The sequence below is a fragment of the Tinamus guttatus genome, unplaced genomic scaffold (assembly GCF_059628265.1).
Source record: "Tinamus guttatus ecotype Peru unplaced genomic scaffold, ASM5962826v1 Tinamus_guttatus_pri_ptg000497l, whole genome shotgun sequence".
NCBI lineage: Eukaryota > Metazoa > Chordata > Aves > Tinamiformes > Tinamidae > Tinamus > Tinamus guttatus.
Window position 1 is genome coordinate 284,147 of NW_028289031.1, and position 117,231 is coordinate 401,377.

The 117,231-nt window shown below is 42.1% G+C and overlaps 4 protein-coding genes across 6 annotated transcripts; 1 reads left to right on the plus strand and 3 right to left on the minus strand.

Annotated features, from left to right (window-relative positions):
* Nucleotides 1-13,607: 13,607 nt before the first annotated feature.
* NHLRC1 (NHL repeat containing E3 ubiquitin protein ligase 1) lies at nucleotides 13,608-14,773 on the minus strand. The gene has a single exon (XM_010225336.2). The coding sequence runs from the start codon at nucleotides 14,762-14,764 to the stop codon at nucleotides 13,613-13,615; it is 1,152 nt and encodes a 383-aa protein (XP_010223638.2). The 5' UTR covers nucleotides 14,765-14,773; the 3' UTR covers nucleotides 13,608-13,612.
* Nucleotides 14,774-17,533: 2,760 nt separating this feature from the next.
* On the minus strand, nucleotides 17,534-25,824 carry TPMT (thiopurine S-methyltransferase). The gene is made up of 8 exons (XM_010225337.2): nucleotides 25,721-25,824; nucleotides 24,962-25,054; nucleotides 24,221-24,353; nucleotides 23,970-24,022; nucleotides 20,229-20,303; nucleotides 19,402-19,487; nucleotides 18,392-18,436; nucleotides 17,534-17,668 (listed from the first exon to the last, which is right to left on the minus strand). Exons 1-8 carry the CDS (start codon nucleotides 25,822-25,824, stop codon nucleotides 17,535-17,537), a joined length of 723 nt encoding a protein of 240 aa, XP_010223639.2. The 3' UTR covers nucleotide 17,534.
* Nucleotides 25,825-28,707: 2,883 nt separating this feature from the next.
* On the plus strand, nucleotides 28,708-49,515 carry KDM1B (lysine demethylase 1B). Its single transcript, XM_010225332.2, has 20 exons — nucleotides 28,708-28,813; nucleotides 29,629-29,753; nucleotides 31,456-31,545; nucleotides 32,095-32,206; nucleotides 32,901-33,017; nucleotides 33,810-33,848; nucleotides 34,934-35,138; nucleotides 36,285-36,469; nucleotides 37,326-37,502; nucleotides 38,410-38,484; nucleotides 39,557-39,694; nucleotides 41,158-41,329; nucleotides 42,099-42,226; nucleotides 43,659-43,790; nucleotides 44,624-44,698; nucleotides 45,643-45,759; nucleotides 46,622-46,747; nucleotides 47,112-47,234; nucleotides 48,019-48,171; nucleotides 48,822-49,515. Exons 1-20 carry the CDS (start codon nucleotides 28,724-28,726, stop codon nucleotides 48,903-48,905), a joined length of 2,463 nt encoding a protein of 820 aa, XP_010223634.2. The 5' UTR covers nucleotides 28,708-28,723; the 3' UTR covers nucleotides 48,906-49,515.
* Nucleotides 49,516-51,899: 2,384 nt separating this feature from the next.
* DEK (DEK proto-oncogene) lies at nucleotides 51,900-77,599 on the minus strand. 3 transcript variants are annotated; one of them, XM_088533380.1, is made up of 11 exons: nucleotides 77,513-77,599; nucleotides 75,829-75,975; nucleotides 74,184-74,285; nucleotides 73,618-73,727; nucleotides 66,468-66,562; nucleotides 65,217-65,337; nucleotides 63,892-64,074; nucleotides 63,179-63,311; nucleotides 58,360-58,508; nucleotides 57,014-57,082; nucleotides 51,900-52,094 (listed from the first exon to the last, which is right to left on the minus strand). In XM_088533380.1, exons 2-11 carry the CDS (start codon nucleotides 75,962-75,964, stop codon nucleotides 51,993-51,995), a joined length of 1,200 nt encoding a protein of 399 aa, XP_088389506.1. In that variant the 5' UTR covers nucleotides 75,965-75,975; nucleotides 77,513-77,599; the 3' UTR covers nucleotides 51,900-51,992. The 3 variants fall into 3 exon arrangements, with proteins under 3 accessions (XP_088389506.1, XP_088389507.1, XP_088389508.1); XM_088533381.1 differs by lacking the exon at nucleotides 51,900-52,094 and adding an exon at nucleotides 55,930-56,106; XM_088533382.1 differs by lacking the exons at nucleotides 51,900-52,094; nucleotides 57,014-57,082 and adding an exon at nucleotides 58,186-58,207.
* Between the last annotated feature and the right edge of the window lie 39,632 nt (nucleotides 77,600-117,231).

Genomic DNA, 117,231 nt, shown 5'->3' on the forward strand with positions numbered 1-117,231 from the left:
TATTAGCCCTTTGGTCAAAAAGCAATGGAAAAGAATTCATTTACCCTGACCATCTAACAAGCAAAGCAGGGCCAAAAACCTTTTCAAAACCATTCAGGGCAGAAGCCCCACAAGGTCAGAAAGTCTTCTACCCTGCAGAAATGAGACAGAAGCCAAATAGTCAAGCCTTTGTTTACACGTGTGTATCTTCTTTTTCTACTTGTCTGACTTTCATTTAAGTTTTGGTGCATAACTAAAAAATCCCTGAGCCCATCTGATCGTGTGGCTAGTGGAATCTGTGGTTTCTGTGGAAGGGCTTCATGTGGTCATGTTTACTAGATTTTAGGAGGATTCCTAGGGCATTTAGAGGTGCTTGGTCACATGTAGGAAAGCCCAGTTGTGCAAAATGCTCTGGGATGTGCCTGCTTCTGAGGTGCAGATCACTATGTCTAGTTGCACTCAAAATACAAGAACAGCAAAGGAAAATATCAGCTATCCTAGCACAAGTAGTGCACTCCAAATCTACAAGTTGAACAGGAAGGGAATGCAAAAAGAAGAAAGAAGAGGTAAAATGTCAGTGAAGTGTTGTCAGTCTTTGTAGGTCCCAGATACTTAAACACAGATACTTAAAACACAGATACTTCATAGAATCATAGAATGCCCAAGGTTGGAAGGGACCTCTAGAGATCATCTAGTCCAACTCCCCTGCACACGCAGGGTCACCTAGAGCACGTGGCACAGGACTGCGTCCAAGCGGGTTTTGAAGATCTCCAGAGAAGGAGACTCCACAACCTCTCTGGGCAGCCTGTTCCAGTGCTCTGTCACCCTCGCTGTTAAAAAATTTTTCCTTAAGTTCTGCTTCAGTTTCTGGCAGTTTCCTCTAGTTCTATCAGTGGCCACCAGAAATTACTTTTTGTTTTTACTTTTTTGTTTGTTTGTTTTGTTTTTCTGTTAAGTAGTAGTTTATACATATTTGGTATAGAGCTTCAGTGACAGTACTCATTCCTACATGTACCTCTGCTTTTGCACTGACAAGGAAACGGAGGATGCTTGGAATATGCTGGAGAACAGGAAAATGGCAGAAGGAAGAGAGTACAATTTAGGCCACAAGGCTATTTGTCTTCTGGCATTATACCAAACACAGCTGCCATCTGGAACCCTTCATGCCTCTGTCCTCACTGCTGGTGGCATCTCTGAATGAGTGTCTCTCACCTGTCAGCATTCACAGCCTGACCAGTTTTCCTCATGCCCCCTTGTGATGGCGGATGAGGGATCCTTGCATGTCATCCCCCAGATTCGCTGCCGGCTCTCCCAGACATGCCGATGGGTGCAAGACCCCACATGAGAAATGAGAGCGTGAGCAGCGCTTCGACAACGAGCAGTGAGGAGAGCCAGAGGAAGTGAAGGCTGAGGGTAAGGGGAGCAGGGTTGAGAGCACCACAGAGGCATCGACTGGAACCCCGCTTCCCTGGTTCCCTTTCCAGTCCCAGCTCTTCTCCATCCCCGTCGTTTTTCTGGTTCTGCACCACTGCAGTCGAGGGAATTTTGCAGCTTCAGTGAGGGCAGGTTGGGCTTTTGCTCTTGCTTTCTATCTATTTCATTTTTCTTTCTTTGCTTTCAGCTTGGGGATAACCCCCATGGATTTGTCCATCAATCCGCAGTTCAACAACATCAGGAAGGCAAATATCACACTCCTTATTAAATCCTAGTGGGGCCTTGCACTGTTCCATATCTTCCCAAAGCGTAACAGAGGTGATGTAAATTGACATGAAGTCCGTGTCTTCTCAGTGTGAGAAAAACATATTCTGCGCAGGAGGATAGATTGTAATACTTGATGACATAGCAGCTGGGGGGTGACACTGGGCATCCAGAGTTAATCCCTGAGGTCCTGCTGGAGGGGCACTGTGTCCTGCTGACCTCGCTTCTTCCCCTGAAGGTGGGAAGCGATGTCGTGGTGTCTGACAGGAATATCCCTCTTGTCACCAATGTCCCCAGCAGATACCTTGCTGTGCGTGACTGGTGCACACTGTCACCTGCATGACAAAGCCATTTTGTGAAAAACGAGAAAAGAAGGAAGTGGCAGCAGTGAGAGGTTAGAAAGCAAACTAATGTTTTATTTCTTACGATACTGAAAGTATCAAAAGAAAAACAAAGTGTGTGATTTTGCAGCACCCGAAGTCTACAAGGTGCTTAGGCTGAAGCTTTTAAAGAGCAACTCTAACCCAAGGCACAGATTTTGTAAGACTGACTAAAATTAAAGTTTTCTTTGTATTTTCTAATTTTTGCTAAGTATTTTTTCTAAGTAAGACCCTTTTGACTGTGTCTACTGGAGGCCAGACAACCATCATGTACCTCCAACATCTTTGTGGCAATGCTCTGGGCCTAGAAAGACACTGTGGTGGTAGATTCTGTTCAGACACTCCTAGAGAAGCTTGAATTGTCAACGTTGGGATAAATGCAGAATACCTGGAGGAAAACTTAGCCCTGTCTGAGTGCTCAAAACTACATACAGTGGCTGAGAGCTGTGTATTTAGATTCCCTTTTGTGCATGGCTTTTAACAGGCACTAGCGTTTCAGGCTACCCCAGCTCTGGACAGACTTGGCCTATAGACCTCTTCAGCGGTGAACAGACCGAACCTGTTCTTATGGCCTAACTTGAATATACTTTGAATGATCTGTTTTGTTTTGCCTAGGTGAGGCCCTAAGCTGCTCCCACCTCCATTCCCAATCAGGATGAGCGAGAGCAGATTGCGCTCTGGAATTGAGGGTGAGCACTTGATTACACGGAATGTCCCCAAGGCAGATTGAGTCACGTCTCCACCAAGCTCAAATGCTTCTTGCTGTGAGGGAAATAATATCAAACATAATTCACCTGATCACATCAGACGTTTTGTCTCTGTCTTTGATACAGTGTCACGGTAGCGTCTTTTGGAAACTTCAGTGCTATTTGTAACACAGGGGATAGGACTAACCTATTTGTGAAAGTAGCTTCTGAATTTTAGCTACATTTAACTACATCATTAGTATTCTGGAGAGGATAATCCCTTTGTGCAGCTCACTTAAAAACAGGAGGCAGGGAGCTTTATTCTCTTTCTCCTGTCACTTAATAGAAAGAAATAGTTTAAAGTTATTGGGTGAACTTTAATGGTCATTGCCACCTAGAGATGCAAAATCATAGTAAGAGAAATAAATCAGCTTAGAATCAGACTAGAACCTGGAAACTCATGGGAAGCAAAGGAGGAAACAAAATTAGAAAGATTTATCATTATAAAATAAAATTACAATACATTTACTGATTCATTAGCTTTAAACTGCTTTCAGTTTAAAATAACACACACACAAATAAAACAGATATTTTAGCTCAGCTGCTTTTCCCTGCACTGTGGCAGTTTAACTGCATTTTTTACTGACTCCAAGGTGAACTCCTGTGTCATTTCAGGAGGAGTTTGTTTTAGGGCAGGTAACTTAACATCCCTGTCATCTTAACCTCAGAGCCTTAATCTTGTTCTGTCTGACTGTAAGAGCTATTCATGAACTATATAGCTCACATTCCTCCCAGGGAAGGAAGTGATATAGTGGTTGATTTCTTAACGTTTGTGTTGCTGCTGATGACAATTAACTGTGTAACATCCCTTTTCAGCCACAGAAGACCCCACACTCACCCACCAAGACTCAAGTGGCTTCCTTAATTAATTTATAGCAGGGAAAGTAGGTCGATGAGCATTCAGATGGGATTCACAACCAAGTGATACCATGGCAAAAACGTATGTGGTTTGGGCTGTAGCACTTTTTTTCCTGTGTGAGAGAGGAGGTGCTGATGACACTGAAAATCACAGGTGAGGGTTTACCTGACACAAGTCTAGTGGGACCATTTAGGGAAGAGGAGTTCAAACTGGAAAAGGCCCAGAAAAGGGTTACTGGGAGGACCAGGGAACAACAAGTCTTATCAAACAGAGCCGACTCAAAGAGTTTGGTTTGTTTAGTCTAGCAAAATGAAGATTGAGAGGGGGATGTGGTTGTTTATGCTTCCTTTTATGCAGCAGTCAAAAAGCAGGGTGATACTTCAGCTAATGAAAAACACTTGCACAAGAGCAGAAGAATATAAGCTATCTGGGAACATATTTGGGTTGGAAATTGGAGCTCTCAGGGGAAATAATTAACTCTTAAGCAGAAGAACAAGCAATAAACCTAGGTAGATTATTTTATGAAATAATTATTTACAAAATAGTTTGATACTATCAGGAAAGGTGACGTGCATGTGATAGAAGGGAACATGTTCTGCTGACCCTACTGAACCCAGGACAGACACCTTCATGTGCCTACTTGAAACCTGAGAGTGATGAGAGTATTTTGTGGTAGTGGAAAGGGAAGGAAAAAGAAAATGAAGATTTATGCTTTTAAGAAGGTAAGATCATAGGACACCAAAGGAAATATAGTGATATTCGCCTGTCTGTTGTTAATGCAGTAACTTTTGAAAAGGGGTTGATTGATATAAGAAAATCAGTTTTAAAGACAAGCACTTCAACCATATTATTTTCCTTTCCCCCTGCCTCTACTTTATATATATAATAGAAAGTAGACATTCAACCTAAGGGAAAAACTAACTGCCACAGCTAGTTTCTAACATTATTTACAATTTAAATCAGCAGGCAGGCCCCAGGGAAGCGAAGGAAAGGACAACCCTCCCATTATTCCCCCTACCCCAGAAAGCTCTCGCCCCTCTCCGTCATTATTGTAAGGAATGCCTGGAATGCGAGCGTGACTCCAGCAGATCCCTGCCGTTCTATTGTGACTCTGAGTCCCGAATGGAGCCCGAGGACGCTGGTGATCAGGAAGGCAGGCTACGAACACTGACCCACTGTTTAGAGCATTACAGTAAACATTTTGCATTTGCTATGTGCAAATCCACGTCTTACCACAGAGCTGATCAAGAGAGATAGAAATACTGAGTCTGCAGCCTCCAAGTCCCCACGGTTAGTGCTTTCAGGCTACCTAACCTTCAGCAACACTCAGAGCCTGTTTCCACAGACATGATTTCGGCTCAGGGGGGATGGAGCGGAAAGCTGTAAACACAAACAGTCTGATATGTGGCAGCAGTCTCTTAAAATAGAAGTGCAGAATTGCTATTAACCCTTCAGCGAGCCTCGGTGAGAGCCTCGCTGTTGGCTTCCCTTCTGCTTTCAGAGAGGAGACGAGCTGTGCTGGCTGCCCCTCAGCTCTGCCGCCCGTGAGGAGGGTGGACAGGGAGCAGGGGCTCCGCTTGCTCCGCAAGCTCAGCTGGGAGGCAAGCTGGCCAAGGCAAAACCGGACCTAACGCAATCACGTCTCAGCGGGGCCAAGCACGTGTGTCGTCCCAAAGGGTGGCAGAGGAAAGAAGCTCTTGCCCTTGCTTCTTGAAAGAGCCTGCAGAACAGCAAGGAGAACAGCAAACATTTGGAGGTCTCTGTCTAAGGAAGCTGAGCAAGTCAAAGCCTTGAGAGCGAAGGTGGATTTGCCGTTGTTAAAACATGAGGAAGTTAGTTCAGCTCAGCACAGCTCTTGGATCCATTCTAAGTCTATTGAAGTCAACGGGAAGATTCTCATTAAGTTTGACAGGTTTCATCACTTCCTGTATAAGGTGAAAACAAGAGATGAAGGTGTTAATTAAAGTGCATTACGAGACTCAAGACCTGTTATGGAGACAACAAAACACCCAATCATATCACCACACACACCATTCTCCCTAGCCTGAGGAAAATATTTCTAATCCAGTCCTCTAATAATCAATGAAAAAGTAATCAACAACAGATCACACTCTCCTCTTTAGCTTGAAGACTCTCATACTGCAACCGTTGGGAGAACTGTATTGTCATTTCACTTCAAATCTCATCCTCCTTAATTCATAGCTAATGGAATGGGAAAAAAAAAAAAAAGAAGTTTCCAGGAGAAAAAAGTAGAGAAAAAGATTGCCAATGCAGGCTTCCAAGCTCCTAATACTGAGTCTACACCAGCATTTGACAGTGAAACTCAGAGGTGTCATCTTCAAATGATCCAAATTGGATCACTGATTGGGACCACCCTGCTGCTATTGCAGACAACTATAAATATGCCAGTGATATGCAACCAAATTTAGATTTTTCCCTACACAATCACTACTACAAATGGAGCTGCACAGGGTGACCTAGGGCAGAAAGGTTCCTAAAACTGTTAGCCTGCATGTGATTGCAGTTCTACAGTCCTTCACCCCTTTTTCTCTTTGAATAAAACCTACATGTCGTTCTCTAGAACATGTTCCCTGAATGGTTGAAGGACTTTCCCACCATTCATATTGTGATCTGAGGGTTTCCTCCCTTCACTCCGACAGTAAAGATGAAAGGCTATTTTAGAAAAGAAACACAGCAAAACCAAAATAGGGACTGAAGCTCTGAGTGGTCTGCTGCTTCCTCTGAAATCAAAGTGGTGTGAACACTCACACACACGCAGAGTTTGACTAACAAAGGCTAGCGAGAAATGTGGTTCTGAGAAACTCTCTTTAAGGGACCAACCACAAACTAGGAAGAATGGGTGAGGACTCCTCAACAGTCAAAAATGGGATTAACGTGATGAGTTCAAGAAATAAAAATGTGGGGTAACGATCAAGAAAAAGACTTGAGATTCCAGTTCAACACAAGTGAAAGATATAAATGTTGATATAAATGTTGCTGGATATAAATGTTTGAAAATAATTTGGCAAAATGGCTCTTGTTTCTCTGATGAAAGAGATACAAGAAAGGGATTTTTGTTTTAAGATGGGCATTTTTTAATCCCACTAATACTGTAATAATAGAAAAATGACAAATCATATCAGTTGCATTTTAATGATAACACCATACATCAACAACTTTGTCACATCACAAAATAACTGACCTTACATAGGATCCCAAGGCCTAATCCTGAGCCCGGGGTGACCTCAACTTTGCTTTACTGAAACAGGAAAATAAAGCAGCTCAGTTACCATCTGCTCTTTAATGGTCTGCACTGTGCAGCATGAACAGAAACAAAAAGAAGGAAACTATCCTATCCCACAGCCTTAGAAATCCTTTTGCTCAGTCTTCTTGGGGGCTAGAATCAGCAGTGACCTCTTCACCATGAGGAAAACTTCCTTCCTTCCGTAACCATCTTCAGTGGTTGGCTAAGACCAATGACCCCCTCGCCAGATTTTGCAGGAGCAGTTCACGTGTCCGTCCCCCACGGGTGACGAGGTGTGCGAGGCTCGTGCGAGGCCGCAGCTTACGGAGAACCGCGCGTCCCCGGAGGGACGCGTTGTGCTCATCCATCTCGGCCGGCCGGACTGTGAGGAAGCAGGCGAGTATTCGGTGTGCTACAGAAAAGGGAAAAGCTAAGGCATTGCATTAAGTCTGTTTGGCGAAAGATTTCTCATGTTGACAGAAAGTTGTAATCAGTTAGAATGTTTTGTAAACACGCACAGGACTTTTGGCAGGTAAAAAAACAAACCAGCGTTCCCAGAAGTTGTCATAATGAGGTTTTCTGCAAAGACTTCTCTAGGGCAGGTCTCCGTAGTAGCCCGAATCTCCCTGACTTCAAGCCCAGTCCTGCAGGGTTTACTTATGTGGTCAATTCCATTTGCAGTACTAAAGACTGCACAGATAAACTGTTTATGAAAGACCAAGCCTCAAACAAGCTGCTCTAAGGCATAATTAAGACTAGAAAAATAACGTAAATATCTGAAATACATCAGGCTCTATAGTACCATACAGTAAAGTTAAATTGATGTAGAAGCTGAATTGGAAACTGAAAACTCATGTAGGCTCACAGAAGGACCTTAATTCCTACCTAATTAAGCACTATGACACAGTCATATCCTTTTCATATGAAATCTATTTTAAACATTTAATATTTTATCTGTCAAATATTTTTGGTAGCTCTCTTAAAGAGCTACCTCTGATGAGATTATGTTTCTTCTCAGGTTACCTTCTTGGACCACGTTAGCAAAGGACACACCTTTATTTCTTACTCTTTATTAAATACCAGTTAATTCTGGGCATTCTATAGTCCATATTGTTCAGAAAATCATGCTAGATGAGTAGAATAGTTTAAAGTGTTTTTATATCTTTTGACTATTTGTATCAAGAACAAATAACAGTAAATGGATTATCTTCTGAGATTATGTAGGTGTGACAGTTCTTTTGAGATCATCTTCTCTGTATTTTATCTTTTTAAGGCAAGATTTGATGGGCATTTAAAAAAATATTTTTACAGTTTCCTCGGAACAAGCTGTTTCATTTTCCAAACTGTAATTTTATTTCCCTAATGCTTTATCCCACTTAAAATTGCTTACCTTTTTTATTTACAAAGCACATCACCATATTTACGTATTTAGACTAGGTAGTTAAAATGCTTTACAGGATCTTCTGACTAGCTATGTTTTCATGATTTAAAAAACAATATATTCAGTGAAAACAAGTTTCATTCTCACTTCAACACACTCTCTCATACAGTACTCACCCAAGAGCAAAAATTACTTCCAATAATACAGGCATATTGAGAAAAATATATGCATTTATTCATTTATAAGAAGTATACTTCTGTGAAAAACTTCAAGTGTTTAGTTCTCATGCATTTGTCCTGCAAATATAGAGTTGAAAGTGATAGATACTGTGTTCTTAAGTATTAACATCTGAAAAGCACCTAACTGTGAAATCTGTTTAAAAGTAGGTTATTCGCCTGGAGTTATAATCCTGGAGCTCAATACTAACCAAGAGGCAAGTGCCCTTCCCTTATCTGCTTGCCCATTTTCCAGGCTGAGCTGCTTCATGTCTAAAGAATGCGTGCCCTTTACTGGACAGTGGGTGTGCTCAGCGCTCTGATTTCATGGGAGTTCCCCTTCTATTTAAGCCCAGACAGCCTTTTTTATTTATTTTTTCGTCCTCTTCAGAATCAATCCCTTCTAATTCTTTTTCTCAAAATGTAATAAGCAACTTGATCACTGCAACAGGGCAGGCCACCTCCCCCTCAGACAGTGTCTTCAAGCTCTGTGACTACACAGCTTTGTGGAGTACACTGGAAGCAATTACTCAAGAATATACTGTGAAACTCATTATACATTTTCATCATTTATAGGGAACACCAAGGGAATTGACAACAAGACTACCAGTAAAATGTCTAAAGTCCTTACAAAATCAAGAAGGCGAGTCCCAGACTAAACAATAATTAAACACGGACTCTCCTTTGTTGAAGTACTAACCTTGTAATGGGAAGTCTGAGATGTAGTGCCAAATCTGCCAACGCTTTCCCTTGATCCGCAGCTCTCGTGGGCAACGGCAGAGCCAGAATATGTATGCTGTGTTTGGAAGGCCAAGTTCAAAAATCCTGTAAGGCTCTTGGAAAGCAGTGGAGCAGAGAAGCCTTGTCTGTTTTAGCTCTGAACTTACCTAGGAAAATCATGCAGAAGCTATGAGCCCATGGGCTAAGTAAAGGTCTGGTTAGGGAGAGCCTCTGTGGCACCGCGCATCTCTGCTCAAGCTGAAGACAAGCACCTTTCTGAACACCAGGAGGCAGCACCCAGAATTTGATCAGAATCAGCATATCAGAAAAACGCAAAAACAAAACCTGAGTGTCCAGCCATGATACTGGAAGCAAAGAGCAGCACAGAGCATGCTCTTCTTTCAGCAGTAAGGAGCATGAACCAAACTTCATGAAGGTCAGGATGGACCTACGTGCTCCCAGCCATCCTGAAGCTGCAAACTCATCGGAGATTAGCAAGGACACAGCAGGTGACAGACGTACACACCGGTCTCTTCCAAAGCAGCGTGTCCTCATCATGCTGAAAATAAAGCTAGAAAAACTCCACCACGTGAAACCTGGTGCACAATGCCTGTAAGAGGACACTACCTTCTGTGCCCCTTTCTATGCCTGCTCTGTTTATTTAAACAATGTATTCATTTGTTATATACGAATATATAATATAGAGTAAGCAACGTTAGAGGGAAACTCATTCAAAAAGTATTGGGTTTTAATGATGTGAAAATCTTTGAGATAACGCAATTTTTCTTCCATAATTCTTCATCTGCTATAACTGTCTTCTCCGGCGCCCTCGAAGTGCGGATGCAGGATGGGCATTGGTGCTGTCTGTACAGCTGCCCCAAAGCAGCACGTCCCCATCTCCCTCAGAAGCGGCGCAGCCGAGGCCAGGGCGCAGCAGAGCGCTCCTGCACAGGAATTTGGTCTGCCCAGCTTTGCGATTTTTTTTTTCACCTCTGTCACATGGAAGAAGTTGCTTTACATCTCCGCCAACCCCGCCAAGATGGAAATATTTTTTGTTCTCAAGACCCTAATCTAGATGGATCCTGCTCTGTAGTAGTTTAGGGGCTGGATGTTACAGGAGGTCTTAATCGTTATAATTAAACTATAATTATTAAAATTATAATTATAATCTTAATAATTATATCTTTTCCTCAAAAACAATTTTAGATAAGGAAAAATAAAAAATAATTACATTATAGGACACAATTTAGATTCACTTTTCTGAAACCCCTCTTATCTCTTTATTGCTAGACATTATAAAATTACCCTGCTATATTTTCACGCAGCGATAGCAATCTGAGAACAGACCTTAAAAATAAATCACACTTGAACCTCTGGGTGCATACAGCAGACATAACCTGCAGTAGAGGCTGAAGAGTTGACATTAAGGGAACACTGTCCATGGTATTTGGGTTTTTTTTTTGTTTTTTTAAATAAATGTGCAGCCCAGATGAAAATCATACCTCTCTTTTCCAAGGGTAAGGACATATTTAGCTATCTCTGTTTTGAACATGCCCAGCAAGACAGATCAAATTCTATCTTCATGGGTTCCTCACACTTTGCCATCCCTCTCTCAGAACCAAAGTTTTATTCTGTTGAAATCTGTGACTAAATTCCAACTGACTTCCGGTTGGACAGGAACAGTACTTGTCCCTTTGGTCTTCAAAAAAACAGATGGTGCAATGGTGTCATCCTGAATGTAATGTATCTAAATACCCATGGGGAAGGTGTGCTTATATGCATAGAGAGAGAAACTAGAGTGGGTCAAAGTCAAAGCTTTTTGATTTACCACCCACACACTGGCAGATCCTTCTCCCCCCTTATGTCATGAATCCTCTTGTATGACAAAAGAAAGATTGTTGGTTTACTGCTGCGTTTTCCCTTATATGCTGAACAACTCTAAATAAGGGCTTTATATAGTACTGCATGGCTTTTCAATTTAGACACCCAAATAAAACGACGTAAGACTGAACTCAACGCTTTCCTTGACAGATTTGTTGTAGAAGGCTGTGCTTTTACAGCAAAGGGAAAACAGCGGCATCCTTCAGCAAAAATGCACACACCTGCCTTCACCAGGTAAAGCACAGGCTGCTGCAGACAGCAGAGTGCAGACTATGTGGAATAAAGGCACAATGTTTACTTCGCCTACAAACTCCAACCTCAAGCGACTTATAGTCATATACCATAGCTGCTATTGCTATGAACCATTGATGATGTATGAATAAAGCACCCATGATATTATATGCACCTAGAAACACAGCCGTTCCTCACAGGAAGTGTTATCCAGCTGTTTTTTTATCCAAAAAACAGATGACTTCTCAGCATCTAGAAAAGAACATATCATCCAGGTGAGCCTGCCTCCCTCACTAAGTTTCCTTCCTGACCCCTCACAAGGTCTTCTATCCGTGGCAGCATCACCTCTGGTGCAGAACATCCCAGGAGCATTTCTGCTCCCACCAGAGGGAGTGTTGTGTGGCTTGGCAGGAGACAAGGTTAGAAAAGAGCCAGTGTGCAGGCCCATATATTTTGCAAAAGCAATAAATCCCCCGGTAACTTTCTAGTAGAATAAATTCACCAAATAAATAAAGTATGCACACACGTACACATCGATACAGGGCAATTAGAGAAACCAGATGTTAACAGAGACACTCATGATAATAAAACTGTGTTGTTTCCACTAAACTGTTCAGTATAGGTGTAAACAAATCCCACTTTATTGGCACATCACCATTGAATTAACCTTTACAAATAAGTGCATTTAATGGTTAGGTTGTTTTGTTTTTACATGTCAACGTAAGATAAAAATAATACATTGTCTGAATTAGAGGGCTAAAAATGCTCCAATTTAAAATAAGAATCTGGCAAATCGCTGGGGCAACGTTATGTGCAATTATTGTATGCCCTCAAAATAAGACCAAAAAACAGTTTAAAAATTAACTGAAAGTCTCCATGTTGATCTCAAATGACATTTCATAATTTCGGTGGACAAGTAAGTGACCAGAAAAGTTGAATGCAACTGTCTATCTCACAAAACATTTATATCTTCATCAAACTTCCTTGCAGTGCTAACAATATAAGTTATTATTTTAGCAGCACATAAATGCCTGAACATGCCGCAGTCTCTTCCTACTGCAAGTGCTAAAAGCTTTTATAAAGTAATTCAGATATACTCTGCTTTCCATTGCTCAATAAGGCAACAAAACTAATGTCTACAGTGAAACTCTTTTCAAGAAGACATAAATCCAATCTGCTTGAAAAAGAATAGATTTACATTCTTCTTTCCCTTCTACTGCTCATCAATACTGAAATTTTCCAGTGTACATAGAAATATATTAATGATAAGACAGATAATAGATAGTATTGGGAATCTTGCAAAAGTACCTGTGCAAGCAACATGGCCAACTCACTTTTGTATATGCAGAAGTGCTTGAGGTCTAAATGCCTTTAAGCTTTTAGAGAAAGCTTACACAGAACATTATGTCTGCATGCAGACAGACTTTCTTCTTACAGAAGTGCAAGTGCTTCAGTACCACTCTAATGAAGGTGGTAGTAAACTAATACAGAGAATAAATACTCATCTATCACAATATTTTCAAACTTTAAGATTGTGCCTTTTTAGCATGGTTTAAAAGTTAACTATTCATACTTAACTTATAGCTCATAAAAGCTGCCACAAGTAAAGCGGATTTTTTCCCCTTAAAAATGTAATGATGACAACACATCTTCCAAATATCGCCTCTATCTTTCATGGTATCCATTAGTAAATCCCCTACTACAGGGAAAAAAATGCAATTCATATCATGTAACTCACTAATCAGCAATAGCTCCTCCTCTGTTATAACTGACCTTAGCTGGATTCAGAACTGAAACATTTATTTCTCCTGTCCATCTATCAAGTCCATCTCCTTTCTCCTGCAGACATACTAGAAACAGAAATCTCTCCATCACTCTCATGAGCATCTCCCTGCTTAAGAACGAACAATGAAAAATAAATGCTAATACAGGTAAACAAAAGCTGCATCATTCTCTTGCTCTCAGTGGCAGGCCTTTGATTACTCCATTCCCAACATTGATACTATTGCCAAAATGACACAGAAATGCTTGGTTGCCAAGAGATGACACAGCTTTAAAATGGCAGGTTGCTCGGTTGGTTGTTTCACTGTTGAGTGCTGCCTGCAACGGTCAAGTTTTCTCACACAGATAGACAAGAGTCTTGATGCAGCTCAAGGAGGGCAACTTCACTCAAAGGCCAGAAGACACCTCCCACCTACTTGTCTACTAAAACTGTAACTTATCTTGCTTCGTGGCCGAAAACAGAACGAATCTACATCAGTAAAAACCCTAAGCGCATTCAGGTAGAGCTATATATTTTTACTGAATGATCTCCACCATCTAGAACAACGAGGGAATTATTTGCCATGTAAGTCAGTCCTACAGGATATGAAAGTCCATGGCTGATTATAGGCTTAAAAACAGGAAATTCCTCAGGTTTCCCTAGACATACTACAGCCTGGTTATATACATCTGTTACTATAACTTGACCCTCTTTGTCAAAGGCCACAGCCGTTGCATATATTTTGGAGGGGAAGATGAGGTTCAGCCCAAAGCTATCCATCTGGCCGATGAGCTTCATGTCCGCACTGAATATCTTCACTCGGGTGCTGCTGTTGTTGGCTCCTTTGGCTCTGAGGTGCTCTATGACAGCAATGGCACCCGAGGCCTGCGCGACAGCCACCCCTCTGGGGCTGCTCAGTTTGGACTGGATCACCTGCAGCTTCCTCAGCTTTCCCTTCCCAAAGTCGGCTGCCAAGCGGTACAGGGCCCCGGCCTCCGAATCCGTCACCACGACCTCGTTCTCCCGCATGACGTCCAAGCCCCAGGGCAAGGAGAAGCCCTCTCGGACGGCCAGCGTGCCCCGGCCCTCCAGGTCGAACGCCTTCACGGAGCGGTCCCCGCCGTCGCTGACCACCACGTGCCCGTCCAGCGTCACCGCCACGTCCAGCGGGTACTTGATGTCGTTGCCCGCCTCGCCCCGCTCGCCGAACTGCCGCACGCAGGCGCCGCTCATGCCGAACACCTTGATCCTCTTCTTGCCGTCGTGCGCCACGGCCAGCCGGCTGGAGCGCGGGCACGCCGCCACCCCGCTGGGGTTCACCAGCTGCCCCCAGCCGCCCAGGGAGAGCCGCAGCGCCGGGCCCGGCAGCGCCGCCGCGGCCGGAGCCGCCGCGGCCGAGGCGGGGCTGCCGGCGGCGCCCGCGGCCTCGAGCAGCTGCAGCAGCGGGAGGCAGTCGCTGGTCTCGGAGGAGCCCCACGCGCGGCGGCAGAAGGGGCACTCGAGGCCGCGGCGCCCCGCGGCGCCCAGCGCCGCCGCGCAGCCCTGGCACAGCACGTGGCCGCAGGGCAGGTTGCGCGGGCGGCGCTGCCCGCTCGGCCCGTACGGCTCGAAGCACACCTTGCACTCCAGCAGCGCCAGCAGCTCCTCCGCCGCCGCCGCCGCCGCCATGCCCGCGGGGAGCGGGAGCGAGGCGCGGAGGCGGCGGCCGTGGGAAACAGCGGCGGCGGGCGGCAGGGAACGGGGCGGAGTGAGGGGGGTGAGGCGGGGAAATGGCGGCCGGCAGCTGGGCGACGGGGCGGGGAAAGGACGGCGGCGACGGGGCGGGGAAATGGCGGCGGCGACGGGGAGAAGGGGCGGGGAAATGGCGGCGGCGACGACGGAGAGAAGGGGCGGGGAAATGGCGACGGCGACGGGGTGAAGAGGAGGACGGAAGAGGACGGGGCGGGAGGTGGAAATGGCGGCGGCGGGATGGGAAGGACGAGGCGGAACTAAGGGGACGGGGCGGGGAAATGGCGGCAGCTGCCCCCTACAGACTCCGGTTTCGTGGCCGCCCACCGGCTCTCTCGCCTAAATAACGGCGTTGGCGCCGTCTCCCTTCGCCAGGGGAGAAGCGGGGTGGGATGCGTGGGCTATCGATGCCTGCTTGGTGAAACGAAATTCTTGTTTAAATTGTACCACTGAAGAAAAAATAGTAAGGATTCGCCACTTAAAATGTGAGCTGCATGCTTCTACACACAGCCAGCTTCCGTGTTATTACAGTGCTCCTTATATAGGTGTAAAAGGGTGGCTTCACTTTCATACGACCTCCCCTTCTGTTCAGGGAAGCTTTGGGAAAATGCAATGGAAACATTTACCTAAATCGCTAAGAGCTGCTTTTCCCCAGCAGGTGAATATACCCATGTTGTTGGGTGCATGGACAGCGCGCCTGCTCTTCCTGCAAGGCGGCGCGTTTCCGCTGCGCTCTCCGGATAAAGGTGGAGTACGTACACGGTGCTGGATCCCTCCCAAATATCCTGACACCGCTCATCTGACACAGCTCCCACCAGGCTGTTAGGCATCCAGAAATCCTGCGCTGTCCCCTATTCCTCCCCCCGGTTCGGTATTCCCAGGCACGCAGCGGCCTCGTGCTGAGCAGCTGGCCTTTTCACATGTACAGATATCTGATAGTCCAAGATAAATTTCAACAGCTCTCATAACAAACCTAAGGAAAAAAATATCTGGACAAAAAAAAAGGAGTATTTTTTTTCCTTTCTCTCAACCTGGTCTGAAACAGAAGCAACACCCAGGGTCTATGAGCAATATTGAGAGTTGTAATGATACTGTGTTGCGCCAGCATGCCCTGTGCACCAAGCCAATAAGCCCACTGCGTTGGAAGCCACACAAAGGTCTTTATTTAAATCTGCGTGGATTCGGGTGCTTGGCCATCCTTTGCAGAGCAAGCACACCTGCATGAGAGAGCTGGTTCTATTTAACTAGAGTTGACTATGGAAATTTCTACCTGTAAGTGTGTGATTGGTTAGTTTGCTAATGAATTTTCTTATGAACATGCGTGTTATATAGGTTCCTCTGCTTCAGACACTGGGTAGCAGTCATTATCGTATTAATGGCAAATGCTAATTAACAGACTAATTTTTAGTATGTTAATGAAGCTTAAACAGGTTTAGGTTACTTTAGGTCTTTTGCTGATCAATTCAGCTTTGTCTCTGGGTATGTGCAGGCCTTGCCCTCTACACGCTGTTACTAGGTTGATTTTTTTTTTTTTTTTTTTTTTAAATCTCAAGGGCCACAAGTAACAGGCCACAAGTTGGGGACTACTGTGCTAAAGGCATCAGACCGGCCTGCAGCTCTAAGACTGCAGCACCTGTAATGAACAGCAACAGCTGGTCAAAAGGACAATCAGATAAAGCTTTGAACTGTATATTTTTGGAGCTCAAAGGTGACATTCACTTTTTAGAAAGCCACACAGCTTTTATTTTCATTCTGGCCATAGTAAATGACAGTATATACTACCTTGCAATCATACCTTTCATCTGCTTTGAAATGAACTGGCAAGGGGACAAGGCTAGGGCAAGAAAGTTTTGAATTTTATGAGAAACACTCAAAAGGAGTGTTTCTGTATCATGATAAATAAATAACCAGAAACTCAAAAGGAACCCTCCAAATTCTGTAATTTTGAAAATTGCAAAGGTGTTTATAAGGCAACAATAGAAGACTTTCAAAAGGGCTTGTGTCCAGGCAAACGTGTAAAAGCTCTGCGGGCTTTCCTTGACCCACTCCTGCAACGTACAACCTCTGTGCCAGTTGCCTACCTGCAACTGCATCTTGCAGAAGAGCGCAGCATATTTACAAGCAACTGCAGGCACATTTTCTGCTTCCCTGTCAGCTGCTTCACTTCTCTCACCTATTTCCCACTCGATTATAAATCCCCCTCGGCAGCTGCTGCCAACTCTTCCTGTCTGCTCGCTGCTGGTTAGTCTGTTGGCCTGTAATCGTGACTAACAGGGACAGGGAGAAACAACTCATGCCAGCTTCCCGCCTCTCCTGCCCGGCTGCCGTTACTGGCGTGAGGCCAGTGCTACAGGAAATGCTATTTGAGGAGCTGCAGCCGTTATTCCCAGGTCTGCGAGTGTCCGAGGTAGAACTCACAGCTCCAGAGAGACGGCATCTACCGACCACCACAGAAAAGGGTCGTTTTCTTTAGTTCAGATTACTTGAATGAACATAGAAGAAAAAGATCCACTTTTAAAGTGCTTATTTATGCATGGAGTTTACAAAAAGCAAATCAGGTGAGGCAGTTACGTAAGAGAGTTAATTTTGAAAGCAAAATCACTACAAGATCAGTGCTGCACGGACATTTTTCCATATGCTGAAGCTTGCTTTTAGAGTGCTTCAAAATGTGTCTGGTTTTAAAGAAGATTAAAAAAAGGTGGAAGTTATTTTAATTAATTTCTTGATTTTTTAAATCAAACTTTAGTATATACAGCACCTCCAGAAAATAATCTAGTCCCCAGTCTCTGTGCCTGTCTGAAAAGGCATTGACTTTTTCAAGACACTTAATTTCACACTGGCTCCCTGTAAAGGAGGAAAGAATAGTGTATTATTGTAATGTAAGTCATGGAAAAAATGCAAACTATCAGGAAAAACATGTGTTTTCATAGTGCTAACACAAATGGGCTGAGCAGAGCTTGATAGTTTTTCTTGCACTAGTACCAGCAATGAACTGTGCATGGGTACTGTGGTGGTCACAGAAAGGCATTAACTTAAGTGAACCGAGGGCCATATCAAGCATATTGAGAAGTGTGTCTAAAATTAAATTCCAGCAGTTATTCTGACTTTCCTTATTTTGATGGATTTAAGTTACACATTTAATGCTTCCTTTAGGAGGGCATTTTATTTTTCTTCTTCTGTTCTAAAAGTACAGCAGAAACTGTAGAACTAACATGCAAAGGTACTAAAACTGGGGTAGCTAGTGATGAGGTGCAGAGAAGGTTGTTAAACAGGACTGAGTATGGTTTGAATCCTAGGAGAATTAAAAGCTACCAGGCCGTCTTACATGTCCATCTTACGAGTGACATGTTTCCTCATATCTTCTGAGGAGCTGAGAATTTTCCTTAACAACAAAATCTTTCTGGCAAAATTATATTTATTTCCCCCGTTATTTTTTCCATTACTCCACCTCTTACGTAAGAGATGAACAAATGAGTCAGTATCACTTGCCGCAGGGCAAGATAGAAGCGCGTTAACGTATTTGCATGCTCTGGAAAAATCATAACTGTTAGCCAAAAGATAACTCACCAAACAAGCTTGTAATTTCAGATTCAGGAACATAAAACGGTGGGCCTGGAAAGCGAATGGGTAGAGCTAGTCAGAGAGAAGGGCAAGGAAGGCGACGAGCATTTCCTACCGCAGCTGGAGCACTAGCCCCACCGCGCACAGCAGCCAGCCCACAGCGCTGGCCCCAGGGCGACCACCCTCTGCAGCAGCCAGAAAACAGCATCTCCAGCGACACGAGGCCCATCAGGGCCTCACCGGGCAGCTCCCGGTGCCCTGTCCGGACTGTTTCCAGACTACTGCCACTGTAGCCGCGTTGTCAGAGCGGGATAGTCATGGCTATGCCATGGATGCCACCACTGTGTGTGTTGTGTGAGCATCAAGCCATTGGTACTATAACGGTGTAACTAAAGCAAAAAGCTCAGTGGGAGGGAGAGCAATGAATTAAACTGCTGTGGTTAATGACAGCAAGGGCTGCTCTGTGAAGGGTAATTGAGGAATCCAAAAATCAATGAGAAACTGGTTTCTTTTGAGAGCTAACCAAAAAAAAACTTGATATCTCCCCAAATTCTGATATATAATAAAAGTTATGAAATGCTAAAGTACTTTATGACTTTATAGAATTTCACCTTTTCCAGGCACATTCAGACCTGACCATGACTGGGATTGAAAGGGAAATACAAGATGGGCAATACATTTGGTTACGAGTATTGAGCAATGATCCATCATAGTTAGATAGTCTTGGGAATGTGTCAGGGTCCCAAGGAGGGATGGGACATTCAGTGTGTTAAAACACTATTTTTGTCCTCCACTTGCTCTTAGCACACCTGGATGCCACAGAAAAAGCAAATTTAGTCTCAAGTTTCGTCAACATTATTATTATTATTATTTTTGCCACAATTGTATTGGTGTGATTTGCTGACACAGACATGTTGATAAAAGCACTGGGGAAGATATTAATATATCAGTCTCATCTATATACAATTTATATTAAGGCATGCAAAATCAAAACATGAACAGTGCAAAGTTATTACCTTTGTGTTTGTTTGGATCATATAAAACAGTAACGAGGAGGTAAGAAGAATTTTTCTCCATTAGGGAGATCATCAAACTGGCATAGCTGAAAGGAGAGAGTTGCATTCTGTTATTTTGGAACTGTACAAACATTTTAGCATAGCATTCAAAAATACTCAAAAAAAAACAGTAGTATGATGTATTCCTATGCGGAGACAAGTTCAACTGAAATGCACAGAAAATAAGCAGAGATAGATAAGCATGAAATTCACGCAATACATCTTAAATGTTACTGTATACTTTTCATAAACAAGCATTTTTCTTCCCCCCATATTAGTTTCTCAGCTAGCAGACAAAACAGAATTTGTCTATCACAATCTGTAATTACTACACAGTATTGTACATAGCTTGTACAGTTATTGTGAAAGCAAGACTGTATAACCACTTAAAAGGTCCTGCTGGTAGGACCAAACTAAATTTGGGTGGGCTATAGGCAAGAAGGAAGAATTGCAATAAAGGGAAGTGCGGCTAAGAAGAACAAAGACAGGGAGGAGAAGCAGATGGACTGAAAAGGAAATAATAACATTCAGATGAGACTTGCAGCTCTGCTTCTGATGGGTTGCACAAAACCACATCTTTTCCCACCAAGAGGCAGGACAGCTTCCTGACGGAAGCCCACAAGTCGAGAGTGCTCTGCCACTGCAGCTGAGGCCTGTGGTGGGTAAGAGCTTGTGAGGCCGCTCTGAGCAATGAGGGAGGACTCACCCGCACGTAGCAGGAGTCAGAAGCACCTAATCACTAGATACATCACAAAAAGAGAAAGCATCAGCAAAGCAAGGTTACTAACCGTTCTCTGTCACATGGGTTGACAGCCACTAGAGCTCCTCTGTCCCAAACCCCATCAAACTTGCCAACAACTGCACTGCAGGAAGATGAGAGAAAGATTTTAAAATACTAGAAAGGCGCATTTGTTTTCACTCAGATACTCCTGTGAAATCACGAGGAGTCTCCAGCTAGCTGTGCAGATACCCCTGTAGCTGATTTGTTGTTTGGGTTCGGCATCCTCCCACTCCACAGCGTAATGAACGGGGCCTCAAGAAACCCGCCCCGCATGCGGCCCTGCCGGTAGGACACAGATGTGCAGCATTTCCCCAGCACTTAATGGTGCCGAAACAAGGCCAGAGGAAGAAATCCAGGCTGAACATTCCTCTTCTGGGCTACAAGCTTGGTTTTTGGCAATTGAACCCTGCTGTGACCCTTGAGACAGCACCGACACACACTCAGATGTCCCTGGATCCCGGCCACCTTCTAACGCCACACGCGAGCTCAAACGCGGCCTAGGGAGGGCGCCTCATTGCATTGGTCTTGCTGAGCTCAACGCACCCAGCAGTGCAAGACCTGTCTGGTTCCAGCTACATGCTCGGGACAGTTAGCTTCAGGCTGAAATTAGTTTAACTTGAGAACAGTTACGTTACATTGCTGCTCACGTTGGCCTAGCCTCCTCATAAATACTGTTACTTACTGTTATATACACTAGCAAATGGCCAAGGCTATGGGGAACTGCCTGTGCTAACGGTTGGTAAGAGCAGCCAGGGTGACACTAGAGATGAGGATGTCACAGGGAGGGAAGGAAGTTTCATTGCTGGTAATTATTAAAGCAGGCGTTTAGAGACTAATGTAAAAATAAAGTAAATTGCAAAATTTTAAAGCAAGTTATAAAGAGGTAAGTGTCCTTAAGAGGAAATTATGGGATGGAATTGCACAAAACCTTCTTTCCCTAATGGGAGAGTCTGGTTGCGCCAGCTCTTGCCCCGCCGTCCTCCCTACCCGCTGCTCATCACGTTGCGACAGCATCGCTGAGCGCTGGCACCTAACCCCGTGCTGATCCTGGGTGTCCCGCTCTAATGCGATGAGACACGATAAGGCTTTCATGTCTTGACTTCTTTTAAAGCCTGCCAAGACTAGGATCTAATTTAGATATCCAGCCTTAACTGAAAGGAGGTCTTTTTTAAAGAGACAGTGAGGGCGCAGCGAGGGCGAAGGGAAAGCGGCTGTGTCTGGCAAGGCAGGTGCAGACCTAGCCTGAGGTTTGGACAACATTCTCCTCTATGCACAGCGAAGCCCTTGCAGTTTTCTGCACCTGGTCTTTCTCCCCGGCTTTAATCTGGTCTAATTGTAAGGACGATGCTACAAGTATTCATAAAAATTTACATGTAAAAATCCACATAACAGCGCCACAGATTTTAACAGTACCCCACTGGATTTGGGCAGTAAAGCTGTGAATTGCTATCTCTGCACGTATTTAGGAGTTTCAGTTTATATGTATATATATATATATATACACACACACACATATATATAAGACTGACAACCATAATTGTGTTAGGACCCGCAGTGGTTGTGTAATATAAGTGTTTTACATACTTCCCAGGGTTCCCACGAAGAGCAGTAATTCCTGTTAGTCATTAACTAACGAAAGAGTCTTTGAAACGTCTCATTCTGACAAAGGTCATGAGCACATCCGAGTTCTCCTGCCTAATGAACGCTCTGCACTGAGATCAAAAGCACTTGCTTGCAGACCAGCCCCAGCAAGAGCGAAATAGGTTTAATTTCCATAATTACTAGGGAATTAATCAAATTGTCTGTACATAGAAACTACAACATTGTGCATTTTTCTAGTCACACATAGATACCTGCTGACTGCGGAATGAGACTCATTTTCACCTTCAAATTCTTCGTAAGAACCATGCACCAGAACCTGCATCTGCCAATTTATTTTGTGGGTGATGAACTATGTACTGGATCCAGAGATACACACTGACTTTTTTTCTTTCTTTCTTTTTCTTAATTGCATATTTTCATTTTATTTTCTAATGTCATTCCTGTGTGTTATGATGGAAGTCATGAATTTTACCATGCTACCTGCTACTAAAATTTAGAACTGAAATTTTCAAAAACTGCTGACAAGAAGCTCAAGCATTTCCTGGGCAACCCATCAACTCGTAGCGAGGAGGATTTAAAGGAATCTACATAGCAAGGGCAAGGAGGAAACCAGGCAGTACCTACCAAGCCACTTCCACATTACCACTCATCTGTTCCAAGGCATCCATCTTTGCAGAACTAGTTACACACGCACTGTTTAAGCCAAATGGAGTCGACTACACCAGGAAGAATTCTAGCTGCAAGTCCACTGTCTAAAAGACTTTGGTCTCTAGTAGTAAATTTATTTATTTTTTTTCTTTCCTCCCAATTTATGCTGTTTAAAAATGAGCATCATAAAGTAAACACTATATTTTGGTTTCCTAAATTACCTATTACAGCTGTATTTTTAGTAGCTCTGAAAGGACTACTCAAGTAAAGGCTATGAATTGACTTCCTCCTCCCTAACAACTGTGGGTTGATATTTGCAGCCCGATCCTGACAGTTGCTTTGCAGGAAAAGCAAGAAACGCACAACACCTCACCAAATCCCTTTGACTCTACAGAACATTGCACCCAAGTTAAGACCTACTGGATGGGGGAACCACAGTGCAGGACTCGGGGCACCTTCAGCTCCCTACAAGACACGTTGCCTCCTTGCAGCACCGGACACGACGCAGCCCTCCTGCACAGCCCCCAGCTGCCCCCGCGCTGGCCTAGGTCTGAGCATCTTTTAAATGTTCCCATTGCCACCACCACCAGAACCATCCTGGGAAGGAGGAAACCAGCCAAATGCATTAATGTCTATGGCACAGTCCTCTGTGCTTGAGGCTGGAGAGAGTCCTAAGTCCTGCTGTGCGCTCTGTACAACCCTGTGATTTTCAAGATCTCCCAGCAGGTAAACCAGGAGCTGAAAGTTAGGTGCAAAGCCACCAGAAAATGTTGAGGCCACACAAAACTACAGACTGAAACATCTGTCAGGACCTTATAGTGCTGACCCTACTAAGGTTTTAGCATTTTCCGTTGTGCCTTTAATCTAGAAAATAAGGGCCCCAGAGCACCAAAGACCCTTTAGAAGACACCAGTAGTTCAGGCCATGTTTGCCAAGATACTTGTGAAATCCTTTTTTGACAATACAGTGTGTAGAGTGTCCCAACACTGCAGGGATGCAACCTTCTTTTAGCCATGTGAGAAAGGCGTGTTGAGTAAAGCAGGGGGTACTTAACCGATGGATACAGCATGGACACTACGCATACATTAATGAGGGAGTCAAAGGAGAAGCTTTCCAAAAAGACACCTCTGTTTTACTTGTTGCTTTTACTGAGCAACTCTGAATATAGGGCTGTGTTCGAATTCTGCTTGTTGGAATCTATCACGACACTAAATGTAACTTGGTTTTACCGTAAAAGCAGACACGTTTTCCTGTAACTTTCATATGGCACCTTAGAACAACAAGCCTTTTTAAGATATATAGTTGACATCTTTATCTAATGGTCAACAATAGAGTTATTTTTTGAGGAATGTTGGCTATTCACATTTATCAAAGAAATCAACAGGAGTTTTCTTGAGAGGCCTTGTTCCAAATAATCATGGCTAGTCCATATAAAATAATTTAACAATATTAATACACATTTGACTATAGAAAACCGTAGAACACATTGTATTCCTACCTGGACAAATCATAAATACTGCAGCAGTACAGAGAAATGTTCCCAGACGTGCTCTACAAGGAAAGCAAGGAAAAGAGCGTTTAGTGAACTGCATGCCTAAATATGCACTTAGGTCCAACAGGGAGAACCGCGAGGAACATTCTCCACCGTTCTTTTCGGAGCCGCCTCTCCCGCCCCTCTCCCTGGAGCTCCCGGTTGAGCGAGGCCGCGCCGCGGGCTCGAGACCGTCGCAGCGCCCGCGGGCCGCGTACCTGCAGGACCTTCGCGCCCGGGATCCCCGGCACGGGCTCCTCGCGGTAGGGCAGGCCTTGCTCGCTGAAGAACTCCCTCAGCGCCTGCTCGCTGATCTCCGCGCCGACCACGCGGTGCCCCAGGTCCGCCAGCCTGCGCCCGCCACAGAAAGCGCCCACGGTCACCGGGGCCCCCAGGTTGGGCCACCAGCACGGAAACATACACCCAACAGCACGTACTCTTGGAGGAACGCCTCCCCACCTCCCTGTTTTAGGGGGTATCGCTGTGCCCAAGGCTGACTTACTAGAGTTTTCATATTTTATTGACAATTCACCTCATGTGATCCAAGTTTAAATCAGCACTGTTTGGATCAGGACTTTCTAAACTTAATTCAGACCACCTTCCCAGAGTGATATGGCAGCTGCCTCTACAAGCAGTCGCTCTGGCACAACTGATCTCGCTGGCACCAAAGGAAGCACCAGGGCTTCAGCAGCAGGCGGACTTGGGACAACGAGCAGGACTTCAGGTTAGTCCTTAACCCACGCTACTATGCAAAAAGTCAATAAGCGTGAGCAAACTTCCTCCTCCCTTTGGTGCCCCATAAGGCTGCTATGCTGCCAGTTGAGCCTGTTCCCACAGGCCAGGCCAAGGTTGCAGGGTTGGGACTTCCCCTTCTCCCTTCCTCCCTCCCCACAACTTGTTTTCTCCCCCCGCCCCGCCTTATTTATTTATTTATTTATTTATTTATTTCTGTGTTTTACCATTTCATTTCTACTGCTTTACCACAAAGTGGGAAAAATATCCTCAGTCCATTGCGGCCGTTTAGAAGGACATCCAGATACTTCTTTAGGAGCCTGCAGAAGAAAAGGCGTTTGTCACTGAACGCTGGGACTGTGTGTGTCGGCACGTTCAAAGCCAAGTGCCACACGATATGCCACGTAACACACAAACTCTGTGACAGGCTGCACTTCTCATTTCAAGCTGCTCGATGCAATTAGGAGTAAAAACAGGACAGAAAATCCTCCACCTTCCATTTACTTGGAAGCAAAATAAATTAAATTTCTGTTGGGAAAAAGCACAGCTGACTCTTAAGGAAAACAACCGAATCACACTACCTCCAGAAGGACCACATTAGGCTACTTGTACGGAATGATAATTAAACCTCTGTATCAATCCAATCACCCACATATGCCTGAAACATAATTTTCACTGATAGCAAAAGTGCGTAATTGTTTTTGTCCTGCCCTTATGGAGCTCCAATGCCCTCTGCATGTTTCAGGTCCTGGGTTCACACACAGAGCTCTGTGGCTTAAAACCCCCTTAAAGGAGTAAAAGCTGCAAGAGCCAAACGTCCCTTTCTTTCCTCTGCTTTACGACAAATGCGGGTCACAAAACTATTTGCGTTTATTTTAGCTCCAAGCTGCGCCCGCATGAATGACGTTCCCGTCCTACGCGCTACGTTTTCACCGCGGACTCGGCCAGGGGCTCGAGCCGCTCGTCCCGCCGCAAGGCTGACGTACGGGTGCCCGTGCTCCTGGTGGAATCCCGTTTTCCCGGCCGCCCATTTCTGCAGCCACTCCTCGGCGGGCACCGCTCTGTGCCGCTGCGCCGCGGCGCCCGCCATCGTCCTGCGCGGAAAACAACGTGCCGGCAAGTGAAACGACGAGATAACGGGGTAAAATCGAGCAACGGGAAACACGATAAAATACAGCAAACAGGATAAGATAAGACAGAATGGAGCGAAATAAAATAAGCAGAATAACCCGGAACCCAACCAGCAGCTCGGGGAGGAGGGGGTGCTCCAGAGCCGCGCAGAAACGCCGCTGGAGCGGCGGCCTGCGCGGAGAGGCCCTGCCCGCAGGAGAGGAAAGCATGAAACAACACAATATACATACATATATATATATATATATATATCCATATACCTACACGCGCACGTACGCGCGCGATACGCACCCTCGCGCGTGTCCGCGGCGCGCGCCGCCCCGCGCTCCCGCCCCTCGCGACGCAGCGCCCAGAGCGGAAGCGGCGGCAGGAGGGGGCGGGCGCAGCGCGCTCGCACCGGCGGCGGCGGCGGCAGGAGGAGGATGACGGCGACGGCGGCTGTGGCGGTGGCGGTGAGTGACCCCCCTCCTTCCGCCGCTGCCCCCGCGGGGCTCTGCGCGGCCGCGCTCACCCCGCACCCCTTCTCCTTCCCCTTCCCCGGCTCTTCTCCCCGCTGCAGCTCTAGCAGGAGGCGGCGCGGACACGCGTGGATGTGGTCGCCGGCCCCCGACTCCGGCGGCGCCAGGTGAGCGTTCCCCCGCCGGGACCCCCTCGCCGGGACACGCGCCCCACAGCCCCCCACGGGAGCCCCGGCGCGTCCCGTGCCCGCGGCAGCCGCGGGCTGTCACTGCGCAGGCCGGGACGGGGAATACGGTCCGGGAGAGGGACCCCGGTTTCGGGAGGGGGCGGCGCTGTCAGCCTGCGCTGCCCCACGCGAGGCTGCTGTCCTGGCTCGAGGTGAGCTCGACGTGTGAGCTGCTGGGGCCCACGCGGCCTCCCCGTCCAGCTCCTCTTCTTTCCCCTCTGTGTGCCTATATCTTCTCCTTTTCTATCTTTTTTTCTCTTTTTTTCCCCTCTTATCTCCCTTTCCTTTTATTTTTTATTTTATTTTTTTAAGGCCAGCTTGCTGTCACCTGTGCGCGTCAGCCCTGTGACACGCGCTCCCACGGCCGCGTGCTGCAGGCGGGGGAGACCTGCCTGTCCTTCTGTCTCTCCTTCTGCCTTCTCTTAAAGGGGTTATTTTCCCAAGACCAGGCTGTGGTTATGGGGTGCGGCGTCGGGTAAAGCTCCGCACCGTAAGCGGCGTCAGCGTGGTGCTTGGCAAGCTGTGGGCCTGGGGTTTGCTGCTTGTTTTAGGAAGGGGAGAGGGGGGCAGAGCTGCATCCAGATAGAGACAAGGGCCCTCTTGATGGATAAACCGATAAAATGGTCCCGTTCTTTCTTTCTTGCTCATTTTCCCCAGTGTATATATATTTTATGGCAAAAACATGTCAGTGATCCCACAAGAGCGGCCTGCTCTGCCCCTCAAAGCAGCAAGCCTGCGTGAATCATAAATGTCGTTACTGAGCGTTTTTAGCGAATTTTAGCTAAATGTTTCCCCTCCCGCTGAGACCCGGCGCTCCTGGGCCCGGGCCGCAGAGCGGCCGCGCTGCGGGCCCGTCCGCCACGGTAGGAAACGGAGCGGCACAAGGAGGTGCAGAGCTGCGCCCCGGGTCCCGGCAGAAGGCTGGGGGGGAAATAGCAGAACAAAACCTCCCCGTTTCCTGCGGGGTTACGCGGTGGCGCAGGGGAATCTCCTGCTGGTTTTCCTTTCTGTTCCGGCCAGGCATGCCCGCCCACGCGCAGGGTGCGCTGCGGTGCAGGGGCGCCGGGCGTTGGGGCAGCAGCGAGCGATGCCATGCACCTCCCTCCCAACCCCCCATTAGGCTACAACTGTTTTTGCATCCAGAAAAAAAAAGGGAAGTTGATTCTTGTCTTGGCTTGTCCGCACTCCCTTTTCTTCTCGCTTATGCGGATAAGGTGTGATTTATTTATTTTTTTCCCCTACTCCTCCCGAATCAACATCTCTCCTCTTGGGAGGGGAATAATGCCTCCATTTACTTGGTTCACGTCGGCTTCATTTGAAACCTTGCGAAAATGTCATTCTCTTTCCCTGCCACCTTCAGCAAAGCCGCCCGGGCCGCTCCTGCGCGCGCGCCCCGCTGCCCTCGGCTGGGGCGAGGAGGTCGCAGCCTGGTGGACACAGAGACCGGGGAAGCCTCAGGGGTAGAAGTTGAGAGCTGACAGCGACGGCAGCACGATGGCATCGTGATTCAGGGCTGCAGTGGAAGCCCCAGTCGGTGAACTAGAGCAGGGCTGGGTTTTCTTCCCACTTCCCTTCTGTGTGGGGGAGATCTTTTAGGTTTAATTCTTGCTCTGAGCTCTCTTTATTTGCATCTTACTCATCGTCATGCTATTCACCAGAGAGGAGGCAAGCCGTGGAGCGGGCTGTTCACCTGGTGCTACATGTCTCTCCAGTACGGGCTGTGGAAAGGCGCTTCCCGCTGCGGATCTCCCGCTCCCGAGCGGGAGAGGAGCGGTGCTAAACGTGGTGCTTCGGAGCTGCCGTTTTGAGCCGGTGCTTTTGGCCTTGCCGGTGGTAATGCCAGCCCGGGTCTTCCTGTCGCACAAATCAGATTACTGAAATCCAGCGTGTGCTGCTCTGGGACATCCGATCAAGATGTACTCAAGGATCTAATCTTAACTCCGAGTTTAGTTTAAAATGATATTATTGTTCCTTTCCCCTTAAATGCCTCGTTCTCATTGTCCTCTTAGATTAATAGTCAAGCTAAACAGATTCTTATCTAGGTAACTCTGGCAAAAGCAGTATCATGAAAGTGGCTGAACTGTCCAGGTAATTAAATAATTGGTTGCAAAGTCAACCAATTATTCTTATTTCTAAACTACCCTCTACCTCTTTTTGCAGATCTAACAGTACAATGTCAACTGGAAGGGTACGAACGAAAAAAAAAGCCTGTTCTTCAGACCAGTCTCCAGACAACCTACCTCTGAGGAGTTCAGGAAGACAGGTATTTACAATAAGTTAAAAATACTTGGCTTTGTACTCTTGTATTTTATTGTTGACATTTATTAGGAAAAAAAAAAAAGGAGCTTCAATGTGAAATCTTTGCATTGCAGAGTAGTTATGCAAAGAGAGAATTACTTATTCAAGTAATTAACTACCTTCCTTATAAACAGTATTTTGAAAAGGCAGCTCTTTAGTATAACCTGTTGGTACTGGATGTATTCCAGATATGATCACAGATCCCTGTAGAGCCAAAAAAGGCCATTTGCTCATCTGGACTGAGGCCTAAAACAATTCAATACAGAGCACCTTTGAGGCCCAGAAGAGTGTTTTGGTACATAACTTTGTATCTGGAGTCAATAAAAGCAAAGCAAAGAAACAATGGATATTTTATTTGAGCAGCAGATGGCAAACCTTGACCACAACCAATCAGTACCAATCAGGTTTTGGTTCTCCAAAGGAGAGAGAGCATGAATGCATGAGGCCTGAGTCATTCCCACGTGATGTAGTTTTAAAATATGATTTAAACTAGAAGCTTTTCTTACAAATTCTTTAGTAGCATCAGTTAGACTAAGGCAAGATGTTTTTATCTCTAAGTGGTATTTCTATCTTCTTCTTTTTTGTTTTTTTTTAAAAAACAAAAACCAGAAATGACCTACTTTGACAGTTGTTTCATGCTGCAGCTATTTCGCAATGGATTGAAAAGGTTTGATCTGTATCGTTTTAACTATTTGAAGCCGTGCCGCCAACTACAGAACAGTTTGAAGGCTGCAGTGTTGCAAATGCATCTGCAGCCAGATTTCATCTCTTCTTTATTAGGTAAAGAAGAAGGCAGCTGAAGCAGCAGATGATGATGACGAAGCATCGGAGAAGAAGTATAGGAAGTGTGAAAAAGCTGGATGCACTGCAGCATGTCCGGTTTGCTTTGCCAGTGCAGCGGAAAGGTTTGCTGCTTTTTATTTGCACACCTGTATTCTTCATTGACTTTCCTACACTTACATTTGAGGTTCAGAATTTTAAATACACTGTGGAAAAACTTTCACTTCTAAATGTGCAGGGAGATCTGAAAGATACTAAATGTCTCCTTGCAGGCTCAAGATGCCAGGAAAGTGTCACAAATTATTCCTTTTGCTGGTGATTTTTTTTCCTGTGAAAGTTGCTAATTCTGATACAGAATTTCTCTAGGATAAGCTTATTTAGATTATTAATGTTGCCTTTTGGCCCATGCCTTGCTGCTGTGAAACTAAGAGCACTTTTGTGAAATTGGAGGAAGCTAAACTTGCCATTAAGATGGAAAATGAAACCATGGTTTACTGCAGAAATTCCCTGTCACTCCCTTGTTGAAATGCTTTGCAATCTGAGGTGAGATTCTGAGCTTGCAACCTGAGGTCCTGGCCGCTTTGTCTCAAAGTCTTGCAACTTTATGCACTATATTCAAGCACTTTTTGCATTTTGAACCTGGAGGTGCTGAATCATAGAATGCTTAGGGTTGGAAGGGACCTCTAGAGATCATCTAGTCCAACCCCCAGAATACCTTACGATGGAGGGAAGATCTACCCTTAATAAAGAGCGTGTCTGACCTCATTATGCAGTAGGCAGAACATATGTTTGTGGCATTATTCCCTCCCTTGTTGCTGAAGACAAACTTTCCATTTTGTCTTATTTTGCAATAAGACAATGAAATGGAGCACTAGGTTATTTCATATATGAATCACTTCTTGGCATCAGGAGCTCTGCACACTAATGACATAGGAAAGGCAACTGTTACTGGCTCTTGATAAGAAACTTTTGGTAAATGAATACTTGATAAACTGGTATCAGTAACATTGCTTTTTCATTTAGGAGATGATGTACATAGCATATTAGTCTTATTACATACATTAATATTTTATATATCTTTATACTGTCATTTCTTTTAAACAAAATGCATGCATTATTTTAAAGTGCATTTTAATGCAAACATTATTTTAAAGTTCTTTTGTGACTAGCTTCAGTTAGTAGCTTAGGTCACTGCTTTTTACCACTTGTACTTTTAGCTCTAGGGAAACATTTCATGGAGTTACCTGAGAGTTTTCTCTAAATTAAGAGTGCTGGCCTGATTGCTTTGTCTGATGAATGTACTTATTGTTAATGTGTATTTCTTTCTGAGGTTAATAAATGTGAACCTATTTGCTCGAGATCTTGTCCTACTGGGTTAAAATTGCAGCCAACTCAGTTGCATGAAAAAATTGCCAACATCTGTTTTGTGTTCAGACTTGCATTTATAGCTTCACCTGTTGTCCTGGGGAGAATAGGTGCTGCAATAACATACGAATCAGTTGGGCAGGGACGGGAAAAAGACTCCTTTAAACGATCTCTCCCGCCCTGCACTAATACTGGGATGAAATGAAACAATTAAGGGAACTGCAGGCTCCTATAGAGAGAAGCTTTGTCCTCCTGTACGCTTCGTGTGCCGTGGGGTGCAAGGGCAGCTCGTGTGGCCCTGTCCTCCTGTACGCTTCGTGTGCCGTGGTGTGGGGTGCAAGGGCAGCTCGTGTGGCCCTGTCCTGTCCTTCGCGGGCTCCTTGCGCTAGGGGAGGCACTCTTGTCAATAGGGAGGTTTTGGAAATGTGTTGTAATGCTATTTCCATGTCTCTTGCGTTTCAGATGTGCTAAAAATGGGTATACGTCTAGATGGTATCATCTGTCCTGTGGGGAGCACTTCTGCAATGAATGTTTTGACCACTATTACCGAAGGTAGATTTGCTAATTAAGCTTGAAACTTATTAAAAATTTGGCAGACATTACAAGCATTGAGATGTCATCTGTATCCATATATATACGCATGCACACGCACACAAAGGATTGTCTTCTGGCTTGCCTTTTTTTTTTTTTTGAGGTGGGGCTCAGGTGCTGCTGGGAAAACTGCAAGTGTGGTATGGGCTAATAATCAACTTATATGTAGTAGCAGGAACAAAACCAGTTGCTTTTAAGCAGGCTGTTTTGTCTGCATGGTTATTCTGAAGCTTCGGGAGACATTGCATCTTTGTAAAGCGAAACCAGTGAGCACGTGATGAATGTGTGCTCACTGTTAAGAGCACATAGTGGCCAGGGTGCTCTTTATCACTACCATAAGATCCATGACCGTCTCCCTTTATTATTAGGAAAAAATATAGGACTATCTTCAGTTTCATTTCTCTGTCATTATATAAAATGTTTAATTTTAGAGTAACAGCTGTTGCTTAAAATAAATTAGATCATTCGGTTTTCTAACTGCTTGCTGTTCTCCTTTCTCTGTCTTCTTAGCCATAAGGATGGTTATGAGAAATATACTGCCTGGAAAAGGATTTGGACGAGTAATGGTAAAAGTGAGCCCAGTCCAAAAGCCTTCATGGCTGATCAACAGCTTCCTTACTGGGTAAGACAGAGTGAGTGATTTGTGGGCTCGGGTATATTGTAGTGTGATGGTAGTCTGAGACAGGATACACTTCTGTATTCAAACTACCTTTTCTGTTCCATCCTTTCTGCCTTTTCCTTAGTTCTTGCTCTGAAACGGTTTCTAATTCTGTAATGGGGTGGCAGGTCAGCTGAGGTTTCATAGGGGCTTTCTGGTGTTAGCGCACCGGGGAGATGCGCAAGATAATAATTCTGGTCAGCGTCTCCACAGCCTTCTCCTGTTTCCCAGTAAAGCAGCAAGACCAGATGTGCAAATAGAGTAAGACATGGTAGGGAAAACAGCATGCCTAGTGGAAGCAGGAGTGCATGAGATATAAAATCTATTTGTTTTTTTTTAAATTCCAGGTAGGAGAAAAAAAGGAGAGACTGGGATGGCAGGAAGTATTCTCTTAGTGGTGTGCAATCAGGTATAGAATTAATTTTGGAGTTAGGTTCTATGATGAAATTTGCTTATGGGAGATTGACACAAGATTTACAAATAGCAAATGTCTCACTTGTGATGTGCGGATTACACGAGAATCAATTTAAAAATTGTGTTTAGCCTGTGTTTAACTCTTCCCTCCCATTTACCTTCTTTCTTATTGGTTAGCAATCTTCATTAGCCTTATCTATGATCAGTAACAAGTAAAAACATGTTTGTTTTTTTTAACTCGTAGGTGCAGTGCACAAAGCCAGAATGTGGTAAATGGCGTCAGCTGACAAAGGAAATCCAGCTGACACCGCAAATAGCAAAAACATACAGATGTGGTATGAAACTGAACAATTCTACTAAGGTATGAGCCAGCAGGTCTGCCTTGTGGGAACTAGTTGCTGATTTTCTTGTTTGAAGACGTGGATTTCTTCTTGTTTTCCTTTTTAATATTTTTACTGTCAAAATAAGTTCTGAGAGAAGTTATTTCAGAAGCCACCTGGAGAATTGCATGGTTAGAGTCCTACAAGGTGTTTGGACTCTTTGTTTCAAAGTGAAAATGGCAAAAGAGAAATATACAGAATCTTCTTTGTCTGCATGGTCAGTTGTAAAATCTGTCGTCGCTGAAAGATATCAGTATGTACAGAATAAGCATACACTAAAATGTTCTGTTTTGCTTAGCATACTCCACTGTTGAGGAAAGAAATAGAAAAGTTCTAAGAGCTTTTATTAATTTTTAACAAGTTTGCTTTGGGGCTTAAAGTAAACATTTTTGGATTTAGCAGGAAGGTAATTCCTGAAATTTCAGAGGGTCTTTATGCTGTCATAGAATTTACATAGTAAGAAACAGGACGTGAAAATGCTGCCCGTATAAGAAGTGTAAGGGTAAACATTTCACCTTGAAATTCAGTGATAAAGATACTCTTAAAAAAAAAAATCTCCTATTTAGTCTAGATTGGAAGAATCCTGGAAAATGTGGAATCTTTACAGAATTTCTTTATAAAATTCCGCTCTCTTTTTTTCTTTTTTTTTTCTGGTGTTCTCCTTAGAACGGGATGTATATTTTAATGTCAGATGAGTGTATAGATCAGTATATTTTTTTTTCTTTGTTTGTATAACTTAAGACCAGTACTGATATAATTGACTTTTCTTTCAGACTGAGGGCTCTGACCAGTGTTCAATGCCTGAGGACTTGGTGAGTAGCAGTTGTTCCTCCTCATTTGTCCTAGAGTGTAAAAGCAATCTTAAAGCATGACATGTGCTTTCCTTTTCTTAGTCCTTTGGCTAGTCATGACAGAGTTTATGCATTTTGTCCAGGAAACTGCCAATCACTATTTGCAACAGAGCCTACAGCAGCCTACTGCTTTCTCTTCTTTTTCTTCACTTCCTATAAAAATAGTTTTCAGGAGGTTCTTGGTGTCCTTCTGTGATTCAAGGCTTAGTCCTAAATCTGCATTTTGAGCATGCAAGGCAGCATTCAATTGCCAACTTTCAAATAAAAATCCATTCCCCAAATTTCCAGGTCTTTCAGGTGGTTTCTTTCCTGGTTAAAGCTAGTCATCTCTTTTTGAAACTGCACAAGAACATCAAAACATGTTTTCTATCTCTCCCCCCTCGTAACACAAAACTATACTTGGTGTTCTTTGCTGTTGCAATGTTTTTATAATAATGTAACACTGCATTTCAGATTTTCTCATCAATTAACCAGTGTTGGCAAGTGTACCTGAGGTACCTCTATTCCAGGAAATATGTTCAAGTGAATTACTGTTGACTCTTGTGGAAGCTCTGTGTTTTAGTTCCCTTAATGCATTTTTGATCTCTAAGTCCAGGCTGAATCATTAGTGTTTGCTAAGGATATAGGAGGTCTTTGATGGGGATAGTAGAGTCGAAGTAAAACCGATCAGTTAGTTCGGACGTTTCTCAGTTCAGATTTCTGGCTGCATAAACAACTGTAAACATTTTATCACGGGCCTCACAAGGCACAGATTTCTTGTTATGGCATGTCTTGTCTGTTTGCTTTCCACAAGGGTGTGGAGTCTGTGGTGTTTCAGCTCCATTTCTGAGGAGCAGGTTAATGCTACAGCTTTCTGTGTCAGGCTGAGGAAGGGGAAAGAGGGAGAGAAAATGTCTTTATGACTTGCAATTCTGAGACTGGTGCTTCTCGTGCTTTTTGGTCTGAGTTTTGGAGGGAGGGGGGAATTGGTTCATTTTTTTCCAACGTTTTCCAAGTACTGACGTGTTCTCTTCTCCCCTCTTTCCTTCACTTCTCCGCTTGGCCAGAGAGTGGCTGAAGTTTCAGACCATTGGTGGTACTCCATGCTCATACTCCCTCCTTTGCTGAAAGACAGTGTGGCAGCTCCCTTTCTAGCTGCATATTATCCAGACTGCGTGGGCATGAGTCCATCCTGTACCAGCACTAATCGGTTACCTGGTGAATCCAACATTGTGAAGTTAGAGCACTTAAAGAGCGTGCCTAATTTGACTGGTAAGGGCCGTCTGCAGGGCTCTGTGGCTAAAGTAGGTGTGGTACATCTTGTTTCGGAGCTGAGTTGCTAAAGCACCTGCAGCTCCCGGCTCAGAAACGCTGGCTCTTGTCTCAGCACTAACACACGCGCTCTGGGTGACCGCCTCTCTGCCTCCTATGTTACCTGCCTGTAAGCCGAAGGTAACGCGTTTCTCCTCCTGGCGTTTCTTTTAGGTGTGAGCACAGGCTGCACAGGCTTGCTGATTGCCACCTGGCATTTGCTGATCGAAATGGGAAATTAACTTATGGGTGCTTAAATGGTGTTTGCATTCTTAAGGAAATGAGGATTTATTTAAAAAAAATAGAGAACAAAATATAATTTTGCTCGTTTTGATATTGTGCATCTCTGGGGCTCTGGAGAAGGGACAGGACTCCTGCAGGCATTCAGATTCTTTTTATCTTAACTCTTTGTTAACGACAGCTTTGAGATTGAGAGCCTGGGAGTGCAAATCTTCTACTGATCTGCAAAACAGGTCAGGTAGAAAAATGGTAATTCAGGATTTCCGTGTTCGTGCTTATTGATAAAGCTCAGTTCTAGCTCAGAGAGAGTGCTTTGAGCAAAGTGCAGTTTCCACATCCTAGCTTTGTTCTCCTTAGGTGCTGCAAATAAATCAGCTTATCTATTCGACAGATACCTGTCTACTTAACAAACAGGGAGAAAACTGGCTGCATTACCCAGAGCTACCAGTGCTGCCTATGCAGGGTGATTACTTGTAGTTTCTACCCACTGCAGGCAGTTTGGGGGGTCAAAGATGACAGGGGTTCAGAGGACTGCAGGAGCCTGCACTGTCTGCACCAGCAGTGGTTGTCCTCGTAGTCCTCAGATTTGAGTTTAGATCTTGTCCTTTGCTAGCCTCCTCATGGTACCTGGGGCACATACTGCTTTTCTTACAAAAGGTAAGCTCTGACAGGGCCAGGTAGAAGGGTACTGCGCAGCCCAAGGGTAGAAGAGGGATACATGATTATATAAATGAAATGAAACCATTTGGAAGGTGGCTAGAGAGTTAAATACTTCAGTACTTGTTTATCTACTTGAGGGCCATCTTAGAGGGACAGCAAGGAAACAGCAGAATGTGACTAATTGTCTGTGTGTCTTTTTTTTTTCAGTTGCAGGAATGAACAAATATTTCCAGCCCTTTTACCAGCCCAATGAATGTGGCAAAGCACTTTGTGTGAGACCAGATGTCATGGAACTGGATGAGCTCTATGAGTTCCCAGAATATTCACGAGACCCTACCATGTACTTGGCCTTAAGAAACCTGATTTTGGCTCTGTGGTACACCAACTGCAAGGTGGGAGATGGTGACTGGGCTGTTGGCAAATAATAGGTGCTTCTGGGGATGGGGAGCCCTTCTGGGAAAGGGAAAAGGGAATTGCCTCAGGCATCTCCTTATACAGCACAAAAATTGCTCCCATTGTTTAGAAAATCAGTTCTGTGAATAGTAATAATAAAGTTGTAAATTTAATACAGTAAAATGCAAGGTTTTAAGCTATTAAGGCTTTGTATTATACACCCAGCTATTAAGTTTCAAAGTGCTGCTTCAACGTTTCTAAACGTTAGTGGGTGCTTTATCCTTTTATTTTCATGTGAATGTTGGATAGCAACTGACTGTCTTTTTGCTTCTGGCATCTCTCTGCCACTGCCTTCAATAGAATTGCTTCTATTTGTATGTAATATAAATGAAAGCTGGAGCCTACTGAAATTTTACGTGTGCAAACTTACAGATACAAATGTCAGTATTTATGTGTGGCAGTTTTGGATATTGATCTATTTTTATTTCATTTTTGCTGAAATGCCATCTGTGAGCATTGCTAGCAGGTAGATTCATATTTGCAATGAATTCATTCCCATTTGATGCATTTCTAAGGCACACCATGGAGTTCACAAGTGTATCTTACAGACTCATGTTTTCCTTTTCCATGATAATCTTGCTTTGTGTTTATAGGAAAGTTGGAAGAGGGAAACTGTTGGCACACTCTGTAAAGCTGGCTGACAAAACACTTCCAGAAAGCAAACTTCTATAATGTTCTCAGAAATCTGTATGGTTCCTGATTAAACCTTAACATCTGGCTTACAGTCTAAATGTGTTATACCCACATTAAATTATTAGACTACTGACACTTTCCTCTTTTGTTTCCCTTCTGCAGGAGGCTCTTACTCCTCAAAAATGTATTAATCATATCATTGTCCGGGGGCTCGTGCGTATTCGCTGTGTACAGGAAATGGAGAGGATACTGTATTTTATGACAAGGAAAGGGCTAGTTAATACAGGGATCCTATCAGTCAGTCCTGACCAGTATCTCCTTCCTAAAGAGTACCATAATGTAAGTTGCTGTAATAATCCCTGTTGTTAGTGCTATAAAACTAAATGGCACATATCATATTTTTTTGGGTTGTATATTTTTTACTTTTTTAAAATTTATTTTATTCTTACTATTTTCTGCTTGTAATCTGTCATTCAAACCATGTCAGAGTTGTGTGTTTTTCACACAGTTCTCACTTGCCTTTAATGGTTATTGAAACTTTAGACAACAGATTCTTGCTAGCAAGGCATTGGTTCTCATGAAAATCTGTGCTTTCACTGTGCTTTCTGTAAGTTCCCTCAGACAGAGGGAACAGAACTGTGTGAAAAACACCCAGTAGATGTAGGGTCTTCTCATAGCTTACATTGTAACACACCGAACTCACGTATTGAGCTTCCATAGGTGAGGAAACTCCTCTTCCATGCTAGCTGACAAGAACCATGATTAAAAAGTACATATTTATGGCTAGCAATTTGTATGACATCTCAGACAAACTTAGCAAATGCACATGTTCTGTAACAGAAAATCTAGAAATAGTAAGTTGACTTACACATGGAAAGCATAATTGTGTGTTTAACTTATAAACTGTTCTTTAATGGTCAGCTACGTTTGTGATTGAAATCATTGCAAGTGCTGTGCTCTAGATTGCATTAGGCATTTGGTAACTTCAACTGTTTTAGATGAAATGAGTAGAAATATCTGCCTTTTTTTTTAAAGTGCTCAATCTGTATCTGTTCTCAAAACTACAACTTGCCTTTTCTATATACTGAATGTACTATTGCTTCTAAAGGCTAAACCGATTACTTCAGAGAACAAGAGAGCATAAACTTTTGAAACCTGTAGATATTTTAACTTCAGGAATAAAAATGTATGAAATGTCCTCTCTTTTCTTTAAAAAAAAAACTCAAACTTTTTTATTTATTATTAGAAATCAGTCATCATTGTTGGGGCTGGGGCAGCAGGATTAGCAGCAGCTCGACAACTGCACAATTTTGGAATTAAGGTAAGAAACTTTAGAGTGCATAACTTAAAAAAAAAATCAAACTCCTCCTTTGAAAGTGTTCGTCAAAGTGAGGAAAATTACAATCCTGTTCCAAATGAATTAGGATGCTCTATACATAGACATTTGTAAATTCTGGAGATTTACTGAGTAAATCTACTGTTAAAACAAGTGTTATAGTGAAAGTTCAACTCAGCAAGCAATGAATATTTTATGTAGACTTGGGTTGAAGGTAGCAGAGATGTGGATATTCACATCCAAGTAATGGAACTTTAGATTATGATGACTATTTTAAATAAGATTTTTTTTTGCGGCTCTGTGCACTTTACTGTATTCTTGTTGCATGATGTGTTTATTAAAAACAGGTATATCTGAAACTGGATATGTTTCTTTTCTCCTTCCTATTTATCATTGCCAATTTTGTCCACAGTGGTTATGTGTTGACATAATTTTATACACTGGAGTATTATGAAAAATCTGTGTGACTCCTTACACATGTAAACATTTGTGAGGCTATTGATTAAGGAAATGTTTTTTGTGCATCATATCTTGTAGAAAGCTTTCCAGAAGTAAAATATATAAAGATCAACTGTCAGAATAGTTTTATATAAATGAAATATACTCTGATTATGACTGACTATAACCAGTAGTGGATGCTGAAGGAGGTATACAAGAATAGTGAAAACATGAGAAAGGGGTATTCTTGGAACATCCCAGGACTGAATTCCTCCAAAAGGTTTACAGACTTCCTCAGATGGATGTTGCATCTGGATCATTGTATTTAATAGCTGTAATATCTCAAAACTGAAGGTTAAGGCATCCCATAAATGATGTCTTTAGATTTTTTTTTAATTAACATTTTAAAATTTTTCTTTATGTCTGTATGTCTTTAAATTGTCTTTCAAAGACAATTTAAATGCATAAATGAAAGGAACTACATTCACAAACCAAGAATAAAATGTTCAGATTATTAGCTTTGATGCATACCTGATTACTTTTCCTTACCTTTTCAACTGCAAGGTGATGTTGAAAATAACCAGACTTCACAGTTTGCTAAGCTGTGTCTGTGTCCTAGGTCATTGTCCTGGAAGCTAAAGACAGGATCGGTGGCCGAGTGTGGGATGATAAGACGTTCAAAGGAGTCACTGTTGGAAGAGGTGCCCAAATAGTCAACGGATGTGTCAACAACCCGATGGCACTAATGTGTGAGCAAGTGGGTTCCTTGCAGTGGTCGTGACTTGTTATTAGCAGAAAAAGTGGTTGCTAGAAGCCAGCCTTGGGTGGGTGGATAAGGGTGGCAGTTGTTCTTCCTGACGCTGTTAAAGCCCAGCTGTAAGTGAACTTCTTGTTGTTATCATATCTTTGGTAGCAGCTGTGGGCAGAGAAGGGTGGTAGAGCCGTTTCAGGGGCATTTTGTAAGGCAGAACAATGTGACTCCAGCTTCAGAATCAGAAGCAATAATAGTTTTGCCCTTTTCTGGAGACAGTAATGTAGCAGGGCCCTGGCAAGCTGATGACTTTAACATAGGCAAATCCTTGGAGCTGGAAAGGGCTTTACGTGGGAGGCTATTGCTGTGCTGTCTTAATACATGGTTCTGTAGCAGACGTGTCTTTTTTGGCCTCTGTTTCTAGTTCAGCTTCACACAAGTTACAAAAAGCAAAATGCATTAGACTTTTGGGCAGGAAGCTGAATTTCTCCAAGTGAAACTTGAGTAAGAGGTTTATTCAGACAGACATGTAGTGTTAACTGTTTAGCACTCTATAGTGTCATGAAGAATAAAAATGTATTTTTTTCTTAAATCATGTTTTAGTTATGAGGTGAGGAGCAATGACTTCTGAATACACATTGGGAGCCCATCCCTATGTGGTCATTGATGCCAGCTTTCATTCAAAGTACAACTGTATCTTGAAGAGATCTGCAGTGGTGAGCAGCAGCCTAGAGATATGTGAGGATATGAGAAAAACTTTGGAGTGTGCTCTAGGTAACAAGGCTCTAGGAAGAAGTTAGTGCTGCATTTTTGCTATTTTCTCCGGACTGACTCTGTTAAACATTTTAAAAGTCTTTATTATAACCTAGGTGTCTTATGTGCATTTCATATGAGTTAAACAAGCAGAGCAAGATACTAGGTTCACTTTAAAATAATTTCTTTCTTTGCTTGTGTGCTTCAGGAAATAGGCAATAACTGGCAATTTCTGAATCACAGGGAATTATTTGGGCATCAGTCACCAGAAAGTTGTGCAAAATAACTGATACTAATGACAATTAGACAATAAGGGTGAGATTTAAATGAAGAACACATTGGTTCATCACATTTGATTCCTAGACCAAGTATCTACATATTAGCCCCTGGTTTGATAAGAAGGTTAGAGATGAGGTTTCAGGAAAACCCTGATATAACAAAGGATAGAGGAATGGAAAGAAGAAACAAAACAAACAATAATAATTAAAAAAAAAAAAAAACCTAGAATTTGTGGAGAACTGAGAAAAAGAAGGGAAGGGGAATTTGTTACTCCGGTTTTTAAGATAATGAAATTCTGAGATAATTTGACATTATTTCAAGACTTGGATATCTTTAAGTGGTGTTTTTTGAATCTAGGGGATTCATCTAACTTTAAATAACTTTGAAAAATTTACAGTTTTTCCATACTTAAAGTAATACAATCTCTTTCCCTTAAGCTTGGCATTAAAATGCACAAACTAGGAGAGAGATGTGACTTGATTCAAGAAGGCGGAAGGATAACAGATCCCACTATTGATAAACGCATGGATTTCCATTTCAATGCCATCCTGGACGTTGTCTCTGAGTGGAGAAAGGATAAAACGCAGCACCACGATGTCCCTCTCGGTGGTAAGCGAGATATGTTTTTAACTGTGAACATGTAGCTGTCTTCAGAATCATTAGAATTGGTGTTTGATAACAACTTGCCTTTGACTTCATGTGTAAGGTTTAGAGGTGTGTGGTTGTGTATGTGGCTTTAAATCCAGCAGTGAAATCCTCACTCTATTAATGACAGAGCTTGATCATCATATAGACCTGGGCCAAAATGTCACGTAGAATTTTTAAGGAAGCCTAATTTGAAGGCTTTTAAATAATATATTACTTTTGATGTAGTACCTTGTTTTCATGACTTAAGTTTTTTTTTTTTTTTTTTTTTTTTTTTCCCTACTGGTTATATTCCAGTGACAATAGCAGTTGAGCTAGCCCTAACTTGCCATTCTTTTTGCCTAATCTAAGAGCTTGATCAAAGTCTTCTGCTGGAAAAGGGGTCCCATCCATCACACTTATAGCATGCCAGTATGGTCCACAAGAAAATATAATTGTGCTAGAAATAAAGACCTCCCAAATCTTTTCAGCATAGGTGTAAGAAAACTTAGTCCTTACATTCTTCAGTGAACTGTGAATCTACTTGCTTAGCTCTTTCAGCTTTGTAAAAATCACAGGAGGATTTTTTTGCAAGGATTCTCTGTTATCTTGACATATCATCAACTGTATATTGATGGTGGGGGTGTAATGATTTTTATCTCCTGTCTCAGTTGGTTATACCAAGTATGCTGTTATGTGATGGGAGTTGTGATGTAGCTCACCACATCCTTATTTCAAATGTGTTCTTGTACAGAGAAAATACAAGAGATCTATAAAGCCTTTGTTCAGGAGTCTGGTATCCAGTTCAGTGAGCTGGAAGAAAAAGTATTGCAGTTCCATCTCAGTAACTTGGAGTATGCCTGTGGCACCACTCTCTCTCAGGTGAGTTTTGACAGCTGTGTTTTGAAATAGTGGAGCTTCCTAGAAAATAGGCTTGGAAGTGACCTTGAGAAGTCATACAATCCATCCCTTGGCCCCAAGGGAGAATCAGTGATCTCTAAACTGTTCCTGTATCCCTGACCTTTTCTTCAGAAACATCCAGTGACATGCATTCCAACACCTCCCAAAGTAACTTAGGAGGGTTTCTTGCTGTGTTTCCACTGAGAACCTCTCTTAGGCTGAAAGTTGAGCGTAGCTGGTGCAGTGGAAAAGGGTGTTCTGCAGAGATTTGGGGCAGTAGCATTCACAGAAGAATTGTTCTTCCTCAGATATTGTGTGTGACTTCTCTGCTTCTCAGTCCTGTGTTTAGAAACTGAGGTATTTCTCTACCTTGCTAGGTATCTTGAGAATAAATGCATTTAACTTCTGAAGTGTTGCAACAGCATGACAGTGGGCCCCAGTTCACTACTCCTAGGTATTCTGTTGACTATGTGATACTTGGCTTTCCTCCTGACTTCACTTTTGATTTCAATTCCAAGCAGCTTCAGGAAATATCCAAGTTTGATGTTGTTTGCTGTGTGTTACTTATTCAGTCCTGTTGCTGATGTTAGGGACCAGTGTTTTGCAGTAGTGGAATGACTGATATGTGCAGATGCACAATTATCATTTGAACTGAGAAGCACATGTAAGAACACAAACTGCAAGACAGTGCTGTGCCAGCTCAGTCAATGTGAAATATTTTGATCTCTCAAGCTTTCACACCTCACGAGTACCCAAGGGGTAATAAGAAAGATATTAAAATCTATCATACTTTACCTTCGATTTTAAAAAATAAAAATATGCGGCAATGATAGGAATTCACATTTGAATAGCAGTCTGAGATCTTTTTTGACTGTCAAGATGTGATTACTTAGTGCAAACATCACTACTGTATGAGCTATGGGTTTTTGGGGTGAGCTGAGAAGTGAAGGTCAATGAAATGAGTCTTGGAAGAGCCTACAAATTGTTGGTTATGATTTTTGTTTTGATTTTTGAGATCTCCTCCTTAATGTTGTGAAATAAAATATCTCATTTTTTATTTGATATCTAAATATTTTACTTGATAGCTTTTTTTTCCCCTCCCCCAAGCAGGTAGAGAATGGAAATAAATACACTGCAAAAACACCTGCTTTTTTTTTTTTTCCTCCCCCTCTTGCCTTTGTTTTCTATACCAAGCAGAAATATAAATTATCTGCTGGTGACCAGCCTCTATTATGACACTTAGTAATCCAGGAATTTATGTGGCATATAGAGCCCTAGGGACGTGAGTTGTGCATTTTTGTTGGAGTTGCCATTTCTTCTGGTGGTGTATTTTTTCCGCCTTTTGTGAGCGGTGGGGCTGCTGCGAAGTGCTTGTGTAGCCTCAGCAGCAGAGACAGCTCCGATGTTCTCTCAGGTATCTGCACGCTCGTGGGACCACAATGAATTTTTTGCTCAGTTTGCTGGAGATCACACGCTGCTAACTGTGGGATATTCTACTGTGATCGATACGTTGGCAGAAGGACTGGACATCCGGCTGAACTTTCCAGTAAGTCTGGGTGAGGCTAATGCAGTGCCTGGCTTGTTTTGTCCTGAACCATTAAATCATAGAATCCTTGAGGTTGGATGGGACCTCTAGAGATCATCTAGTCCAACCCCCCTGCACACGCAGGGTCACCTAGAGCACGTGGCACAAGGCTGCGTCCAAGCGGGTTTTGAAGATCTCCAGAGAAGGAGACTCCACAACCTCTCTGGGCAGCCTGTTCCAGTGCTCTGTCACCCTCACTGCTAATACATCTTTTATCATTATTAATTTCTTTTTTATAGATGGAAATTGGGTCCAACTTTAGAAAAAGAGAAGACAATTTAAGTATTCTTTATTTTTAGTTTCTGAGTGATCAGAAATTAAAGCATTGCCATTGTAATTACCATTGAGTCATACTATTTCTATTAAATCTGTACTCGAAACACAGCTGTACTTCTGCATCCTAGGGATACAGTCTAAATAATACTAAATACTTGGATTAGTATTTGTATTAGTATTTGTTCACAGAGATATACTAATAAAAAGCCTGTTTTTGTAATTAACTAAAATTTTAAAGAGTACCATTATTTTCCTTTTTTTATGTCAGCAGCTTATTATCTCTAGTAACGAATACTATCCTATTCCTGGAAATCCTGTTTGAGGACATTGATTACTTTAATTAGCTTCTATAGAGGCTCTTTTTCCTTTCCTCTTTCCTTTCTCTTAGTATTTCTCTGTAAATTTATATCCTTCAATATTTAGATTGCAGAGTGGTGCTAAATCAGCTCTTCTTGTCTGAATCTGTGTTTTACATACAGATCTTACTTTATAATCTTTGTGCATTTATTTCTCAATAGGTACACAGTATAGACTACACTGGCGAGGAAGTACAGGTCACTACTGCAGAAGGGACAGTGTGGACAGCCCAAAAGGTACCCACGATGCTTCAAGTGCATGGGGTTTTGTAGGGAAAGCGAGAACAATGTTGAGTGTAATGCAAGTTCCTCATTTTTCCTCTCTCAGAAGACTGTGCAGTCCAATTTCTTCCCCTACCCCCAAAGATGAAAATTCCTATGCTCTAGTGGCCCATATGCGGATGAGCTAGTGACTGTTTTTCACTGAACATGCTTGAATTTTGAGTACTTGTTCACTTAAAGAACTCAGTAACTTCTGCACGTATCCAAAAAGGGGAGCGGGAGGAAGCAGCAAGTACATTTTTATCTGGTCTCTGAAGTGAGTTACAGTTTATGTTCCCTATTCAACTTCACCTTGTATGACATGTGAATCTGTGCTGTTAAATTGTTCCTTTTGGGATGTTAGACTTGACACCTAGTGTTTCTCAGTCTTCCTTATTTCCTGATTTCCTTGCTGCTTAAGTTAGCTTTTAGTCTGTTTTTTTTTAAATGATATGTTAAACTCCATCGAGATTGCATGGACATCAGCAATGTTAGGGAACAGATTTTTTTGAGGGAGGAAGGTTGAAGAGGAAAAGAAAACAAAATAATGACCATCTCTCCCTTCAAAGATAGGTTTGTTAATTTGAGTGTCACTGAATATAAATTAATTAACAGCATGTTTAGCCACTCTGGAAGCAACTGAACAGACTACAGCATAGAAATCAGTGACGTGAGACTCTTGTTGTCACTTGAATGTAATGTATGTGCTTTCTATTAATGTGCAAAGCAAAATCAGACGCTAATCTTGAGTTGTCTGCTGAGTATGAGGCTGCATCCTACATGAAGAGTCCAATGTAGGAGGATGCTGTTAGGCATCTAATGTAGGAATCCAATGTAGGAATCCATTCAGAGGATGCTGTTAGGCTTAATCTTTGTGTTCAGCTTTTGCTACTCTTGTGACTGTAATTATTTTTCCTCAGGTACTAGTCACTGTACCACTGGCCCTTCTTCAGAAAAATGCTATTCAATTTAATCCTCCACTGTCAGAAAAAAAAATTAAAGCCATTAATAGTTTAGGAGCAGGAGTCATTGAGAAGGTATGTAATTTAGAAGCACTTTTAAGTTTCTGTGCAAAAAAACCCTGAAAGCTTGAAAGCTGTTTTAGCCCTCTTGCTTTTGATACGTATTTCTTGTGATTTATGTGTTTGTTTTCACTTGTATTCTGTGGCCAAAATCTTATGTGATGTGCCTGGTATGTGTGATTGTGGGGGGAGGTGGAGCACAGAGAAGAAAGGAGTAGGGGAGGAGACATCCTGCTCAGATGCTCCTTTACTCTCGTATTATTTAAAGGCCCATAAGAACAAAATGGTATCTGGAATAACATGTCTTTTGCTTAAATTTTCAACTTAAATGTCTCTTTTAAAGGAAATTGCTTGCAGGATATCACTTGAGGTTTTTTGTACCTGATTTTGAGAGTTTTGGAAAATCTATGTTAGAATTCATAAATTAGCTACTTCACAAGAACACTCAAAGTTGTGAATTTGGCCAAAGTCAAAAGTATTTTCCCAGGGCAAAAAGACTATGTTTCCCGAGAATATCCCTAGTGAGTTTTTTTTTTCTTTTTTTCTTTTTCCTTGCCCCACCTCCATGTGGGGAATTTCTGCATTTTGCCTTGTGTTTCTAAAAGTTTTCTGCTTAATTTCTCAAATGTTTTTCACAGCTAAGTCCTTTTGAGTTCAATTCTGTCTGCCCCTTTCCAATTTGTGAGATTTCAGCAGTTTCATTTCCCTCCCTGGCTCCTGGTGAACAGGCCCAAATCTCTGTAGAGACCCCGTGGTAGAACTAGCTGTCTGTAATTGAGGGGAAAAGAGAAAGACCTGGAAGAAGAACAGGTACCATATACAGCTGTGAGCTTTGAGGTAGGAAAATCGTTGATCCTCTCTCCCTCTCTCTTTCCAGATTGCCTTGCAATTTCCTTACAGATTTTGGGACAGCAAAATTCAAGGAGCTGACTTTTTTGGTCATGTGCCACCCAACTCTACTCAGCGTGGACTCTTTAGTGTTTTCTATGACATGGATCCAGAGGTATCACATCTGTGTGTTGTTTGTTGCCTTTTCAGAAATTCTGCTTGAATTCTAGGTGAAATAATTACTGAACAATGAAAGGTTTACTTCTTTCTGCTACTACTAAAAAGCAGTGGAAGCAGTATTGGTCATTAAGGAAAAAAAGCTGATTGATTTGTAGTTTGAGTATGAAAAATGTAGAATATGAACTTTCTCTTGTAAAGTGTCAGAACTAATTTCTTGTAGCGCACAGGTTAATTCCCAGTTGAAAAATCTTTTGGGCAAATGGTAATCAAAAGCAGCTTCTCAAGAAATTATTAAAAAACAAAAACCCTTTTTTATTAAGTGATCTAAGTGACCTGATACGCTCATGTCGTGTTTCTAGAGCAAACAAAGCATTTTAATGTCAGTGGTCACTGGGGATGCTGTGACAACCATTAAGAATTTGGATGATAAACAAGTCTTGCAGCAGTGCATGACTGTGCTTCGAGAGCTCTTTAAGGAGCAGGTAAGAGAAAACTATTTGCTCATGTTTTATTTTAAGCACTTTCAGAAAGCAATTAAATCGGAGTTTTTGGAAGGTAATACAAATATACTATTTGCTTGGCTATGATTTTTTTTTTCTTTTTTCCTTTTTATTTACCTCTGCTTCTAATCTATTATGAAGGTTTTAAGCTACATGAATTTTATTTTTATGACCAACGTAAAAAGTACCTAAAAATTCTGGTAAAAGAAAACTAAAACTCAGCCCTGTACCTCAAAGTAGAGCTGCTTGAGCTCCCTTGGGGCAGGGGCCCAACCACCTGTCCGTGGCCTTACCATCCTGGCCATAAGAGAACACTGGGGAAAAATCCCTTCACTTCTCTCCCAATTCTCTGTCCTCCCAGCTCACCATCAGGAGAACAATTAATATAAAAGCTAATTAAATCTGGGGCAAGCTGAAGACTATCATTTAGCAATGTCATTTGCACTCCACTTTATGGATTGAGCTTGAGTCTCTTGGGCTACCTGACCGCAAGTATCTGCCTATTTGTTGATAACAGATCTTGTATAAGAGACAGTCCCAAGCCCTTCAAGAGTAAAACAGAGCTGTAGTTGACGAAGCCTTCACATAGTTGTGATCCTGGCTCTTTCTCGTCAAATTGGGTGGGATTTTTATACTAAAACATGTCAGAGAATAAAAAATACTATTGTCATGGCTTAGAGCTATAGACACTGACTTTTTCTGTATCCTCCCCAGGACTAATTTTCAAACCATACTGAACTGCTCAGATTTTATTGTGTTTATGCAGGAAGTTCCTGATCCAGTGAAGTTCTTTGTTACTCGATGGAGCCAAGACCCCTGGCTCCAAATGGCATACAGTTTTGTCAAAACGGGAGGCAGCGGTGAGGCTTATGACATTATAGCTGAAGATATACAAGGCACAATTTTCTTTGCTGGTGAGGTAAGGTCCTTAGTTATTTTTCACTAAGGTTTTTTGGGAAGTTATATCTTAGGAAAAATGATTTTTGTAAACAGTACTAGCATACTAGGTAGCATGTAAATACTGTTATATAAATATGCTCATATTTTGTGATTTTTGAACAGGCAACCTCACACATATTAGTGCTGGGAATGGAAAGTCTACCAAATAGGTCCTGAGTGGCTTATATACTCATGTGGTAGAGAATATGACAAGACCACACAATCTGCTTATATTTTCAGTCAGATTAATTTCCTGCCTTTTCATTTGTGGATAACATAGCTATAGCAGATATATATTTTGCTGAGAGTACTTGTGTCTCCTACATTGAAACATACTACATGCCTCACTTAAGGTGCAGGTAGCAAAACAGTTGACTCTTTTTGCTACTTGACTTGCTTGCAAATTCTGAAGTTGCAAATTCAGAAGCTTTCCTCTTAAATTCCACAATATTTGCTTCAGTTTCTTTCTAGTAAGAACCTTCCATAGCTTTTAACAACATTTAGTCATGGATATATGCTTTAGGAAAATATAACTAAAAGAACATATGAACTAAAACTCTATCTGTTCTGTTTTAGATGCATTTAGATGCATTTCTTTTTTTTTTTTTTTTTTCTTTTTCTTTAATACAGGCCACAAATAGACACTTTCCTCAGACCGTTACGGGAGCTTACTTGAGTGGGGTTCGAGAAGCGAGCAAAATAGCAGCGTTCTAAGTATTGACATTTTGTGTTTATAGATATATTTTTGATTTCTGTGAGCAAAATTATCAAGTTTCCTATTTTCTACTTTTTCCTAAGTGGTACTTAAACAGTATATGGTACCTGAAGATAAAATCTTCCTCTTCCTTTTTGTTTTTGCTTTGTTGTTTTGTTTTTCCTTTTTAAGCCCTGATGATCAGTGTGGCTGTGTTTTTGTTTTGTTTTCTGTCCCTTCTCTTTGCCTTCCCACCCTCCCCCCATTTAAGGTATTACTCTTGCGTGCAACATTGGAGTCTCTGGCAAATTTACTGTATGCAGCTTTACTAATTGAACTTTTGTTGAGAGTCCTTTTCTGTATGGCTTAAGTCATACTATTATAGACCTTCATTTCAGAAGGTCGTATTAAAACAATTATTAATGTACAGCATTTTAAAAAATGCTGGCAGTTAGTAACAATGATGGGTCTTTTCCACTAACTGTGCTTCTCAGGTTGATTATGTTCATAGGAGTTCAAACTTGTTCCCAAAAGCCTGAACAACCTACCCAGCTTCAAGAATTACTGCAAGAAGGAACACAACTATCACTCTTTCAACTTGCAATCAGTAACCTCTTCTATAATATTTCCTATGCTTATTCTCCACAAGTGGGGCTTTGGAATATCAAGTTTGTTCCTTTAAGTGAGACTGCTAGAACAGTTTATGGTGCAATCATAGAAGGGTTACTGGAGTTAATAAAAATTTGAAAGGAAAACTTGAACTTTTATACTACCGAAAAAGCTTCACTGCAATACTCTCTGCTACTTATTCAGAGATTTCCTCGTTACAAATAATAGGGTAGTTTAAATTTGCCAAAGTGGTTACGAAAAACACAGAAAAAGCAGAGTTGCTGAATGCCTTCTTGGCTTCAGTGTTTACCAAGGGCAGCCCTTTAGAGCCCCAGGCCCTAGGGACAAGAGAAGAAGCCAGGGAAGAGGAAGACTTGCCCTGGGTAGAGGAAGATTGGGTCAGAGAGCACCTAAGGAAACTCGATACCCACAAATCCATGGGCCCTGATGGGATGCACCCCAGAGTGCTGCGGGAGCTGGCAGATGCCATAGCTAAGCCGCTCTCCATCATCTTTGAAAGATCCTGGAGAGCGGGGGAGGTGCCGGAAGACTGGAAGAAAGCCAATGTCACACCAGTCTTCAAAAAAGGCAAGAAGGAGGACCCAGGCAACTACAGGCCAGTGAGCCTCACCTCCGTCCCCGGAAAAGTGATGGAATGGCTCATACTGGCCGTTGTCTCCAGGCACATGGAGGACAAGAAGGTGCTCAAGAGTAGTCAGCATGGATTCACCAAGGGGAAACCATGCTTGACTAACCTGATAGCCTTCTATGATGGAATGACCAGCTGGATAGATGAGGGGAGAGCGGTGGATGTCGTCTATCTCGACTTCACCAAGGCTTTTGACACCGTCCCTCACAACATCCTCCTGGGCAAGCTCTGGAAGTGTGGGATAGATGAGTGGACAGTGAGGTGGATTAGGAATTGGCTGGATGGCAGAGCCCAGAGAGTGGTGATCAGTGGTGCCGAGTCTAGTTGGAGGCCTGTAGCTAGCAGGGTCCCCCAGGGGTCAGTCCTTGGTCCAGTCCTGTTCAATTTATTCATCAATGACCTGGATGAAGGCACAGAGTGCTCCCTCAGCAAGTTTGCTGATGATACCAAACTGGGAGGAGTAGCTGATACCCCAGAGGGCTGTGCTGCCATCCAGAGGGACCTGGACAGACTGGACAACTGGATGGTGAAAAACCTCATGCAATTCAACAAGGCCAAGTGCAAGGTCCTGCACCTGGGGAGGAATAACCCCAGACACCAGTACAGGCTGGGGACCGACCTTGTGGAGAGCAGCTCTGCAGAAAAAGACCTGGGTGTCATGGTGGACAAGTTGACCATGAGGCGCAGCAGTGTGCCCTCGTGGCCAAGAGGCCAATGGGATCCTGGGGTGCATTAAGAAGAGCGTCTCCAGCAGGTCGAGGGAGGTGATCCTGCCCCTCTACTCAGCCCTGGTGAGGCCGCATCTGGAGTATTGTGTCCAGTTCTGGGCTCCACAGTACAAGAGGGATGTGGAGCTGCTGGAGAGAGTCCAGCGCAGGGCCACAAGGATGATCAGGGGCCTGGAACATCTGCCCTATGAGGAGAGGCTGTTCAGCCTGGAGAAGAGAAGGCTGAGAGGGGACCTGATCAGTGTCTGTAAGAACCTCAAGGGAGGGAGTGAGGAGGATGGTGCTGGCCTCTTTTCAGTGGTGGCCACCAACAGAACTAGAGGAAATGGCCAGAAACAAAAGCATCAAAAGTTCCCCAGTAACTTAAGAAATTTTTCCTTAACAGTGAGGGTAACAGAGCACTGGAACAGGCTGCCCAGAGAGGTTGTGGAGTCTCCTTTTCTGGAGAACTTCAAAACCTGCTTGGATGCAGTCCTGTGCCACCTGCTCTAGGTGACCCTGCGTGTACAGGGGGTTGGACTAGATGACCACTAGAGATCCCTTCCACCCTTAAACATTCTATGATTCTATGAAGTGCTTCTGATCATGTAGGACAGCTTGAAAATATTGTTTCTATAACTTTATTTGAAAGTCAACTTCCACAATTAGTTTGGGCTGAGTAGATGAACTATCTACTGATAAAATTATGAGGGCATAGTGAGGGACAAAGAACTTTAAGTTCTTAATGGCTCATTCAGCTTTCATATTGGAAAAAAAAAGGTGAAGACAAGGGAGGAAGAATATTAACACTTTATGAAGGGCTGAAACAAGGTAGTTTGCACTTTGATTTTTTTTTTTTAAATAGTATTAAAAATGCCTTGAGGGAGTCATTCAGTAAGGGCTAAGTATCTCTCAGATAACTATTCCGTGGCACAGGGGAAGTATGTTTTGGTCAACAGAAATATAACAGGCACAACCACAATGCTGGTTCTAATACTGTTTCATTAATAATAATAATAATAAAAAGGTTATTAACAGAAAAAACCATAATTAAACCCAACTTTTACTTATATTCCTCCCCACCTTCTCTGCGTAGCCCTCACATTTCCTGGAAGGGCAGTGAGCACTTACTCTTTCTCCCCTCATTCCTGTGCATCGGCTCTTTCTTTTTCTAAGTCTGCTCCTACAACATGGCCACAGCAAGCGTCTTTTGCATTACAGTGCTTATTTCCATGCAGCTGTATCTTTAGGGGGAAGAAAAAAAAAGCAACCTTAAGAGATCCTACTGAATAAAAGCATTTCTTCTACTTTTAAAAAATACTTAATAATTTGTTTTTAGAGTAGCTATGATATTTGTTAAATATCTTTATTTAACCTCTAATTTACAAGGTGAAGATGTTTATATAACTAGATGTTTTTCAGATATATATTCTGTTCTGCTTCTTAAAGCTGAATTATATGGGTTAATTGGAAAAGTGTAACTGTTCATAATTTTTCTCTACATAAATGTTAATATGTACAGTTTTAAAACATTTTCAAGTGTTAAAGTGTAATTTAAAGTTATAAATCCTCTGGTGATAAAAGATAATCAGACTCCAGATTTTGCTTTTGGTAATCATTTGCACTTTGATAACTTCACATATTACAGGTGAATTTATATTATAAGCAGGAAAGATTATGGGAGCTACACGTGTTTGTTTCCATGTTTCTCTCCAAGCTTACCGCAGGGGACAAAGTTTGTAAGAGTGCAGCTTGTGAAAGTGGTAAAAAGCTTATTTTTACAAGTCCAAAATGTTAATTTATTTAATGGCTGCTTCAGCTGCCATGGGTCAGAACTGTAGTCAGTTTCATAGCATATAGACAAATAAAATTTTAAGTAAGTTCTGTCTGGAAAGTCAAGCTTGGCTTCCATTTCAGCAATTCAACATTTGTATGCACATACTTAATTTCAGGCATATGCTCCTGTGCTGTTAATTTGTACTTTGGACTTATCTATGTGGTATCTCATAGACAAATGTAAATGCTATATTCTAAGGAAGAGATAAACATGAAGAAATATTCTGTCATATTTGGCTTTAGCTGCTGCTTACTTCTAGCACTAAAAAAGAATAAGTAATAATTTTACCAATGGTCTAGTCTATTAAATATTTGTATATTATTTTGGTGCTAAGGCACTTAAACTGCATTGTGCTGCACTTAACTTGGGAGAGTAAAGAAAACAACTATGTTCCATTTTAATTTACAATGATTTAAAAATGTATAAGAACATCAGGCTGGTTCTGAGACTTCATTCTTAATTAATGTTTCCAATTTTTTTAAATACGTATGTCAAATTTTATTTCAAGCATGTATGTGTTTTTACTTTTGTGTATAACTTATTCCCTTAAAATAAAGAACTGGGGAATGTGAGTAGGTTTGTTTAAATGTTACCAGAAATGTTTGAGTGCAGAGCATGATCTGTTTCCCTTCAACTCTTCTGTGTGACTATGCTCCAGCAGCAGAATAAAACTGGAAAGTATCCATGGGATGCTCATGGGAGTATTATTATTACTACTATTGAAAATTAATAAGTGTATACCTTTGTTAAATGCCTCAAGCTGTCATGTTACCTGTATATTAAGGCTCTTCCTTACTAGTGCTGTTCTTGAGCCCCCTCTGTGCTGCAGATCTCAACCTTTTTCTTACTTGGCCATTACCCTCACCCAGAAACAGACTCTTCTGACTCAAATGTTTGCAAAGCAGTTATAAGATTGTATCAGGTTAGACTGTCAAGTAAAATGAAGACTCTTATCTAAAGAGCTGGGTAATCACTAGAGAAACACGTAATGCCTTTCATTCACTACCTCTACCGTGACCCTGCTTTAAGGGCATGGTCCTGAAATGTTCCTTCTGTGAGCACACCTGTACAACCTCACTGTGTACCCAAAATCTTTAAAATACTGAAGTTGCCTTAAAACCTGTAATTGTTTAATGCCATACAGATACTACTGTTGCCTACCTTGTTCTTGCCCAAAGGCAATTACACGTTCGTTTAGTGCATACGTGACTGCACGCAACTTGAAAAACAAAACAAACAAACAAGAACCTTCCCTTTTCCAAAATTTGTTTCAAACCAGCAACACTTGCAGCTCCCCGCTAGCAAAACCCTTCCTCTAGGGGCAGGAGGGAAATCCCAGTTTTCATTAGATTTTTTTCTATAACAACTGTTTGCGTGAAAATCACTAATCTTAAAAGCAGATCCTCATCTACCTAAATAAAACTGAATGGTAAATTTGCATAAAAATCTAAAGCAGTCACATTATGTGTAAAAGATCCAGCTGAAAATACAACAAGGCTTGATGCAAACAGCATAATTCCTGCTTTTGAGGAAGACGGGGAAGTTTTTCATGTTGTAAAATGCAACTTAAAAAAAGATTTTCTTCCCCCTACCTCTGAACTACTTTAGGATTAGAGGAAAGAAAAAAATAGAAAAAGACCCAGAAAAGACAAAACATGCATTTAAGCACAAATGCCTCAAAAGTAGAGAGAGGTGATGAATGAGACTTGAAGAGCTTCTTCCAGCTGAGATAAAGCCAACATCCTTGTTTCTGAATAATTATCTACTCTACATGTAAGCAAGTGATAAATCACCAAAACTGATTTGCATTGTTTTGTGAAAGACATTTATTGAATACAAAAAAAAAAAAAAAGAAACTCCTTACATCCAGCCTTATTATAAATGATTACACTCAAAGAAAGTAGAGAAGTATGTGAAGATTAATAATCTGACTGGCTGAACATTTTCAGAATTTAAATCACTTATGAACTCTGATTGCTCCAATGTATAATAATAAAATTTTAAAAAATATGCTTTGTCTCCCTAGCAATACTAGTCAGAGGGATTCATTGTTCCTGGAATCAATAGCAGCCCACACTTCGGCATTTGCTGTTAGCAGTTCATAATTGCAAATGCAGGACATCCCATATTAGCAACCAGGTGTATGGAGAACAGAAACCTATCGGAAAGCAGAGTTTTATACAAAGTGTTCACTTTGAACCAAAAAGCTGTGGCCCAGAGTTCAAGCCTGCAGGCCTAGGTACCACTGCCTGTGCTGAGCAGAAGAGCTTCCTGCACAGCGTACAGCCACATCAACCACACATTTCAGTGCAGACTGAGTTGGAGGCCCCTGTGGAGGTTTCCACAGCTACTGAGCTTCCCAGGGATACAGCTTGGCCAACCACTTGGAGAGTTTTGGATACTAGGTCAAGACACTGAAATGTAAGAGTTTTCAAAGTGAAATTTGCATTTTTTCTTACAGCCCCTAGAGGAGTTATATTTCCTAGATCAAGCCATTGAAACAAATACAGCTGTAGTCTTTTGTACAAAGTTCAACACTGAAAAGCTTAGGTATAAAAACTACAGTTTAGATTCTGTACAAGGTAAGACGGGACAAAAGTAGTAAAACTTCAGTTCTTTGTACAGTCTTCATGAAATGTCTGCATCCCACTTTTCTTCACAGCCTCACTATTGAGCACTGACATTTCATGTCATAAATCTTCTAAGATAACAAGATTAAAAACTGATTTGGACAAAAGAAATCTGAAATAATTTTATATACACAACAGAAAGCCTTTTAAAAGTACAAAAATAACATCTATATGCAAGTTAGCTACCATGCTTCGACAGTTTTCACAGCGCCTACCCATGCAAGACAGTTATCTAGATTCAGAATAATTCTGCATCTGTAGAACATATCAGAATATAAAAGACATTAAGATGGGACTAACTCTTTTCTTTTCAGAATGGATATGTATTGAAAATATGTTTTACACTCAATACTGCAATATTCCAGTCTCTGCATGTGTATGTACAGATAAGCAGTTTTCATCCTAGCTGATTTTAAAATCTCCTCTGCAAGCTAGTAACGCACACTAAAAAGCTGTGATGGGTCTACTGAAGCTGGTTATACAAAGCAATCCAAAATGTACAAAAACTATAAAAAAGGGAACATTTATTGCCATGCACAAAACTTGAGTATGTTCAAATAAGAACTGCATCAAATGCAGGTTTTGTGTGTGTGTTTTTTTTTTTTTTAAAAAAAGATACACAAAGCAATTTACATCAACACCTTTGACATATCAGCAGAATCAGTTCCAACTAAACACCACAAGGGTAAGAAACATTCCTTTTGCTGGTGCCTATTAGATCTTCAAATCCATGGGAACGTAAGATCAGGAATCTTCATTTCCCAAGGTCAAATCAGATCATGAAATCAACTGAAATGAGAATTGTGTTAGTTTTCTCCCTTCTTAAGTTCAATTACTTGAGGCCTCTCCTGGAGCATCAGGCTATCAAGAACAACTATGAAGATGACACCTGTTACTTCTGCTACCACAACACAACATCCCTGCAGCAGCCAGGCTTACTCCTTTGCTGATAGTGACAGATGGATATATTATAAAAAGACAGAGAGCCATGCACCATTTCAACATCTGCAATGATACTACAAGTAAGAAAGAAAAGCTTATTAACTTTTCTAAAGGAGTTTCAGTTTCTCAGTTCCCTTTCTAGAGTTTTGGGGCAAACAAAAATAATCCTACTTGAAATTCTTCTTGCAAGGTACGAACCACAGCCTGCACAACACCTGCTTTATCAGGGATGCATCATGCCAGGCTTAATGTACAGTGCAGCAAACTCAAAAGCAACATGAAGACCGTGGGATCAGGAGTACGAGAACAGGAGGCCACAGGGAGAAAAGCCTCTCTATGGCTCTAGCCCGCTCAGGCCTTCTCCCCTGCTAGAGGCTGCAGCTCTGCAGAGCTCACACAACCCCTGCGCTGGAACCTACATTTACATGTGCTCAGTGCATGGATTTCAGGGCGACTTGCAACCAAGGCTGCAATTAGAAAAGGCATCGCTTTCAGATGTAAAAATATTAAATTCATTAGCAACTACAATAGCTTTCTAGTCCCGCTTAGCAAAGAAACTCAGTTGCCACATACATGCTAAGTAAAAAGAAAAAAAATCTGGGCCATTTGTTTAAATCCAGAACGAGAATTCAAATTTATCCAAAAACTAAAGTTTAGGTTATAACAGGTACTACAAAGGAGGCTTTTAAAAAATAAGTATAACAATATGCCAGGTTAAGAAAAATACAGGAAATATTCTAAATAAAGTCTTTACCTCTTTGACTGTTTCTTTAATGAAGCCTTTCCTGTCAGATAAATCATAACTAGGATAGGTTTCATAGACCTAAAAAACAAGAATAAAAGATATAACCTCAAGTTACTTCCATTCAGTCTATTGCATGAATAGAAGAAGCTTAAATGAAACTCTGGCAAGAAGTGTTGTGGTGCTTCTAGCATTGTCATGTAAACCAGCCCATGCTAATTATGGGAAGCGACAAACATTTCCATGTTCTTATTTGAAATATGCACTTATTGAAACACACAGATTTTCTTTGCTTGGTCACATATTAGACTGGAACTATACCTTTTTCCCCCCCGCAAAAAAAAGGTTAGCTTGTCATATCAGCCAAATATTATTTTTTTCAGTTTTGCTTTAAATGCCTTCTAAGGAGTTGGATATTACCTGCATTGGTGGGGGGAGCTAGACAAATAGTGAGCTCCAGAGCCTAGGTACTTTTTTATAGTGAGTAAAACTGTGGTTCTCCAGGTCAGTAATGTGAAAGTCAATATATTTGAGTGCTATTCTCCAACTACACTTGGATAATTGGGGAAAATGAAACCAGATGCCTACAATGACAGCCAACATAAAAAAAAAAAAAAGTTTACTTCAGTATGCCAAATTTCAGGTTTCCAAGGAGGACTGTGAACATGACACAGAAGTTATATGGATTATAAAGACATAGTTTCCTCAAAAAAATAACATCCAGGTTTATTTTCTCAAGACAATTTATTAGAAAGACCAGGAAAATAAACATGAGTTAACTGGCTGCAGAAAGTATCAAGGTAACAGTATCACTCAGCCCCGCTTTTTCCGGCCATGTGGTTCTGACTCTTTCTGGGCTTGTCCTGGCACTCAATAGATTTTTTGCTGAACTGATTCAGCTCATTAGCTCAACTGAGAACTATGCAGTTTTTGCTAGCGGAGGAGAGTCGAAAAGTCTTGCAAAGAGGCTGTAAGGATGACAGCAAGGTGAGCAGCAAAAATGTGCAGAGAGCAGGACACAGACCCCCCCTTTTGGTGGCAGCCAGGTCCTGCACCAGCTCCATGTCTCAAATACTGTCACTTCACACATGGTGGCTGCTTTGGAGGCAATACCGCCACTTTCCACATTTTCCTTGGAGACTCCCTTTCTAGCGTTGAGCAGATTCAGTGCGCTATACTTTAAGATTACAGCTCTCCTCCTTATCACTGTTGGCAAGCAAATAAATCAGTGCAAAACCACTTATTTTCTGAATATTGCACAGAATGTAAATCGCGATTTACGAAAGAAAATGACAAAAGTCAGTTCATAAACAACCAGCGGCCTAAAAAAGAGATACTACCAAATCATGCTTGCTTACCTCCTTGCAAATCTGTTTCATTGTAACCTCCTCCAAGTTTGCATTGGCCAACAACTTCTTGATAGTTTCCTTAAGCTCTTCATCTGTAGGTGGTTTCTTCAACTTTTTAATTAAGGGTTCATCATCTGAACTGTCCTCAGACTCGGTCTCTACATAATTTGAATTGTAATAAAAGGTTTTAATTTTGCTGCTTTCTTCCTCCACAACAGAAGTCAACAGAATTTGCCCCAAATATCAGATTCAGACATTCCCTCTTAAAATGGGTCTCTTGACAGAGCAAAAATTTGAAGAAATCTAATGCTTTTATTTACAAATCTGCACAGTTGCTGACCATTTATCAGTTTAGAAATCAACACATAGTTTAGAAAGTATGAAACACACAAATTCTATCAGGCTAAAAAGAAAAAAAGAAAAATAAAATCTTAGAACAACTCTAAATTGAGGCACCAGTGCCCTAAGATGCATGTTTATGCTTTTAAAAAGGGAGCTGGGCTATATTTTTCCCCAGCAGTGCTGCTGCTGCCCATTTGGGTCTTGTAGTTTTATGATGCCGTACAACAGTACACACCACCAGAGTCATTTTGACAACAAATGAAGAGAATCATAGAAGAGTTAAGTGAGAGGCAGGGCAGCAAAGAGACACTCAATTCTAAATCTGTGTTGTGATGACAAAAAAACAAGGCACACGTAAAGTCACCCCCATCAGTACTGCCAGTGGCCATGTGAAGATACCCCAAGTTATCAGAGACTGGTTTACTCTGCTTAAAGTAAGGAGCGGAGAGCAGCTCTGCAGTTCTGGGCCTCAGAGTTCAGCTGCTCTTTTCGTTCACACTCTGAATGGGTGACACTGCTATGGTGCATACACACTGCTGCTGACAATGTGTGAATTACAATATGCAGCAGATAATCATAGAATCATAGAATCATAGAATGCTTAGGGTTGGAAGGGACCTCTAGAGATCATCTAGTCCAACCCCCCTGCACACGCAGGGTCACCTAGAGCACGTGGCACAGGACTGCATCCAAGCGGGTTTTGAAGATCTCCAGAGAAGGAGACTCCACAACCTCTCTGGGCAGCCTGTTCCAGTGCTCTGTCACCCTCACTGTTAAGAAATTTTTCCTTAAGTTCCTATGGAATTTTTGATGTTTCAGTTTCCGGCCATTTCCTCTAGTCCTATCAGTGGCCACCACTGAAAAGATACCATGACCGTCCTCTGCACTCCCTCCCTTGAGGTATTTATATACACTGATTAGATCCCCTCTCAGCCTTCTCTTCTCCAGGCTGAACAGGCCCAGCTCCCTCAGCCTCTCCTCATAGGGCAGATGTTCCAGGCCCCTGATCATCCTTGTAGCCCTGCGCTGGACTCTCTCCAGCAGCTCCACATCCCTCTTGTACTGTGGAGCCCAGAACTGGACACAGTACTCCAGATGCGGCCTCACCAGGGCTGAGTAGAGGGGCAGGATCACCTCCCTCGACCTGCTGGAGACGCTCTTCTTAATGCAGCCCAGGATCCCATTGGCCTTCTTGGCCACGAGGGCACACTGCTGCCTCATGGTCAACTTGTCGTCCACCATGACACCCAGGTCTTTCTCCGCAGAGCTGCTCTCCACAAGCTCGGTCCCCAGCCTGTACTGGTGTCTGGGGTTATTCCTCCCCAGGTGCAGGACCTTGCACTTGGCCTTGTTGAACTGCATGAGGTTTTTCACCGCCCAGTTGTCCAGTCTGTCCAGGTCCCTCTGGATGGCAGCACAGCCCTCTGGGGTATCGGCTACTCCTCCCAGTTTGGTATCATCAGCAAACTTGCTGAGGGAGCACTCTGTGCCTTCATCCAGGTCATTGATGAATAAATTGAACAGGACTGGACCAAGGACTGACCCCTGGGGGACCCCACTAGCCACAGGCCTCCAACTAGACTCTGCACCGCTGATCACCACTCTCTGGGCCCTGCCATCCAGCCAGTTCCTAATCCATCTCACTGTCCACTCATCTATCCCACACTTCCGGAGCTTGCCCAGGAGGATGTTGTGAGGGACGGTGTCAAAAGCCTTGGTGAAGTCGAGATAGACGACATCCACCGCTCTCCCCTCGTCTATCCAGCCGGTCATTTCATCATAGAAGGCTATCAGGTTAGTCAGGCAAGATTTTCCCTTGGTGAATCCATGCTGACTACTCTTGAGCACCTTCTTGTCCTCCATGTGCCTGGAGACAACAGCCAGTATGAGCCGTTCCATCACTTTTCCGGGGACGGAGGTGAGGCTGACTGGCCTGTAGTTGCCTGGGTCCTCCTTCTTGCCTTTTTTGAAGACTGGCGTGACATTGGCCTTCTTCCAGTCTTCCGGCACCTCCCCCGTTCTCCAGGATCTTTCAAAGATGATGGAGAGCGGCTTAGCTATGGCATCTGCCAGCTCCCGCAGCACTCTGGGGTGCATCCCATCAGGGCCCATGGATTTGTGGGTATCGAGGTTCCTTAGGTGCTCTCTGACCCAATCTTCCTCTACCCAGGGCAAGTCTTCCTCTCCACCCGCTTCTTCTCTTGCCTCTAGGGCCTGGGGCTCTAAAGGGCTGCCCTTGGTAAACACCGAAGCAAAGAAGGCATTGAGCAACTCTGCTTTTTCTGTGTTATTTGTAACCAAGGTGCCCATCCCGTCCTCCAGCGGACCCACGTTCTCCCTGATCTTCCTTTTGCTGTTAATGTATTTGAAGAATTTTTTTTTGTTATTTTTAACGTCCCTTGCCAGCTTGCCTTCCAGACGTGCCTTAGCTTTCCTTGTCGCATCTCTGCACTCCCTGACTACGTTCCTGTATTTCTCCCAGGGGGCCTGTCCTTTTTTCCACATTCTGTATACCGCTGCCTTCTGCTTGAGCATTGCCACAAGCTCCCGGCTCATCCACGCAGGTCTCCTGCCCCCTCTGCCTCCCTTCCTACACACAGGGATGCACTGCTGCTGGGCGTGGAGGAAGTGCCGCTTGAAAACTAACCAGCTCTCTTGGGCCCCCCTGCCTTCTAGAGCACTAGCCCATGGGATTCTACCGAGGAGGTCTCTGAAGAGGCTAAAGTTGGCCCTCCTGAAGTCCATCGTCGCAAGGCTACTTACAGCCCTGCCTCCTCCTCGCTGAATCGTGAACTCCACCAACTCATGGTCACTGCAGCCGAGGCTACCCCCCACCTTCACATCTCCTACAAGTCCCTCTCTATTTGATAGCACGAGGTCCAGTAGCCCACCTCTCCTCGTCGGCTCCTCCACAACCTGCGTCAAAAAGTTATCGTCGACGCTCTGCAGGAACCTCCAGGACTGCTTATGCCTGGCTGTGTTGTCCTCCCAGTTGATGTCGGGGTAGTTGAAGTCCCCCATGAGAACCAGGGCCTGTGACCGTGAGGCAACATCCAGCTGCCTATAGAAGGCCTCATCAACCTCCTCGTCCTGGTCAGGTGGCCTGTAGCAGACACCCACCACAGTGTCTCCCACATTAGCCTGCCCTCTAATCCTTACCCACAAGCTCTCAACTCGCTCATCCTCGACTCCCAGGTTGAGCTCCATGCATTCCAGTTGCTCTCTCACATAAAGAGCAACTCCACCACCTCGCCTTCCCAGCCTGTCCTTCCTAAAGAGCACATAGCCTTCCATGGCAGCGCTCCAGTCGTGCGAGCTATCCCACCACGTCTCTGTGATTCCGATGAGATCATGACGCTGGGACCGCACACAGATCTCCAGTTCATCCTGCTTATTCCCCATGCTTCGCGCATTGGTATACAGGCATTTCAGGGAAGCAACAGAGGCCACAGGTTTCCCAGGAGGGGTGAAAGAGGACCCTCTGTGATCATTTCCTACCCTCACTTCCCCACTACCATACTCCTGCTGGCCGCCATCTGACCTGGGCTGTGCGGTACTGCTTGCCGCGTCAGTGTGCCACTCCCCTTCCCCCTTCTTGCCTAGTTGCCTCATAATGTGGTATGAGTAAGTCCTACCACAGCTGTGACTGGGACATGTCTGTTCTCCCACACCAGCAGAGAATTTAGGTTGGAAGAGACTTTTGAAGATAACATGGCCCAAGCCCCTGCTCAAAAGACACCTAATAGAAAGCCGGTGGCTCAAAGTCAAGGTCTGAATGTCCCAAGGGGAGTGGGATGCACGAGGTCCCTCTTCTGGCACATCCACCTGCACAGCACACCCTTTCTTTTTGCTCAACACAAAGATGAAGTTTTCTGTGCAGTCATTTGTGTCTGTGGTCTCCCATCCTACCTAAAGCTGTGCACCTCTAAAACGAGCCTATCTGCCTGCCCTTCAGCAGCTGCAGGCAGCAGCAAGAGCTTCTTGCCGCCGCCTCTTCCTGAGGCGGCACAGACCTGGCACTCTCAGCCCCTCACCATCCCGGTGGCCCCTGCGCTGAACCTGTGCCCACGTGTCCATGTCTGCCACGCGCTGGGGACTGCAGTGCTGGACACAGCGCTGCCCATGCGATACACGTGTCAGATTAACAGCAAGGTTAATGCAAAGTCACTAGGGAGGTACCACCACAGATTTACTAGCACTCTTCTAGCAGCAGGTAGTACCAGGCTAACACACACGTGCATATGGTCACGCAATATATTCAAAGAGTGACTGTGTGCCCACACACACACAGGGCAGACACTTGTTTCTTTTTGGTTTGTGTAATCTTTGTTATTTTTTCACTGTTACAAGAAAAGAAAACCCAAGCATCAAACCAGCAATTCACCAAATCGTGTCTTACTTCACAGCTAAGTGCAAAAGTTTGCTTTCTAGCAAGCATCTAGGATAAGCTACCACATAAGGGGAGTAAAAATCCTAAAGCACTTACCTTTTCTAGAACTGTTCTGACTCTTTTTAGTAGTGCTGCTATCTGCTTTCTTGACATTAGCACCCTTCACAGGTTTCTTGGTTTTAGAAGGCATCTTTTTAGATTTTTCTCTTTTAGATGCTTTCCTAGGAGGCTGTAAAGAAAAATGGAGGATTACAATGCTGATTTGAACTTAAACAATCTAATCTTTAATTTTATTAAAGAAGATTGAAAAAAAAATTCAAAGAGAATACAGAAAAACAAAAAATACACTATAGGGAGAAAACCTGGGAGTTTTGAAGGGATCTTGGTATGGCCCCTTACTGTATAGTTTGGTTTTGCAGACACAGAAACCTAAGAGAGGGTTTAAAACAAACTCCAGAAGAAATCATCAAGATCAATCATCAAGATGCCAGAATAACATGGCTAGGTAGGTCACTGAATTCAAAGTTAAGCTCTAGGGACCTATTCAAACCACAACAAGAAAAGAATTTCAAGAAGATCATATAAATAAAACTATCACAAAATGATAAAAATGCAATGGATTACCTTTGAGAGCCTAAGGTAATCTTTTAAAAATTGAAGATGTCCTCTCTTTCCAACTTTTCTCTCTGTTAAATACAAAATTTGTCCCACAAAAAAATTCAAAGATTACCAATAACTACCATATACTTGCTAACTATAGAAAAAAATCTTTTAGCCACATGTTGAAAACGAACAAACAAAACTCTTACTTCCTCTTCGCTTTCCTTTTCTTCTGAAGAGTCATCCTTTTCCTTCTTCTCATCTTCCTCACTGCTAGATTCATCTGACAAGATTTCTGGATATTTCCTGCGTTTTGCTTTTCTTGTTGTTCCAGTGCTACTACGTTCTTTTTTGCCACCTTTGCTCGGGGTTTTTTTGGACTTTGGCAACGGCTGAAGAACAGAAACATGGGTTTTGAAGTATGAATAGAAAAGTGAATTTAAAAAGCATAAGCCAAATCACATGAAATAAAGAAGGAACCCTCCAGGTCTTCATGACAAAATTCATAGTAATTGTATCTACTATATTTAGGCCACAATATGTTGTGGTAAGCAGAAATTCTCAGGACAGACAGGGAAGAGACTAAAATGAAATTTATGTTCAGTTCTAAGCTAAGCACCTCTCTACCCATAGCTCATAACCTACCAGATCTTCCAAGGTTGGTGGATTAGGATAAGGAGGCAAGAAAGAAACCATCCAGAAAGAGCTACATCTCTCTCTCCTCAACCCATGAAAGCAAGTTTTCCATTCTGCCAACAAAAGGGCTGACAAGTCTTCAGAAGATTTACAGGCAGGAATTCTGCTATGTATTATGCAAACCTGCATTTTATTATTGCTCATTACCAGTGTCTTGAACACAGCAGGCAGACCTTTTGTTTCTATTACTGAGGAAAATTCCCTGCAAATAAATTTAAGCTGCTGAACAGCAATTTGACTATTTAAGTATTGTTTTGAGACTAAAAAGTTGATAGTCCCAGAGGAATATTAATAGAGTTACATAATCCGTGCATCTGGATTCACTCCACTAGCATACACTAAAGACAAAGCAAATTTTTTCAGCCTTGTAACAAATCCTATTCTGTGATGATCATATGCAATCACGTTTGCTAAATTATAGCACGCCCATATATACATGGAAGTTTTTTGCCTGTACTTTGATGATTTATTCCTTGCTCTAATGCCTTATTTCTTTCCTCCTCACATAGCCTGGCTGTTCTATTTACCCAGAAAAGGGTAAATGGCAGAACATACGTGTATCTAAGTTTCATGTACTGACCACCTATATTTTTGCGTACCAACAGCATACTATGTATGTTCTTACATGTAAACATATAGTTTATATCAAAGTCCTCATCCTCATATACGGCAGGTCCCATTAACAATGACTATTACTCTTTCAAGAGGTTGCTACTAATTTGTTACATTAAAAGAGTAACTATGTCATCATTGGTAAAGAAAACAGTAATAAGAAATACGGACAACCACATTTCCCACCAGAACAGAGATATAACTATGCCCACAATTTGCATCTCACCTTGCCTGAAGACTTTGGGTGCATTAAAAAGTTTAGGATTCTGGTTACCAGTTGCTTGTTAACTCCTGATCTCTCCAAATCAAGAACTTCACAGATACTTTTTAACATTGCATTCCTAAACCTGGAGGAAAACAGAAGAAAAAAAATCATCGCAAATAAACAACCTGTGAAAGTTGCCAATGCTCAGTTGCTTCTGAATCCTGACAATAGCTGTGCATACAGACACACTTAAAAACATTTCCAGTTATATATATTTAAGCACAGAAACATCACCATGCTAGACAAAAGTCTTCTAAGAATCTTCTCCAAAGTCTCTTGCCTCTTTTCAGTTATCACATTGGAAAGAATCAATATTGGACAACAGATTCAGTGCACACAAGACTTGAACTTATACAGAGGGACTGGAAGGGGAGGGAGATCTCACTTTATTTTCTCTGGCTGCTTCCCCCTTTATGCAAGCCAGCTAAAAATAGAGGGTTAATAGAGAAACTCAAGTATCCAGCGCTGCAATACCAACCAGATTTTAAATCAGGATTCAACCACATAGTCAAAAACTATTAATCAACCAAGCAGCAGTATTTCATATGTAACTATAAACAGCAGCAAAGCTTAGAGTAACAAGAGGATTCAGCAACTTGATCAAAAAGAGTGACACTGTAAAGAGTTTCCAAAATGTATAAGTTTTCCTGAAGATCAAAATGTAACAAATTTAATTAGCTGCTTATTTAGTGAAGAAATACAGATAAATATATGTTACACTAGTTCCTGTAGTTGAATATATCTACTTGAAAGCAATTCCAGAACTAAGATCATATATTTAATTTTTTTTTAAAAAACTTCATTTTGATTCTGATAGAGGAAGTTTTTAAAGCATAGAAGGATGAAGTCAATGCACCAAGAACTTACAGCAATGCATTCACAGAGTTATGTTTGCCGAAGAGGATAGCATTGTCTCTCACTTAGCAGAAGAATCTGCTAATCTCATGCAATAATGAGAATAGATGAGAAGGCAGCAGAGGCCAACACCTAGAAATTTGTAGGACTTGTGAAGAAATTATTAAGAATAATCATTTTAAATGTATTTTTAAGATGATTTGAAATTTATTATGTGATTAATCTGAGCTCTGGAATAAATCATAAAGATCTAGGAAACAGTCATTTAGCCAGAAGTTTAAATTTGACTGAAGAAAATTTTTGAAAATAACTGCGTATAACACAAACCAAAATATATTAAGTAGTAGAGACCATTACTTTTTTAACATTTCTTCCTTCTTTTTATATTGGTCACTTCCTTTTTCAAATGGAAATCCGCTGAACTGACCCACATTCTTCTTTAGGGAAGCAACCTGGAAGAGAGCACACAGATTATTTCCCATTGCAAGTAGTCTAAAAGACCTCACGCAACTCCAATTACGTTTGTTCAACTTATGTTTTAATACAAGAAAATCTAACCTACTAACCACCAACTTTCTGGTGACCAAGAGTTCTATCATTTTCAGAAAAGGTATTATACAGGTTATGCCTTTATCTCATGACAACTAGGCCATAGCAACTAAGTTCCTGTGATCTTGATTGTTTTAATTTCTTAAAATAACTTACCAGGTAAAGTCATCTGCCACTCAAGAGTTTGGTTAAAAAATAACCACATGATTATTTAAGATTTGGAATACTGTCATCACATGAAGCCTGATGCATATTTTTATATAATATGTTTTGCTACAGAACAGAGTACTTCATATTTACTATATACTCTGCTGGAGCAGATTTGCTTTATTTACTTTTTGAAGTCTTGCACAAGGTCATGGTTGTATTTTTGGACCTTTTCTTTGGTGTGTGACTTTTTTTTTTTTTTTTTTTTAAAAAAACACACAACCCAATTGACAAGTTCTAACATTATACCTCTAGTCAGAACAGCGCTGAACTTTCTTTGTGACAGTCCTTACTAATGGGAAAACTACTTGAATCTACATCCCCCAAAATACCTCCTCTTACTAAAAAAGTAAATGTATATATATTTCTCAGATATTTATTCAAACTATTCCTGATAACATGAAAATCACTTTCAATAGTTTTGCAGATTTTCCTTCTGATGTTTCTTCATTACAGCTTTTACCAAAGTTAGATTCCTTTTCCCAAGATAATTATTTTTGTTCAGCAACTAAAGAAAATTTACAGATGGCACTGGTACATTTTACTGAAAGTGTTAATCATGTTCCAAAACAGATACAAAATGGGCATCGCATCAGACCATCACTGCACTACGCAGCACTTGTATTCTCTGCAATTCTCATTAAATATAATTTAAAATGAAACCATAATTATGTATTTCCAAGCAGAATACTTTCTGAGCAAATAAATATACTACTTGTTTTATGTCAGATGTGTGCTTTTCAGAAAAATAATGAAAATACAGTCCAAACTCAACACATCTTTTTTTTTTTTTTTTGAGGACTAGAAACATTCTTCTGACTACATTCTGAAAAGCATCTGCATATCACTAAAAGAAAAGAAAAATAACTTCAAGATTAAAAGGAGTTCTGTAAAATATTGACTTGGGTCAACCAGTGACAGAGCATATCATATCTTAGGTTAGAACACAGGGCCTACTGTAAAATGAGTTCAGAGACAGAGCATGCAGAGATATTTAAGAGAACCTTTCCATAATAAAAAAGCTTAAGATATATAGCCGGAAAAAAATATCTTGGAAAAAAAAAAGTGAGAGAGTTCTATCTCGGTCACTTCAAGAGGGGATGCCACTTGATATGTGCGCAAAAGGTCCTGCAGGTATATCAGGCAGGAAACTGCAGGAAACGCCATTGTCCAAAGAACATATCAAGGGCAATGATTTGTACTGAAACACCGAAGGAAGGTGGATGCAGCATGAGCCCCCCAAAAACATGAAAATGTTGCTCTGACACGTGGATTTTCTGTGTATATGGTAGCAAAGTATTGCACTTCACTGGCAGTATGTACAGGAATCAAGACTCAAGTAGACTGATTTGTCTTAAGCAGCAAGGTGAACAATAACCAGGGTGAGGCACGTAACTGAAAGGGAGCTGGGGGCAGCTCTGGGAAAATGGAACCTTGCAAGGCCACCTGTACCTAAGCAACCATGTCAGTAATATCGTATGAGGCAGAGACTGTCTGGGTAACTATACCAGAAACATCAGATATTGAAAAGCTGCTGTGTGGGCATCTGTGGAAAACAGCAAAGTTGATGTAGGGACTCAAGCCCAATAGGACACCAAGGCAATCCCCCAGAATAACCGGCTAGACTCTCGTACAAGTCTACGCCCAAAAGACTACGAGTAGGAGAATAAAGAAACAGGGTACGGAGTTGCACCCAAATACGAACTGCTGCAGGGGGGAAGGGTGAAAAGTTGCATGTCAATCACAATTAAATGTAATTAATCATATTTTGAATCACAGAACGCTTAAGGTTGGAAGTGACCTCTGGAGGTCACCTAGTCCAACCCCTCTGCACACGCAGGGTCACCTAGAGCACGTGGCACAGGACTGCGTCCAAGCGGGTTTTGAAGATCTCCAGAGAAGGAGACTCCACAACCTCTCTGGGCAGCCTGTTCCAGTGCTCTTTCACCCTCACTGTTTAAAAATTTTTCCTTAAGTTCCTGTGGAACTTTTGGTGCTTCAGTTTGTGGCCATTTCCTCTAGTTCTGTCGGTGGCTACCACTGAAAAGAGGCCAGCACCATCCTCTTCACTCCCTCCCTTGAGGTACTTATATACACTGATTAGATTCCCCTCTCAGCCTTCGCTTCTCCAGGCTGAACAGGCCCAGTTCCCTCAGCCTCTCCTCATAGGGCAGATGTTCCAGGCCCCTGATCATCCTTGTGGCCCTGCCCTGGACTCTCTCCAGCAGCTCCACATCCCTCTTGTACTGTGGGGCCCAGAACTGGACACAATACTCCAGATGCGGCCTCACCAGGGCTGAGTAGAGGGGCAGGATCACCTCCCTCCACCTGCTGGAGACGCTCTTCTTAATGCGCCCCAGGATCCCATTGGCCTTCTTGGCCACAAGAGCACACTGCTGCCTCATGGTCAACATGTTGTCCACCATGACACCCAGGTCTTTCTCCGCAGAGCTGCTCTCCAGAAGGTCAGTCCCCAGCCTGTACTGGTGTCTGGGGTTATTCCTCCCCAGGTGCAGGACCTTGCATTTGGCCTTGTTGAATTGCATGAGGTTTTTCACCATCCAGTTGTCCAGTCTGTCCAGGTCCCTCTGGATGGCAGCGCAGTCCTCTGGGGTATCAGCTACTCCTCCCAGTTTGATAGGACATTGGACAGGCCTGGACTAAGGACTGACCCCTGGGGGACCCTGCTAGCTACAGGCCTCCAACTGGACTCTGCACTGCTGATCACCACCCTCTGAGCTCTGCCATCCAGCCAGTTCCTAATCCACCTCACGGTACACTCATCTATCCCACACTTCCAGAGCTTGCCCAGGAGGATGTTGTGAGGGACAGTGTCAAAAGCCTTGGTGAAGTCGAGATAGACGACATCCACCGTTCTCCCCTCATCTATCCAGTTGGTCATTCCATCATAGAAGGCTATCAGGTTAGTCAAGCAAGATTTCCCCTTGGTGAATCCATGCTGACTACTCTTGAGCACCTTCTTGTCCTCCATGTACCCAGAGACAACAGCCAGTATGAGCCATTCCATCACTTTTCCAGGGACGGAGGTGAGGCTCACTGGCCTGTAGTTGCCTGGGTCCTCCTTCTTGCCTTTTTTGAAGGCTGGTGTGACATTGGCCTTCTTCCAGTCCTCTGGCACCTCCCCCGTTCTCCAGGATCTTTCAATGATGGAGAGCGGCTTAGCTATGGCATCTGCCAGCTCCCGCAGCACTCTGGGGTGCATCCCATCAGGGCCCACGGATTTGTGGGTACCGAGTTCCCTTAGGTGCTCTCTGACCCAATCTTCTTCTACCCAGGGCAAGTCTTCCTCTCCACCAGCTTCTTCTCTTGTCCCTAGGGCCTGGGGCTCCAAAGGGCTGCTCTTGGTAAACACCAAAGCAAAGAAGGCATTGAGCAACTCTGCTTTTTCTGTATTATTCGTAACCAGGGTGCCCATCTTGTCTGCCAGCGGACCCATGTTTTCCCTGATCTTCCTTTTGCTGCTAATGTATTTGAAGAAGTTTTTCTTGTTATTTTTAACATCCCTTGCCAGATTGCATTCCAACCGTGCCTTAGCTTTCCTTGTCGCATCTCTGCATTCCCTGACTACGTTCCTGTATTTCTCCCAGGGGGCCTGTCCTTTTTTCCACATTCTGTATACCGCTGCCTTCTGCCTGAGCATTGCCACAAGCTCCTTGCTCATCCACGCAGGTCTCCTGCCCCCTCTGCCTGACTTCTTACACACAGGGATGCACTGTTGCTGGGCGTGCAGGAAGTGCTGCTTGAAAACTAACCAGCTCTCTTGGGCTCCCCTACCTTCTAGGGCTCTAGCCCACGGGATTCTTCCAAGGAGGTCCCTGAAGAGGCTGAAGTTGGCCCTCCTGAAGTCCATCGTTGCAAGGCTACTTACACCTCCTCCACCACCTCCTCGTTGGATCCTGAACTCCACCAACTCATGGTCACTGCAGCTGAGGCTACCCCCCACCTTAATATCTCCTACAAGGCCCTCCCTATTTGATAGCACGAGGTCCCGTAGCCCACCTCTCTTCATCGGCTCCTCCACAACCTGCGTCAAAAAGTTATCGCCGACGCTCTGCAGGAACCTCCAGGACTGTTTGTGCCTGGCCGTGTTGTCCTTCCAGTTGATGTGTGGGTAGTTGAAGTCCCCCATGAGAACCACGGCCTGTGACCGTGAGGCAATATCCAGCTGCCTACAGAAGGCCTCATCAACCTCCCTGTCTTGGTCAGGTGGCCTGTAGCAGACACCCACCACAGTGTCTCCCACATTAGCCTGCCCTCTAATCCTTACCCACAAGCTCTCAACTCGCTCATCCTCCACTCCCAGGTTGAGCTCCATGCATTCCAGTTGCTCTCTCACATAAAGAGCAACTCTACCACCTCGCCTTCCCAGCCTGTCCTTCCTAAAGAGCACATAGCCTTCCATGCGCTCCAGTCATGCGAGCTATCCCACCACGTCTCTACAATTCCAATGAGATCATGATGCTGGGACTGCACACAGATCTCCAGTTCATCCTGCTTATTCCCCATGCTTCGCGCATTGGTATACAGGCATTTCAGGGAAGTAACCGAGCCCGCAGGTTTCCCAGGAGGGGTGAAAGAGGACCCTCCGTGATCATTTCCTATCCTCACCTCCCCACTAGCATACTCCCACTGGACGCCATCTGACCTAGGCTGCGCGGTACTGCTTGCCATGTCTGTGTGACACTCCCCCTCCCTCTTCTTGTCTAGTTTAAAGCCCTCCTAACCAGGTTGGCCAGCCTTTTGGCAAGGAGACGTGTGCCCCTCCTGCTGAGATGGATCCCATCATTTCCCACTAGCTGGTGGTCATAAAAAAAAGTCTTGTGGTCATAGAAGCCAAAACCCTGTTGCCAAGCCCAGCGGTGCAGCCAGTTGTTAATCTGCCATATCCGCCTCCTCCTCCTTGAATCCATTCCCCTCGTTGACAGAATAGAGGAGAATACTATCTGGGCTCCCGTACCTTTAATGGCCATCCCTAGGGCTCTGAAGTGTCACTTGATATCCCTCATTTTCCCCATGGCATCATTAATGCCCACATGAAACAATACCAGAGGGTAATAGTCAGACTCCCAATTTGAAGTTACAAATAGTATTTCATATTTATGTGCAAAATTATATAGTTGTAAGCTGGCAAGAGCAGTTTGTCTGATTAGTCGATTTGGCTACTAGTTGTTCAGTAATTTATTTAGTAATCAATAACAACATTAATAATTGAGATACTAGTTTCTGAGCAATATGCTGCTTAATTAAGGAACAGTCTCTTAAATCACTTATGTCTCAGGGACATCTGAAGAGGGACAGGGGGAACACTGAGGCCTCCAAATGAAGAAGGTATGAAGGAAAACAAACATACAAAAAAAACAAAACAAAAATCCAGAAAACCAATCATGGTAGAAACCACTAAGCCACTGAAAGAAACCGCACATTCAGTATCTTACCTTAAAATTGATACTGAAAATATCCCCACTGAAGTATTTCAAGCAAAAGTGCTACTGGTCTCAAAGGGCAAATGGATGCAGTTTGATCTTTTCCACTATAAAGCTAGTTTAACTAGAAAGTGAGATGGTTCTGTCATTCCACCTTTCTTAGAAAAGAAATTCCACTGTATCTAGAAATTTGCAAACCTCTGCATGCATTTTATTAGAAATTCTCTAGTCTGGTTTATTGTCACACTTAATAAGCATCATATTTCACCAAGAAAAAAAAAAGAAAAAAAGTTTTGATTAGCATATCCAGTTCTCCCCCTTTTTGGATTAGTTGAGACAGTAGATCTTTGCATTTAAACAATGATTGCATTTTTGACAGTGGTTTGAGACATTATAACTAACATGCATCCGTACTAATACTATCCAATCCCCGATTTCTATGCCAACTTATTTTAAGCCTCAAAAAAATAGAGATTCAAAAACGACATCCTGCAGGTATGGAAAGTATATTGAAATGATAAATTTTAATCTACTTCAGTTTCTCTATTTCCACTTCACTCCTACGAGCAAGAAAAGTGCATCATATTTAATCTGAAATCTAAGGTATGATCACTGGTATATAAAAGGTTCCAAGAAAGGTTTACTATTGTGTTTTCTTTGAGGTTCATCCCTGGTTAGAAAAGATAGCAAAGAGCTTTAAACTATTTAATATTTCAATTCAGTCTCCTTTTAAATTAGGAAATTGTAACTCATCTAAGTTTTACATATAAGACTTTTTTTTGGTCCTCTTTCTCTACTGCTCCCCACAAAGGGAAGGGGAAACTGACTTGGTAAACAGCCAGGTAGTAAAACCCACTAATACAGATATTAAACAACTTCTATATTCTTCCGTTTCTTTTATGTTGAACAAAAATAATTGCATTTTAAGTATTTTAACTACAATCTGCATGTCAGCAAAAATGATTTTTAACTGGTCCTCATAAGGTAAATCTATCTCGAGGGAGGGAAGAAAATATATATACACACACACACACATATATACGAATGACTAGGCTTATAATGCACTACACTATTCCACGGGATTTTTAGAAAAGGGCTAGTTCACAAGGGTTAGAATAAATATGAGCTTAATTGACTGTTCCTGTAACATTAATTCATTTCCTACATAGTTGGCTATAAATTATGTGTTTAAGAAGTAGATCTACGTGTGCAGTTGTTAAAAAAAAAAAAAAAAAAAAAACCACTATACTGGAAACATTTTAACTAATAGAACTAATAGAAATACAGGATTGATTTTAGGTTCTTACGGTGCCTGGCCTGTTGTAGAGGAGTTTGTGTAGGTTCCTAAGTTCATCTGTCTTCTTTTTACTCAAAAAGAACTGTATCCTTTCAATTTCACAGAGTTTTTGTCCTTTTCCTGAAAGAGTTAAGATCAGTTCTATGATTCATTACATTCATATTTACCTACATCTTAACAATTTAAATAGCTGTTGTTTTTAAAAAAAAGCAAATAAAATGTTTCAGCATAGCATCAGACCTTACAATATGTCAAATATTTAGCAGCCCCTTTCCTACCAGTAGGCATCTTGATAAAACCCTACCTGAAACTACGTAGGCAGAGATACACAGACTTGGCAACCTTTTTCAGTTCTAGCTTCCCCTACCTTTTTTAGTTATGTCTAGACACTGAAGTTTCTACTAAAGGCAAGTTTAATCATCTTTAATTTTTATGTTCAAAAGGGTTTTGGCACAGCTGTAATAGCTTTATACTTTAAACTGTCCTATTACTCCATTAAGTTCAGTCTCATCTACAACAACCTGATCACTTTATTACTCAAAACACTTAAAATTCCCATATAAGAGAAAAGCTTACCTGGTGTAATTGTAAAAGGTTCCTTTTGTAAGGAAGATACCTGCATAGTCAATCGGTCTACTTTCTTTTTCTCTCTTTTTCCTTCGACAATGAGACTCTTTTCTGCAAAAGACAGCTTCCTTAAACATTGTATTTTTCATGAGATGAATCAAGCTTTGCAATGTCTTTGCAATGATAAGCCAAAAAAAGAAAAATAATATAGCCAAGTATGATGGACACTTTTAAATCCTTGGCTAAGAAGTCAAAGAGACTTCAAGGAGCTGTGTACTGGCATCTAAACTTTGACAACAGCTCTGCATGTAACAGAGAAGGTTGGGCCTTTCCCAAAGGGAGCCCCACCCCATGATGGAGATTGCAACAGCAAGTATTTTCAGAAGCCCAACACACTGGGACTGTATTAAACCACACAGAGTTGAGGAGTGAAGCACTTCACAGAGCACAACAAAACTAACATCACAAATATTAGAAAATATTATTCCCAATAATTCTGGTATTGCATAGTACTGGATACTTTTGATTTTGTTTTCTAGACGCTGCACATCACTGCACCATAGTGATACCATGTGCCCAGAGAAGCACCTTAAGGCTTCTCAAAGCTAAACATTTCACAGTGAAATACTTGACCTCAAATCACACTTCACACTATCTTTAGTGCTAAACCGTTGGGCTATTCTGGCCTGAGTATGAATGTACTTAAAAACGGACACATATCTGTCGACAAAAAGAAAAACATATTTGTGCATATGCAACAAACAGCTGAACTACAACTTGACCTATCGGTCAAAATTTAATTCTAGTTGCTCTATAGTCTCTCAGACTACACTATCTTTTTCTACTGTTTTCCCTGAGGAGGAAACGCAGCTCCTCCTCTAAAAAATCAAGGCCATCAGTGACTCAGTTTTCACTCTGCCATGCTGTAGCTCTATTTATACAGATACTTTCATTAGCAAAACAGAAACTTCAGTATGGAAGTGTATCTACACTTCTGCGTAGGGATTTCTTATTAAATCTTGTATTCCTTGACTATCTTCTTAAATTACATGCTGCAGCATAAAGCCTTGCTTGCTTGCTCCTCCTGTAATGTCAGGATTAACAACTCCAATTGCTCCAAGCAGAGATACATTATGATTTTTATAGATAAAATTCGTTACACTGACATACTTTTCTATAATTAAGTTTGGACACACAGTAATTCATAGTAGCTAAGCAAATCTGCGTTATTTCCTAAGCTATTTCACAGATATAATTTTTTTTTCATTTCCTCTTCTGCAAACACAGATCATTTCAATATATTATTAGGGAAAAAAAGATTATTTTTGGATATGTACATTTATACAGCCAATTCAATATAAGACTCTAAGAACCTGCATCTTACAGTCATCTAGGAGTTGGGTTTTACCCAACCAAAAATATTCTCGTGCAGGAACTGCTGGGAACTCCTTCACTCTTTCCTGTGGATCATCAGGATTGTGGTTTCTAGTGCTAAGCCTGTTCTGTTACAGTCTGCTGGGAAGTGATCTATGATCCATTAGAGTTCTTCTGTTGACTCTCCTAAACGATAATTGTACAATTTTCTGTGATTGCACTCAATAAGCCTGGATTTTTTTTTTAAAAAAGATAAATAATTCTAGGTAAACAGATGTACCCTTTTCTTCTTCCTCCTCCTCTTCTTCCTCTTCATCCTCATCACTTTCCTCAGCTTTGTTTTCAGTTTCAGGTTCTTTTTCATCTGCTTTTTTAGATGACATTGTATCTTCTTTTGAGGAAGCAACAGCAGACATGGTGTCTGGTTCTGTAATGAGCAGTCAAGAAAACCATCAACAACATAATACCACACATGAAAAATACAGGAATTTTCCTTTCTACAAAAAGAACCTAAGTAATATCACAGTCCTTTTGTCATGATTGCTTACATTCTTTAAGCCACAAACAAGATTGTTGCATACCCAGAGTATAGGTTTGTCCAGCAATTTTGCCACCCATTCTGCAACTAACCTGCTAGAAAACAGCTTAAGAAGTTATCAGTTCTTTCCTCATGCAACAGCTCACAGCTTGCTTTGTGAAGTATTCAGAAACACACCAAACCAACACCCTAAAAGCAACTGATACTGTATCTATTAAGAACTGCAAGGAATTAAAACAGCACAATCTTAGTGCACCGTATTACAAACCAAGCAGTTACTTCTGATCATGGTTAAATAACTTTATATTTGAGTTTCCTAACGAATTTAACAAGCTACACATTTATAGAGGTAAGGAAACAAAGAAAAATATATTATGAGTATTTAACATTGCTTTCCAAATAAAAATAGATGCAATACATACACCCTAAGGATACATTAAATCCGAACGATATTTTCAAGAAGTCTAGAAAAACAACCAACAAAAACAAACAAAAAATAAACTCACACTAAGCATATTTAAGAGGAGTCTTTTAATATTTGGAGCAGTTTAAATGTTACCTTTAAAACCAAAAACCTCATTTTGGTGAGGGCCATTTCTCTACTTTGCATAAGAAAGCGGGAATGCCTATCTCACCCCAGAAAATATGCACGTCTATTTATATTAAAATGACTCTAGCTTTCAAAACCTTTCACCACTTACACATCCGGAATAAAATCCAGCATGGGTTGTGTCAGCTGGCAAAGGGGGGCAGGATCACATGCTTAACCCCCTTGCTCTGGTATTAGGGCAAATACACACCAGAGCTCAGGCTCGATAAACTACAATCAAATCAACCGCGCAGATCTGAGACAAGCAAGTGTCGGAGAACATCAACACACCAAGGGGAGAAAAACAAAAACAGAGAAGGAAAACATGCGTTACCAAGAGCAAGACGGGGAAAGAAAGTTTATTTTAAGTCGCTCGGGAGAAAAACAAAACAGAAGCAAACCGTCTCGCTCGGGTAGTTTGGCACTGGAAGAGCAACTCAACTTTTTCCCGACGCCGCTCGAGGAATTCCACTTTTTCACGCAAGTGACAAAGCAGGCAAGGCACAGCAAACCACCACCCCCTGTCCTGTCAACAAGGGCGGCGGGGAGGAGGAAGAGCGCAAGAGACTCTCGCCTTTCTAGCATCCAGGTCCGCGAGCGCCGACTTGCTGAGGGAAAGAAAACGCAGAGGGATCCCACTTTGGAGAGAAGGCGCCCCGGGAAGGAAGGGCTTGTCGGCAGCCGTCCAGACGAAGGCCAGAGAAGCTCCCTGAAGCGCTGCCGCCTGAGCTAACGGTGGCGGCTGCCCTCCCGCCGCCGGGCTGGGCAGAACCCCCAGGAAACACGGCCCTGCAGGAGAAGGAAGGAGCCCGATACCGCCACGGCGGGAAGACCCACCTCAACTCCAGCCCCGGCTCCTGGCTCCTTCCTCGGGCGCGGCCACGGCGCTAACGGCAGCCGGAGGCGGCAGTTACCGGAGAGGGGGCGGGAGAGCGGAGGGGGCGGGGTTGCCGCCCGGACGGACAGACGGGCGGGCAGAGGGAAGGACAGACGGGCGGGCGGGCAGATCCCACCACCTCCCAGGTCGCGCGCGCTCCCACCGCCACCGCCACTCCCGCCGTCAACAAGGTTTTCAAAATGGCGGGTTCGCGAGAGGGCTGCAGGAAGCGGGAAGGCGGCGGCCAATCAGCGCCGGGCGGCAGGGGGCGGGGGGAGGGGCGGCGCGCGTGCGCGCGCAGGGACGGGGAGCGAGGGCCTCCGGGGGTGACGTCACAGCGCGCGCGCCTCGGCGGGGCCGTTGGCTGCGCGTGCGGCGACGGGGGCGGGGGGGGAGGAGAGAAGGCGGGGCAAAGGGAGACGCGTGATTTTTTTTTAAATTTAATCTTAATTTGCTGGTGAAATCACAAGTGGCAGCGACCTTAACGCGGAAAATGTAAATTATTGACAGCAATACACAATCGGAAAAGTTAGTGTGCAGTAAGGAGGCAGGAGCGCCTCGTTGTTTAGCCAGAGGCTACACGAACGGCACAAGGCAGGTGTCTGGAGACAGCAGACTGCGCCCGAGGGGATGGATGGGTTTGCGTTAGTTCCGAGGCCAGGATGGAAAACCTCTGGAGGGCCTGCCTTAGCGCGTGGTGATAAATTAGACCCTAATCGTGTAAGCAAGCACGTGTTTACTCCATGGGGATGGCTCACCTAATTGAACTAGCTATGCTAATGTCCTACCAATATCACGCTAAAGCTGCTTTTTGGGGGATAATGGTTTCATGGATCCCTTTAGAGAAGACCTGACACTGTAATAGTGGATAGGCCCTCAATTATCCAATGCATTCAGTGTTTTAGGAATTAGTAAATTCTTAGTGCAAGTAAATTATATTTTGTCACAGGTTTCTTTTGGCAGAACTCCCAACAAATATGACAACTAACCTGTCTTGATTCTGGTTTTGGAACCTTTTCTGTTCTTAATGGCATGTTGGAATTGATGAGTTTGTGGAACCATGTAAGTGCTGTTGATGGTTTTGGTAATCAGCTGTTCCAGGTACCAAACAAAACTGAGACCAATATGGAGACTTGTAGAAAAGAAACCTTAATGGGAGGAGTTAAGAGAGTTTCAGAAAATGAAACAAAAGAACAGCTATGCATTAAAGAGAAATTGCTGCATTCAAGAAAAGCGGCTGAATCCAGTGTGTTTTCCCATTTTTACTATTTCTAAGAATGCACATTAACAACACTGTTTGGGGATACTTCACGATCTTCTGTCTTGCTGTCTTCCCTCTATATAATCTGATGATGTTAATTCATTTCATGAGATTTGAAATACCCAAACAAGATAGTTAGATTGGTATAAAATGTTTGTATAATCTAAGGTGTTTATGCAGTTAGTATATTGAATGCTACTAAGTGCAACTGAAAATCTGCTATAAGAAAGATTATAGAAAAGATTACTCGTGAATAGCAGAGAAAATGAGCAGCATCAAAGTAAGTACCTAGTAATGCATATTAGGAATTTTATTCATAACCGCAACAAACTGCAACAAACTTTGTGATGCTGCTCTGTAATAGTACAGTGGGTTTGTGCCATGTATGTGCTTGTGTATATGTAGCCATACATACATACTTACATATATACACTTCATTTTGTCCATAAAACTGTAATATGGCTGTAAACTTACAGGAAATGTCAAAATGGCTTATCTATGAAATGCTGAGAAAAATCCCATATAAATGCTAAGTGTATCGTTACTAAGCTTAAAAGCATTATATGACTTTTGAATCTAAGTGTTATGTAATCACTAGCAAAAGCAGAAATCAAAACATGAACTGATAATTGTGTTTACTAACACAATTTGCAAAACAGGAAAATATTGAAAACTATTTGAGAACTCTACCCTTAATTTATAGTATGATGAATAACAGTTGTAGAGTTGTAGAGCTGTAAAATGAATTGATGTAAGCGATTTCACCTTATATTAGAAATCCTTATGTTGGGCATATTTCAAGATAAGTCTATGCAAAGATTTAGCTATATTCCTAAGTCATAAGAAGCATCAGATATAGATAATGAGTCAAACTAGTACGTCTTCCATCCACATGACAAAACTTTGTAAACTTTTTCAGGCTTGAGATGTGCGTGGGGATTTCTGCCAGCGCTGCAGCTACATCATGTGAAGTTACGTCACATTCAGCAGAGTTTGGAAACGGCTGCTTTGAGCGTGTTCAAAAACACTTACTACTACTGCGTGTTGTACAGCCAAAGCCTTCCCGGCTGCTAGTTGCTACAGGGAGTGTTCAGAGCTACAGACACCACCTGGGAACCCCGGGCAGATGAAGCGGCTCTTGGAAGTGACAGCATTAGAAACCTCTGCTTTTTCCCATTGACGCTGGACGTACAGACAGGTTTTCACCTCAGCTCCACGTGCCTCTCTGTTCAGGAACAGTTACTAGAGCGGTTGTTGCTGAGCAGCTGCCACACGAGAGAGCCCGACCGGTGGTGAATGATCACTCAGTTGCAGAACTGAGTCACCAGGAGCGGCTGGCTGCTCGTGAACAGCATGTGGATGTGCCAGCTAACTAGGTAAATGTTGTGTAACCCGCACTTCAGAAAAAGGAACACTGTTCATCCACGCTTTAAGGCTTGAGGCTGTGCATTTCTTTTCTGCCAGGTCTGTAGGTTTTGTTAAAGGTTTGCAGGTACAAACAGCACCACTGGAAGCAATTCCAGGGGTACTGCTGCTCTGCAAGGAGACGCTTCTGCGCTTACAGCTCATCACTGTGTTAGAAAGTGAAACGGGCGGGTTCCGCGCTGCTGGCCTGGCAGGAGGGCACCGCAGGCAGCTAAGCTGAAACAAACACGGAAAGTCGTAGCAGCTGCCTGATAACTTAGTAACACAACTTTGCAGACGCGGCGCGATGCAAATTGACATTTTCCAGCAGACAGGAGGCTTTTCTTCCCAGAGCGAGATATTCCCGCCCCCCCCCCCCACTTTCTCCACCCCCGCAGCCATCCCGTGGCTGCGGGAGCCCTCGCTCCGCCGCGCTCCTGCCCTCGAACATGAATTTGCCATTTGTGAGAAGGAAGGAAGGAGCGAGCGAGCGTGGACGGGGGCTTCGCCGCAGCTTCGCCGACCGCCTCTGTCACCCCTTGGTCCCCTGCGAGGAAGTCGCCACCAGGATTCACCCCCCGTGGACAAAGGTAGGAGCCGAGAGGCAGGCGACAAGCTGCCCTCTGCATCGGGAGCTTCCCTTGGCACGGGGAGCTTCCCCGGCTACCGGGAGCTTCCCTGGGTATTCGTGGCTTCCCTGGGTGTTGGGAGCTTCCCTGGGACCTGGGAGCTGCAGGCGAGTCCTTCCAGGCTTTGCAGGTGAGGCGCTGGCGAGGACGGGCTCGCTGCTTGCTCTGTTTCCTCCAGAAGTGCAGCGTTGTGGCAGTTTTATGCTGAGCGGGCTTTCCATTTCACGTGCTTTTAAGAATAAGCAATATTTCAAAGCCTAATAAAAGGTTCAGATTTCCTTACCTATCATTTATTTAAACTCTATGCAATGTTAATAAATGTTTTAAAGTATTCACCTCATACCTTTTCTCCCATTTCGCCTTGCCACATGTGAATGTGAGGGCAGCCCTCTGCAACCATCTGAGCCCTGAAGAAGATGAATAACCTCCCAACTTTTCAGATTTGTGCCCTTGATCCATATTTTGAAATGCATAAACCAGATACAGAAGCAAATATTAAATTCTCCCAGTGGTTACAGCCTGAAGTTGAAAAAAAAAAGAAAAAATATGTATATACAAAATTCAAACCTAACTGGAATTGCTTAGAGGTTAAGCATACATGTTGTATTCAGGCTACTTAAAAGTGCCAGAGCCTGCCACATGAATTCTCCTCTATGAATCATGCCTTATTTTTAAATGAATGGAATTTCACACTGAAAATATTTGTGGCATATTAAAGTAATATCCATGGCCAGGCTTAAACTGACAAAATCCAGAAAATCTAGCATGGAAGCGAATAACTTATCCTTATTTCACCTCTTTATAATAGGTTTCTAGACTTTCTTCCTCACAAGTAATTCATTGTTTGACCCTTCCAAGACTTTAGGTTCGATGAAGTGAGAAATTGCCAGGCAGCCAAGTTTTGCTCTTAGTTGCTTTAAACTTTGCACCACTGCAACTCCGTTTGCTCCAGTACTGTTATTTTAGGTTTGCATGATTGTAAATGGATACAGAATTCAGTGGCTTCTGTCATATTTTATGAATTTTGTCAGACATGCCTGACTTTCAGTACAGGATTTGTAGGTAAGTTGGATATGTAGAATATATGACTGATTCTCCTCTTCAGTAGGACTTGCAAGATTGGAAGTATACATGTAGCATATGTTTTTAGTAAAGACAGAAAGCCACAATACTGCTTTGTGTGGCTAAAAGCTATAAGCATTTAGTTTTGGTGACCTTTTTAGTGGAAATGGTTTAGTTCTGGTATGACAGAACGCAAAGCTTTAGGGAAAGTATTTTATGTGCACACATGTAAATAGCCTTGGAAAGTCAAGAAGGACTTTTAAAGTTAAAAAAAAAAGTAGTTCTTAAAGAATTCTTAATTAATATCTTAAGATATTCTGAAACAGAGAAAACTTAAAAATGGAGGAACTCAAATTTTCCTGCTTGGTGGCTAAGCCTCAGACAGATTTCTGTATCCAGCTTCTCCTCTGTGTGGGAAGGGCTCTCCCAGGATTTAGGGCCCCGATGAATGCTACAGGAGGCCTGTACAGAGCTGTCACGATTTGGCATGGGCCAGCAATTTTTCTGTTTTGTAAATCAAATTATTGTATTGATCCTGTTCCCTGTTAATGGATCTTCTGGGGAATTTAAGTGTGTGCACAGTGTAGTTAGAACCTCAAAAGACATATTTTAAAGTATTAAGGTCTGTAAAGTGAAAATGCCATATTTTTATTATGTATGGAAATTTGACATCTGAGTGGTTAGAAATGGACTTACAGAAAGTTCGTATGTGTTGTGACAAGACTTCAAGAGAAGGCAAATGGGATAAAGTTTATCTGAAGTATGGCTTTTGCTGGGAGTATTTCTATTTTGGTGAAGACATTATTTTAAGGCTTGTGAATGTGAGTCTCAGAGAACTGCTTATCCTATGAAGGGCAAGGATATGGTAAATATTCTGAAGTTTCTGCTGAGCTGCAGCTCTCATTTAGTCTCTAACTGTTATACAAAGGTAAAAATCTGCAATCATAACTTCCTGTTACTACATATATTTGACAGGTTTCTTCTTCATTTATCATTTTCCAGCTAAATTTCAACAGATTTTTCTCCTTTAAAGTTTGAAACAGGGTACATCTGCTTTGACATGCTAGAAAGCATCCATTACATAATCGTAAGACACACCATATGCTATAATAATTAAGAAGGGGAGCAAAAGAACGGGCCTATTTAGGCTTAACAGAGGACTGAATCACTTGCTATTTCCTCCAGTGGTTGAAGAAACCATCCTGTTGAAATGTGACATTACATAGGGCACTTCAATAAGGTCCTGATATAGAAAAAAAAAAAAGCAAGCTGTGAAACTAAGCATTCCTATATTCCTATACCATATATTCCATATATGGTTTAAACACTGATTGCCTGAACAACTCATAAACTACTAACTAGGAAAATGTATATATATATATATTTCATTTGTTTTGATATATGTTTTCATTTGTGTTGATATATCAGGTTGTGACCTGTGACAGAAAGCTAAAGGACAGGTTACATATGTTAGATGTACATATAAACCCTGTAAGCAACCCTGCTGGATAACTTCTTACATCCAGATAGGCCTTTCTGTGTATGTGAACATTGGTGTATTTTATTACGCATGCTTAGCTAGCAAAAAAATGTGGCAAAAGTATTTGTTTCAATCTCTGAGTGACTAAGGAGAATATATTAATTGTGTATATTAACAACAACAAAAAACAATGCCCCAAACAACTGTTATTGTTGGTATCCTGTTGTTTAAGGCAAAGAGTTGTTAGTGATAGTAAAGTATCCACAAGTCTTATAACTCCTGAATCCCCTTTCCATGCTTTTAGGTACACTGTAACTAGATTTTAAGAAAGATCTTGACATTCAAAATTAACCTACAAACTGTTATTTATTCAATGTGTTGGAAGGGACCTCTGGAAGCCTTCCAGTCCAGCTCTGCTGCACAAGCAGGGTCGCGTTGCACAGGATCATGTCCAGGCGGGTTTTGAGTATCTCCAGGGAGGGAGACTCCACAGCCTCTCTGGGTAACCTGTTTCCGTGCCCTGTCACTCTCACAGTCAAGTTTTTCCTTAAATTCAGGCAGAACTTCTTGTGCTTCAGTTTGTGGCCATTGCCTCTTGTCCTATCGCTGGCCACCACTGAAAGTAGTCTGGTCCCATCCTTTTGACACCCTCCTGGAAGATATTTATATACCTTGATAAGATCCCCCTCAGCCTGCTGTTCTCCAGGCTGAAGGCTCTTAGATCTCTCAGCCTTTCCTCACATGAGAGATTTCCAGTCCCTTAATCATTTTAGCAGCCCTTTGCTGGATTGTCTCCATTAGCTCCATGTCTATCTCGTCCTGGGGAGCTGAGAGCACAGTACCCCAGCTGCAGCCTCCCTGAATAGAGGAGGAGGATCACCCACCTTGACCTCAATGCTGGTGGTGCATTAGGAAGCGTGTTGCCAGCAAGCTATGGGAGACAGTGTGGAACGCCTCGCTGAAGTCAAGGTAAGCAACATCGCCTGGTCATTCCATCCTAGAAGGCAATTGCATTGGTTAAGCCTTCTTGGCCACAAGGCACATTGCTGGCTTGATCAGTCTGTAGTATGCGGGTACTGCCATGTCCTTTTCTGCGGAGCTGCTCTCCAGCAGGTCAGCCCCCAGCCTGTACTGGTGCCTGGGGTTATTCCTCCCTAGGTGCAGGACTTGTCTTTATTGAACTTCATGAGGTTCCTCTCTGCCCATCTCTCCAGCCGGTCCAGGTCCCTCTGAACGACAGCACAGCACTCTGGTCTATTGACCACTCCACCCAGTTCTGTATTATCAGCAAATTCTCTGAAGGTGCAATCTGTCCCCTCACCCATGTCATTGATGAAGAAGTTGAACAGCACTGGATCCAGTACTGACCCCTGGGGGACACCACTGGCCACAGGTCTCCAGCTAGGCCCTGCAGGCCCAGGGGATCACAACCCTCAGAGCTCTGCCTTACAGTCAGTTCTCAATCCACCTCACTATCCACTCGTCTAACCCACCCTTCTTGAGCTTACTTAAGAGGATGTTACGGGAGACAGTGTCAAAAGCCTTGCTGAAGTCAAGGTAGACAACGTCCACTGCTCTCCCCTCATCAACCCAGCCAGTTGTCCCAATCATAGATGGCTGTCAGGTTGGTAAAGCATGATTTCCCCTTGGTGAACCCATGATAACTATTCCTGATCACCTCCTTGTCTTCCACATGCTTAGAGATGACATCCAGGATGAGCTTCTCCATCACCTTTCCAGGGATTGAGGTGAGACTGACTGGTCTGTAGTTGCCTGGGTCCTCCTTTTTGTCCCTTTTGAAGACTGGCATGACGTGGACTTTCTTCTAGTCTTCAGGCATCTCTCCTGTTCTCTGTGAACTTTCAAAGATGGAGGAGACCGGCTTAGCAATGATACCGGCCAGCTCCCTCAGTACTCTTGGGTGCATCGCATCAGGGCCTGTAGATTTGTGGGTATCTATTTTGCTAAATGATCTCTAAATCTTCTCCAACCAAGGGACAGTCTTCCTTTGTCCAGACTTCCTCTCTTGCCTCCAGGGGCTGGTATTCCTGAGGATTGCTCTTAGCAGTAAGGATTGAAGCAAAGCTGTCATTCAGTAATTGTGTTTTCTCTGTATCTTTCGTTATCAGGACATGCAGCCCACTTTCTTTCAAATTACCTAGAGATTTTTAGAAAAAAAATGTATATAATTGTGTGGACAAAAGTGTCTTTGTGGTTTAGAACACGTTCTGACTGCTTTTCAATGTTCATTCCTGATATTAAAGTTTAATATAGGAAAAACATCCATAAGTAGATAAGACCAAGTATAATGGCCTGCATAATGACTGTACCTTGTTTTTTTCTGAAATAAGTTGCATGATAGTAGTCTGTAGTGAACTGCTAAATTTAAAGTTACATAAGAGTTTTTACCATGGTCTTGTCTCATGGTCTTTGCATGCTTGTAACTTAATGAAATAGCCTTTCCTGCTGTTTTTTTGTTTTTCATTGGTTTTAGTCCAGAGGTTGACTTTCCTGGAAAGCTTTTGGGAAAATCCTTTGCTTGGTTTTGGTTAATAAAATCTAAAATTATATACTTTTCCCAATTTTAAATAAAGCTGGGGAAAGAGTTTGCTGCTATGTAAAACAACAACAAAACTGATGTTTGTAACCTGGCCAATTCTCGACGAGGGCTTAATTACTTTGGAAATAAAAGATGGAACAAATATTTCAAAAATCTAGTGAGTGCTTCTAATTTTTTCTTAGTTTTGCTCAAATGTTTGGTTCTTGAAAGACTTGTTCTGTGGTTGCTACCAAGGAGCAAGGCTTGTGTTGCTGTGTTTTTAAGCTGCTGTAAATTAGCACGACTACATTAACACGTTACACTTGCCATTTCCTTTAGTTGGATAAGGCTCCTTGGAAACTCAGGCCTTGAAGGAGATCCTGATACCTGCTGTGTGGAGCAGCTGTTATTATTGATGAGAAGTAGACTTTGTGGTGGTAGGTTGCAGCATTGCTACAGGACCCTTGGTCACACATGGGCTCTGTAACATGAACACTCTCTTTGAAGCGACGAGTAGTTCTCTCTCAGAAATAGATCCTAAAATCCCAGTGTTATAAATAACTGTGAGAATAGTTACCTCATCTAACTACCCAAATTCAGAAGGAATATTCCAACACTAAAAGTATGTGCAGATGTGCACGTACTAGTAAAGTAACATAACTACTATCCCTGTAAAATATTTCAAAGCTCTATAGAAAATCCCTGTATGGTGCTTGTTTTGTAAAAGCTTCCTATTTTGGTGTTGAAAAGTAAATGTATGCTTAAGATTAAAATATTCCTTAATTTTATCTTAAAAGTGCGTATAAGATCTCTTCTAAAGCCTGATAAAGTCTTCCCACTGGGTTTTGAATGAAGCGATTCTTTAAGTCTTTTTGCCCACACTGTAACCTGCAAGCCAGTGTATCCCGTGAAGTCAGCTAGGGGAGCATGCAGGTCAAGAGATTTAATTGCCTGGAGTTTATATTTATCACTTCTGACATGTATAAATGTCACCTTGCTTTGCAAGTTTAAGCCTATATAACTGTGCCTCATTCACTCTCATCTTTGCTGGGAGGGAATGCAGATAATGAAAATAAGGCAGGATCTAGCATTAACTATAGAAGCAATGACATACTAAGAACAAATGTCACAGTTCTCTTCAAAACAGCAATTTAGATGCATCATTTCTGTTTTTCCCTTAAAATGCATAGCTATATAATTATGTGTGTGTTTGTGTGCAATGAATTACCAAAGAATTTGGTTTGCAGCAAGCACTTCCCACACTAGAAGTCACTTATTTGAGGGTGATATAATTCTTTTAAAAATATTTATTTTTTATAATATATTTCTTATGTTGGAATAAATCTGTTTTGTGAGTCTGACTTCCTATGTAATTATGCTTTAGAAAATGCATCCACCTTGAGTTCTCACCAAAAAGCTTTTCTTTACAGAAAGTGGCGTCTCACTTTTACACTCCGTAATAAGGATACGAGACCTTACTTGGCACAGGAGGTCACATATCTTGCCTTTCCGTCTGGTTAAGTAATTCAGCTGAAAAATGAGCTAAGCAACAGATTTTTTTTTCTTTTTGTGTGTATGTGTGTTTGTCATTTTTGTGAGTGCCTTAGGAAAATACTGGCTTGGATTGCATTCACTTCACACGTCTTCACAGCTACCTTCCTGCCCAGTGCTGAACACGTCCCGTCTTCACTGCATTTTGGAGCCTCAGAGGGAATGAATAACAGTCTCTGGGCTTGCAGACACGGGAACATTCAGAAATAGTATTTCAGATTAGCTGCCTGGACGTTCTGCAGGATGATTTTGGGCTAACTTCTGAAGTATATTGATTAATCACATTTAAAGCTGTTACAGATATTTTTATTTAGAAGTGATACTTGTTTGTTTAATTGACTTCTAATGTAAATTGAAAGCATTTTAAAGTCAGATTTAAATTCTAATTATGGGTTAGCTAATCCCTTTTAAAAGCTTATTCAAATTAATCTTCGCGAAGGCTCTGGCTAATAAGCCCTGCTAAATCTTGGTAGAGTGACTGACAAGGTTGCAATACCCTGTTCTCTGTTCTGCTGGGTGAAGAGTGGCAGAACAGCCTATATGCTCGCTGTACAGCCGGGCATTTCACAGGCGATGTATGGATACCGTGAGCTTTTGTATTCAGAGAAAGGAATTCGGCAGGATTTACACCAGCAGCATGATGGGCCCTGTGTAAATGAGCTTTCTGAAGTGGGGATGTGTTTACTCCTGGAAATCTTCAAAAATGCAGATTATAGGTTAAATTGTTCAGATCTCTGTGTTTCTTAAGGTTTCAATTTTCCTGATACTGAGGTCACAGAGAAACTTCCATGGAATAAGGTAGGGTTTAGCTGGCACCCATCACTCCACACTGGCTCCTGGTTTGGGCATTCCTGACTTGTGCTAAATGTGCAGTAGCTCGCTGTCCATGCCGCGCACGCTGTGAGCACGCTGCGTATATCCTCCACGGATGCAGAGCTGCTTCTTTGCATAGGCAAGTCCTGTGAGTCCTTTTCTGTTCTCACAGGGACACACATCCTTGGTTATCTTTACACGCTCACAGTGCACTATGAAAGTCTGTTTCTCATGTTGTGGACATCCCTGATGCCAAAGATAAGCAGCGAAGCCATCCTGCAAAAAAAAATGTTTGTGTGCAGGGGGAAATTCTGAATGCAGCTCGTGCTGTGGTGAGACAGTCTCTTCCTCCTCGGGAATTCTGTTTGGAATCTGTATAAATTGATATGGAGAGCATGTGGAGTCTTCCTAGTTCATGCACTTCTGGTCGGAATACCGAATACTCTTCAAAATCAGTCTGTAATAATACTTACTAAACTGGTCTGGAACTTATCCTGGGATTAACCTGCAAAAAGACAAAATCATTATTTCCTTAAACATTCCAGATGCTTCCCAAACTAATTATTGCCCGTTGAGTAACCAAATAGGTCATATTTTTTGGGACACATCCTGCTCCTGACCTTGGAAAAACATTCTTGAAAATAAATTCAAACAGTTCAGGGCAGTTGGAAATGTTTTTTTTTTTTTCTTTTGGAAGTGCTACTAGATATTGATCTCTCTTCTAAGGCTACTAGGTTTTGTGCTTGGTGTTCCTCTGGCAAGGCCAATATAGGCATTGTTTATAGAGGTCTATAAGAGGATTATAGAGGTCTAGAGAATCTATTTTATTCAGTCATGCTTATGTAAATGTTTTAGCATTAAAATTTGTTAGGACTTGAACAATTTTTTTTTTTTCACACTTGTAGTCTGTTAGCTTTCTTTGCCTTTGTTGACACCCTGTGAAAACAGAGCTGAGGTTTGGTCCATTCTTTTCTACATTACATTTTTTTTTTCTGGAAAATAGTCTATAGTAAGTATGTTGCTATATATTTGTTTATGCCAGCTGAAGTTTTCAGGTACATTTGAAAACATCCAGCAGAACTCATTTTCGAGTCTTTGAAAATGCAGATGTATAGGATAATTTTTAGATAACTTATCTGATACTTGTTTATAACTGATGAGGAGGGGGGTGAGGGGACAAGTGTTGCACGTACAGTTATTGTGCATTGCAGATGCTTTCAGTGCAAGATGAGGGAAGAGAAAAACAGATGCAGTGAAATAAAATGATTTGGTCCCAATTAGATTGTAATGGAGCTAGAGAGAGAACTTGGCTTTCTTGCCTGGAAAAGTGGTGCTGTCTTAGCGGCACTGTCCTGCTTTAGGTAATCCCTGGAACTGTTAGAAATAATAATATGACATGATCACCTCAGGATGGAGGGATGCTGAAAACAAACCCCAGCAAAACACAGCACAGCATCACACCTGGATGCTCGGGCACTGCAGCGGGACTCAGCGGGGGTTTGTCACTGAACATGTCGATCTGTCCCTGGTAACCTCACTAGATGGAGCTCCTCTCCCTGCTTTCCTCGGCTTCTGGGCAGCTGCATGCATCACTGAAATGGGCTTAGATCTGTGCTGCTGCCGGCAGGGGTAGACCTGTCCTCCCCTTGCCCGTTCATCGCGTTATCACCTCCTTTTATGCTACTAGTAGAATCACGATCTCAATGATCGCCTGGATCAACTGGTCTGATTGAAGCTCTTCTTTCTCTTTTTTGGAGGTTTGGGGGAGAGTGACTTAGTTTTCTGCCAGACGAGCCTGCTGGATAATTTTATTTGGTGGCCATGAAGTTATTGGGTCTGGAAGAGAGGAAGTTGAAGGAGTGAAGGAGTGTGGAGAGAGAGGCACAAGTCTTCTTGTGCATCAAGGGAAAATAGGAAGGATCAGAAGTATTTTGTTATTTGAAAAAAAAAACACAAACAAAAACTATATTGGGATCTTTTCATTCTTTTGAATGTTTCAAGTTTTTAGTTTTGTTATGACGTATTTGTTTGATTGTCTGTAACATCAGTCTTAATCATAGGATTAGTTGACTTTGGCAGTTTAAGACCAAATGCAAAGTGGTATAATGTTAATTCTGTATTTTAATATTTGAATAAAACAGCAGGCTTTGATATAGTCAAGAACGAATATATTAGGATTGCGATTGCTTCTATTTTGCCATTAAAAATATGAGTCTTAAAAAATTGGATCTTGTGCTTCATTGTTTTGACATTTGAGAGCATTTATATTATGGCATAGATGACTCAGAATCCCACCAGCCTGCTATGTGTTAATTTGCAAAAGCTATAAAATGCAGGCATTAAAAGAGTCACAGACTGCACAGCCTGCCCTTCGGTGAGCCCTGATTACATGCTCATTAGCTTGTAGTCGCCTCATTTGCTTTGTATTCTGGTTTCTTGTCCCTAAGTGCATGTAATACTTCACTCTGCCTAGGAATTAATGGAGTTCTGGTGTTCCTCTTGTTTTCCATGAGTTTGTGAGATGCCTCTCGTATAAAAGGGTGCACAGGAGTGGGTTCAAACATATAGTGAGGGGAGAAGCTGGGCTGTGACTACCCCGAGTGCCCTCTTAATCCACAACGCTGATGTCTGTAAATAAACTGAGCTGCTGCCCTCCTGTGTCTGTCCCCTGGGTAAGCGCAGGCCGCAAAGTAGTGACTGACTGTTGCCAATTTATTGCCCCTTCGCCGGCCTTGGCCTCTGGCAGGAGAGCTTGGGAAATGCAGTAGTTAACTGAGGCTCCACTTGGGTAACCTGACAACGTAATAGCAGGGAGCGAACTAGTGAGTGGTTTGCTCCGTAATGTGTTTTGGGTTTAAAACTACTGCTTGTGCAATGTACTGGTGTCAGTACATAAAGAGGCACTAATCACTATGGAGAGAGTCACTTTTTAGAATGGTATTTCTATATTGCTGATGTTCAGAGGAGCAATAGTCGTCTCGGTGTTGCCGTGAGAAGCTGAGGTCTCAAATAGAATAGGGTGAAAGAGAACTGGTAAAAGAAGGAGAGACCTGTGAAGATTGGGACCCTGTGCCAGGTGGAGATGCTGAAGTAAAGCACAGTGAAGCATTTGTGGAATTGCACAACTATCCAGAGCAATTGTTGTTTTCCCACTTATTAAACTTCTAAAAATGTCTATCATGAGTGCTGTAATAAAAGTTATGTTTCCAAATAGCAGCTATTGCTTTCCCATTGTGTTTATTTTAGAACAGAATAGTTCATGTGTTTTAATCTATTGAGCTTTGAGTTCTAGCGCCTTTTTTTTTTTAATTATGTCAGTGCTAGTAAAGCAGGTATAGACACAAGACTGTGATTGATATCTTAATAGAATCAGCCTTAATAACACTGTTTAAAGATTAGAGACTTATGCAACAAATGTTGCTTATCATGTCATATATTGCTATCAAGGACAGCACTCTAAATACAAGGAATTAAAATTGTCCTTGTTGGAAGTCTTTGAATGGTTGCAGTCAGTTCCTGGACTGGTGCTCACAAACACTTCCACCTCTGGAGATACAAGACTCCTTCTGCAAGGTTTCCCCTGGTTTGCTATGATTATCTGCTCTGAAGCACTGAATTTTAGTATCATGTATACTATTCTAATTGCATATAATCCTGGTTTCCCATGTGAGATATATGAAGAATTAGTGGCCATTGTTTTTAAAGTCTTCATAACTAAAAATGAATATTGTGTATCATGTCCACAACCCCCCCTTTTTTTTTTTTTCCTTTTTGCTACATAGTATGATGGCAGTTGCATGACCTGCATTGAGCAGCAAACTGCCTGCTGTGCCCTGTGCTGCTTGTGATTTGAAGCAGCTTTCCATCCTGCCTCCCGTGCCAGCCGGGAGCTCCCTTCACAAGCGCCGCGCTGCTAGGGAGAGTCTAGACTCTAAGGGCAATGCTCATAACATTTTTGCTGTCAGGCTTGTCTTTCGCTTGAAGTGGGTTGAAAGAACACTTGGCAAGTATAAAAGGCAACTCCTCTCATGGCATAAAAGATTTAGGGACATTTGAGGAGATGAGTGTAGGATCTTAGAGGATCAGTAAGCCTTTTTGATTTGCAGTAGGAAAATGTGTTGATTTCTGACAACTCTCTTGAGAACTGGAAAAGAAAAACACTGATGATCTGAGGATGGGTGTGTGAAATAAAGAACATGAATTTGTATCTTGTCAGTGGTTCCTATTCAAGGTACGTTGAGAAAGTAAAAGGCAGAGTACTTGTACTTTTTGTAACTACAGAATTACAGTCTTCCTCTTTGCAGCGTTTGCAAAAGATGCACATTCATGCTACATGTTTCACCTTTCAGATGAAGGCAGTCATCTTGCTCACTTGACTTGCCCTCTGCAGAGACTCCTCTCCGTAGAGATCTGTAATACAGGTATTTGTCCTTACCTTGCCCTTTTTTGGGAGGGGGGAGGAGGAGTGTGTAGAATGAATTGGGTATATAATACTGTGTCCTTCTCAAGGGCTAGACTAGGTGATAGTTGTCAGTAGTTGTCAGCTATGTCATGGTGAAAATGAAACCAGCATTTGTGACAATTGATTTGATAGCAGCTATCAAGCAGGATTTCAGGTCAGGGAAAGTACATGAAAATACTCCTGTCAAATAATAGCATGCTCAGTTCATATCTGACCTTGGAAAGCACTGCTTGTTTTAACAGAATGTTCTTGCTTTCATAGCCTCCACGAAGTAGCACCGGTTGGGTTCTTTAAAAATGAATCTATATTATCACTAATATAATAAAACAATCTGATCCCTTGTGTCAGAGCATCACAGTTAATTTGTTCTAGTGTCACTCTGCTGTCTTTCATGCTGCTTTTTCATTTTCTAAAGGAGGTTACAGGAAGAAGGAAATCATGCCATGACTTTGATAATGTTACTCTAATTTACATGGAAAAATATAATCATAGTAAAGTAGAACTGAATTTCCTCTGGGAAACAAAGTTTTCCTCTTTGGTACTGCCATTCTTCATAAAATTGTATGTCCTGTGACCTTGTGGTTAATGATCTCAATCAATTTATATCATGGACTTGAAATCACTACAGGTTTTTATTTTCCTTTTGTGTTTTATCCTTTGATAATTTTATTGATACTGATGGGAAGCAAAATTCCATCTATGTTTAGCTAATAAACCTCTGCTAATGCTAGGAAGCATTGAGCAGCTTTAAAGTTTTTCTCAAATAGTGTATAGCTCAGGTCATTAGATTGACATTTTTGTTCCATATTAAAATAATTCACACTTAAGTACTTTCAGTACTTAACTTACAAAAATATTCACTCAAATCCTTACATTAAGAATCTTTTAAATAAATGTGTAGTTAGGGAGACTAAGATAGTTCACATATTCCATACTGTTATTAAAGGGTGATGTTACGCTTACTAATCCCATTATTTTAGCAGCATTTAGGGTGGTACATGACATTTCATTAGGCTATAGCAAATCCTAGGGATTCTGGAATGGCAGTCTTAAGCATCTCAGGGATAAATATCACTCTTGTCAGAGAAGGTGTCTTTGCCCTCAAACTTTATTCTCCAAACCTCTGAAGGTGCTTTCTAAAAATCACAAAAGATTTTTATAGAAATCTAATGTCATTCTTTCTATGATTATTTAATGTATATGCTTTTATTTCACTGCAGCATTACAATTCCTGGTCTTGTTCAGTTGCATTCATGCACTGGATGTAAAAAGCTACTATGATTTATAAAAGAAGCAGGTTTGAAAAGTCAAAATTTTTTCTTTGTTATTTTTTATCTCCTTAAAGAAAAAACTTGGATATAGATGAAGAGCCTCCCTTGCTGAGAACAAGTATTCTTCAGGAAAAGAAATGGTTGAGTATCTCAGTTAAATGCACCTTAAAGAGCTACATCAAAGCTAATTAAACTGATGCAGAAGTACCAGTGTAACCATTCTGTCTATGCAAATTATGCTTTTGCAGCTTAAAGAACATGGATATTTGTGCTTGCTGCTGCATAATCCTCTAGGCATACCTATTCCATATACTGCCATAGCTGGTCCTCCAGGCAGACATATTCCATGTCCTGGCATAGCTTTTCCTTTAGGCATGCATATTCCATGCCCTGGCACAGCTGCTAGAGTTGTCAGCTCCTGGACAATTTTGAATGCATAATGGGGTCTGGGAGAACTGCAGGAGGTCAAGTAGACTCATGTTCTCCTGAGATGATCTCCAGGTAAACTATATTGAGGCTTTGGGGGTTTTTTTTCCCCCTTTTTTCTTTTCCGAAAGGTGCCTGAGGAGTCTGGTATTGAATTTAACATGCTAGCAATAGCAGACAACGTCAAAAAGAATGCTTTGGCATGTGTTTAGAAGTAGACAGATGTTGCACCTTGTGAAGAAACGGACTCAGTCTGGGGTGCAGAGTGAGACAACTTTATTTCCAAACCAACTTCTTTTTATACTTTCTTAACACAAGTGTTGCAAAGCGCACAACCAATCAGCATCTGGCCACCTGCGCGGTTGTCTGGCTTTGTTTCTTTTCTTCTGGCAAGACACGTCGCACACGAGGCAGGGGGAGGTGTTCCTCAGTCCTCGTCTTTCTCGGCTCTGTCCCCCATCTGCTGCAAAGACTGACACCCTTGTGGTTAACTATCTGCTAACAAGGTACTATTGTCTTTGAACAAGCCTCCACATCTCACCCTTCTTTATTTGTTTTTGTTTGAACAGCCATGACTTAATTAAATGATCAATCTATCCTTAAACACATAACAAGAAACAAAGCAGGCATGCTAACAATAAACGAAATATGCCAAACATCAACAGGCTGTCCTACTAGACAGGTTACGAACGGATTTACTGGACTAGATAATCTTCTGTGGAAATCCCTAAGGAGGGACGGAACCAATTAATAGTTCCCAAAAGTTTTTGAAGATCATTCAAAGTCCTTATGTCTGTCTTTAGGGTCAATGATTGTGGTCGAATTTGATGATCAGAAATTCTCCATCCTAAATATCGCCAAGGCGGACTTTCCTGTACTTTATCTTCTGCAATTTTTAATCCTGCAGCTGATGCTGCTCGCGTAATCTGATGCAGAGCCTCTTCTGCTGTTTCCTTTTGCTCTGCAGCAATCAATATATCGTCCATATCTTCCCATCGGCACAGTACAGGGTGGTATCGGAGTCCATACCATTATCTTAATTTCTCCTTTGAAATCTGCATTGACAACTCCAGGTAACACACAAACAGCCCTTGTCTCGTGGTTGAAGATCGCCCAATTAACAGTGCTGCCATTCCTCGCCCCAGGGGGCTGTGGACACCAGTTGGAATTAGCACAACTGATGTATCAGTAATTAGCACTTCTATTGTGGTGGCCAGGTCCACCCCGGCGCTGCCCCCTGTGCGGGCGCACAGGCGGCGGCTGCTTCCCGGTGGGAGCCACTCCGAGGGGTGATTTGCCGTCATGGCGCGACCCCCCGCCGCGCTCCGCTTGAAGTTTCCCGAAGGGGCTAGCGGTCGACCTTCCTTATCAAATTTTGATCGACACTGATTAGCATAGTGTTGTCCTTTGTGGCAGCGCGGACATAGTCCAGGCGCTCCTTTGTTTGCTTGTGTTTTCGGACAGTATTTACGAATATGCCCAAATTGGCCACAAGCAAAACATGGCCTTTTCATAGACATTGTTGCAAATGTTTCGGCCATCAGTGAATATTCATACTGTTTGGTACCGACATTAATACATGCTTTTAGCATGTCATCAATAGTAGGATCCTTTAGTGGCCGCAAAACTCTCTGGCAATCAGGGTTAGCATTCTCAACTGCTAGTTGCTTAAAAATGTAGCTTCGTGCTTGTTCATTATCAATTTGTTTCTCCAGAGCCTCATTAAGCCGATCCAAAAACTTCATATATGGCTCATTCGCATCTTGTCTTATGCTAACAAAAGGTTGTCTTTGTTTACCACTCTCCGGAACGGCCTTAAGGGCGCGGAGAGCAAGTGCCTTAACTTGTTGCAAGCCCTCAGGGGGGATTTCTGCTTGTGCTGTTGTAGCACTGTGATCGCCCTCCCCCATTAGCACGTCCACAGTAACAGCCCGTAAAGGACCTTTTTTCGACAGCCGCTGGTTTTCCTCCCCCTGAGCTCGAGCAAGCTCTCTCATTTTCGATTCCCACATCGTGTATTGCATATCAGTCATAATGAGGCGAAACAAGGTTTTAAAATCATGGGGAGTAAAAACCGAAGAATCACAAAGAGATTGTATAAGGTGGGTGGTATATGGTGCGCCAAGGCCATGATCTGTCACCGTACGTCGCACGTCCTTAATAAGATTATACGACAAACCTTCCCAACGCGGATTCTGGTCTGGTGCACAGATAACGGGAAAGGCTTTCAGCATGCCCACATCCCCCGCCTGTTTTGCTCCTCGTTTTCATCGTCCTGTTCATCAGGTGGATTCTCATCAGGACACGATTGAGGTAAAGGAGGCGCGGAGGGGATGGCAGGGGTCCCGATCCCGTCATTTATGTTCGACTGCAACCCACTATGAGATTTCAATATTTCGAGTACAACTCGCCATTGTGGCAACAGGTTAGCAGCAGCCTTATCACCGCGCGTGGCACTATCCCACAGTCGGACCCCAATTTGGTCCCATCTTTCCAGATTAAAAACATTCTTACTATTCACCGAAGGATCGTCTTTAGAAGCCCATGCAAGAACCTTTTGCAGCTCTTCTTCACCTAATTTTTTTCTTTGCGGTTTCAAGTTTTTAGGAGAAGCTTCTAAATCGTCCTTTTGTTCCTTCATTAGGTATGAACCCATAGTTCCCAGCCGCTTACCTCTTTCCTTTCAAGAGGCTTTTAGTGTGCACACAAAGTAAGCTTCCTTTCAGCTTGATCCTTACGCTTCCTTTCAGCGTGATTCCCGGGAGTTCAGCTGGGCGGTGCAACCGGAGAGACAGCTAGTCTTCGAGCCCCACGTTGGGCGCCATTTGTTGCACCTTGTGAAGAAACGGACTCAGTCTGGGGTGCAGAGTGAGACAACTTTATTTCCAAACCAACTTCTTTTTATACTTTCTTAACACAAGTGTTGCAAAGCGCACAACCAATCAGCATCTGGCCACCTGCGCGGTTGTCTGGCTTTGTTTCTTTTCTTCTGGCAAGACACGTCGCACACGAGGCAGGGGGAGGTGTTCCTCAGTCCTCGTCTTTCTCGGCTCTGTCCCCCATCTGCTGCAAAGACTGACACCCTTGTGGTTAACTATCTGCTAACAAGGTACTATTGTCTTTGAACAAGCCTCCACAGACAGATAGTTTCATAAATGTTAAGTGCAGAGGATACATTTTACTTTCAGTTCTAGAACATGGTGACAGATAATGAAACAGAGTTGTTAAGAGTTTACTGAACCTAGAATGAGAAAAGGAAACTACTTACAATTCTGTTCTAGCTTCTAACTTCATTCTGCTGGTAGAGCCTCCCAGCTAAGAGCCAGTTTCTTTTTGGAAAAAGCTTTCCCAGTTTTACTGTTCTCTGTCAGGCACCATTTATGGAGAAATCCATAGTGCTTGTTACTGGCGCGAGGTGGAAGGTTCCCTAAGGAGTCCTGTAAGGATAGATGTGTCCAGGAACATGACCTCAAGTTGCTGGGAGATGGCAGAGTGGATCTCATTAGACCGCTTTACCTGTGGAAAGCTATGCTGTGTTGTCTAACTCTAGGGAAGCCATGTATAAGATATTTGGGGATTGCTCCAAGAGTGTCAGCAGAATGATGAGAAATAGGTTGTTGAATGATCTGGCTCTGTTCAGCTGAATATAACACTGACCCCAATGCACCTTAAGGGCTTATGTTGTACATGGGGATGAATTTGTGCCGTTTCTGCAGTCAGTCTGCAGTCATCGGGAGTTAATGTTGCACCATGTTGCCCTCCCACTTGCATCAACATTCTTGGTCTTTGAGGCTTCTTGTGTGGTCAACAGCCCATCTCCAAAAGCAGCTTTGGTGACACAGCTGAGGGAATGGGGCACGTGAATGAATTAGAAATCTTAAACTGATATTGGTCCTTCTTCTGCGTGGTCTGAAGGTTTTTACAATTCATTATTTAAACTGAAATTGGATGGCCTTTCAAAAACTGTACTGAACAGAAGCTCTAAAGCAAGAATACTCTTCAGAGACAAGAGCAATACACGCCAGTCACTAACTTTCAGTAATGATAAGTGAGCGATGGAATTATTTTATTTTGAGGACTGAATGCTCTCGCTCTATATATAAGTAAATATGCATCACTGAGTATTATTAATAATTCCTTGATCATCTTAAAACCCATTAATCCTTATTGCAGAAAGTAACATAGAAATATTGCCCTGGCAAAATGAGAAACAGTTTAAACTCTGGAATTTAAAACAGTTGTCGCCCACAGCCAAAAATTTGCTTGCTTTCTGCTAACTAGAGCTATTTGGTAGAGCTGATAGGTAGAAATTTGCAAGATCATTTGGAATAGCTTATTACACCAGCTATAGGTGAACACAAGGGGGCTCCTTAGACTAATGCAAAGTAATAAGATGTCATGTTTATAATTGAGGAAGAGTCTGAGACAGTTGTATGCTGTCTTCGGTTAAATAACCAAAAATGTTATTTTTCCAAAGAATAGAATAAGCTTTTGTTTTTAAGAAAAAAATAAATTAGTATATTTCCAGGAAGAGAGGTATAGTCTGTTTTTTATCTAAAAAGCATTTGAGTTTTTGAGAAGTAGGGCCTTTATATGTCCTAGTCTTGACTGGTTTACATTTTTATACATTTTTCTGATTAGTTTCTATTCCAGATTCTTTCAAATTACCATTCCAAATGATCTGTTTTAACTTTTTGGTTTATGTTTCTTTTTGCTTGCCTATCCTCCTTACCTTCACATTTCTTTCTTTACATGGTAGTTAATTTATAGTAACCTTTGCATTATGAAGCCTAAACGTGCCTTTTTTTTTTTTTACTGTACATATTCACTGTATGAAGATGTAAGTGTAAAATGTAGATATACTTGTTTGGAAATGTTCTTTGGTAGCTTTATACGTGCTTTTCACAAAGGGTCGGACATCATTCATTTCATGGATGTCAGGAATGATTCTGAGCTGGAGTGAATTTCTGGTGCCGCCTGGAAAGGTGTTGTCATCTTACCCTGACTGAAATTCAGACCCAGTGTGTTTATTCCACTGTTAACTTATACTGTTTGGGGGAAAAAAAAAGCTGAAAATCCTGCTCTGTTTAGATGCAAAAAGCCATAAAATGTCTCTAGAAGCTCTGGAGGAATAGCAATCTCATTTTCTCAGTTTACATAGTTGTTGTAATCAGGTATATTTTTTTGCATATATCTTCTTGAGTTTTCCTTGCAAAACGTTTCTTATACATGCTCTGTTCTAGTGTTTTTTTTCAATGACACTGTGGTGTTGTAGAAAATAATTGCTATTAGAAGGAAGGGAGAGACATTACAAATTGAATTAGCTATTATGGTACATCACTCTAGGTAGCCCAATTTTATATTGTCTAGGGGAAGCCTGAAATTATGCACCAAAATTAATACAACTGTCATTTGAAATTCAAAGCTTTATGTACATACAAACGTATACACTCATTTCAAGAAGAACTTGTGGAGAATAACGTGTAGGTTGCTGTTTAAAAGAATGAAGGACATTTTTTCCCTACGGCAAGTCAATCAACAAAGAAGCAAATGAGACTTGAAAGATAGGTTGTTTTGTGGGACCAATATCCCAGAAACCAATGAAAATTTTTCTGTGTTAAACAATACTGGCAGTAGCAGAGTAGTTCTACGTGAGAGACTTCCTCTGGCTGTCAAACACTTCATTTTCTTTGATTTTTGTGATCCTGTTTTTCTGTTTCCAGTCACAGGTATGTATGTCTTACTACTAGCCCTTGGTCCAGTTGTTCTCTAAGAAATATTCAGCCTTCATGCAGAATTTTTGGAAGTGAAGGAATGTAATGGCATATTGAGCATAAGATCAGGAGATCTATCTGAACTGTTTTGAGATCAGAGAATTGGATTTCCATGTGGCCTTTCTCTCAGATGCTGGGGACTTGATGACTCAAAATATCCATTATCTGAAAAGAGGCTATGAATTTACAAGAAAGAAAAATCAAGTCAGGGAAAATTCTGGCTGATGGTGAGCAAAGCGTTAAGTTAGCAAACAGCCTGCAAAGAAATCTAGGAAAGAAAATTGTTGGTCTGCTTTATAATTTTCTCTCCTCCAAGTCCCAATAAGCTCATATTATTGTTCTTAGTCTGGCTGAGAAGCCTTCAAGTGGTTCCACAGGGAATACCGTGGCTTCCTCCTTCCCTGGATGTGGTTGGTGTTGGGGTGACAGTTACCAGAGTCACTTTCAGCTTTCTTTGGGGATGAATGCGGGGTCTGTACATGCTCATAGTAAAGTGCATGTAAAAGAGTAAGAGAAACTTACATTAAACTTTATTAAAAAGGCTTTAGAAACTATACGACCAAAGATACGATCCAGCTAAGACATGAGCGGCTGTTATATTTCTGCTTTTCATCACTGGTGAAGCATGGTGCATGTGGTGACTTAGATTAAAAAATGACAGGCTTGGATCTGTCTCAGCTGCCACTTCTGGCTGTCAGAGGACCAAAATAGCATAGGCTGCAGCACAGTTCATGGAGCTTGCAAAACACACTTGCCTAGGCAAATTGCAGCCAGGTATCAAATAGTTCCACAAGCAGAAGGTTCCTTTGATATTGTTGGCAGTTAATCCCATGAATGCAGTCTAGGATTTAAGGACAGCCTGTGCTAGCGCTAAGGTGGACAGACTGAAGATACAGGAAAAAGAACTTTGCATTTAAAAAGCATCTTCAGGTTAACTCTATTAGTTCTTGATCTATACTTTTATGTCATAGAAATTGGAGGTAACAGACCAAAAACCAATTACCATTACCCTACTTCTATCCAGTAGGGATGGGAATGTATGAGGTCTGTGATTCTGTGGTTTTAGTGAAGTTTATGAAGTCCTCTGATATCTACTATGTTTTATGAACACCTGTACTTAGTGATAATCCTTTTTCATAGAAATACAGTTTATTGGGGACCTCAAAAAGTGGGTGTCCTATGATCGACATACAGATATGATATCGAAATATACCTATTTGGTGGGCTGAGGGAAAAAATAAACTTTATTCCAGTGCAAAACATGAAGGCACATTTTCCAAGCTTGACTGGCGAGTATATCTAGGACTGTGTCCCTCTTTTTCCTCCTTTGCCTTTTATCTTCAAGAGAGAGTTTGCGCAAAGTTTCACAGTAGTGCTGGATCCTTCAGGCTTGCGCCAAGTATCCATATGGGCTGTGCCAAGAGTCCCTGCTTATTTATTTTGGCTTGCATGTTGCCTCCACAGACCAATGTTTGCTTTAGGCTACATGACGCAGTTTAAAAATACAAATTTAAAAATGCTTTGCCTGATACTTGGGTATCTCAGATAATACAGCAGCCAAAACCACGTTAAATCTCTCGCTGACATTCCCCGATCTCTCACAGCCAGAAGAAACCAAGAAACTTGCCACAGGCCCATGCTTTTTTTTTGAGAAATTGAACAGCTTCAGCTGTTCTGTCATGCTGAGACCTTCCTGTAGGTGCAAAATAGGTCTGCGGGCATCAGTGTGAAACAGGTGGTCTGATACTTCTGGATGACTTCTTAAAGGCTCCTATAAAATCCACAAAACTCAGCAACACTCTTACTGGCTATTTTTGCTCTCTTAACTCTCTGAATAAACTTCCTAAAACCGAAGTGGCCCAGTGATAAATAATTATACTGGGACATTTTTGAAAGGTGAAATTTTTGAGAACTCTGATGTGTTTCCTGAAAAAGAACACAAAATGGCATGCCGGTGTCTTTTAGAAGTGTTTTTTTTTTTTTTTTTTTTCTATCTATCCCTTTGTCCGTCAGTCTTCCCTCTAATAACACTGGGACCCACTGGCCAACTTAGAGCAAATTTTGCTGGGCTGGAAGAGGCAGAGCTCAGATCTAATTGGTTCTGTTTGGCTGCAGCTGGTCACTCATCAGTATAAAACGCAACACCAGCAAGACAGCAAGAGCTGGGTGGGAGGATGCAAGTGGTAGCTCTAGGAAGGAAGAGGGCATGGAGAGGAGATGATGGAAAGTGGGAGGATGTGGGTGGTGACTCTGGGAAGGAAGAGGGCATGGAGAGGAGGTGGCAGAAAATTGCTGTGGGAGGACACAGGGAAGAGGAGAGCTGTGCATATGGTGGAGGAGTTTAGGTACTGTGTGGGTCCTGACTGCTTTTAGCCAGGATGGGGGTATGGCGAGAGGGCTCAGGACTGTGTATGTTACACTGTGGGTGCTGAAGGTAAGACCTTAATTCTGTAGGAAATCGTTCATTAGTTCTGCTGCTCCCAAAGCATCTTAGGTAACTGCAGGCGTGCTTCTGGTTCTGGTATGGTTGTATGCTTGAGATATTAATAAAGCTTGCCATGAGTTGCTCAATAACTGAATTCTTTGTTTTATTCCACAGATACATTTTCATCTCCACAGGAAATAGAATTATTGAGGGCCTGTTATGGATAAGAGGTCTGTGATTTATCATAGTACTGCACCGATAGTCATATATAATCTGCCTAACCCATTGGCACTACTATTGGATAGTCAAAATGTTGAAAGTGTACCTAAGACCAGTGGTGATTTAAAAGCACCTACAGCTAAATAGATTTTTTGTTTCTTAAGATTTATTACTCACATATGTTTACTATAAAACAAACTAAATTCAACTGAATAATATGACTGTAACTTCGTTAAAGGTTTCTATTGACAGTATAAATCATATTGACAGTATAAATCACATTTTATATTAGAATAAAAGTATGGCTCCATGTGCTCATATTTCTTCACAAAAGCTAAAGCATAGGATTTGTTCTACGAAAAAAAAAGTTTCAAAGTCAACGCTCCAAAGAGCCAGAGTTTCAGAATGGATGAACAGAATTGTCTTCCCTTCTAATAGGCATTTCCTCTGCTGCTCCATGTGGGATGAGTAGAAAAGGATGCTTTACTTTTACATTCACACAGTTGTTTAATGACTTTGTACTGCACAGTGCAATATAGAAAAAGAGGTAAATAAAAGGAAAGCAGGGAAAAAATGAAAGAATGAGTTTTAAAGAGCAAGCTTCAGTGAACCTGGCCAAAAAAAAAAAAAAAAAAACTACACTTTGGTTCACTGTTTGGTAGTGTAAATCTCAAAGGCATTTATCTTGAAAGTGAACAGCTGGGAGCTGTAGCAACTTCCTCCTTGGCATGCATCTCTAATTTCAGTAAACAAGGGTCCTCCTGAATGTGCTTGGTGGAGACTGCAGAGAGAATGTGTTAAACCCTGAGGTGAGGGCTCCTAATTACACATCTTTTCAGTCATTATACCCTCTTTAAACAGCAGTGTGTTTTTACTTTCCTCCTAGTCTTGTCATGCAAGAAACTACCAAGGGATTACAACAGCTCTTAATTTTCCTCTTCACATAAGTATTTTCTAGTTCTTTAGAGTGCTAGCCCTATAGACTAAATCTCTTGTTTTTTTTGACTATTCCCTTTTAAGTTAGGATAATCTTAAATATAAACCATGTTTTAAAGTATTCAGTATTTGCTTTTTCTTGAGGAATCATTCAATGAATGGACAGAGCTGGTTTTCAGGTTAACTTAGTGTGTTAATTAAGCACTTTGCTCAGCAGCTTTAAGAAGGGGGTGGAGTACAGGAGCACAGGTCTCCTTATCAAGGGTTCTTTTTTTTTTTCCCCTTTGGAAAATCGGGCAAAACTTGTCAGAGTGTCTGTGTACTTTAGTTAACAGAGGTTCAAAAGTTCACTAGCAACAGTCAGATTTATTTATTTGCTCGTGATATTACAACAACCAGGGCAGTTGTATGGCCACAGTACATAGCTGTTTGTACTTCACTAAAGGCTGTCTAATGCTGCAAGTGTTAATGACATGCCGTGTGATCGGTTAGACTTTCAGGTTAGACTTTCTTTTCAGCTCTTGCTGGTTTTATTACAGTTTTATCCACCAAGGGGCAGGTTTCCTGTGAGGAGATCTGACAACACAGCACAGTGCAGGAAAGGCTGAAGAACAGGTCTGTGCACAAGACTCGGTGTTCCTGTAACAAGTGCCAATATGATGGGAAGGAGCTGAAAACAAGGAGTGCTTGCTCAGCTGGGAACGGCTGGGAAAAAGACAGATTAAAAGTTCTTGGGTGGAAAGAGGAGCCAGGCATGGAGGAGGACCTGTGGAGCCTCAGGCACCTGGTGAAAGCAGAAAGATTCCCAGAGTCAACGAGGATGGTGAGGCCGTGCGCAAGGGGGGATCCCAGCTCGTGGGGAGCAGAATGCCCCTCTGTGCACGTTACGGTGCTTGGTGTGGAGGTGCTGAGAAGCTCTTACTCGAGTAAAGGCAGAGCTGCTGATCATTAAATGGCTCCACTGGACTTTGAAAAGGAGCAACGTGTGCAGCCAAAGGCTGCAGAGGTGCTGATCCCTTGCCACTGTTTGCGTTAGCCTGCTCTGGGGCTTTGCGTCTGAGGAGAGGTGGAGCTGGGACTCTGCAGAGCGGCAGTCTCTGTGTCACCCACCCACCCGCCTGGCAGCGGCCAGCCCCACGGGTGGCCGGAGAGCTCCCTGCGGCCACGTCTCTGCATCGCTCTGTGCCTCAGGAAGCCCATGAGCCAAGAGCTGTTACTCCAAAATGGTTGGTGGAGCTCAGGTTGATTCACGGTATTGTGAGTCTCTGCTTTGTTTCTAGCTGCCAGCTAGCATTTAAGGAGAGCTAATCTCCCCCAGGAAAGATAATCCCCTCAGGGATACTTTCTTCATATCATTTTTCAGGACAATCGGTTACCAAAGCTCTAATTGCAGATGCTGGGGAACGTTCCCCACATTTGTGCATGTCAGTAAACTGGCTTCTTCATTAGAAGTGGCTCATGTTGTGGAGAAAGGCTGCAAAGCAAAATATAAACCCTGCCAAAAGCACCTCCACAGTAGTGTGTTGTCAATATCTGTGTCATGATGAAGAAAGCAGAGTACCCTGCTGATTACCAAAAATGTTCTTTGCAGACCTGTGTGAATAGTGAGGATTTGAGAGGAGGAAGGGCAGGAGGAGAAGAGGGTTATGGCTGAACTGACAAAAAATGAAAAGAGGGAAAAAAATGTCCCAACAATTTCACTTCAGTTAATCCCATGCAGAAACCTTTGGCTCTGATGAAATCAGGTGACTGACTCGTCACCTGATTAACTCGTGTTGAAGTGTTTCATGTGGCTCTCGGGGAAGTGTTCTGCCCTACTTCATAAAATCTGCCCAAAGGCACATCTTTGTTTTTTAAAATGGCAAAATGAGCAATTCTGGAAGTAGTAGAAGGAAGTGTGTGATCTCAGTTATTAGTGTTTCTCAGGCACTAGGTGCTGCCAGCCAGCATCCTGCGGTGGTGGCCGTGGCTGTTGAGCTGTGTGTCTTCAGTTCTCATGGTGGGCCACGTGCCGAGTGCCCTCTATCCTGGACCCCTGCAGCTTGGAGTGCTGCTGCTTCTCGTCCCTGCTTTTCAGGTCCTTCCCAACTCATTGCTGCTCCCCTGTCTTCTCTTCTGCTAACCGAACTTTATCATGCTCTTTTGTGCAGTCCCTTATATAAAAGCATCTTATTTTATTACTCATAGGAGAAATGTCCTCTCTTCCTTCAGATTCTTCACTTCCTCTATGACATCTACGTGTGGTCAGTCAACAGTGATGACTGGTTATGTATCAGTCAAGAGTTGCGGCTATTTATTTTCTTGATGGGAAGGAAGGGAGGCTGAAGCAGAATTGCCAAATGTTCTGAATGATCTCACTGTATACAGAGGTAGCTTATATCTTACTGGAGTTACACTTATCCTCCCTTACTTTTTTTTTTTCTTTTTTTTTTGTGACTCTTCCTGTTGCCTCTGATTGCAGCTCAAGCTATGGGCTCTTAAGGACAGCGCAGCTTCCTGTGCATTTGGGTGATGCAGGGGGACCACAGTTTGGAGCAGGATATAGAAAACCCATAAGATAAAACATAATGATACCAAACTCCCTAATTCAACTTTGTCTTACAAAATGCAACCTATTATCACTATTCCCATTCTGACAGTAAAAGTGTTAGCATTTAGGAACTGTCAAGTAGGTACTAACTAAAGGAGTTGCCTTCCGATACTCATATGCACCCATTAATGACAAGTATTAAAATATAACAGTCATGCATATTATATTTCCAATAAAACAGGAACTCAGATGTATATAATAAGACAAAAAATGTTGGTTAGACAAATTTCAAATAGAAAGCCTGTAAGACAAAAAAAAAAAAATCAAAATCACTGGACTGTGCTCTCTGTATTTCTATGGATATTAAAAAAAACACTATTGCAGTATTTTCAGTGGATATTTGTTTTTTGTTGTTGTTGTTGACTGAATAGAAAAAAAAAGCTATTCTAAAGAAAAGATGTAAAGGTTTTGAATTTTTAGAGTAGTTTTAGTGCCTATTTTAAACAGGTACCGTGTGGGTGATTGGTTAGGAGGTTTTAGGAACCGCCCATCAAAGTCCTCTAGTGGCTGAGATCGTAAGAGAGTGGCTGAGATCTGCATTAGAGAGTCAAAGGGAGGAAAGTGACAAGTTGGAGGGAAGAACTAAGGGACGATTCAGAGATAAGAGGCATCAGTGGATTTCTGTGATCTTGTGACTTCTCTGGGAAGATGGGAATTACAGCCAGGTTTCAGACCACTGGTCCTAGCAGTCCCTATTGACTTATTTTCTTCTATGGTCATTGGTTTGAGTTCCCCAGCATCTTCTGCAAGGGGAGGCATTTGCCTGCCTCACTCCACACGTTCTGCTTGCTCACTGCCCCAGGCAGGGGTGAGTGCTCTGGTGAAGGATACAGGCCACATGCAGGTTACTCAAAGTTTTTCTATGTTTTAGCAGCAAATGATGTTAGAGACGAAATGAGGAAAAAAAAGATATTAAGGTCGTGAAGTGGAGATGCTGGATGGACCTGACAACTCTGTAGACAGAAAGGTTTGAGAAAGAAAGGACTAGGGTGTAAGAAAAAGCAATATAACTGCAGAGGAAGGAGTGGGAAGAACTGAAAGTGATTTCTCATTGCAGTTCTTCTTGAGGATGGTTATGGTCAACTGTATCAAAAATATATGAACTGGGTATAGTTAATGTGAAAAAAGGAGCTGTTCAACTTAACACTGAAAATTCAAATGTTTAGACAGATCATGGCAGTTCTTTATTGCTTCTACAGATCTTCCCTAGGTGAGGCAAGATTGTTTGAAATATGCTACACAGGCACTTTGAAAGCTTTTTCCTCTGCTTTGTACTGTGTATAATGAAATAAAGATAACCATAAGACATATTAGCTGTGTACACAGTCACAAGTCTCTAGAGTATCCCTGCAGAGTGCAGTGACTTACGCTACTTTTTTTTTGTGAAATCATCAGTCTAATCCTTGAAGCTTGGGAACGGAGTTAAGTGCTGCGCTTAGCCTGATTTCTTAGGGAAGTAAAGTTTATGTGGATTAGATTGTTTGTCTGTCGGTCCCCTTGACAACTTTTCAAGCCAGCCACGAGCAAAGGCCAGCAGTGCTCCACGCTTGCGTGTTTCTTGGTAGCGTCCAGTCAGCAAACCTGCCTCATACAGTAGGCCGGCTAATCAGCATGCATGTGGGTCAACGTAAATTGTAATTTGCACTGCCCTGGTCTATGGGAATACTGTAAGGACTATCAGGAAGCTGTGGTTATTCTTTTCGTGGTCAAATTCAAGAGTTTAAGGAAGACAAATCCTTAGAAATCAGACTTGATTAACTTTTCTGCTCGCCAAACAATTTCCTCCTGTACAAGTTTAGAGCATAAAATCTACTTAATTAATAAATCTTTATTCCTGAGGAAATCATAGTTTACAATACCTTCTGAATAACCAAAGGTATTTACCATGCCTTCTGAATGAGGAAAGCCATTTCTCATTGCCTTTTTTTAACATGCCTGGAAACACTTGTACAGCAATCAAGCCCTTCACTATTTTATCTTTATCTTTAATTTGGAAAGATAAAACTTTGAGGCAAGGTTTTCTAGACCAGTCCAAAGATGCTAAAGAGGCAGCAGAGATCTTATTCGTTACTTTGGGGATGTTCTAATAGGCCAGAAATCTTAAACATTGATACAATTCAAGTAACAGTTTGGGTGTTCTCAACCAGGTCAGGCCCATATGGCGTCCTAAGCTGAAAACTTCATAGTATTTGCAGTGCTACATGTTCTGGTTATAACTGAGTGACAAAGGATTCTTGCTCTGGTTGCACCCCAAGCTAAAACAACCACCACGCTTGCTGGACAGATTACCAAAGAGCTCAAGCTGACTCCTGTAATTTTTCTTGCGCCGTCACCATTTCCAGGCACTCTGTACTCTGCTGCACTTAGTGGAAATTAACAGTGCAGAGCGTCTGTCTATTTTCCTGTAACACATCCAATTTATTTATTATTCCTACAGTGTTTTTCAGTTCCCTTCTTCCCCTCCTAATCCCATTCACAACAGAAGAAATGACATAATAGATGAACTGTTGGCTTTCTGTAAAATATTACATCAAAAATGGTGAGTCACTAGAAGATTTCCTACAGTGAGTATACACACAAATATTCACTCAGGTTGCAAAAACAAAAATGTTATCAATAAGGACAAAAGAGGTTGTTATCCTAGTTTCCAAACAGTCTTGATTCATGCTTCCTGTCATTCTGCTTGAAGGCAGACAAATTAATATTCTTAAAAGAAGAGAAAAACACAAGTGCCAGAAACTCTTCAAATACTTAAAACAATATAATCAAGGATAAAATCATCCTGGAAATAAGCTGCCCCCTCCCACTGTCCCACATGTTTTCATGTACACAGTTTGAATGCTACCTGCTACATATCAGGTCATGATATAATACTTTTTTTTTTTTTTTAATAAACCCAAAGACAAGAATCCATTATCATAAGCACCATTTGTTTGGCATATTCTGAAGATAACCATATTTCAAAAGGATCTCAGATGGGACTTCTCAGTCCTTACCAAGTGGTGCCAGATCATTTCTCTGAGGTTCGCTCAGTAAGAAGCAGGAAATTTGCTCCAGTTCTGTCAGTCCAGGGAGGTGCTGCCTGCTGCTTTCACAGCCGAAGCCTGTGGCAGCTGCTCCCCGGGACACCAGGAGGACAGTGAGACATTTGTCATTGCCAGCGGGGATGTGGGGATGCTGCACGGCTGTGGTCCACCCCGGAGCTCCCTCTGCATGAGTCTACTGGGAAGAGCAATGGAATGCGCTTTGTCAGCTTTGGGGTTTTGTGGCTCAGAAAACCATGAACTTAGACAATAACTTGAAAAGTTATTTTAAGAGCTGGTCATAGAAAGGAAAAAAATCAATTAGCAAAATATTTTATATTGAAATAACACCTTTTTTTTTTTGGTATGTTTTTCAAGCAGTGTTAGAGATTTTCGGAAGTTGTGTATGATTTTTCCTCCCTTTGTCTTGCTCTGCTCCATAAAGTAAATGTACTCTATGAGTGAATCGAAAGCTGGAAGAGACACAGGAAACTGTTCTGTTCAGTCTTTTCCTGCAGTTCATATTCAAGGGATTCAGATAGTTTTCCTACCTTTGGCCCTGATTCTCCTTAACCTTCAGTTCTTTCATACTTCCTTGGCAGATTGCAAGGTCTTGAAAACTCGTCACTATCTCCTTCTTGTGCTGAGAATGGGAGCTGACCTAACTAACTTCTGTCATCAGGGAAGTGAGAGATGTCATAACTTTTTTTTTTTTTTATGCCAGTGAACCAGTTGTTTCTTCTTCTCCAGTCTAAATCCTTCTTTTCATCTTCCACAGTGCAGCATCTCCATGCTTGTGACTGCCCTATAACCTGGGAAATTGCCATTTCTTCAGATTTTCAAATTGCAAGTATGTAGACAAGTATCCTAAAAATAAGGAAGGGAGAAGAGTTCACTGTATGTGTTTTCTTCATAATGCGTGTACCCTGGTAACAGAAAGATAAAACTCATGCAATATACATTTAGATGTATATTGTAGGTGGGATTTAGAGTTCCCATTTCAAAGCTTTTTGTAACATATGATGCAAAGTGATTTTCTCTAGGAACAAATTTATGGGTATAGGACAAATATGTAAATAATTTGGGGTTATTCTTTTGGTAATAATATTCAATAGAGCTTAAGGGACATGATATGTATGTATAAAATTAAAAGTTGGAGGATATACCAAAATCTATTTAAATTTCTTCCTGATAAGTATAAATAAAAGAGAGTCAGTGAATTTTTGAAAATGAAGCATTGTTTAACAGAAAGATGAGTTCCCTCATCATTTCTTCAATGACTGCAGGTAGCAGTGAAGCAGAAAACACTATTTACATGAACTTCAGGAATGTTTGGAAAAGTAAAGGTTTGGTATGCCTCTTGCCCTTCTGCCCTTCCCAGGTCTTACAAAACTTGTCTTCCTTTATCTAGAGCTTCTCTCTGCTCAAAATTATGTATATATATAGCTTTATGTGAGATTTTTTAAAAAATAGTAAGTAAAAATATATGTTTTTTAATAATCTTATCTGGCACTTGAATGTAAGAAACTCAAAAATAAGCAGCATGGAGTTAAAAAAACCAAGTCTTTTCAGGGCAAATGAAAAATCCGTATGTCACTTGCACGCAGCAAGCAATCTGCTTAAATTTGAGCTCCTGCTTTGCTAATTTGGGGATTGTTGATTTTAACAACCACTTGCTAGGTGGTGTGTGTTAAACATCTCCTTTCAAGGAGATTGTTGTAATTCCAAGAGCTTCTCGGCTGTGCGTCGGGGCAGGGAAATTATTTTTGTCACTGTCTTGCTGAGGGACCTGAGTATGGAGCAGTCCTGGATTTTGTTACTACAGCTGCGGTACGCTGGGATGCCAGTGTACAGCTGGGTGCATTTGGGGAATTTGCTGCTGCACATCTGGGAAGGGGCCACGTGTCCTCGTGGGCTGCTGGGACGGCGTATGTGGCCAGCCTAAAACACCAGGCAAAACCAGGCTCACTCAAACAACCCTATGGTGTCGCGCCCTCTTACATGAGATTATGTAGCCACAATTCCATAGGGAGTAGAACATACCTTACTGTATATAGGTGAGATGTAAATTAAGGTAGAGGAAGGAGACCATAAGCATGAGTGGAACAGAGAAAGAGAGGGAGAAAAACCACTCCAAGACTCAACCAAGGGGAGGAACGTTGGCAGAAAGGGACAAATTCTCCATTTCCCTACGTGGGTGTGTTTCGGTTCCGGAATTTCCAGGCACAATCAGTCCACTGGAGGAACTCCTCACAGCTTGGATGCCGTGTCTCGCCCTTGGTTAATCAACGGGTAAGTCCTTGTTTGGCCTGAATAGTAAAGAAAGGGGGTGATTTCATGCATGAATCCAAGACACATTTTAGCTCAGCACCTTGGTGCTGTCCGTCTGTGGAAGCCCCTGCCATTGACTTTAATTGTTATAAAGTCATGTGCGTCATCTCCGTTGCATTTCTGATCTGTTCATGCCCCATGCTGGCAGATACAGTTAAAGCAAAAAAGTCTGGGCTGAAACACATCATTAAGCTGCTTTCCCTGCACTCCCACCCTCACTGTTTTTTAAGCCCAAGTAGATAGTCCCACTGAGCCAGAGCAATGCCAGTACCTAGGAGCTGACTTAGGTTGGAATAAAACTGCCTTCTAGTATTTCCAAAAAAGGGCAGTGGAGAGTTTGAGGCAGGATAGAAGCAGGATACAAATGGAGGAGTGAAAACTGTGTGAGCATTTTTTTTTCTTGGTACATGGGCAGGTTGGTGACCTGCTTTGTCACAGAAGGAGTTTCCTGTCCTGGCTGCCAGAATGGTTTTTCCCTCTCAGTTTTTTAAATGGATTGTGATTCTGATGCCAGCAGTCACTGCAATTCTAGGTACTTTACCAGAGGACTTGATTAAAAGTCAACAGATTGTGTCACTTTGGGCACATAGCCGAAAAAGAAAAAAAAAAAATCTGTTCCTAATTTAAAATCTGTGCCATGTTCTGAAGCTAGTTGAGAGCATAGCTAATAGTCAATAAGTTATTTAACTAAGCTTTAAGTTTTTCTCATGCAATCTTTATCTTGTCTTGTTAAAAACGCCTGCTTACTTTTAAGAGAGAGCTCTCTGAAACTAGGAAAGTTTCAGTGTCTTCTCTGAATTTTATATTAAGAGAATATAAATTATTCTATATTATATTTTTATCTATCTATCTATATATATATAGTATGAGGAAAGACTCAGTGAGCTAGGCCTGTCTAGCCTGGAGAAGAGAGGATTGAGAGGGTATCTTATCAATATGTACAAATACCTGAGAGGAGAATGTAAAGAGGGTGAAGCCAAACTCTTCTTGGTGGTGGTCAGTGACAGAACAAGGGGTAATAGGTATGAATTAAAACACAGGAAGTTTAATCTCCATATGAGGAAGAACTTCTTTGCTCTGAGGGTGACAGAACCCTGGAACAGGCTGCCCAGAGAGGCTGTGGAGTCTCCTTCTCTGGAGATCTTCCAAACCCACCTGGATGCCACCCTGTGCCACGTGCTCCAGGTGTCCCTGCTGGAGCAGGGGGGTCGGACTGGGTAGTCTCTAGAGGTCCCTTCCAACCTCAACCTCATCCTGTGATTCTGTGATATTTTATATAATAAAAAAATATAAATTACTCTCTCGAAAGTTGTAATTTCTCACCTGTTATCTGATCTGCAGGAAACCTCAGTTCGATGCCCATATGTATTACATATGAGTGCGACAGCAAGGCAAGCTGCTGGGGTTCTTTTGTGTCTCTCTCTCTTTTTTTTTTTTTCCTTTTCTTTTTTTTTTTCCCTTGCAGTTCATGGTGGGGTGCTGCTTTGGGAGAAAGACTTGTTTTCGATAGCATAGCTACTTCCTTGGCCAGGGAACCGGACCCATTTGGGCAAGGTGGTCTCCAAGTCCCTCCAAAGTGTCCCGCACTCGCGGAGGACTGGCTGGTTCTTCTCGCGGCTGAGCAGCCCCAGGGATGGGCCAGGAGCCAGAGGAGTTTAACGGTTTCTGTAGAGCTTTGGCAGAGTGGTTTGGCTGCTGGCGGCAAAGACCCTGCTCCTGACAGCACTACCAGTGAAGCTCTGCTCTGAACAGGGCTTCCAGGGGAGGTAAATACACTTGCTCGTAATACTTGCAGGATCCAAGAAGCCAAATTACATTGGAATCTCCCAAATGTGCTGTCAAAGCCATCGTGGTAGGTCTTTAAGCCAAGATATCTAAGCAACTCAAACTCAGAGGTCCCTCTGGGGTAACAGGCTGTTTTCTTACTATTTTTTTTGGTGAGACTGTTTCTTTCATCTGGCACCCTTCTGTACACGACAAATACTATAGCAGCTAGTTTCCAGCATGTCGGGAAATGCTTCAAATTATAAACAAAGGAAAAAAAAATCTGTAGAGAAGAAATAGTATTGTGGAGGCCATATGACTGTGTTTTATTTGGAGACGGTCTGCTGTACCAACAAATTTTAATGAATATTGTATTTTGCGTTATTCATAGAGCGGGGTGACTGTAAGCCACTTTTCTACTTTTCTTTTTTTCTGTCAGAAACAAAGCCAAATGTTTTGAGATAATAAGGATTATAAATGTTCAGTAGACACTGTGCCATCCCACTCACTCATTTACTGTAAAAAAACAACAAAAAAAGAAAGCTCTTTAGGCTTGTACCCACTACTCCTTCAAAATAATTTAACGTGATTTATTTCACTTCAAAACACCTTATAATGAAGTTTTTGTGTGTTTTAGCTAAAGGGAATAATTAGTATTTCAAGCCTGGTTTCTCAGAGAGTGACTTGCATACCAAATCAGAATTGTAGAACAACAGAGTTATTTAACAGGAAAAGACATGATCTTGATTTTCTTGTAGGTTATATGCATGCAGAATATTACATAGCTCTGTATTTTTACACTGATACCTAATTTCTAGCATTCTCTGTGTGATTATATATATATAAAACATATATATAAAAATAAAATAGAGATTCTTTTTTAAGACATTAGCTTGATGAAGCTTGTGCAAATGACTTCAGGAATGGAGTCCCCCTTTAAAATAGTTTCCACTGAAGAAAACTATTCTTAGTCAATGACATTAGGAGTCCCGTACTTGCAACGTTAGATAATATCTTGTTTTGTTTTTAACATCAGTTATGTTACACATCCAGACCTGTACTGCTTGTGTCTTACATATACAAATACGGAAAAAGGTAATTTTCATTTACAGTGGGTGAAATAAATATAGACATGTTATTCTCTGAGTAGGAGTTAGGCTGTGAATTTAGAAAGTTTGTCACAAAATTCCCTTATTTTACACCAGTGGACAATGATTGTGTAGGGGGCTATTTCATTTTTACTGATTGAATGGTTGTGAATCAGGAGAGTGACAATTTCTCTTTTTACCTCAGAGGTATTACTAGTTCTTTATGTAGAGTTGTAATGAAGCTGTTGTTTGTTAGTTTTACACTAACTCAGTGTAGTCATTTGCTGTTAATGGTATTCTGCTTGTGAGATGTGAGAGATCTTTTCAATACTCATGCTATTACTTTTTTACCCAACTACCTCATAAATTAATTAGTAATTTTAGTAAATGCCAGGGTAGCTTAGTCACTTTGTAAGTATTTAGAATAGCTGCAAGGATGACTCAGTAACTTTAGTAATCAAACTTTACTCTTATTCAGGATATTAACTCAAGTGAAAATTCACTGTGACATTGCATTTTGGCTTGTGTTATCTCAGGTCAGGGATTCCCCCACACCCAAGTTTATAAGAATGTCAGTTATGAGTGTCCAAAGATTAATGGTGCTTTGTACACTGTGATTGAAGAAAATATTAAATGGAGAGGGATTAGTTTGTGACCTGACTATGACATTCTGTACTGGTATTTTTTACATATTTTATCTGTGGGCTAAAAAGTGAAATCAATCATTTTGGATTGAGAGATTCACAGATTTCAGGTGGGTAGCAATTTTATCCTGACTCATAATACTTCACAAAAGTAGCTTGCCGAGAAGATGTATTTCCATAAAATTATGAGGTTCCTGAGTTTGAGGTATAGCTGGTAAGGAAATCATTTTGACAGAAGAGCTCGTAACAGGGCAGCTCAGGACTTTTGGTGATGGCAATGAAAAGAATCACCAATGTCAGTGATCTCAAGTGCTTATGGATTCACCTGTGGTAACGCACCGTGTCGCCTTGGACTCCCCTTTGCTGTGAAGATCCTGGGTAGGCAGAGAAGTGAAGGCAGAAGCAGGGGCAAGGCCAGCTGTCCACAGAGTATCAGTTTTGCCCTGTATGTAAAGCTGGGACCATGAGCTAGGCCTCGCTAGTCTAGAAGTGAACTGCTTGTAACTTGAACATGCTAACGTGAAGATGAAATGACTGAGAACCATTTGTCAGGTTTCTCACCAATTCTGTGATGCTTAAAGGAAATTAAGTTTTGCTGTGAACTGCTGTGAAAGTAGTTTTGCATGCTTGTGCAGTCAAATTATACTCTCATGCACAAAGATACATAATAAGATACTGGATAAAATATCATGTCCTTTTTGCAACTGAGGTTTCCAGAATCTATCAGCATTTTAATGGTCTCATATAGCTTTTGTAATTCAAAAGAGCAGGCCCCTTGGAAGCAAGCAAGACCGATCATGTAACCAAAGGAAGGATGACTTAGCTTTTATTTGCATTTTTTTCTCCTGACTGATGGAGGCTACTGCAGTAAAGCCACTGTTTTTATTTTATTGGGCCAGCAAGGAGAAAATACCAAACCAGGTGCCATTGCAGCCTGTGTTACTGGCTGGGATTCCCTGCTCCATTTTGGGACCGCTCTCTTATTATCTCTACATCTGTAGGAGTGACTTGACTTTCTGCATCCTTCCTTTCTCAGCCTTCTCCTTCCAGAGATAAATGTATGTTTTCTGTTGAAGCACTGTGCCACTGGACACAGCGCTTGAGAGCAGGAAGACTTATTTTTGCTGTTTTTTCTGCTGCCTAACAAGTACCTGCGTGATGGAGGCAAAGGCAAAAGTCCCAGAAGATGAGCTAGTATGGAAAGATTAAAAAGAGTGGGGAGTTAATGAGAAAGAAAGACAGTGACAGATGCTGAAGCTGGTTGGCCCTTGGGAAAGAGATGGAAGATAAAAATCTAGCCATTGAAGGGTATTCCTTCAAATATAAAATTATATAAAGCACCCAATGCCAAGTAGATTGATAAAATCTGTACTTCTTCCAAGGCGTCGGGGGGAAGTATGTGATCTTAAAAGTCAAATAAAGTTGTAATATATAGGTGCAAGGAAGCTGAATTTGACTTTCTGGTGTTTCCTTAAAATCTTCTGATGCAATTTGTGTGGAAAAAAATGGAATTTCAGTTGTGGAGTTCCATGTACCCCCAAAGAAATACCTATACATCAGTCTCCAGAGTAAAGTACTGACGGCAAAGTGCCAGCAATAATTGCATGAAGTACAAAGTAAACTTATTTCATCATAAAAAGAAAATTATAGATTAGCATCTATACTTGTTTCTCTCTCTGTATTTCTACACCCACTGCACCCAGATATATCTGTGCTTCTTATCTGTGGGTGTGCATATTTCCTACGGTAGGAAGAGAAAAATTCTTGAGGGTTTAGTGTCATACAGCATGTTACCTGCTCCTGCGAATCGCACCATCTTTCCCCAGGCATGGACTACAGAACTGCAGAATTTCTAACCTGGCTTGCATAAGGTAGGAGTCAAAAATCAGTATTGACAAAATAAGCTGAGCACAGCCAAGCACTCAGATTTGAAATTACACTGATCATGTTTGTGAGGTTAGACTTGGATTCCCCTCCAGCAGGAAGA

Bases quoted from the DNA above. Each gene is read 5' to 3' on its own strand.
- NHLRC1 (XM_010225336.2), bottom strand. From the start codon at position 14,764: ATGGCGGCGGCGGCGGCGGCGGAGGAGCTGCTGGCGCTGCTGGAGTGC.
- KDM1B (XM_010225332.2), top strand. From the start codon at position 28,724: ATGTCAACTGGAAGGGTACGAACGAAAAAAAAAGCCTGTTCTTCAGAC. The intron at 46,748-47,111 runs GTATCACATCTG...TCGTGTTTCTAG, and splicing joins TCTATGACATGGATCCAGAG to AGCAAACAAAGCATTTTAAT. The intron at 48,172-48,821 runs GTAAGGTCCTTA...TCTTTAATACAG, and splicing joins CAATTTTCTTTGCTGGTGAG to GCCACAAATAGACACTTTCC.
- TPMT (XM_010225337.2), bottom strand. From the start codon at position 25,824: ATGGCGGGCGCCGCGGCGCAGCGGCACAGAGCGGTGCCCGCCGAGGAG. The intron at 25,055-25,720 runs GTACGTCAGCCT...TTTCTTCTGCAG, and splicing joins CACCAGGAGCACGGGCACCC to GCTCCTAAAGAAGTATCTGG. The intron at 20,304-23,969 runs GTAGGAATACAA...ATCTTCCTGCAG, and splicing joins AGTATTTATGATTTGTCCAG to TGCAGTTGTTGGCAAGTTTG.
- DEK (XM_088533380.1), bottom strand. From the start codon at position 75,964: ATGTCTGCTGTTGCTTCCTCAAAAGAAGATACAATGTCATCTAAAAAA. The intron at 74,286-75,828 runs GTACATCTGTTT...TGTCTTTTGCAG, and splicing joins GGAGGAGGAAGAAGAAAAGG to AAAAGAGTCTCATTGTCGAA. The intron at 57,083-58,359 runs GTAAGCAAGCAT...CTTGTTTTTTAG, and splicing joins TGAAACAGATTTGCAAGGAG to GTCTATGAAACCTATCCTAG.